The sequence below is a fragment of the Microcebus murinus genome, chromosome 9 (assembly GCF_040939455.1).
Source record: "Microcebus murinus isolate Inina chromosome 9, M.murinus_Inina_mat1.0, whole genome shotgun sequence".
Classification (NCBI taxonomy): Eukaryota; Metazoa; Chordata; class Mammalia; order Primates; family Cheirogaleidae; genus Microcebus; species Microcebus murinus.
The window spans coordinates 92,321,305-92,429,865 of NC_134112.1; the positions used below are offsets into that span (position 1 = coordinate 92,321,305).

Genomic DNA, 108,561 nt, shown 5'->3' on the forward strand with positions numbered 1-108,561 from the left:
ACAGAAGTAGGAAACTAAGCAGGACCCAAGGATCACTTGAGTGGGTCTGGTGACACTTATTCCTAATCAAATGTATTTTAAAGCTGAACGTCACTGTAAAACAACGGCTTCATTTAGCTGGCTAGAGTGTACTCCAGGATGCAAAAATGGGAGGGAAAAGGAAGCGAAAAGGAAGAAGAAAATGAGACTCTTAATGTGAAATTCCACGTAGCCAGTATTTTATCCCAAAGATCCTAAGGTCACAGAATAGGTCAAAGCAGAGCTGCATCTGGACAATCAATCCTTCTCTTCAACCCCAGTTCTCTTTCAGTCCTATAATTTCTGGACCTAACTTTTCAATGAATTTATATTCGCTTTTCCGTATCCAAGATTACCCCTTTAGCTACCCATAAGATTACCCTAGTTTTTTTTCCATTTCATTATTTTCAAAACTCTGTCTCTTCCTTCCTGCCAGCTCTTTATCAAAACCCCCAGAGCTCTGGAGTAAACCAGAAATGTGTCCTCTGTGTACCTTTGTCATATTCATACACTGACACAGTGGGAGGGGGTGAGCAGAAAATCACTTAGCCACAGGGATGGTGCACGGGAAGGAGATGACAGCAGTCTTGTGGATAAATTGCTCTCACACAGATGCTCAGATGAATCTGTAATAAAAAGGAAATCTGAATGCTTGGCCAAGGGGAAACAAAGCCCCTGAGGTCAATCCTTTGTGGGTCTCTTTGATCTTCTTCAGTAATGGGTCAATCAGACCACCTGCCCCGAGGCTCAGATGCCGTCCACATGATTTGCTTGCTGTCTCTGTGTCCTAGCTAGAGCCTGAGATTTAGGTTACCCTTGCATTCAAGAGGCCTGGATTAGAAGGAGAGAGAATGATAATACTTAGCACTTATGCTACGTATATACCACACCTGTGTATTTTTACCTTTATTATCTAATTTAGTTTTCACAACAAACCTGAGAGACAGCTAGGTGGTTCTTTTTAAAAATAATTTATCATTTTTAAAATAAAATGTATTGTATGTTTAGTTTATGACAGGCATGCATGAGGTACATGTTTCATCCTTATAACAAACAGCTCAACACCTAGAACCTATTTTACAGTTGAGGAAACCAAGGCACCCAGTTAACAAAGGCTACTGGTATAAGTAAATCGGTAAAGATTTTTTAAAATGATAATACCTACTGCTGTTGGGCCTATAAGATAGTATTGTATTTCTGGAAAACAATTTGCTATACATATATAAAGTCATAATAAACAGCAAATATCTTTTGAGTCAGCAATTCCACTTTAAGAAATTTGATCCAAGAAAATTATCTAACATCGCAAGTTATAAGAATGCCCATTGAAGAGTTGTTGTTAATTATGAAAACCAATACTGGAATAACCTAAATATTCAATCAGAAGAAACTACAGTTAAATTATGATATACTATAAAATGGAATATTTTTCGTGTTCCCAAACGCATTTTAGAATATGATTTAATGATATAGAAAACAGTTATATTGGCATGGAAAATCATATTTTGCTAAGTGAAACATTTAAGTTCAGGATGATAAATTGAAGAAAACTCATTGATTTCCCTTCACTCTAACAAAAGGAAATAAAGTATAGAAATAGGTTATAGTAAGAAAGCATAAAAGAGAAGAAACTAATAGAATTGCCAAGTACCAGAAAGAGAATATTAGCAAAATAAGAGTTTATGAGTTTCTGAAGGCCCAGAGATGGCTACAGCCGAGGCGATATAGCAATCAGAGTGGAGAGAGCCGCAGCTCCATACAAGTAGAAGAGAAGCAGCAAGCAGCGAGGGCCATTTTCACAGCTTTCCCTGAGTCCTTAGGGATGTCAAAGCAAGGGACTGATGCACTGTATGTCCAGTGGCTGCTGAGTCGGGGCTCCCTTCTTGAACACTACATGTGTATGTGTAGGGAAAGCGCTATAAAGTGAGGCTGGGTTAAACAATGAGCCTAAGAGGGCAGCGACTTTCAGAGTGCAGGCTGCCAGCTCACTTATCTTAGAGTAGAGCTGTCCACGGGCCACGCCCACAAACTGAAAGCTTGCAGTCAGTCCTTACTGTCAGAGAAAATGTCAGCCAGTTATAGGTGATGATCAACATTTTAAAATTCTTCAATATATTGGGTAACTGAGAGTATTAGCAGACATTTGACTTAAAAAAAAAAAAGAAAAAAACAGCTGTGGCAAAGACAATTGTAATGTAGATTTATCAGACCACTTTATCATTCACTTGGGAGTACAGAAAAACTACATTTCCCAGTTCACTTGCATCTAGATTGGGCCAGATGATCAGTTCTAAACAGTGGAATGTGAGCAGAAATATCACCCACTTCCAGGCTTGGCCCAAACCACAAAATCTCCTACATGTGATCCTCCTCTCTCTCGCACTGTAGCAACAGTGGGAATCTTGGGTAGTGATGACCTGTGTCTGCAAGTCATCTCTCAAAGGAGAGTTCCTCAAAGGAAGGAAGATAGACACTGGCTTTAAGTGAGGAGAAAACAAAACGAGACAACTGCCTTTGAGTTGTCTAGGCATTTGGGAACTGGTTGTAATAATGAGTTACATTAATTACTCCTACTAACACAGCAGCATAAAATGGAAAGATTAAGATAATCAAACAGATAATGACCCAGAGGAAATAGAGATAATTCAGGGAAAAGACAAAGACTTTAATTGAATTCTAAGTCTCCTTTTTCTTTTTAGAAAATTTGAGAATACATTATATTCATTTATTAGGAAAAGAATAAAATTTAAAAAGAAAAAATTTCAAAGAAGAAGGGAGAGTTGAGGGAAGTTAAAATTTATAGCTTAAATGAAAATTTCAGGAGAGAAGCTAGAAAAAAAATGTAAACCACAAACAAATAAAAATACACCAAAAACATTTAAAAAATATATTAGAAAGACAAGCAACAATGTATAAATATTTTTTACATAGTCTCCTAAAATTTCAGAATAACAAAGATAAAAAGAAAATTCCAAAGTATCAGAAAAGAATAAATGAATAAAACACGTTACTTTGGGAGGAGCGTGAATCAGATTGGCAGTCGACTTCATAGCACCGACATTTGATGCTAGAAGTAAATGGAGTCAGGTCTTCAGTCAGGCTATAAAGGAGAAAGTTTTACATCTCAAACCCTACACCTAACCAAAATATTAATTAAACATTAAAATGCAATAAAGCTATTTTTAAGATATGCAGGATGGAATTTTTCCTATAAGGTGTATGAACTGTGGCGAAAAAAAATGAAATCCTAAAAAAGATGAAGATAGGAGATCAAACCCTGAAATGCAATAAAATCAATTTTAGGATTACTAGGTAGTAGCTCTGCAGTAGAACCAGGGAACACGCCGTTCAAATGAGAACAAGAAATAAGAGAGAGACTGAGGTGGTGGTGGTGGTGGTGTTATTTTTCCCCGTCCATCGCTTTAAAAATGTAACTCGCGAGATCCTTCTACTCATTTATATCCAGACAGTAAAAAGAAAATAAAACATAGATACAGCACACCTGTCTGCTAAGCTCCTTGGCCTGGAGGTAACACAGATTATCTCTGACTTCAAGCAAACACTGGGAGAACCATCACCTGACCCCTGGAGATCTCTCTCTCTTTTCCTCCCCCATATCTTCCAGCTTTGCTGTATCTTCATTATTTCCCCAGATCCTCAGCCCTCTATCTCAGATCCCACTTGAAAATCTCCAGGTGGCCTTCCCATATGCAAAGCCATATGGTGATGTTTGATGTCTTAGGAAAAAGGAACAGAGGTACCTAATTATGACTAACTATGACAGATTATGACCATTATCTAAAGAAAGGTAACCCAGGGTCACTGAGCTCTTTCCTAAAAGATACATACCTGCCTGTACTGAAAGAAAATGAGCCATAGCCACCAAGACTTTGTTCAGGAATCTCGTTTGCTGACACTTGTGCTTCATTAATTGATTACAAAGAAAGTTGTCCTTTAATATCTCAAATAAGGCAAAAACAATTGCTAATGGATTTTCTCACAAGACTCCTGGGGAAACATACATCAGGGTCTCGCACAGTGGAGAGTATCCTTCAAGACCATGCTACTCCCTCTCTTGATTGGTACAGTAGGAGCCTGCAGAGAGCCAGCCCTGAGGCCACCAACAGATCCTCTGTTGTCATCACCCACCTGCCCCCACCTGAGTCACTGATGAAGCCTGGAGACCTGACATTGCAGAGCTGATGGCTGGATCTCTTTGATCAGTACATTTTATTGGGAAGAAAGAAATTGTGATCCCTTTTGACTGCCCTCACTTTTTTGGTATCCTGAAATTTACATCTAATTGCTATTTTAAAAATAATTAAATTCAAACCCTTAAAGACTCGCTCTTTTATTATGTAAAGCAATTCAGCTCTGCCTAAGCAACTATACCCACATTTACATAGGCATGACTATACCCCCCTCCCAAAAAAGAAATCCCAAACAAATGGTGGTGGCCAACCTGTGTAGGCCCCTGGACTTAAAGGGCAATTTGAGAGCACCTTGCAGTACTTAAGATGCACATTACCATCTCCTTTGCCCCAAATATCTTACCAACATATTGCCTCTAAATAAAACAAAACAAAACAACTCTCCCCTCAAGAGAATTTTCAAACCAGATGCTAAGAGGGAAAAACTAACAACATTCTCTATCACATTATACTAACTTCTCCTGCTTGAATGTTTCACCAAATAGGCTTGTCTCTCTGCCAACCAGTTTCTTAGCAGCCTTTTTTTTTTTGAAATTATTCAATGGCATTTAGCAGATGGAAAAACCCTAGATCACAGGGAAAGGCACACATCTTAATCATACACAAACTTATCTGAGTCCCAACAAAAACAGTTTTAAAGGCCCTAATCATTTATTTACAAAGACATGAAGTTGTTTGTTTCCATTTGGAAAAACAGACTGACATAACTGAAAAATACATTTATGACTAATAAAGTAGATTATTCAGGAATACACATTTGACACATAATAAAAATAACTGCAATATAATTAATGTAGACCACAGACAATCCCCATTTTAAGACCATGGATTCCACCCCACCACCACCACCATCTCTACCACAAAAAAAAAAAAAAAAAAAGAAAAAAGTGTTTGAATGGAAGGAGAATTGCTTTCTAAAAATGCTTACAGGATAAAATTTTATCAATATTCTTCTTGGTGTTCAGAATTTAAAGCATTCGCCAAAGAAGCTATTTTAAAATCTTAAATATTCTAGTTTGAAATGAGAAAAGGAAAAAGAAGAGCAAACCTCACATTTTTTTTTCTTCACGCCTTAAACTATTAGCAGTTGCAGAAAAAGTTGTTGTAATTATAAGATACAATAGTCCATAAAACTTCCCACTCTGTTGGCTTATTTGAAGCCCATTACAAGAAGATGTGTAGATTCTCAAAGGAAACTTTGTTAATGTGCCATCATTATCAGTCTTCAGAATGAATTACCCAAAATCAGAATGTGTTGCTGTGTTCCTTTACAATCAACTACCTCACTCAGTTCCTCCCGAATTCAAATTAAAGAAAATGATGGCTCTTGGAGACCATTAGAAATAATTGTCCCTTCTACAATCTATAATTTGATTGTGGATAATTATGTGATGTAACAATAGAATAATTAGACTTGTTTTCCCTATCTGTGTTTGTGTGTGGCCTAGTCATGCTAAATTATTTTTTAAATGACCTATTAAAATTGGTCAGCTCTATAAATGCCATGGATAGAAAAGATTTAGATAATTGCAATGAATGTGCTACTCAAGATTGTATATTATTTTCCTTTCTTAGCACTGAAAAGATTAATTCAATAAAAAATTGTATACTGAATTATTTCAATGGGCTACACACTATTGGAAGACAAGGAAGCAAATCTGACTTGGAAATCATTATGGAGCATCCTTCCTGGCCAGGAGAGAAACATCCCTCCAAAACCACACGAATAAATACGCATTTACAATTATAAACACGATGAAAGAAAAAGCACAGTCTTCTGTGAGTATAATGTGATTTTAAAAGGCTTTCCTTAACCACCTGTGGACTGAGATTTTTTTTATTGTGATAAAATATATTTTATCTTAATATTGATCATTAACTTAATATTGATCATTTTAACCACAATTCAGTGGCATGAAATGCATTCACGATGTTGTGTGACCATCATTGCTCTCTATATCCCAAACTTATTCATTATCCTCAACAAATATTCTATATCCTCAAAACAATGACTCTCCCTCCTTGAACCACCCCAGTCCCTGGTAGCCTCAATTCTATGTTCTGTCTCTGTGTATTTGCCTATTCTTGTACCTCATTGCTATGATCTGACGGTTTGGGTCTTCCCCAGATTTCATAGATTGAAATCCTAACCTCTACAGTGATGGTATTAGGAGGTAGGGCCTGTGGGAGGTGAGTAGGTGGTGAAGGCAGAGACCTCATAAACGGGATTTCTAGAAGTCCAATGCGCCACAGAGCCGGCCATAAATGAGATTTCTGCCCTTATAAAAGAGGTCCAAGAGAGACCCTCATCCCTTCGCTGCGTGAGGACACAGTGAAAAGATGACTGTCTAGGAACCAGGAAGCTGGCCCTTACTGGACACTGAATCTGCTGGAGCTTTGATCGTGGACTTCAAAGCCTCCAGAACTGTGAGAAATAAATTCCTGTTGTTTCTAAGTGGCCCAGTTTATGGTGTTTTGTTATAGCAGCCTGACCAGACTAAGATACTCATACAACTGGAATAATATAATATCTATCTTTCTGTCTCTGGCTTATTTCAGTAAGAAGAATATTTTGAAGATCCATCCATGTTGAAGCACAGATCAAAACTTCATTTCTTTTTATGCTTGAATAATATTCCATTGTATGTACACACCACATTTTGTTTATCCATTTATCTGTTCATGGACGCTTGGCTTGTTCCCACCTTTTGGCTATTGTGAATAATGCTGCTATGAACATTGGTGAGCAAACATCTGTTCTAGTCCTTGCTTTCAATTCTTTGGGGAATAAACCTGGAAGTGGAATTGCTGGATCATATGGTGACTCTGTGTTTAATTTTTTTAAGGACTGCCGTACTGTCTTCCACAGTGGCGACCTCATTTTATATTCCCTCCAGTGATGCACAAGGGTTCCAATTTCTCCACATCTTCGCCAACACTTGTTACTTTCTGCTTTTGTTGTTTTGTTTTGTAATAGCCATCCTACTAGGTCTAAAGGAGCATCACATGGTTTTAATTTGCATTTCCCTAACGACTAATGATGCAGAGCACCCTTTCATATACTTGATGGACGTTTGTATATCCGCTCAGGACAAATGTCTATTTAAGTCCTTTGGCCAATTTTAGATTGGTTGTTTGGTTTATTATTGAGTCTTATGAGTTCATTATATATTCTGGGCATTAGTCCCTTAGCACATATATAATTTGCAAATATTTTCTCCCATTTTGCAGATTGTGTTTTCACTTTCTTCATAGTATCCTTTGATGCAAAAAGTTATTGATTTTGATGAAGTTCAATTTATTTATTCTTTTGTTGCCTGTACTTTTGGTGTCATATCCATGAAATTATTGCAAATCCAATGTCATGAAGATTTTCCCCCTAATGCTTTCTTCTAAGAATTGTGTATTACTAGTTGTAGCTTTTGAGTTCAGGTTTTTGACTCATTCTGAATTAATTTTTATATATAGTGGAAGGCAAGGGCCAAACTTCAGTTTTTGCATATGGATATCCAGTTTTCCTGGTACCATTTGTTGAAAAGATTGTCTTTTCCCCACTGAATGGTCTCAGCACACTTGTCAAAAATCAGTTGGCCATATATGTGAGGGTTTATTTCTGGGCTGAAAGCTGGTATTTTAAGGACAAACAGGAGTTAAATTAATCTGGCATTTAAAGTCTCTATGGGGTGATTCTGAGTTATTCACTTTACTCTGGTTTCTCCAGCAGAATATAATGCAGGGTGACACTAAATCCATTCTTCCTTGTCGTCTTGCAATCAATGTAAGTCATAAATATGCCACTTTTTATTCTTTCTAGTATTCAACAGGTAGCAGTGATTCAGAAAAACACAACTCCCAAGGCCACATATTAATTCTCGGAAATAGTACAGAACAAAGTTGCAAGAAGGAAGAATGTAATCATCTAACAATTAGCGAAGCCCACCTTGCCCACAATAAACTTAGTAATTTGCATTGTTATTAAAAACACTATTAGAAAAGCTCCTTGCAAGCAATTAAAAGATTTGTGGGAGGAGAAGGGAAAAGGAGTTAGTGTTGTCAACTGGGGATTTAATGAGAGTTAACATGGGAAATTTCTGTAATTTATACTAATTATATTTAAAATTTTGTATTCTCTGTCAAATGTCTCTTCCTCATAAATCTACTTTGAACAGAATGAAGAAATATATCTGGTTAAGGAATATACTCTATTTTCCAATATGGAAATAAACGATTTCATGTCTTCACTTAAAGTGATTAAAGTCTTTAAATCTGCATTTTTATGATTTTAAAAAATCATCTCCCATTTTCACACAGCATCATCTTAGGTTTGTAATATATAAAAAGTGGGCTCATTTCTGAGTTACCTTTTCATGATTGCTGCTTTTGCTACACAAAGACTGAGATGAAGCTTTGAAATTATTGCTTGTAGGAGCCTAATCAATGTTGCAGACAAGTCAACATTATCTTCCTGTCTCTCTTTGGGTTCTGAAGGTGCAGGAAAGAGATGAGGAAGGAGGAGAAGAGGTGGGGAATGTGGTTAGGGTGGCAATTTTCTCCTTCCCATTATGTGTGCCTGTGTTTGTGTGTGTCTATTTAAACTCCAGGGTTTAAATATTTCAAAATTATACATTTAATTTTAACAGCATTAATTTGTACTGTCACTACTGTTTCCATTGCTATTTGAGAAATTAAAGGGTCAGGTGCCCCCCAAATATTGTCTCTTTTATATAAATATTTCTAGAAATTCAATAGACAACAGTTTATTTATATATACTATAAAATGGGATATATACTATAAAATTGTTACTGCTACATGAAGAAATTTCACAGCACACTTATTCAATTGACTTACCATAGAAATTGTTCTAGAATATTAGGTTTATTAGGACCTTGTACTTGGTTTGACATCTGTCACTTTAATTATGCTTTCTGTATTTTAATGCTTCCTGTTATCCTTTATCTGTTTTGCCTTTGGACAAATGAACTATGTCCATTTGCTTTTATCAGTGTCTCGTAAGGTTAACATCCTATTTTAAAGATAATCTTACATGATTATCTTAAAACATTAAAATTCTTTTTACCTAATTATGCCAACACTAACTATTGACTTCCTCTCATGGATGTCAAGAAATTTATCACCGATGACATCCATGTCTTTGCTATTGCTCTCTTATATTTTGCATTATATTAACCTAGATTTTTAAAATACCCTTTTAAAAAGAGACTTTTTATATTTACATTTGGTATTTTACTTTTGTTGTCATAATTACTCTCAATTACTTAATTTTCCTCTTATTATTGGTTCGTGATTTGCAGGTTTGTGTTTTGTTTTGTTTTATTTATCCCACAATTTTAGATAGTTTAGGTGATTACAACCACTTTTTTCAATCACAACTTTCCTAATGAAGACTGCAATTGCTTATTCATCTCTTAATTGTTCAGAGCACATTTGTAACGTGTTTTGCTGGAAAACAGACTTGAGTGGCAAATTTTCTAAGAATTGAAGATCTGAAAATGGCTTTATCTTGCCTTTTGAAAATAATAAGCCCTTGGCTAGAGATATGTTTGAATCCATATCCATTAGAGATGTATGAAACTCCAAGTAACAAAAATTGCAATCACAGGTGATTATTTTTCTTGTTGTAAGAAGTCTGTATGTGGTCGCTAGTTTTGGCTCAGAAGCCAGTATTGGTGTGCTGTAGCCCCAGACATCATGTCTGTAGTGGGTAGCATGATGGTCCCAAATATGCTCACATCCTAATCTTCAGGACCTGTTAGCATGTTAGATTATATGACAAAGGGCATTGGAGGTTGCTAAGTAGCTAACTTTGAGATGGGAGATTATCCTGGATTATCCCAGATTGGCCTGATCTAATTCCATGGGCCCTTAAAAGTGAGAGAGGGAGACAGGGATGCAGCATGAGAAGGGCCCACCCTGATGTTGCTGGATTTGAAAATAGAGGAGAGGGCCGCAAGCTAAGTATAGTGGTGGCTTCTAGGAGCCACACTGGGAAAGGCAAGGAAATAGATTGTCCCTAACAACTCCAAAAGGAACACAGCCCTGTCAACACCCGGGGACACCCACCTCAGACTTCTGACCTCCAGAATTGTAAGATAATAAATTTGTATTGTTTTCAGCCACTAAGTTTTGTCGTGGCATTGATAGGAAACTAATGCAATGTCCAAGTGTGTTTTTCAAAGCAAGATGGAGAGAAAAGGGCACACCAAATGTGTGTCTTTTTATCAGAAATCCAAAAAATTTCTCAGAAATGCCCCCAGCAGAATTCTATTTTCTTTGAATAAACCAGAATTAAATCTTGTATCTACTCCTAATGGTAAAAAAAAAAAAGAAGGCAAGGAGGGCAATGATTTAGCTTTTCAGCTTCAAGTTGGGGTAATTAAGAAGGCAATGATTTTTGAAAGCAAATCAATAGTATTATGTTATTCTTTTCTTCAGAAAACTCTGAAGGTATTGCTCCTTTACTCTCATTAATGGACGCCTCGGGGAAGAAATATGAGTTTTTCTTAATGTTAACTCCTGTTAAAAGTAAACTGTGTGTGTATGTACACTTGTGTGTGCATGTATGTGTGCAAACTTATAAGGTACTTACTGGGAAGTATTTACTAGAACATATTATATCTTGCCATTGATTTCTGCTTATTAATTTTACTTAGAAAATGGCAAAAATTTTCAGTCTCATGATTTTTTTTAGTTAATTCAATTATTTAATAAATATTTGCTGGCCAGGCACAGTGTCTCACACCTGTAATTCTAGTACTTTGGGAGGCCAATGTCAAAGGATCACTTGAGACCAGGAGTTTAAGATCAGCCTGGGCAACATAGTGAGACCCCATCTCCACAAAAAATAGAAAAATTAGTCAGGTGTGGTGGCATGCACTTGTAGTCCCACCTACTCATGGGGCTGAGGCAGGAGGACTGCTTGAGCCCAGGAGTTTCAGGTTGCTGTGAGCTATGATGACAATACTGAATTTCAGCCTGAGCAATGAAGTGAGACCGACTCAAAAAAATTAAAATAAATAAATATTTGTTAAGCATTTAATATGTGCCAGGTGCTAAAATAAATAAATAAGTTTCTTTAATTTGGTCTTTGTGCTTATTTTTTCCTCTTGTGTATTTGATCTTCTCATTCTGGAATTATTGTTGTTTTAAGGTCAGATGTATTTGATCTTTCTTTTCATTCTGGAATTATTGTTATTTTAAGGTCAGAATTCCCTATTGTATTTTCCAGACCTTTAACCTTCTTTGTTATTTAAAAATTGATCTATTTATGTCACACATCTTGAATGTCTTTCAGGTTATTTGATATTTCACTAATTTGAGTTTTAAGTCATTTTTCTGCAAGCCTGAGGTTTTATTTTGGTTGTTGTGCTTTTCTTTTCTTTTTAAGCCCTTTTTTATCCCAACCTTTTAAAATAGCTTGCACATCTGCTTTTAACTCATTAAGAATATTAAGACAGGTTCCATCGACCTAAAATGAAAGGATACAGACCAAGAAGAAAGCAGAGCATTTATCAATCCTGTTCTGTACACAAGGACTGCCAAAAATCTCATTGAAATCTAGAATGTTTTCAGCTCTTATTGTTTATGCCAGTAACTATAGAGGATTTATTTTTCTTTTGAGACAGTGTTATAGTTATTTATTATAGTTATTTTAGAGAGAAGAAGTTCCTAGCATTTCTATTCACTCCACTAACTTCCTGGACCATTTTTGAACATTAAAAATATGTTAAAGATGATGGTCTGCGGTAAAATAGCCACAAGGATGTCTTATAAAGGGCCTCATCTTTGCTAATTGCAAAGAAAGACATAGATCACTGCAATCATTTTACCTCATTTGTGGCTGAGACTCCTGGTTGCCTGTCTACTATTCCGTCTCTCCTCCTCTTTTACTAGCAGCCTTAATTTTATTTAGTGTTAGTAAATATTTTATTTAGTGTTAGCTTGCAGGTAGAGGTGGTCAGGTGACACAGTCTTGGCCAATAATATATAAGGAGAAGTCACTGGGTATGACTTCCAGAAAGACTCTTTTAGTAGTGCTAACTTGTCTGGATGTACCTCTTTAATTTTTTTTCCCTTCTTTTTCTTGTCTAAAATTCATAGACATTATGACTGGAACTCTAGCTGACACGTTGAGAACCTGAGAACAAGCTGTCACCTTAAAGTTGGAGTCTTGTTGACCTGGAGCCTTCATAGTATTCCTGGCTTATTCATTTGTTTAAAACACTGTCATACAACTTTTCTGTTACATGCAGCTAAAGTCAACCCCTGACTGAGAAAAAAGCCATCCTCTTTCTCTCTCTGCACTAATACCTCAAATACCTGAATACCTTTGTATTATTGGTTGGTGAAAGTAATATCAAAGTGTAAGACTGTGATGGGTAAACTTGAAGGCCATCACCCAAGGTATCCATCACCATTGTTCTACAAATCAGTTGCAATCTGCTGCAATATGGTCTTTCAAATAAACCATAGGAGAATTCTACAACACCCTAGAAATTTCTAAACAGAAAAAGAAGAAGAAGAAATAGTTTAGTTGTATTTATGTGCATTTGACACTTTTATTGGCAAAATGTTTGGAGACCAGATTCCAGCTTTTGGGATCTAGGACTGCACCTAGAGGTCACAGGGTCTCAGCCCATCTCAGTGAAGGGTCGGGGCACCTGTGCGGTCACCCATTGGTAACAATGACTTATATTTTGGAAGAAAAGATCTAGAGGTGGTTCAGGAGATTCCTTTATTGTTGTTTACTGGAATTCTTATCACTGAAATTACTTGTAAAGCTCTTTGTTTATAATAACATCAGCTCATATTAGCTGTTCTAAGGGGAAATAAGAAAGAAGAAAATTGCATATCCTAGAGGAGTGATAGATACTGAGGAGAGAAAAGCCCAAGAAAGAGGCAAAAAACGCAGGGAAAAACAAGACAAAACAAAATAGGCAGAATCAATCTAGGAGCCATCCATCCCACCTGGAGTTTTCTACTTAGGAGTTCCTTTTGGCTCTACATTTACATTATAGATTGTTGTGTGCCAGAGATAATGAATTCTGTGAGCCATAAACTTTATTAGGTCCTATACTTCAATACAAAACAAGCTTAAATATTGTGTTTTATTCACTCATTCTAAAACATTGCTAAGCACCTAACGTGTGTCAGCCATTGAAAAATTAGAGCAAAGATTTATATTCAACTTTAGAAATGAATGCATTACCTTGCTTTTTAAAGCTGCAGATTGCAGGAGATTTAACAATGCATTCTGTGCTATCCTCCTACAATTAAAACTTGGTTTGATAACACAAACGAGATTATGATACTAAACCAATTGTAGCCACAAATTTAAACCTCTTCCCATCCTAAGTACAGTGGCATATTCTCTGAAAACTAGATGCCTCTCAGATTTTATTAACAAGAAAAAAATAACTACTTACAGAAGCTTTGAACAGCAAAAATTTAATTTCAATGATAGGCAAGTACTATGAAATAAGCCATACAATAGAAAGGAATACAGGTATTTTTACTATAATATTACTACATGGTATATTACAAATTACTACTGGAATTTCTGGGTCTTGTAAAGTAAAATCTATGTTTTGGCTTTGTTGGTACTTTATTTTAACGTAATTTAGTTACATGCTTTATTTATTTATTTTTTTAATTTCCAATACAGCCATAGATTTCTAGGAATCAGGCAGGTTGTTAATATATAGCCGTGGTGGTAAGTTATATAATAATATTGCAGACAGTGTAAATTCAGGTTTCTTCACAGAAGTCTTTGAAGGTCTTGGAGATAACTGATTAGGAAATGACAGCAGCCCTCTACCACTGAGTTTCCGAGCAAAGGGAAGAAACAAGATATAGATCCATCAGTGCAAGCGGAGTTGTTAATGAGGTTCAAATGCAGAATCATTAAACATGGTTAGGCTTATTAATTGAGTGCGGATATTAAGAGTAAACAACCCTCTGGCCAAGTGCGGACTAGTTCGGTATCTTTAATCTTTTCTTTCTGTCACTCGTTCAGGCAATTCATTAAAGCCTGCCCGTCTCTCGGGGTGCCTCCTAAGGAGTGTCACTGTTTTGTTACTGTGCTCGTTGGCTCACAGATCTCTTTCACAATTTTCATTGGCTTCTGAGTGCTCCCTCAGCACCAGTTCTGATCAGCTCATTTGCAGCTCATGCTTTAATAAACATGTCTTTGAATAAATGAAAGAAGTAGGAGAGCAAGATGGGACGGGGTGATACGGGGAGAAAAGGGGTCACGTGGAATCCCACCAGGGGCCTGCGTTCCCCGGGAGGACCAGCAGGTGGTAGCAACACTTCGCGGGAAGGCCCCAGCCCGGCTGCGCAGGGCGAAACAATAGACCCCAAATCCAGTCCTCGGTTGGAGAAGAGGTGAGGGGTGGGAGGAAACCTTGCCCCCCGTGGCAGCCCGTCCGTTCCTTACGCCTGCCGCCGGGCACCCGCCTGGGGCACCTTCCCGCGCCCTCCCCAGCGCTTCACTGTGGGGAGGTCCCCTCGCTAGCGCCGGCAGGGGAGGAGGCACCCGGAGGTGCCGCGACTTGCCCAGGCAACGTCAGGGCCACAAACCCCGCGTCAGGACTTCCCCTCTGCAAGCCCAGGCTGCCCTGCCCCTTGGGGAGGCTGGAGGGAGGGAGGGAGGCTGGAGGCAGGAGCCCCAGCGCTGACCAAGGTGCAGACACGGAAAGGGAGAAGAGTTTGGGGCTAGCACAGCGACGCCCGCGAGGCAGCCGAACCTGCCCCCCACCGCCGAACCCTCGTGCATTTCTCAGTTTGTCTTTCCCTCCACCCCCTGCCTTTCCTTCCTTCTCTCTTTCTCAGCTCACGCCCACCTTAGTTCAGAGCCGAGCAGGAGCCCCCGCTGCTTTAGTTCCTAGAGTGAAAGCCGACTAGGAGGGAGGCGCGAGGGGTGTGCTGGGCTCCTGCCCTGCCCTGGACAGCCTCCGTCCGCCCGCTGCGCTCCGCTCCGCGGTGCCCGAGCCCCAGGGGGTTTCGATCGGCCGCTTCCCCGTCCCGCCGCCTCCAGGCCCCTCAGGCGTGCCATCTCCCTGCGCTCGTCCCTCCCGCCCGGCCGGGACCTGCGGGAGGAGGCCGCCCCCTCTCCCGCGCACAGGCGGGGCCCGGGCGCGCCCCGCGTCCCCACCGCGCTCTCCCCCGCGCGCCGGGGCCGGGGAGCGGGCGCAGCGCACTCGCCGCCCAGGCGCGGAGGGCGGGCTCGGCTCCCCGGAAGAGGGGAGAGGGAAGGCGGCCGAAGGGGCCGGAGGGGCGGGCCGGGCTGGGAGGGGACGCGGAGGGGGCGGGCCGGGCTGCGCTCTCACCAGCCTCGGCTCCAGAGCAGCGGGCGGCGGGACCTGCGACCGAGCGCGGCGACTGCGATCGCAACGCAGGGGCCCCACGGTCCCCCAGCGCCCGGCCTCCGGAGCAGCCACTGCCGCCTGCGCCGGGTCCGCCCCGGAATCCCAGAGACTCGCTGAGCCGAGCGGACCCGGGCCGCGGGGAAGCGGTTCCCGGACCCAAGAGGACGCCGGTGGCGCCCAGGGAGCTCCGGGAGCAGCAGCTCCACCACGGGGCCTCGGGGGCGCAGACCTGCAGAGACTGCAGCCGGCGGGAAGGTGAGCCCAGGGGTTGCAGGCGGCATTGAGGGATCAGGGGAGAGTGGGCCTGGGAACGGAGGAATTAGGTTTTCAAAAGTAGAGGGGCTCTCCAGCCAGGGCTTCTGCGATCCTCGGGGCCCTCCTGGGCAAGTACTGACTATCCCTCCCCAAGGCGAGAGCGCTGTTCACCAGGGTGAGAAACTGGCCAACATGGTACCCCATCACCAGCCATCACTGACACCCCATTACTCCTGCTCCTAGGAACCCTCCACTGTGTTCCCAGAGACCCCCCTCTGGCTTTGGCTTGGGGGTCCTGTTGGGGGGGATGTCCTCTCCGAGGCCGGGCTCCAGCGTTCTGAAAAAGATCGCCCATCTCTCTGGCTCCAGTGGCACCACTCCAATCCCCTTGCAGCTGGGAGGAGCCAGGAGGCTGACCGACCCCATACTCTGCGCCCCCACCCCATGCCCACAGAAGCCTTGGAGCTGGAGAGGAGGTTTGGTTCCTGTTCCCCAGCCATTACTCCCAAGTTGCAACCAAAGTCTCTTGCTTGATCCTACGCAGCCCCACCCTCTCTCCCTGCATCTGGGTGCCTGGCCCTGCCTGCCCCACACCCCCGCCCACTGATCTTGGCCGTCTGGCACCCTCTCTCCTCCCATCCCTAGGGGAGCTGGCAGGGGCCCAGCATAGCCGCTGTTGTAATGTCCCTGGCAGTGCCCATGGAGAGGAACGGCTGGACCTGTTCCCAATCAGTTAACCTGGGCCCTCTGCTCGCCAGGGGAACTTGACTCAGGCTCTAGGAGGGGACACCATGGTTCTGACCCGAGACCAGTGGCAAGGAGCTCTCCAGGGCTGTTTGTAGTCCACAGGAGCTGCCCAAGTAATGGAGCCCTGGAGCATTGAGACTTGCTGATCGCTGTCCAGCAGAGCCTTGTGGCTTTTCAGGGCAATGGGCCTTTTTTCTCAAAGGCAGATTAGGATGGGGGTTTCTGTGTACTTGCATAGTGGCAGAGGAAGGAGGAGGAGTCCTCTTGGTCCATTCAGGGTACAAGAAGATGGCTGGCAATGGCTATTGGGTTACCAGGATGCCAGGGAGTGAGATGCTGGGATGGGCTGAGTGTGGGAAAGGCAGGATCCTCCTTCTGGGACAGCTGTCGTCCCAGCTATGCCCATCTTCTGAACCTAGGCCCTGAGTTCCGCCCCACCCCTCACTGTAGGTGGAAGAGGATGGGAGGGCCTGGAAGGTTTAGGAAGCTAAGGTTTCCCTTCCTCGCCTCCCCTTCTTGGCTCCCTCTCCCAGCCCAGGTGTTTCTGCAGAAGCTCCTCCTGGGGCCAAGAGCAGCTCACAGCCAGACAGGGGCCGAAGAAGAAGGAGAGGGGCTCCTGGGGTCCCTGCAGAGCCGGCGCTGATGTGCACGCCCTGGCACAAGCAAGCGCATCTCTCAGCCCCTCCAGGGCTGCTCCCACCCACCTCGCCTCCTATACATTCCCTGCACACTCCGCCAGGTAGATACATCCTCAGGCGTTCACCATCACAGGCACTGCTCCTGGCACTCGGGGGCTTTCTCCCACAACCTTCCACTTACTCATCTTTCATGCACACTTGCTGCCTGCCCCAACACCCTCCCTTATGCTCTTTCCCAGAGCCTCGCATGTGCCCGGTCACTGCACGGAGTGGCTCATTCTAAGTGGCTGTCTGGCTAGACCCAGACACTGCCTGCATCTTAAAAGCCTCCCCCAGCTCCACAGCCTGAGAGTGGGAGGCACATTTGTCTGAGTCAGAGTGCTCTGGGGGACCTTCTCAGAGGCTGGAGGCCTCAAGGGACACAGGACTGTCCTCTGCTAGGTAATCAACAAATTGGCTTCTCCGGCCAGGGCAGCAGGGGATAGAAGGGCCGGAGGACAGCCGCCTCTGCACTGTCTGTCCTGGATGCCACCGTAAAGCCCGATGGGATCCTTCTCACGGCAGGAGGCCAGAGCACGAAGACATGTCCAAGGTGGAGATTAAAGGGTAGAGGCTGCAGCATTAAGCTGAGCAAGGATTACACTGGAATTTCCTGGGCGTTTAACAGCTGCAGGACAGGGCGGGGGACAGAGCTTGTGGTGCTGACCTGGTGGCGAACAGGTGTGAAGACCAGTCCAGCAGCCACAGCAGACATAAAGCCATGGGCCCCTTTGCCCTTGGGACTGTCCCTCTCCCCCCGGACTCTGCAGCCTGCTTGGCCTCACTAAATCCTTCCTTTCTGGGCTCACTCTGCAAGGATGCCCCTCATTATGTGTTCAGATTGGACAGCCCCCTCTGGTGTCCTCTCCCCCTTCGTAGTCCCAGTTCTTTGCTCCACATCGTGGAAGAGAAGCATGACATGGTCACCGGGACAATTTCAACTTCTTGGAAAAGGAGCTTAAGGAATATCCAGGGATAAAAGTTATTTTTGCTTCGATTGTCCATATTGTTTCATTCATTCTCGGCTCCTACTCTTTTTCCATCTCTACTTTCTTCTTATAGATGAAAATTTCTGGATATTTTGAAATCTAGAAAGAAAAAAGGGGGGAATAAAATGTAAACATATCCTATAGTTGTCTAGATTTTTAAAATATTTTCCTTTTTTGTTTAGATTTTAATTATGAGATTTTGTTTTAATTATAAAAATAAGGCATGCTTAGCATAACAAGAAAAATAACTGAAATATGTGTAAGACAAAGTTAATCCACACACCTACATTCCTTCATTTCTACCTCCCACGGTAACCAATTTTAATGGCCCAATATGTCTTCTGCTGTACCTTCCTCCAAGATTGTTTGGCTTAAATTATTTAAGTTTAAAAAATTCATTTTGTGGATTGAGGTCCATAAACTATATTAAATAAGCTTGATTTGTTCGTGAAGTCATCATATTTAGCATTTAATTTGAGCATAGTTAATTTTTAAAAATTCTTACAGATTCACTAATTTAATGTACTTTGTAATCTTTCATTTTTTTATAGTAACAGAATTCACGAGCTATGCCTTATAATCTAAGATTCTACAAGTCTTTAATTTTTGCTAGTTTCTGAAAACAAAATACAGCCTCACTGCCTAAGAAACTGCCTTATTCTTGTAAACCAAAGAAATGTAGCAGGCTTGCGGATCTTGTCTGCACGGTATCAACAAGATATTAAATGATATACCCAGAAAAGAAGCTGAGAAAAAAAAAATTATGAATTCCTAGAATGCAATTTTTGTCACACGGAACTGTGTCTAATCAGTTTCATTTTCTGAGCTATCATTTTACATCCACATTTCTGCTGCTTCTGGGGCTTTATATTTTTAAAGCCTTCTACACATCTGAAATTTGAATATTTTCCTGATTGAGATAAGTTGTCCTCACTCTCGAGTGTTGAGCAGTGCCTTTGGTGAGCTGGAGAAGAGAGTGGATCTCAAGCAGGCTGCGAGGGAGGAGAGCAGGGCCTGGTCTCCCCGAGGTCTCTTCCCGCCCGGGTGGCAGGAGGGGTGTGGTTGGTCCCTCCCGGGATGCTTGGGACCACATGCAGAAGATGCTCCATGTCCACAACCACTGAAGCCACCTTTGAAAGTCAAGTTCTAAGTCCCGCTTGCTTAGTATTCCAGACACATGGAGCAGCTGTCTTCTTTAGGTTTCTGCCTTTGAAATCTGCTTCAAAAGAAGCTGCAGTGGTGTGAACTGGTTGACAGCAATTTATTCCATGTCCCAGCACAGCTTCCTCTTGCCTTATTTGTACTCTTGCAATAGAGATACAGTCAAGATTCTTTTTATATATTAAAAAAAAAAAAAAAGACTTAAAATTACCTGATCTGTTTAATGAGCTAGAACGGACCTAACTTCCTAGTCTGACTCAGCAACTATTGTCTTTTTCCTGAAGAAACTTGTCTATAACCTTCCGTCTTCTGAATCTGAATCCCACAGAGATCCTCATCAAACATTGGAAGTACACTCTGCGTACTTTAAGGTCCTCAACCTTTGCTTTTTAATGTGAATATCTTTTTACTTAGCACAATTAAAAAAAAAAAGGAAGTGGCAATCCACAGGCTGCATCTCCATGTTATTCTTTTCTTTCTGCTGCTTCTCGAGGACAGAAGCTGAGTGGCTTTAACACGCATGTTTCATAATTGCTTTTGCTCTTTTCTGGGTCTCCTGGAGGGAGGCCAGCCTCATGTTTTCATTAAGATGCATGCTAAGAGGATGCAAGCCTGCCCTCTCGCAGCCACACTTATGTTGTGGGTCATCAAAGCAAATGCCTTGCCATTCTTCATCTTCTAGAATGTTCCATAGTATCTGCAGTGCATCTTTTCTATCTTGTTTGGCTGTCTTTCAGGGAAAAATAAATTCATTGAGATGTTTCCAAAATATTTATTATTCCTTCTCCATGATAATTTGTCTGGTTGTACGCTTGAGAAGATACAGTGCTTATTGTTTCTTCTTTGTATAGATTCCAGAATCCATCCATGTTCTGCCTGAAAGAAAGAGATTATTTTAAAGAATAGCTTCTGGGCAAATGGTAAAATAGTCTTCCTTGTTTAAAATTTTACTGCTGGCACATTTTCTGTTCCTGATAACAGTATTCCTAAAGCCTCTGTGGCTCTGGGCAAAATCTGGTGTGTCGAGCCTGTCTCCGAATGAAGCCATTGCGAGTTTGGGGGACGTACCTACCACATGAATGGCTCCAGGATATTTATTAAAACAGCCATAGGTGTTGGTGCCTGTGTTACAGGATTTAAGAGCTGTGTGTGCTTTGTATCTCATCATCTCTCTGTTCTCCTCTGAAGCATTTATTCAATTTGTGAATGACCCTAGTAGCATTTGAGACAGCATTTGCAAAGAACCTCTGTCTCTGAAGAGCAATTAGCCATATGGAAGTGCTTCTTACGCGTCTCCACAGGCTATAAATTGAACTCTCTATTTCACACATAGAGCTATAGAAGTACGAAAGGTAAGTTTCGGGAGCTAGTTGGCAGAAGCCCACTAGACAGCAGCCCTTACGTTTGTAGAAATGGTATCTCTCTGCGATAACTCCACGGATGGAGTTAACACTGAAGGCTACGCCTTCCAGCACAGCCAGCATTACTAGAAAAAAGCTGACGACTTTTGTATTTATCACGTTAAATATAGTTTCATTGTATGATTTCAGTTTCATTGTGGTTTTCCATACCACTGTTTATCACAAGGCCACACATATCCAGGAGAAAACAGGTTGCAACTTCCCTTCCTTCCAATTGGCTTTTCTCTCTCTCTCTCTCTCTCTGTCCTATGTCTTTTCAGCAATCCAGGCAACATGCCTCTTATTTTTCTTCTCAACAGAAATAAAGGAGTGTACTGCTCTCGCCCACACAGTTCACGGACTTTGGAGACACAGTCAGGAGGAGAGAGAGAGCATCAGCAGTCTCTAGGTCAACAAGCAAAGGGGGCACCGAGCTTGTTTGTCTTCACTGCGACACTGGCGGTGGCCGTTGCCCCAGTTCATTTGCTCGTGAGCAAGGTGCTGTGTCTTCTGAGTGCTCGGGGAAGGGTTTATATGAGAGGTAGCTTATTGCGTGGTTACGAGGAATCTTTTTGAAGGCATGAGCCTTCAACATTTTGATTTATTTTACCACGCAGTTATTATATACAGTTTTAAAGAAAATTTTAATTAACAATTTGGTTGAAAAGATAATACCTATGCAAGATTTTTTAAATGCAGAAATGATAGTGACGTGAATCTCCCTTACGCTGGGTCCTAGTCCTCTTCTTTTTTCACAGGTTTTTGGATGTTCTTCCATAAATATCACTCTCTATATATATGTATATGCAAATTCTTCTCAACAAATGGCAGCTTACTTTACACTGCTCTACACTGTACTACTTTCACTTGGAAATTATTTTCATATCAATACATAAACAGTTGCCCGCATTCCTTTTTAACGATGTGCCATAATTTTTTAACCATCTTCCCGTTGGTGGACAGTTAGTTTATAGCCTTTTCCCTTGTAAACGATTCGCGATTAATGTCCTTGTTCGAACATCTGTGCAAACTGATGCCAACAGACAGTACCTGAAGGACAAATTCTTAGAAGTGAAGCTGCTGGGTAGATATTACCCAGTTGTTCTCCCGAGAGAATATGCCAGTTTGAACGGGTAAGCACAGTGTCTATCCGAGAACCCCGTGCCTTCTCCAAGGCAGTGTGTTATCAGTCTAATAGGTAAAAACCGTGTCTTTGTCAGCTGCTGTACCAAAGCATAATTAGACCAGGTGGATTATAAGCAATAGAAATGTACTTCTCGCAGTTCTGGAGGCTGGACGTCTGAGGTCAGGGTGCCAGCATGGTCATGTCCTGGGGAGACCCTCTTCTGAATTTCAGGCTGCTCTCTTCCCGGTGTATCCTTATAAGGCAGAAAGAGGGGGAAAAAGCCCTTTGAGGTCTCCTGAATAAGGGCACTAATCCCATTTGTGGGGGCTTTACTCTCATGATCTGATTACCTCCCGAAGGCCCCACCTCCTGGTCCATCATGTTGGGGGTTAGGATTTAAACATAGGAATCGAGGGGAGACACAAACATTCAGTCTGTAACAAAGGGCTTGTCACCATTGTTTTACTATACCTTCCTTTACATGTAAGCAAACAAGAAGCATTGTTTCATACGTTTAAGCCACACGTTTATTCTTCTATAAGCCATAGGAAAACACATGCCCCTTGGGGGAAGAGAGTCTTTGTTCACAAAGTGTATGCCAGCCCCGTGTGTGTCTGCCCCCTCCTTGCGCTGTCTCGTTCATCACACAGGATCTCATGCCTGCGGTCTTCGGCATTTATTCTCCTGCCTTCCCTCCCGCCATACCCCACAGCTCTCTTTCTGTGCCCCTCTTGCTTCACTGCCTCTCTGAGATTTCTGGAGTGTCCAGGTCCAACCAGGGTGGGGCGTTGGTGTGGGGGCGGGAGGGGGGGACGAATTGGTGTGTCCAGAAGGGTGGAGCAGCTTCTCACCTGCCTGCCTGCAATGGGGATTTCTAACTTCCAATACAGGTGGCTGTTGGAGGCAGGGAGGAGAGTAAATGAAGAGAAAGAACTGGAATAACTCCTTCCAGAAAGGGTAAGATTGACCTGGAACTGCCGCACGCCCCACCTCTAGGTGGGAGAGCCGTGAGAAATGAACACACAGAGCTACCCGCTGGCTCCTGTCCCCCGTGGCTGGTGTTGGGGCAGTTTGAGAGCTGTGGGAGGGGACTTGGGATCAGGTTTTGGGGCCGGGGCTGTATGTGAAGAAATGCGCTTTCCTCCCGCCTCCCTCTCCGGTCCTGTGTGTCTCCAGGAAGCAAGCTTGGCTGCACACCCCCAGTCTTGCGCAAGCGGCAGCCCCGCCCGGGAGCAGGGTGGAGGCTGGGGCGATGGTGGGCGCCCAGAAGATGCCCCATGGCTACTGAGGGGGCTGCCCGGCCAGGGAGCAGAGCGGCGGGCATGGTGTGCAGCCTGGGGGTCCTGCTCCTGGTGTCTTCTGTTCTCGCCCTGGAAGGTAAGAGGGAGGGGAGACGGGCGAACCCCTGCCTGCCAGAAGAGACCCAGCGCCGGTGGGAAGTGGGGAGGATTCAGAAAAGGAAGGAAAGAGTGAAGGCGTCAAGAGAGGGAAGGGCACAGGGAGGACAACCAGGCCCTGAGTCAGGTGTGTCGGAGGAGGGTCCCGGCAGTGGCTGTGCCGCTGCTGGCAGAGTGAGCGGACAGGGAGGGAAGCTCCTCTGTTCCCACTGGGAATGGGCCGGGGGCTGGCACGCTGGCCGGAGGCGTGGCCACTGTGCGCCCCTCTTGTCTCTGGGCAGAGGTATTGCTGGACACCACGGGAGAGACATCTGAGATTGGCTGGCTCACCTACCCGCCAGGAGGGGTGAGTGCCCCTCTCTAATTCTGAGTCCCTCCAGTCCCCCGTTCCCTGGAGAGTGGAATTCAGGGAGGAAACCCTGGGCAGAGATGGGTGGGATAAGACCCCCCACCCTCCCTCCAGAGAAGCAGGGTTTCAGGGTCTCTTCTCCCTGCTTTGCTTGTCATTAGTTTTAAGTCTCAGTAGAAGAGCTATGTCCCCTCCCTGTCCCCTCTCCTCCCCTACGCCCCACCCAAGCCCTGAGCCCCCAGTGCTTCCCTGGCCCTCCCTGCAGTGGGACGAGGTGAGCGTTCTGGATGACCAGCGACGCCTGACTCGGACCTTCGAGGCCTGCCACGTGGCGGGGGCACCCCCAGGCACCGGGCAGGACAACTGGCTGCAGACACACTTTGTGGAGCGGCGAGGGGCCCAGAGGGTGCACATCCGTCTCCACTTCTCCGTGCGGGCGTGCTCCAGCCTGGGCGTGAGCGGGGGCACCTGCCGGGAGACCTTCACCCTGTACTACCGCCAGGCCGAGGAGCCCGACAGCCCTGGCAGCGTGCCAGCCTGGCACCTCAAGCGCTGGACCAAGGTGGACACAATCGCAGCCGATGAGAGCTTCCCCCCCTCATCCTCCTCCTCCTCCTCTTCCTCCTCCTTGGCGTGGGCTGTGGGCCCCCACGGGGCTGGGCAGCGGGCCGGGCTGCAGCTGAACGTCAAAGAGAGGAGCTTCGGGCCCCTCACCCAGCGTGGCTTCTACGTGGCCTTCCAGGACACGGGGGCCTGCCTGGCCCTCGTCGCGGTCAGGCTCTTCTCCTACACCTGCCCCGCCGTGCTCCGGGCCTTTGCCTCCTTTCCAGAGACGCAGGCCAGCGGGGCTGGGGGGGCCTCGCTGGTGGCAGCCGTGGGCACCTGTGTGGCTAACGCAGAGCCAGAGGAGGATGGAGTGGGGGGCCAGGCGGGGGGCAGCCCCCCCAGGCTGCACTGCAATGGGGAGGGCAAGTGGATGGTAGCCGTCGGGGGCTGCCGCTGCCAGCCTGGACACCAGCCTGCGAGAGGGGACAAGGCCTGCCAAGGTGAGAGCCCACTGCCCTGCGCTCGCCCACCACCCCGGCACCTCCCGCCTGCCTCCTGCTTCAGGCTCCTCCCCTGAACTCCCCAAGAGGTCTTGTCCCCAAAAGGTCAGGAATAAGCCATCATAGAAAAGGATCCCTGTTTTTCCCGATTTTATTTCCTAAAACTTGCTATTACCTAATTATCTGAAATTTCTGGAGCCTTTCACAGGGATTGCTGAGGGTTGGAGGGCTCCAGGTCTGAGAAATGATGGAGATCAAAAGGTGTTAGACTCCCCAGCTGCCTGGGGCTGGGTCCTTTGTCCTCATTCACTGGTCAGTGGGGGAGGGATGCAGGTGGAAGGAGGCACCGGCTGCCCCAGCAGAGGGAGGTTATGCAACCAGCCAGAGACACCCACTAGGCCCCCCGCGCCCCCCTTTCTCCCTCAGTGGAAATGCAGCTCTGGCCCAGCAGACGCAAAAGGAAATCTCTGTTCAGGGGAGAGCGAGCGGGGTTAGGCCTGGGGAGGAAAAGAGAACCGGCTCTGGCGGGGAGAAGGCTGTGAGGCCACCTACGTGTGGGCGTACTGGGCACTCAGGGCGGGTGGGTGGAGTGAGCGTGACCCCCACTGTCCTCTCTGCCTCCTCAGCCTGTCCCCGGGGGCTCTATAAGGCCCAGGCTGGAGATGCCCCCTGCTCACCCTGCCCAGCCCGCAGCCATGCTGCCACCACCGCGGCGCCCGTGTGCCCCTGCCTCCAGGGCTTCTACCGGGCCAGTTCCGACCCACCAGAGGCCCCCTGCACTGGTGAGTCCCTGGCCCAGCCCGGTGAGGAGAAGAGGCCGGGAGGGGCCCGATGTACGGAGCCCGTGCCCGACACTATGGGGACTTTGCATTTGGAGTGACTTCTCTTTCCCCTGTTTTCTTGGTGTCCTCCCCACCCCGCCTGCCACCTGCCTTCCTGGCCCACCTCCTGTCTCTCTCCTCTCCCACCTGCCCCCACTGCCTCCCCTCTGCCCCATGCTCTTCTGTCTCCTCCCCTCTGGGCCACCCCTGCTCCCCTCGCCCCTGCTTTCTTCCTTCCTCACCCCCCTCACACTATGACTCCTGCCTTCTCGGCCCTTCCCTGGTCGCACCCTCCGGCCCCCTAAGGCCCTCCTTCAGCGCCCCGGGAGCTGTGGTTCGAGGTGCAAGGCTCAGCGCTCATGCTGCACTGGCGCCTGCCTCAGGAGCTCGGGGGTCGGGGGGACCTGCTCTTCAACGTCGTGTGCAAGGAGTGCGCAGGCCAGCAGGAGCCGGGCGGCAGCGGGAGCACGTGCCGCCGCTGCAGGGATGAGGTCCACTTTGACCCCCGCCAGAGGGGCCTTACTGAGAGCCGAGTGTTAGTGGGGGGGCTCCGAGCACACGTGCCCTACATCCTGGAGGTGCAGGCTGTCAACGGGGTGTCTGAGCTCAGCCCAGACCCTCCCCAGGCTGCAGCCATCAATGTCAGCACCAGCCATGAAGGTGAGCCCTGTCCTCAGCCTTAAGGGTGCCCTGCCTGGGCTCCCTAGCACCCCTTTCCCTCTCCCGCCTTCCAGCCCATTTTCTGGAGCTCTGGCTGGTGCACTCCACCCCCTGATGCTCCTGCTCCCAAGAATTCCCGTCCCCCTAATGACCCGCCCCACTGCAGTCCCCTCAGCAGTGCCCGTGGTGCACCAGGTGAGCCGGGCCGCCAACAGCATCACGGTGTCCTGGCCGCAGCCCGACCAGGCCAATGGCAACATCCTGGACTATCAGCTCCGCTACTATGACCAGGTGGGCAGCAGTGGGGCGCCGCAGCGGGGCTGGTGGCAGCTCACGGTCCGGGGGGCGGGGGCTGGAGGTCAGATGGGGCAAGGACAGGTGCAGGGGGCCTTCATGGGGAGTGAGCCTGAGAGCCCAATGGCCAGGGAGGCTGGGTGGGCACCTGGGGGTCAGCAGGGGTGAGAGGGGCGGGCAGGGAGTGAGTGGCTGTTACCCCCAGGCGGAAGACGAGTCCCACTCCTTCACCCTGACCAGTGAGACCAACACTGCCACCGTGACGCAGCTGAGCCCTGGCCACATCTACGGCTTCCAGGTGCGGGCAAGGACCGCTGCTGGCCATGGCCCCTACGGGGGCAAGGTCTACTTCCAGACGCTGCCACAAGGTGAGGGAGCCTGGGTGGCCTAGTGGGGCAGAGGGAGGCCCAACGGGGTAGGGAGGACAGGCCTGGGACTGTCCTGACCCTGCACCCTGACAGTGTCCTCCAGACTGGAGGTTCTGTGGAACGGAGGGTGCTTGTGGCCCAGGTGACCTTAGGGGCTGTCTGTGGAAGGGTGGGGGGTTGGGAGGTGTGTGTAGGGTGGGGGGTTATGGGTATGCGTGTAGGTGTAGGGGTTATGGGGGTGTGTAGGGGTGGGGTTGTAGGGGGGCTGTAGGGGTGAGGGTTGTGTGTAGGGGTGGGGGTTGTGTGTAGGGGTGGGGGTTGTAGGGGGGGCTGTAGGGGTGGGGTTGTGTGTAGGGGTGGGGTGGGGGTTGTGTGTAGGGGTGGGAGTTGTAGGGGGGCTGTAGGGGTGGGGTTGTGTGTAGGGGTGAGGGTTGTGTGTAGGGGTGGGGGTTGTGTGTAGGGGTGGGGGTTGTAAGGGGGCTGTAGTGGTGAGGGTTGTGTGTAGGGGTGGGGGTGGGGGTTGTGTGTAGGGGTCGGGGTTGTAGGGGGGCTGTAGGGGTGGGGGTTGTTTGTAGGGGTGGGGGTGGGGGTTGTGTGTAGGGGTGGGGGTTGTAGGGGGGCTGTAGGGGTGGAGGTTGTTTGTAGGGGTGGGGGTGGGGGTTGTGGGGTGTGTGTAAGGGTTATGGGTGTGTGTAGGGTGAGGTGTGAGGTGTGTAGGGGTGGGGGTGTGTAGGGTGGGGGTCGTGGGTGTGGGGTGTGTTGTGTGGGTGTGGGTGTGGAGGGTTGTGTGTATGTATGTGTGGGGCATTCGGGTGTGTAGAGGGTGGGTGGGTGGGTGCCTGGGCACATGGACAGGTGCATGGAGAGGCTGAGCCCACCTGTGACCCCAGCGCTGGTCCCCCAGGTGAGCTGTCCTCCCAGCTTCCAGAGAGACTCTCCTTGGTGATCGGCTCCATCCTGGGGGCCTTGGCCTTCCTCCTGCTGGCGGCCATCACCGTTCTGGCCGTGGTCTTCCAGCGGTGAGTGCCCCCCTGCCCTGCCCAGCGCATTCACTCCTCCAGGCGCGACCCCAAGTCCTGGCAGCCCCGGCCACTGCAGAGACGCCACCAGTGCCCCTCTCACCACCAGCCCTGCCGTGGGCCCACATGGGTGCGGGAAGTGGGGCCCAGCATCCCCTCTCTGCACAGAAGGGCGGGGGAGGGCAGGGGTGGAAATGGGAGTGTCATTCCAGGCCCCGGTTTGCCCCTCAGGAAGCGGCGTGGGACGGGCTACACGGAGCAGCTGCAGCAGTACAGCAGCCCAGGTGGGGTCGGGGGAGCTCGGGGGGCGCTGGGAGCTCGGGCTGGGTGCAGGCAGGGCTGGGTGTCCCCAAGGTCAAGGGGAGCTCCTTCTGCCATCATCCAGAAGTGAGAGGGCATGTCGGGGTGTGTGTGGGCAGCAGCCCCTTGCACCCCACCCCATAGCATCCTCCACACCCTTTCAGGGCTCGGGGTGAAGTATTACATCGACCCCTCCACGTACGAGGACCCCTGCCAGGCCATCCGGGAGCTTGCCCGGGAGGTCGATCCTGCGTATATCAAGATTGAGGAGGTCATTGGGACAGGTACTGCAGGGGCGGGGGTGGGGATGGGAGGGCTGGGCTCCCTTGTGGGCCTCCCTTGGCTGAAGTCCCATCTAAACCGCACAGGGCACTGTGAGCCTGTGGTCCTTCCTTGCCCCCCCCCAACCTGCACCTGTCCTCCCAGGCTCTTTTGGAGAAGTGCGCCGGGGCCGCCTGCAGCCCAGGGGACGGCGGGAGCAGGCCGTGGCCATCCAGGCCCTGTGGGCCGGGGGTGCCGAGAGCCTGCAGATGACCTTCCTGGGCCGGGCGGCGGTGCTGGGCCAGTTCCAGCACCCCAACATCCTGCGGCTGGAGGGCGTGGTCACCAAGAGCCGGCCCCTCATGGTGCTGACGGAGCTCATGGAGCTCGGCCCCCTGGACAGCTTCCTCAGGGTCAGTCCAGCCCGGGCGAAGGAGGAGGGTCCTCGGGTCCAGAAAACTTGGGGTTCTCTGGTCTTACAGGAGATGGGGCCCTGTCTTTGCTCCTCCCACCCCTCCTTCCTTCCCAGGCCATTTCTAACCCCTACGTCTGCACCCCCGCCCTCTCATGCTGATGTCTGCTGTGCAGTGTCACTGTCCCCTCCCTGCCATTGCTGACCCCTGCCCCTTGCCCCTCAGCAGCGGGAGGGCCAGTTCAGCAGCCTGCAGCTGGTGGCCATGCAGCGGGGAGTGGCCGCCGCCATGCAGTACCTGTCCAGCTTTGCCTTTGTGCACCGTGCACTCTCTGCCCACAGCGTGCTGGTGAACAGCCACCTGGTGTGCAAGGTGGCCCGGCTTGGCCACAGTCCTCAGGTGAGAGCACAGCCTCGGGGCTCAGCACCCTTCAGCAGGTGCAGGAGGCTGAGCTGGCACCTAGGGTGGGTACCTCAGGTGGGATATCACAGTGTCTTAAGGGAGGAGGCTCCCTGCTGTGCTGGGGAGGTAGAAGCCTGGCGAGGTGGCTATTGAGGGATTTCAGGAACCAAGGCAGTGGAAGGGGACTGGGGAGGGCAGGAGACCTGCAAGAATCTAGAACCACCTCCTGCCCAGGAGACAACATCATCCACCCTACAGGGTTGTTATGAGGATTAAACAAGATGTGTGGTGTAAAACCCCAGACACACATCTGAGCACACAGTAGTTGCTCAATAAACATGACTGTTGTTACAGTTATTACTACTGTCACTTTCGGCTTCACTCCTTAGGGCCCGGGTTGTTTGCTGCGCTGGGCGGCCCCGGAGGTCATTGCACACGGAAAGCATACAACAGCCAGCGACGTCTGGAGCTTTGGGATAGTCATGTGGGAAGTGATGAGTTATGGAGAACGGCCCTACTGGGACATGAGTGAGCAGGAGGTGAGCACTGGCCTAGCCACTGCTGATTCCCTACCCCCCCCCCCATCCTTCCCATGCCGGAACATTCCAGGACTTCCATTCCTAATCTATTCAAGTTCTAAGATCTCATGTCTCTTGGATTCCACATCTTTAAGTTCCTTCCTGGCTATACTGGATCCCAGCCTATGCCTTTACCTCATCACATACTCCCCTCTACTAGCCATAACCTCCCATTCTCACATTGTTCCTGTGACCCCCAGGTACTAAATGCAATAGAGCAGGAGTTCCGGTTGCCCCCGCCTCCGGGTTGTCCTCCTGGACTACATCTGCTTATGTTGGACACTTGGCAAAAAGACCGTGCCCGGCGACCTCACTTTGACCAGTTGGTGGCTGCATTTGACAAGATGATTCGCAAGCCAGACACCCTGCAGGCTGGCGGGGACCTTGGGGACAGGTCTGGAGCTTGGGGCTGAACCCTGGCAAAGCCAGGGAGGGTAGATGCCAACCAAAAAGCAAACGGAGGAGAGGGGGCTAAGATGAAGAGGAGATCTTGACCTGCTTGTCCCTCCCCCTTAGGCCTTCCCAGGCCCTTCTGAACCCTGTGGCCCTGGACTTCCCCTGTCTGGACTCCCCCCAGGCCTGGCTTTCGGCCATTGGACTGGAGTGCTACCAGGACAACTTCTCCAAGTTTGGCCTCTGCACCTTCAGTGACGTGGCTCAGCTCAGCCTGGAGTAAGCAGGGAGGGGGTGGGGCGAGCGCTCTGGGCCTCAGGCCAGGGGTCGTGTGGGGCGTCGTGGAGAAGCTTGCCCACGTTTGACCCCCTCCCTCCCCACCAGAGACCTGCCTGCCCTGGGCGTCACCCTGGCCGGCCACCAGAAGAAGCTGCTGCACAACATCCAGCTCCTTCAGCAGCACCTCCGGCAGCCGGGCTCAGTGGAGGTCTGAGGCCTGGGCAGGAAGCTGTGGACTGACACTGCCCCAACCCTGCCCTGGACACTGGCCAAGAAGGGACATGGGAGATGTGAGCCAGGCTCCCTCTCGGTCCCCGTGTGAGATGCCCACAGCAAACCCAGCTGTCCGGCCGATGCTGCATCTCCAGCCCTGCGCCCCTCCACCAGCCTCCCCACATTAAAGGGAAACAAGGGAATTGCCAATTTCGGGCATGGTGAGGCCTAAGTATGCAAAGAAGGGCGGGGAGGCCTCGCAGGAGGAGCCAGGGACTGGGCGGGCAGGTAGCACCAGAGACGCAGAAGGGGAGCGGCAGGGAGCAGGAAACGACTTTATTATTGGAAGGTGGAAGGTGGCAAGACTCTACCCTGCCGCACCCCACCCTGGGGTAACACCCAGTCTCCCTCCTCTACACACCTTGCCACTAGCCCCGAGACTGCCCTGCGCCTGTCTGGAGCAACCTGGGAAGGGCCCTTTCCCTTCCGACTTAAGACGCTGGGCTGGGGGCAGGGTGTCTGAGAGGGCCAGCCCGTCCTAAAGTGCTCTGACGTGCGGCAGTGCTGTGGGAAGGCGTCACAGGCCCCTCGTGCCGCTGGGGCGTGGCGCACCTGTGCCCGCTCCGTCTGCCCTGGAGCCGGAAGAATGCTGCAGACCTGGAGTGGCTGTTCCCGGCTGGCCTGGCACACACGCATCCCCGGGCGCTCGCGCGACTCTCCTTTTCCCCGTGGTTCTGGGAGATTAGACCTCTAGGTGTTTGCTGCTGTGTGGTTTTGGTTTTGTTTGGATGCTCCCAGGAGAACGAGAGCGACTTCCTGGAGGCCAGGCGGAGCGCGCCCTCAGATCTGGTACTCCCAGCCGTCCCAGTCCTCCAGGCCCCTGCCCATCAGCCCCCGCAGCTCTCTCCTCAGCGTCCCCTGCCGAAGCCTTTCCCAGTTGGCGCTGCTGCGGGAGGTGCTTCGAGACACCGAGGGTGTAGGCAGGGACAGGTGGGGGCTGGAGGGGCGGCCCAGCTCTCGTTTTTCCACCGAGCCCTTGTCCAAGTCCTCCGAGTCCGGGTTGTGGAAGGCCTGGGCATAGCGTAGGAGCCGCTGCCGGCTGACGTCCTGCCTGTCCTCCACCCTGCGGAGTGCGGAGGGCATGAGCGGCAGCTGGGAGTGCAAGAGCGCCTCCAAGACAGAGGCTTCTCTGTCTCCCAGCCCCCACCACGGGTGGCTTTTTCCCTTCTCTGCAGCCAGTGTGGGTGCTGAGGCCACCGGCCCTCGGCAGCCAGGCCTCAGGAAGCAGCAGCTCTGGGGACACTTTGAGGGGTCCAAGTTCCTCAAGGGGCCCTTTCTTCACCAGCTCGGTCAGCAGGCATGGGGCCCCTGGGAGCAGCAGGTGGTCCGAGCTGAGGGACACCATGCATATACCACTGCTCAGGGGACACCCACCCCCACGACACTCACCGCAGGAACCAGCGGTCCCCCAGGCCATACTCCCGCCCGCAGATGCCAGAGCGCGGCCACAGGCAGCGAGGCAGCTTCCGCTCCAGCATCACCGTGGTGGCCACGACCTGCGTGTGGGGACAGAGGGGAAGTCAGATGTGAGTGGGGGCACAGACTGACAGATGAGAGCTGTAGACTGAGAAGAAGGCGGGGAGTGGAGGGGCGGCAGCTTAGCAACAGGGAACTCTGGAGCTCGTGGTTTCCGGGGATGAGGAACAGCACCCCTGATCTGGGAGGTGCTGTGAGCTCTGCCGATCCTCCTCTGTGGGAGAGAGTTGATGGGACTTGAGCCCCACGATTCCTCACCCAGTGACCTGACATCCCTGGCAAAGCCTGGCAGGAAGCAGGCAGGCGCAGGAGTGGCGCAGGTGGGATGCATGGGGGAGGCAGGAGGGTGTGCAGGTGGGACGTGGGGGGATACAGACAGGATGCAGGAGAGATGTAGGCAGGACGCAGAGGGGGTACAGGTGGGATGCAGGAGGCAGAGAGACCTGTTCCAAAGAGAAGAGGGACCAGAGCAAAGGAAATAAAAAGGAGTCTTAAGGGCTCCTGGATATTTTGCCCCTACAGACATCAAAGCCTCTTATAAACATCCCACTTCGAAGGTCTGTTCATGGAGAAAATATTTTCCCGTTTAGCTAGCTTAGTTTTTCACTCCATTTTCTACACAGCACAATTAAATGCCTTTCATTTGGGGGATTTCCATTTTTATTTTGCTGAATTAATTTTTTGAGATAATTTCTTTTCTAAGTATATAATTTTTAATGAGGATTTGATTCCTGAAATGGCTTTCTGTCTCCATCACGATGATCTGACTGAGGGTAGCTTTTGCTATGATAGGAAGTTTTCATGGCATTATTTTTAACATGTCCAATTTTTCTGGGTCAAATTTTGCAGAATTAAATATAGCCAAGAAGACTTGATACTCCAGTGTTTATTAGGGAACAGAATTGACTGGATGTGGTTTTAGCCACTGTTAGCTTTATTTCTTCTTGATTATTTCAGAGAAGACTGAGGTTTTAATTGTTGAGGAAACTGTGAGGAGTTCTTTCCAGTGATTCCGGTATTGCTTGGTTGCATTGCTAATCCAATTTCTTCTATATGCCTTGCATGATTTTATACACCGTGCAACGACTGGCCAAACATGCATTGGGTTCTAAATATGCTACCTCTATCTGAGCCTGACCAGCTACTTGGCAGGAAGGGCTGGCTTGCACCAACCCCCCAGCCCCGGGGCTCACCTGGGCCCTCCAGAGCTCGTCCCGCTCATGGGCCACCCGCCAGTGCGTGTCTCCCATCATGGCGATGAGGAGATTGAGCATGAGCAGCGTGGCGATGATGGCGAAGGCAGAGTAGGTGACACTGTACATGGTGGGCAGGTCCACGCTGTAGTTGGCAGGGCCATCGATGATGGTGAGGAACAGCTCAAAGGTGCTGAACAGGGCCATAGGGTAATCATAGAAGTGGCCCAGCTCTTCGGGGTCCTGGGTCTGGAAGATGACATAGAAGGCTGCTCCACCCAAGGGGGTGAGGGTTACCTTGGCAACCATATAGGTGACTGGCCCACACCCAGCTCACTGCTGCCCGTGTTGGTCCTGTCCCCTCATCTCTGTTATCACTGCTCCAGCCACCCAGTGCTCCACACTTTGGGTTTTATGGTCCCTTATGTTCTACAAGGTTCACACTCCTCAAGAGCCACTGCTGCCTAACGCTCCCAATTTTCTCTCACCTTTGGGGCACGTCCCATCTGCAGACATCGTACGGCCTCCTCCGATCTCTGCCTCCTCTCCCTTCCCCAAGTTCAGCCAGAGGCATCTGTGCTCTCTAGGTCCCTCAACCTCTTCTTCCCACATCCCCCATCCTGGACAGATGACTTACCTGAAGCAAAGCCCAGGATGACCACAGCCATCAGCCAGCAGAACCGCATCAGGTCTCCAAAGATCATCTAGTGGGGAAGGAGGCAGAGAGAACATCCCCACACGTTCCCTGAGCAACTGCCCCCTCCGACCTCCAGTGAGTCTACCGCAGACTGGTGGCATGCTATGGCCCTCGGACCAACCCCACCTGGCCTGTTTTGGTATGGCCCTTGAGCTAAGAATGGCTTTTACATTTTTAAAGAATGGTTTAAAAAGAAGAAGATGGTGAACAAGACCACGTGCAGCTCGCAAAACCTAGAATGCATACTATTTGGCCCTTTACAAAACTGTTTGCTGACCCCCTGCTCTGGGACCTGTCTCTAGGAAACTTGGGGGGAAGGCACTGACCTTCTGGATCATGATGGTGAAGGGGCCCAGCATCTGGAATCCTCGGGCAAAGTACATGACATTGCACCAGCCCAGCACCAGGGCCAGGGACATGGGCACCACCTCCCCGTCGGTGTTGGTGAGCCGCATCACCATGGTGACCAGCACCATGAAGGCGTAGGTGATGCTGGGGGAGAGCAGAGGGGGTGATGAGATGATAGAGGAGGGCTGGATGATCCAGGGGCCCCTATGGCAAGAGTGGAACTGGACAACACCCACACACTCAGAGTCAGCCCCGGCACGCTCAACGCACAGGGTCACGCACACACCACCGGAGAGGCGCCTCTGGAGCTGAGGTTCTCCAGAGGTCAGGGGTCCAGGAAGTGGAGCCGGAGCCCTGGTGGGAGGCCAGGGCTGGGGCTAGGAGAGGGAGACTCACATGAGGACATGAAATGGGCCCCCGAGGATGGTCTGTCCAAAGAAGCGAGTGGCCCCCATCCTGAGGATGTCTGGAATCTGGAGAGAAGTCCGGGAGATGCAAAGACACTCGTGGACCGGAGCTCGAGTGGGATCCTGGGGCAGACGGCCTCACCCCGGTCCCCGCCACACCTCACCTCCACCAGCAGGATGATCAGAGCCCCGATGACAGTCACTAGCTCCCCCACCAGCCGCATGTCATCACTGGAGGTCACGTAGGCTTCCTGGGGGAGGGGAAGGATGGTCAGAGCACGCAGGGCCCGCAGCATCTCCCTGCACGTGCCGGGTTCCTGTGGCCACGGCCTGTCAGAGCCTTCGCCCCCTGTCCGGTTCGGCTATTCTCAACGGCTCCTCTTAGAGTAAGGGCGTATGCGTGCTCTGTGGGCATCTGAGTCCATACGCAGGTATTTGACATCAGGGTGAGGGGAGAAACATGGGTACAAGGGCAGGGAAGCCATGCCCGTCTGAGAAAGAGCAGAGAGCCGAGCCCTGCCCAGGGTGTCACCTGAAGGAGCTTCTGCTGCAGCAGGGTGTTGTCCCGGGGGCTGGTGCGGTTGGTGGTGCGCGGCTTGAGCGGGCGGTAGACGCAGCACACGGTGAAGCAGATGATGTAGAGCAAGTAGACGGCGCCCAGCACGCAGAAGTACGGCCGCCCGTACCGCCGCCACTTGAGGCTCACCAGCTCCTTCACCGGCGTCTGGTCCAGGATCTGGCGGGCCTGCGGGCGGATGGAGAGCCGAGACCCGGCGGCTCAGAGGCCCCTCGGTCCCCACCGGCGAGCACATGCGGCCTCGACCGCCCAACCCCTACCTCCCGTTTCTTGGTGGTGACGATGAGTTCCAGCAGGGACTGATCGTCCCCTGAGGAGTCGATCTCCGTGAGGTCGTAGAGGGTGGAGGTCAGCGGCCCGTACGTCCACTGGATGTGCTTCCGCTTCTGCATCAGGTGTTGGAACATCTGAGAAGGGTGGGGAGGTCAGGCGCTGCTGGCAAGGGGGACGGTCCCAGAGCGAGCGTGGGAGGCGAGCCGGGAGGACAGCACCGGGAGTGGGTGGGCGAGCTTCCCTTCTCTGCCACAGCCACTGGGGGCAGAAGGACCCACAGTCTGCTGACACCCTGACTCGCTCCCGCAGGCCTCCCCCCAGAGCTTGGGGAAGGGAGCTTGGGAGCTTGGGGTGGGCCTGAGGGCTTAGGAAAAGGAGGGGACAGGCTGGAGGGCGGCAGCTCTGGGGCGGAGACGGCAGGTGGGCCTGGGCCTCACAGGCAATCCCAGCATGGGACCCAGATCTGTAAGCCCCATGCCTCGGGGAGAAAGGGGAATACTGGTTGAGAAGGACCTCCCAGTCTGAGTGGGGAATGGGCCCTCACTGTCAGGGGTGTGTATTCACGTCTATTTGCTCCTGGGGCCAGCAGGGTAGGGTGAGGGTCACGGGGAAGACACCGCAGACAGGGGGGTCCCTCACCACGGTGTTGCCCTCCACTCCGGCCAGCTTGAAGGGGGTGAGCCCCTGGTGGTTGGGCACTGCCTCCAGGGGCTGCAGGTGGTCTCCACGGCCATCGTAGGACAGCAGCAGGTTGTACATCTGGCAGGCGAAGGTTTTGTTGGGCTGGAGGATGAGGATGTGCAACACTGTGTTTCCTGGGGGAGGACACAGGGTGTCACGGGGCCACCGGCCTAGAGTCCCTGATGTCCCCATCCCCACCTGGGGTGGGCCTGAGGGCTGTCCCGCTCCTCCCCTCACCCCCTGGCAGCAGCCAGCCCCCCTCCCCACCCCCGCTCTTACCCAGGGAGTCCTGGGCCCGGATGTTGGCTCCATGCTCAATGAGCAGCCGCACGATCTCCTCGCTGCCCACGCACGCGGCAAAGGACAAAGGGTGCTCCCCTGGGGACACAGAGGGATCCCCGTGGCAGAGAGCAGAGCACGGCAGGACAGGATGGGCTGTGTCCCCCAAGTGCCTGCCTGCTCCTCCCTCGGGCCCCACACCTCAGCTCGGGTCTTGGGGACACTTGTCTGGCAGAACCAGAGGAAGGGCTGTGGGCATTGGCCTATGGCCTAATCGAGCCCTGGAAGGACTGCCTGTCCCAGCTGCAGGGCAGACAGAGTGAGGGCAGGGCCCCCTCTGCCCTTGCCCACCTGTCTGCCTGCCCGAACTCCCAGCCCGCCCTCCTCTTACCGAAGTAGATGAGGTTCTGGGGGCTGCGGCGGAAGGCGGCTCCTGTAGCTCTGGCAGAGACGCTGGCCCCGTGGGCCAGCAGGGCTCGCACCAGGTTCATGTTCTGGTTCACGATAGCGATGTGCAGTGCAGTCTGACCTGGCCGGGAGACAGTCGTCAGTCACGGGACTGTCCCCAGGATCCTGCAACCACCCATCCCGTGAGCACCCATGGTCTTCCTCCCAGGAGGGGCAGCCTGGAATTTAAGGCAGGAGCCCTGGGTTGCTCAGGGTTTCCAGGGGACCCAGTGGCTACCTGCCTCTTTCCCTTCTCTAGGCCCCTGGCATTTCAGGGTCAGGCGCCCTAATGATGTGCCATCAGGACTGACAAGGAGGAAGGGAGATGGGGAAGGGAACGAAGACCAGGGAGGCGCAGATGCCCCTTTGGCTTCCCCAAAGTGTCCAGCACGGAGGCCGATGAAGCGTCCAGCAGGCCACTCCCGCTGCCCACGGCGGGCCCTCACCCTCATAGAGCTCTGATGTCATGGGCTCAAAGACCAGCTCGGGGGCAGCTTCCATCAGCAGGATGGCGGCCTCCAGGTTGTCGTAGAGGGCTGCCACATGCAGTGCCGTCTCCCCCATGGCTCCTGTCATTTACAGAGAGAAGGATCACATGGGGTGGGGAATGCGGACCATGCAGAGTCCGAGGCCCACAGCAAAAGGTCCCCTGGCTGGCCCAGGACGCTGGTGCCGGGGGCCCTGCTCCCTACCTCTCTGGTGCACCTCACAGGCCTTGTACTTGAGCAGCTTGTTCAGAGCCTGGACGTCATTCTCTTTGGCCGCTAGAAGGAAAGGAGACTCCCAGATCCTACAAGGGAGAGGGGTAGGGAAGGTGGCAATGGTGAGCATGCCCAGTTGTGGAGCGGGGGCCCTGGCTCGACTCCATTCCACATGGATGTGGGTGCCCAGCAGTGAACCCCAAGGTCCTCGATCAAGGCAGTCAGGCCCAAGAAGTGCAAAGGCTGCCGATGCCTTGTATCCTGACAGTCAGTTAACAAACCTACTTTTTGCCCATTTAGCTTGTGCTAGAGATTGTCCGTAACTGTTTCCTATTCCCTGGGTGCTGGGACCAGAATGTACGGTGTGTAGATGCATTATCTGTGCATTCCAGGCACGGAGAAGAGTTTTACTTAAACACATATTCACCTCCTGACTGGTTGACCCCTGGAGTGGTCCTGTCTTAGCCTCACCTTGTTTGGCACAGACTTGGGGGTGCAGGGAGTTCCTCTCGCCTATTTGTGGAGGAAGTTGACATGCAGACGCCAGCAGATTTCCTCCCACGGTACTGTGCTCTGCCTACCCAATCTCAGCAAAACCCCCCAATCTTTGCACTTTTGTCTCTGCAGTGGTATATTCCAGGGCTAAACCCGAAACTATGAGAACAAGCCTGGCTCCAGGCTTCCCTTCCTCCCAGGTGTTCGTTCAATCATTCGTTCGCTCATTTTCTCTCTTTCTTTCTCTCTTCCCCCTTTCTTCTCACATCTTAACCTCCCCAGTCTTCCTCCACAAAGTGGACCCCAGAGCGTCAGCAACACACGGGCTCTTATAAGAAATGTAAACTCTCAGGCCCACCCTTTGACCTAGTAAACCAAAATCTGTAGTTTAAGATTACCCGGCTGATTGCTGTGCATGTTAAAGTTTGAGAAGCATTGCTCAAATATTTGAGTGTGGTCCCTGCACATGAAAACCTGTGGCCATAAATCAGAGGTGGATCTCCATGTCAGACAGCCTGCATTAAAGTTTGGGAGGCAATGTTCTCCACCATTCCCAGACCAGCTATCTGTAGGGTCTCGGGTACTATTTCATTTTACCTATTAGCACCTATGGAGACATAAACTGTGGCCAATAATGACAGAGACAGAGAAATAACAGGATCCAATTTAGAGGATTCATTTATTGAATTTCATGTGGACCTGCCTAAATATTCCCATTCTGCCCTCTGACCCTTCTTGGGTTTACCCAATTTTGGATTCATGGATCGGTTTTTTGGTTCTGGTGTCTCTGGGTTAGATTATTGTCTCTCCTTACTTATTATCCACTTCTCACTTATTTTAGGCAAAATCATTCTCTGACTCCCCAGACCATGTTTCTAGTCTTATTCCTACAATGAACTAAAAATCTTTTTAAAACTCAAAACTTACCTCAACTAAGACACATGGGTCACTTTGATTCAATTTTCTCCCTCGGCCTGGAGCCATTTGGTCTTTCTATGGGAGTGAATGAAATAACCCTGTTGACCCATAGATGGCCAATTATGTGACCCACAAAAACACGCAGACAGGAGCTCACATCCTGAAGTGCTGGCAGCGGCAAGAAACCTACTCCAGAGCTGGGGTGGGAGGACCATCAGAGACGAGCCACGCGCCCAGACATCTCCCAGGTCTCCCCTGCATGTCACTCGGGCAGCCACCAGACCCTGTCAACTCAGCATCTAAAGTTCTCTCTCCATCCAGTCCCCACCTCCTTGCCCCTACTCACCTTCACCAATTCACGTCCTCATTCTCCAGCCCAGGATTAGTAAAATCTCCTAACCAGTTTCCCTGCACCCCTCCTAACCCCAATCCATCCTTCTCGATGCTGCTGAGACAATCTTTCTAAGTGGTGAATGCAATTGCAGCTTACAAAAGTCTGATGGGTCCCTAAACGCCCAAGGATAAGGAACACAGAGGCCTTTACAGTCTTTGTGCAAGGACTTTTCCACCCTCTGCTCCTCCCGCCCACTCCTTACACCTGGCATTTCGGTCTCACCACGTGCGTCAGCACCGCGGAGCACACTCTTCTCCCTGTGCCTGTGCCTGTGCCCACAGGGTCCTCCCTCCTGGACACCAGTTCCCCCAGCCCATGCATTGTCCATTGTACCCAGGGATACGCTGGGCTAGAGCAGGTGCTCACTGACACCGTCTGTGGAGGGAAGGAACCGACAGCAATGCCAAGGGGTGGTCTGGTATCACTGCCCTCCTTCCTGTCTCCGTCAGCCACCCCTGAAGCCAACCTGCAGCAAACGTTATAATCTAAGTGAAAAGTAGCGTGCTTGGTGTGCAGATACAGCTGCAAAACAAGCTTTCTACAACCCTTTCACCACCACCACCACCCCCAGCAATTTGCCCACACTTCTCTGCAGATATCCTACAGCCAGAACTGGAATTGAAGGAAACAAAAACAGCTTCCCCCCACACACCACACCCCCTCCCTCCCCAGGAAGTTCTTCACTCTCCCCTCTGGCCTTACTGTGATTTTGGCATCTTTCACCGTGTGCTGTAATCAGTCCCTGTCTCTTCCTCTACACGGAAGGCAGAGATGCCGCTTACTCATCTTTGCACCTCTTCCCTGCCCTCCTCCAGTCAGCTTCCAGTTTTGTCCCCATTTTGACCACCTGTGTGACAAGTTAATGGAAAATCTAGAAATGGATCCAAGGTGGGTTGCCTTATCCGAGTGCAGAGTTTTTGGAGCTCCCAGCCCTCTGAGTGGTGGTGTAGTCTGAGGCAGGCCCAGAGGGTTCCCCTGAGTCCCTGTACAGCTCTGAAGCCCATAAATGTCCCCCATAAGTCCCCATTATCTCTATAAAGTCCTTTGCTAGCCTCCGCCTACACCTTAGTGGGCCTGGGAAGGACAAGAAGCTATTTTCAGGTCCAGGGGTGACAGATTTACCAAATAAAAGAGCAGGATGCTCAGTTAAACTTGAATTGTAAACACATAGCTACTTTTTAGTGTAACTAAAGAATGTCCCATGCAATATTTGGACATCTTTATACTAATAACTTATTATTTATATGAAATTCAGTTGAACTGGATGTCCTGTATTTTATCTGGCAACCTAGTCAGACCACACCCTGGGTGAAGAATTGGCTTATGACCCAACCCAGCAAGGTTTGTAGAGAGCTGGCCTCCTCTGGTTGCAAACTCCAGAATCCAGCACCAAGGAGGGAGGGCCGGTGGGTGTGTGGACCGGTTCCCAGGATTTGCCGCGGAGCCATTACTTGCAGTAACATGGGTCAGCCACAAGGGGACAGCAGAGGAAGCCCAGCTCACATTCTTGGCAGCCAGACTGACTCCAAAACCCCCGGCTGTGCTTGGGCCCCACACAGGGTGTGCACAGAGCAGACTTAGCCCAAGATTCTTGTGCTTGGGGCACAGGGACTTCCTGGGCAGCCCACCACAAGAGCTGAGATCACAGCCAGGGAGCCAAGGGCAGGGACAGACCCCACCCCCACCCCCAACAATTATCCTGCCTAAAATGTCAATAGTGCCAAGGAGGAGAAACCCTGATTCAGAGGTGCAATTATTCACAATCCATTTTAGAAACAATATTCTTCACACCAGAAAGAATTGGAAATTCCCGATACATAAAAAATGCTTTTTTACGGATCATTAAGTACTCAACCAAAGGAGAAACAAAAGGTGAAGCCTTTTAAACTCCCACTGATTAAGTAGCAAAAAGAAATTACAGAGCAAATCTGAAATTATAACAATATGAAAGGCATTTTCAGGTTCTTGTATGTGTTGTGTTACTCTGGGCAATTAATTATAAAATTGAACAGTCAGTTCAATATTAGACTGGTGGAAGCCAACTGTGGGGTTCCTGGCACAAAAACGATCATATTTTTGTTGTTGTTGTTGTTGAGTAAACAAATCGATAATCTGCCCCTTAGAGCCACCCCTGGGCTACCGAGCGGGTATCCCCGCCTTGCTATCTCCCTGTGCCCCTCTGCCCCACACCCCTGCTTCTGGATGTGAGCACCACGTGTGCGTAAGTCGGGTTTTGTTTCTAGTTGCTGGGAAACAAGGCAGGATCAACTCCTGAGAAAAGTCCAGATCAGAATCTTAGAGCTAGGACATCCTCAGCAATCGAGTCTCATCTGTTCATATGTCAGATGGAGAAAGAAGCCTGGAGCCCTGAAGTGACTTGTCCAAACAAGTCACAGGCAGAGCCGGACGAGTGCCCATTTTGTCACTTCTCTGTCTCTGTTCTCTGTGTTTGTTAGGGTTGGGGGAAAGTTGGAGGAGACACAGGGGACTGTGGGACCCACTGGCTTCTCCACGAACACCCTCTCAGACGTGGGAGTGTGCCATGCGCAGGGCGGGGCGGGGCGGGGCACACCCCTGCTTGCAGACGCATGCTGGGTGGGTGCATTTCTGTCTGGAGGGTGTTCGCAGCCTCTCTAACTCCGGCCTTTTCCACAAGCCACGCAGCATCTCACTTGTTAGCACGTTTGCTCTTTACAGCCTCCGAACATGGGCTGAGTAATTCTCCCATGTTTCAGAAAGGGAAACTGAGGCAGCATGGCCAAATTACTGCCAGAAGATCACACAGAGTTAAAGGCAGACTACTTGGCCCAGAATCTAGCCCCAGGCTCTTACCACTAAATTATGTGGTTCTTCTAGTTTTATGGCTCCTCCTGCTGCTTCTTGGGGGGTGGGGGGCAGGCCCCGGCAGTGGCCACAGAGGAAGGAGAGAGCAGTCAGGTGTGGGGAGGAGGCATACACCTGGCGCTGGAGAGCCACCTCCCTCCAGCGCAGGTTCCTGGCAGCGGGATAAAGAAGGCGAAGCCCTGGGGAAAGTGGCTGTTTAGAGACTTGGAGCCAGGCCGCCTTCCCAACCGCCAGGACTCCTGTTGTGCACGTAAGTAGATGTGTGTGTATGTGTTTGCCCAGAGGGGCGTGCTCAATAGACTGCAGAGTCCCCGGGCTGACTGTCCACAGACACTTCAGTTCACGTACATCCACACAGGTCCCCACCTGACCCCGGAAAGCCCTCGGTGTGCACTGCCTGCCCTCCACAGCCTCCCCGGGGACACAAAGCCCCAGCATGGGGGGCTGGGGGAGCAGCCTCCGTGAAGCTGCCCAGCACTCCCATGGCAGACACCACAATCCGACACCATGGCTTCCTCCTCTCTGCACCCAGACACTTGCTTAGACCCTTCGTGTGACGGTCACCAAGCTCACCTTAACCCAAGCATTTGCCGATGGGTGAATGTTGCTTATTGGAACATGAGCTCCTTGAGAGCAGGGAATGTGTCATACTTATTTTCTGCAGACCTGGTGGAGTGCCTTGTGCTTAATAAATGTTTAATGCCTTTAATATCAGGAAATGAGAAAATCTAAGCCCAAGGGAGAGATGATCTGGAGAAATGGGAGAAAGCTGAGAGCTCAGCTCAGATCCCGACAATGTGGATTTAGGCAGAGGGGGCTGCATGTTAAGACCCAAGAAGAGTCTACCATAGAGAGAGGAGTTTTGGATTCCCAACCATCCTGGAGAAATCTTAAAGCCTTCTCTTCTCACTGGGCCATCCTCTTCCTCAGGGAATCCTGCCTGACTCTACCCCAAACCCCTGAGATCCCCTGGCTTTGGGACTACAGGAGATAAGGCAGGTGGTGGCAGCAGCTGGCACAGCGCCCACCGGTTCTCAGTCCGTCACCTGCTCCTGGCTCCCATCACCCCCCCACGCCATCCATACTGTTCCTACTTCCATGGCATCCCACGTTTAACTATCGGCCCCCACGTCTTCGCTGTGTGTGGTTGACTGCGCAGACTGGGGACCTCCCTGGCCAGGCAGTCTCAGTGTCCTTCAGTGAAGTGCCAACCCAGCAGGGAGTCAATACTCCCGATACTCTGGGCACCTGGTGTCCAAGAAGAAGAGGGCCAAGAAACTGTGGAAACAGATGGGGAGATCAAGGAATGAGGGGGATTCCCATAAATGGTGTCATCAGGCCTTCCTAGCCCAAGGCTACAAAGGAGGCTCCTCCCCAGAAGGTCTTGAGAAGTTGTTGGGCAGACAAGGTGCGTGGAAGTAGCCCATCTGCACCCAGGCTGCACCTCCCGCCCAGGGCCTCCGCTCTGTCCTCCCCTAGTGTTGGCGCACAAGGCACCCTCAGTACCCCTTCCGAGCCCCTGGGCCTGTCTGTGTTCTGGGCCTGCTCCCCCTGCCCTGGGGTCCCAAGAGTGGGAGAAGGGTGTGTGGAGCCGGTGACACCTATTCTCTGACAACAATGCCGTTCTGTTGCCCCTGTTGCCCCAACACGTCACCAGCCAGACATGTCCCCAGTCCCTGCTCTCCCAGGTGGGTGGCTGGTGTGAGAGACAGGAAGCCACGGCTCACAGAAGGAGCACATCCCAGCCCCAGTCCTGGAACAAAAGAAAACACAAGGGCCCAGGCGGCCTCCTGGTCAGGACAAGGCAGGCCTCTGTTTTTGGAGATGGAGAGAATCCCTCAGACACAAAACCTCAGGCTTTCCTCTAGGAAGAGACGTAGCATCTGCCTCCTTAGGGGCCCAGGGAGAGGCCCGGCTCGCAGGACTTCCTTCTAGCGTGCCACCAACTGGGTGGAAAAATCCAGTAGAGACCTTGAGGAAGAGACTGTGCACAGGGTGGCGCCGGGTTCTCCGGATCTCCCTCCTCTCCTGCTCCTAACCCTAACGTGTCGCAGTGGAGGAAGCACCCACAAGTTTAGGGAAGCTTTGGGGGGCTGGAGGCAGCAAGTGAGATTTCCTTAGGGCTCGAACTCCAGGGCCTCTCGAGTCCCCCAACCTGAAGGAGAGAGTGGGCGACGGTGGCCCCAAGCACATCTGGTATCTTGGCAGGTCACCCACGCCCCTGCCCCCCAGAGAGCTTTCCTGGTCTTCCTGCCTAGGCAACCCCAGGCCTGGCATGCAGCAGGCCTTCCCCAATGTCTGATGAGATAAGCGCACGGGAATGGTAACTCTTTTTCCCATTTTGTCTTATTTTGTGGTTACTAGTGTCTGCAGTTCTCTCTCGCTTCATTCATTCAATCTTTCATTCATTCCCACATGCATGCATGTATATACTGAGTGTTTCTGCCAGAGAGACTGTTCCAGAGGCTGGGAGTAGAGACATATCTGGCGTTGTCCTGACCTGCCAGCACCGCTTGGGTGCAGGGGCTGTGATGCCAGACCCCTGCAAGGCCCAGCGAGGTGCTCGCAAGAGGCTGGACTGCATTGGACCCCAGAGATAGTGAGCACCTGTGTCCATCCCCGCGCCCTCCTCCCCTACCCGGCATCCTGGGGCCCTAGCACCGCAGGCAGGCCGGGGCTCTTGAAAACTCTTGAGACAAACGCTCCCAAGGAGCCAGTCCAGGCCTGGGAGCAGAGTTTGTGCAGCCTAACAAAGAGGTGGCAGACAGAGGCGGAGGGCGAGGGGTGAGGGCGGCTGGGGGGGGCAGGCGGAGAGAGGCTCACCTCTTCTGCTGTAGCAGGTTCTGCTCATCTCGGCTCTGCACCCAGCACTCCCGTCTCTGGAACCATCTGCAGAACTTGCTCCACAGGCAGAGAATTAGCCCCTTCTCCTTGGGCAGTGGCAACCCCATGGGGTGTAGGGCCGGTTCCTTGGGGGGCTGAGGCTGAGGCCAGGCCCCGACTGGACTCAGCCTCGGGGCCACATTGGCCCCCCCAAGGGCCGGCCTGTCCTCTCTCTGTAGAGGTCCCGTCTCCTACCTCCCTCCGGGGTGAGCTCCCCGGAGAGTCTCCCTGTGGCCCTGGCCGCCCCGGCCAGTCTGGAGAGGGCTCCGAGTTTGTTACACTTGGCAGAGGCAGCCAGGACTGCGGAGCTGGAGCTTGGAGCTGCGGCTGGGAGTGAGCAGGAGCTCAGACACTCCCTCCCTCCTCCCAAATTACCTGAGATTTAAAGAGACAGGCCTCAGACCTGCCTACACTGGGGGCCTTGGGTCAACCCCGATTCTTTCTCCACCCAGGTCTTGTTGCTGCCCCCGGGCCAAGTCACAGCAGGGCAGGGGAAGCCTTGGAAGAGATTGGCCAGGCCTGCCCTGGACTTTGGGTGACCTCTGGAAAGGCCTGGACAGGTCAGGCCAGCCTGAGCAACTCCAGGCATCCAGGGTGGAGGGGAGGAGTCTAGGCAGCCCATTCCCAGGACAGAGGGGCCCAGGAGTGTGCCCCAGTCCTCATATTGCCTTCTCGCCACCTCCTTCCCCTCCACTGTCTGCCGTCCCCCTCCTTGTGTCCTGGGGACTTGGATTTTCTTGACTCTTACAGGTTAATCCTTTGCCTGTCCCAGAAGAGGCATAGAGAGCAAGGATTCTTAGTTCTCCCAAAGTCCCCTTGCAGCCCCTCACCGACTTTGGGTCAGCAAACTTTTCTGCAAAGGGCCGGATGATACATGTAAATATTCCAGGACTTGCAAGTCACACACAGTCTCTGATGTACACTCTTCGTTGTTTGTTTTTTTAACAACCCTTTAAAGATGTAAAATCCACTCCTGGCTCTCCAGCCAGGGCACAGAATCTAGCTGTGGGCAGATCCCCTCCCTGAGCTCAGGAGACCCTCCCCAATGCCACGTATGTGGGGTGGGTGCCGGAGAAAGCACAGGACACCCAGTCACATTTGCATTTTGGGTAAACAACAAAGAATTTTTTAGTATCAATATGTCCCAAACTGTGCCCGTATTTTATCTGTCAGCCTTCCAGCGGAGACAACATTTATTCACCTGCCACGGCATGCAGGGCCATTGAACTGCGTGTCCCCCTTAAACACACAACAAACCCGGCAGGCGGGTATTAGCAGTAATGTCCCAAGGTCACAGAAGCAGCAGAGGCGAGAGTCAAGCCCCCTGGACTCCAAGCCACCTTCCCTCTCCTACCACACTCCCTCACTCCTGCCGGTGCAGAGCTCCAGGAGGTGAAGTGACGCCATACAGCACAAGCCCATCCTGGTTCCACAGCGTAGAACTTGCTGGAAGCCATCCTAAAAGGCATGCAGCTCAGCTTGCCCACTGGAAAGCAGCAGCAGCTGGGGTTACCCGTGTCCCCCCGCCGGCCAGGGGTGAGCGGCTGGGGTTACCCGTGTCCCCCCGCCGGCCAGGGGTGAGCGGCTGGGGTTACCCGTGTCCCCCCGCCGGCCAGGGGTGAGCGGCTGGGGTTACCCGTGTCCCCCGCCGGCCAGGGGTGAGCGGCTGGGGTTACCCGTGTCCCCCCGCCGGCCAGGGGTGAGCGGCTGGGGTTACCCGTGTCCCCCCGCCGGCCAGGGGTGAGCGGCTGGGGTTACCCGTGTCCCCCCGCCGGCCAGGGGTGAGCGGCTGGGGTTACCCGTGTCCCCCCGCAGGCCAGGGGTGAGCGGCTGGGGTTACCCGTGTCCCCCCGCCGGCCAGGGGTGAGCGGCTGGGCGTGGCGCAGCATGTTCAGTCCCAGGTGGGGGTCTCTTCTTGGCTTCCGAGTCAGTTTTTCCCTGTCTCCGAGTCAGAGCTGGGAGGTCCAGGGAGGGGAGGTCCAGCGTGTGAGTGTGTGCAGTCCGTGCACACAGTACGTGTGGACGTGGATGTGTGTGGTGTGCGGTGTGTCATGTGAGTGGTGTGTATAGTATGTAGGTGTTATGTGTGTACGTGCATTTGTGGTGTATTTGTGTGTATGATGTGATGGTATGTGCGATATGGGTGTATTATACATAGGTGTGTGGTATGTGGTGTGTGTGTTCTATTGTGTTCTATGTATGCATGGTGTGTGTGGCATGTGACATGTATTGTGTGTTTATGGTGTGCATATGTGGTGTGTGTAATGTGTGTGTGGTTTGGTATGTGTATGTATGGTGTATTGATATATGTGTATGTATATTGCATGGTGTGTCATATGTGTTGTGCATATATATGATATATGTGGTATGTGTATGTTGTGTATGGTGTGTGTATGGCATGTGTATGTGGCCTGTGGTGGTATGTGTGATGTGTGTGTGTGTTGTACATACCATGTGTATGTCTGTAGGGTGTGTGCAGCGTGTGATGTGTGTTGTTTGCTAACGGTGCATGTGTGCATGTGTGTGGTGGGTGTGTGTTGTGTTGCGTGTGTGGTATGGGGGTGTGCACGCACCAGTATGTGTACAGGGAAGGGATGGCAGCTGAGGGGCAGGGGTAGAAGGGCCACTTCAAAGGGAAAGCTGCCTGTGCTCCCGCTGCTGGGCCCACGGCCAGGCCGAGCAGCGCAGAGCAAACAGAGCAGCCTGATTAGCACGTCCCCACCCGCCAGGTCAGCGGGTTCAGGCTGGGTGGGGGCATGGCGCGGAGCCAAACCTTGAACCCAGGACCTTTGTGCCCATTAGCTGGTGCTTGTCTGCTGGCTGACCCACCCACCTCTGCTCTACCCGGCTCCAGGCGAGACTCCAGGTTTGTCCCTGCTGGGGGAGGGGACAATGCGTAGTGTGCTTGTCCAGCTGGAGAGGGTGGCCGCAGAGGACAGGATGGGTGGATGAAGTCATTTTCCAAGTTTCTTAACCTCCTTCGGCTTCCTCCAGCTGGTGCTGGCTTTGCGCGGTCAGCCCACAGACGGAAAGTTGAGAACAGGCTCAAAGGGGTTGCAGGGATAGGGGGAGAGGAGTTTGGGGGATACAATGCTCCCTCTGTCCCCACACACAGCCTCGTGTGCTTGGTCATCAGGGAGGGTGGGCCATGGGGTGGGCGCCCCCCACCAGGGGCTCATAACGGCGCCCCCATCCACTCCCAGGCTCACACTGGAAACTACATTCCCGTCCCTTCCCAGAGCGCTGGTTCCCAGGGGACAGGAAGGATGGTCTGGCGTTCCTCCTCCCTTGGAATGGCACAGCCCCCTCGCCCCAACCCCGGCCTGCTCTGCCATCCTGGGGGGTACCTCCCGACAGCAGTCGGTTCTGTGACCCCAAGTCGGGGAGTGTTGGGGGTGAGAGGAATGAGAGGAGATTAGAACTCATGGAGGGCTGTCAAGGGGGCTGGCTTTGTCTTGCGAGACTCGCCATCACACCCTCTCCAACCCCTTGGCCAGGCTCCAAGTTCAAGGAGGCTTTTGGACACTGAGCAAGTCACTACTGTCCCTCTCAATGGTCTGATCCATAATGATGAGCAAGTGGACTGACATCTGGGCTTCCCTGACCTCCTGGTGGTTCCAACCGAGCCCTGGGGAGCACTCAAGGGGTTCGGCCTCACGAGAGGGAGGACAGATCTGTATCACATTGGCCTGCTCAGGATGGGTGGTTCTAACCAGATCTTCAAGCCTTGGGCTGAGCCTCAAACTCTCAGTGAAAATTAGGTCCTCAGGACTCGCTGAGGTGCCCGGAGTAGGACTGGCGCCCTGCAGGCCCTGCACCGTGGGGACTGGGGGCGGTTGCAAAAGTATGTGTGTGCAGATGTCAGTCCCTGCAGGACAGGGCCACAGTCCTGCTTGGGGGCACAGCAGCTGTTGGACGCCGGTTTCATTATTTCACGCATGGTTTCTCGACCTGGGCACTACTGATGATATTTTGAAACAGACAATTCTTTTCTGTGATGGCTATCGTAGCAATGGCAGAATGTTTAGTAGCAGCCGAGTCTCCATTTACTAAGTGACAGTAGCATGTCCCTCCCCTCAGTCGTGACAACCAAAAATGTCTTCAGACATTGCCCAATGTCCCCTGAGTGGCACAATCATCCTTAATTGAGAACCACTGATTTAGAACCAAAAAAGCGTGTTTGTGTGTGCGTGCGTGTGTGCATGTGTGTACACATACATTTTTTCCTAGTATTGTCTCTTTTTCTGTTTGTCCTATGTCTTTCTATGTTTCCCTACATTTTTCCTCTGTTACTGCCTCTGTCGCTGTGCAGTTGCCCCTCTGCTCTCTTAGTTTTAGTCTCTGCGCTGGAGCCTGTGTGTGTGGGCGCATGTGTTGTGCGTTGTGTTTGATATGTGTGTCGTATATATTGATATAGCGTGTTGCACAGTGTGTGTGCTGCATGCTGTGTGTGTGGCGGTGTGTGTGAGTGTGTGTGAGTGTGTGTGGTGTGTGTGGTGTGGTGTTGTGTGGTGTGCACACGTGTATGGTGTGTAGAGTGTTCGCATGTGCCGGGTGTGCACCGTGTGTGTTGTGCGTGGTGTGTAGGGTAGGGGTGTGTGTGATTTGGTGTGTGGTGTGCACGTGTGTGTTGTGTTTGTGCGTGTGTGTGCCCGTGTCTGTGACTGAGTGGTCCCTCTGCAGCACCCTGGACGCCGTCGGTCCTGTCCCTCTTGCTCGCCACCTGCCTCTGCCTGCAGCACGGGGCGGGGAGGCTCCGTCTTCCCAGGAAGCAGGGCAGGCGGGGCGGGCCCAGGTGCTCCAGGGATGGAGCCAGCAGGGGCAGGGAGGTCAGCAGCCCTGCTCACGCAGCCTGGACTTCGCTCCAGTCACTGGGTTCACGGGCCCTGGGTGCCAACTCACACAGCCTGCACCGGAGCCGGCGACGGGGCGTACACGTCTTGAGCACCTCCCGCCGTGGGGAGGACAAACAGGGCCCTGCTGAGAGGTCTGACTGGGAGCCCTGGGAATGGGGCCCGAGTGCTGGCTCTGTCACTCCCCAGGTGGCCCTTAGTGCTGAAACCCAGCGAGGTCCTTTTCAACTCAAACATCCTGTGATGCTCAAGAAATATGAGTCACGTTTCAAGTGAATGCAAAGTCACTTCGGCTTTCCTAGGTCAAGAGGTCTAATCTGTTGCAGAACTCTCACACACTTTTCCCCAAAAGGCGATTTTAGTCCCTAACCCTCCTGCTCTCATCCTAGTTGGCAGTCGCAGGGCCATCTTTGCCCCAAGCCCTCATTTCCTATAACCTCTCAGTCCCAAGGCCCCCCGACCCCCACCCCCGGGCGTTGTATGTGGCACTGCACACTCCACATGCTTCCTGGGCAAGGCCGGGGGAGGGGCCCCGAGGAAGGTGGTAGGTGGCTGAGTTGGCGACGGGCACAGGGAGGCACCGAGCAGCCAGCTCACCTGCTCAGATGTGCATGTGCACATGAGTTGACATAAATTTATGCATGGTGTGTTTTATGTCAACATGAATCAATACATTATAGCAATGTTTTGGAACAACTGTGTGTATGTGTCTGTTTTCTGGCATTCTCCCAGTAGTCTGTAGGTTTCAAACTCCACAGGCATTTAGTCCTCCTGGCCCCCCACCTCCGTGCAGAATGTGATGAAGGGCACATATGGACATATGCAGGGGAGCGCCCTCCCCTCCTCTTGTCCACTGCCCCTCCCCTGCCACCCGCCTCTGCAGTGGAAGTCTGGTCCCACGTAGTTGGTAGCCCTCCCTCACCCCCTCCATGATTTCGAGCATCATGATTTCTGAGTCCCCCTCAGGAGATGGGGGCAGGGAGGGGCTAAGCGCTGGTCGGGGGAGAATGGCTGCTGTCCCTCCTGGGTTTGTGAGAGGGGGCCCCACAGAGCTCTGACCTGCCCCACCCAGCCCTGGCGTGGGCCCCCTGGAGATCTGGCACATGTCAAAGTCCACAGCCTTCACCTGCGCCAAGCCTCGGGTCCTGGTGGCCGTGTGCCTGGGCCTCTTTCTGTGCCCCTCTCTGTCTCTGTTCCTCCCAGACCCTGAGGTCTTCCCCCTGTCCAGGCTGCAGCCAGTCCTCTCCACCCCACTGCGCCTGGCCCCATCTCTTCTCCCGCAGGCACCGAAGGTAAACAAAAAGAGAGGCTGCAGCCGCCCCAAAGAACTTTACAAGTGAGCTGAACGTGCTGTGAGGTGGGCTGGCTTTCTGAGGGGGATGAAACAGAGAGGGCAATCAATTTGGAGCCAGGACAGCTGCATTGTAACCCCAAATCTGCCAGAAATCACTTGGCTGACCGTGGCCAAGTCACTTACGTTTTAGTATCCTCATCTGCAAAAGTTAACGACTCTGCATCTTAAGTTCCCTGTTCCTTTCTCCACTCTCTGCTCCCCCGGCAGCCCCCTCAGCTCCCAGGCACAGGAGGGATGGCGCTCAAGCTTCATCACATCAGGAAGGGCTCATTGCTCTCCGGCTGAGTCTGGCTGGCTGAGTCCCTAAACCACACTGGCAGGTGCTCGGCGAGGCAGCGGGGAGAGAGAAGGCAGGCAGGGCATGGGACACAGCCTCTGCTCATCCTTTGGCCAAGTGGCAGGTTCTCCAATGATGGGGACTCCCAGAGCCCTGGAAAGCCACAGACTGGAGAGGGGACATGGTGTGCAGTCCCTCTGACAAGGTGGGGGTGGGCTGGCTCTCCATCCAGGGCAGTGTCCCCAGACACCGGGCTCCATGTCACTGACTGTTTTTACTCAGCAAGGACCTGGTTGTTGACTCTAAGCCGGGGATGTGGGAGGGGGACGTGACACCACCGAGCCAGAGCACACAGCACTGGTTGGGGCTCAGGAGACAAGTCCCAACCATGAACACAGATCCCATCATGGCTGTTAAAACTCCAAACCCAAAGCAAAAGCTTTGTCCCAAAGCCCGTATTCAGTCTGCTAACCACAGCCTTGGAGCTGCAGCCCTGCAGGACAGCGTTTGATTCCAGTCTTCCCCCAGTTTGTCCCTACCTGAATTTCTTAGTCTTCTCTCCCCAAGCCCAACAAACTCAGTGAGAGGGTAGCCGGTGATAAGAACTCCTTTGAATTCTATTTATTTAAGGCAAGCACTCACCCAAATGCCCCACCACCTCAATCAAAAAAAAAAAAAAAACAACAAGTAAACGGCCAGACTTGTTTAGGAGTAGGGGTAATTGTTGGGTGTGTGGGACGTGCCCAAGCCATGGAGTGGGGAGACACTGGGAACAAGCCAGCGTGCTGAGTCCAGGGCAGAGAGACCCAGGAGGAATGCAGGAGCAGAACAGACAGGAGGAAATGCCTGAGAATCTAGGGGCTGAAAGGGAGCTCCAGTGAGTCAGGTGCAAACCTCCCCCACCCCCGGCTGCAGCCTGTGGCCTCACCCTCTGATGCAGTCTGGGGAGGAGGTGGCCCGGCCTTCCCCTGGACTGTGGGGCCCAGGGCACCCAGACACGCCAGGGCACCAGGGATTGGGCAGATCCTGTGGCAGATACCTGAGCAGGGTGCGGTGGGAGGCTGAGAGGAGGGAGGAGAGGTAGGAGCCCAGGGGGCCAGGAGGTGGTGTTCCCGCTGGGTACAAGGGAGGGACCGAAGCCAAACAGGACGTTCTCCACAAGGCTGTTGGGCAATTCTGAACCTACCTAGGCACCTAGAGCATAAGGTCCCTAGTCAGCCACCACAATAACAGGAACTAGGAAATTTTTTAAAAACTGATTTTAGCTATTCTACAATTTCCCCACCTCCCCTGCCCCCACCATACCTGGTTCCTGGAACACGGGGCTTGGTTCCCTCCTGAGGGGCCCTGTGCACTCAGGAGTGGGAATGTTGGAATGCACCACTTGGATTTGTTTGAGCCTGTGTGCGCTGGAAGCTGCACAGGGCGGGTAGGGAAGGGGTTCATTTGCTGGAGTATGCAATGATCTCCTGATAGGGGTCACCTAATCATCACTGTTATCACAGAGCTGCCTGCTGTGCCCTGAGGCAGTTTTCTTGCTGTGGCTCCCACTTGCCCCCCTTTACTCTGTCCTCTTCCTACTCCTCCTCTCCCTCATCCTGGCTTTTCTAGGGTTCCCAACTCTAACAGCTGATTCTAGAATGCCTGAGGGACCCATGAATCTCTAAGCTACTGGGAAATCCAGGAACCATTTCGCAGTCAGGACTGGGCCCAACTTTGGTGCATGCAGACCAGAGTGCAGAAGAAAACATCACAGCACAGGGCTGCCCAGGAGTCAACAACCGAGGATGCCAGAGTGTGATTCTGTGGCCGAGGTTGTGTGCCCATCACTGAGGGTGGCTGATGGAACGTGTTAAAACACACGTTACTGTCAGAGCTATGCAAGTGCCCGTGAGCTTAGAGACTGAGAAGTGTCGCTTAGTTCCATTCTCTGTGTTCATCCTTGTTCCAGACTGTAGGGAGGGCAGCCTCAGCTAACTGCGTCTGGATTTGTCTGTTGTCCATATGGACAAGGGACCCATCGTGGAGACAGGTCTCTCCAGGAGCCCAGAGGTCCTGGGTCAGTGTCCTGCTCTGAGATGGTGAAATCTGTGACCTCAATCAGACAATCTCTCTGAGAATCAGCTTCCTTGTCTGTAAAACAGGGACACCTAATACTTGATCTGGTTACTTTATGGGGTTGTTGTTGGGATTAGAGGAGATAATGGGCATGGAGACATTTTATACACTGTAAAGTATCACATGAATGTAAGTCATGTTTCGTCCTTTTGCTTGGGTGGAGAATTTGAAATTGAACGCATTTAGGAAGTCGCTTTCTGGCAGAGGCATTAGCTCAGGGGCTCTGAATCTTATAGTGGAAGCGCACGCCCTGGGGCCAGGTAAATCTGGGTTCAAAAGTGAGCTCTACTAATTACCAGTTGATTGATCTTGGACAAAGTAGTCCACCTCTCTGAGCCTCAGTTTCCTTGTCCGCAAAAGGAGCACATAAGTAGTCACTTGACGTAGGGCAAGGAACTCGACCCCTCTGGGCCCTGCTTGCTGTTTCGTCCGTTCCTCCGTGGACCTCACCCCATCCCTACTGAAGAGACTGTTTACATTGTGAACTCCCTCGTACACTGTCAACTTGTTGAACTGCTCCAGTGCAGGTTCGAGAACTCCAGCTCATGCCTCAAAGCCCAACTCAAATGTCCTATGTCCTCATTTCTCTCCTCTGCACCCAAGCCCACCCAGCCAGAACTGGTTCTTGCTTTACATGTCCTGTTACTTACCCATTTCTCCCACTTGGAAGTCTCAAAGGAAGTGGCTAAATCACAGCACATTCTCCTTCCCCCCACTAGAGTACCTGGCGTAGAGTGCATGTTGAACTAGCGTTTTGTGAGGAATGAGCCAGGCCAAGGGAATTGTGAGCTATTTATTAGGTGCATTTCCTTACCTAGGCCCCAGGGGCAAAGGTGGGACAGTGCACAGGAGAGGGGCCCAGAAGGTGATGGGGAACAGGGAAGGTGGCAGGGAGGGGTGTGTGTGCCCGGTGGGGTGGGGGTGATTTTCAGTCCCAGCCCACACACAAAGAAAGAGCTCTTAAAAGATTAATTGGCCTGAAGAAGGCGGGACAGGAGCAGCAGCTGGGATGGAGGGGAGGGCGTGGTGTGTGTGGCAAAGGGCCCTGTGTCCCCAGGCTTCACACCCTCCTATCCTGAGCACCCCATCCTGGCTGGCCTTGGACCCAGAGGGAGGGAGCAATGGCTGACCTGAGTCCTGGAGTGGCTGGCACAGAGACCATGGGGCCTGGGACTTCCCTCCTTCTCTCCCTCCAGGGTCACCAGGGTCACCCGGGGAGGAGAGCGAGGAGGGGAAGAGACAGAGACTTCCGCCTGGGTAAGGAAGGAACCACTTGGTCCGACCCTTGCAGGTACCATCCCTGGATGTGGTTTGTGTGGGCAGAGGGGAGGGAGAGCGAGGGCCTGTGGGATGAGGGGCGGGGGGCGCACTGTCCCCGGAAGAGGGAACTAACCACCGCCTGGGGGGCTCACCCTCTCTGACTCAGGGGCACGAGGGAGGCTCTCAGGACTGGGCCAGGGTCACCTCCGTGGAGCCAGGGCCTTGGACACACCTGTCGCTCTCCCTTTCCTTCCCATCCCTGAGCTAGAAGGCAGGACCTGGACAGGGCTGAGGAAAACCAGAGGGAGCAAGAATATGAGACAAGGGGTCGGAGACAGGCCAAGACACTGCGATGACTCTAACATCAGGAAAACTTCAGTGGCCCGAGTGCTTTCACAGGCCTGGTGCTATCTCATCGTCACAACCGTGTCAGGTAGACAAGTCGGAATTAGTCATCATTGCCACCCGATGTGCCAGTTTCCTCGGCTAATACCACGGCAGAGCTGGGGACTGAAAATGGGTTTTCCCCCGCACACGTCAGCACTAAGGGGCCCTGGCTCTCCAGGGCTCTGCTCATGCGGGTGAGAGGGGAGGCAGAGGCTGGGTTGGCCCCAGGCCAGCCCCGAACCTGAGAGAGCCACTGGCCAAAGGAGGCCACGGTGGTGGCCAGGGTGGGTGCTGCCGAGGGTGTGTCTTGGTGGCACATTGTGCCAGCCCCTCAGTCGGCACCATGGCTCCATCAGGAAGGAGAGATGGGGAGCTGCCGGTGCAGAAAGAGCGAGGAGGGGAAGCCTGGCTGATAAGAGAACAGCGCTTTAAGAGTCACCAAGGGGAGCCCGGGTCACAAATACCTGCCCTGCACAGGCAAGTGCGGACGACATGCTCAGGCCCTCCAGCTGCAGCGGCCTTGCACAAGCCCTGCTCCCTCGGGCACAGCTGGCCGTAATTGCCGCCGCCTCCACCCCAGGGATGACAAAGAGGCACAAGTGAAATGCGGAAGGTGTGTCCAGCCCTTCCCCAGGTGGCCCCTGCCAGGTGCCTTCCCACCTCTCACAAAGGCCAGACCGATTCTTGAAAGGATGGTGAAAAGGGCTACCGTTCTCGAAGTGACGGTGATCGATGGTGAGGTAATTCTTTAAAGAATGGTTATTTTAAAGGCAGAGAGGTGGGCCACACTTCCCCAACCTCTGCCCGTCGACGGTGTGACGCCACTCAGGGTGACCTGGTTCAAGCATCCCTCTCCTTGCACATTTCTCATCTTTAAGAGACAAGCGGGCCTGGCCGGGGAGTGAATGATACTTGACCCCCACATCACAGTGTCTCCTCAGCTCTTCCCTGAGGGATCTCAGGTGTGTCCAGAGGCCTCCTGCACGCCACAGTTGGCCCTTCTCTCTCCAACCCCTCTCTGTGCTCTTGCGAGGCCTGTCCTGCCCTGGGGACCCACTGAGGCAGCCCTGCCTTCGCTCGCACTGTCCCTCCTTCTCTTCCCCCGTCAGCTCCAGGACCCAGACGTTATCTGGCATTTCATCTGGCTGCCCAGGGGAGGGACGCTGACCTCTGGCCCTCCTGCTGCGTGCAGGGCCGCTCCTCGGGTGCAATTCCCCTGTGCTTGCCAGAACCCAGAACCCTGTTGGGAAAACACTTTGCAGACATCTAGGGGAGGGGACATGTTTTTAAAGTCCTGGATGCCTGTGAGGACAAAATTTCCTCATCCCATTCTTGCCTTTGGCCCCAGAGGCAAGCAAGAGCAAGAGTTTTTCGCGTTCTCTATTCTGAAGCAATTGGGGAGCTCGGAGACAGGCGGGAAGGACGGTCACTGCGGGTGCCTGAGGACTGCAGAGGCAGGACCAGGACGGGCAGCACCCGTTTCCCTCACTTGGTTCTCTGCCCTGTGCCTGGAGAAGAGCCTGGTAGCTACCTGGCAGGAGAACAGCTGCCACCTAACACTTCGGCACACGGTCACCTCCCACACCTGCCACCTCCCACACCTGCCCTGCCGCGCAGCAATGGTGTCCCTGCCTGCTCCCTCTTCCCTTTTCCCCTGGGCTCCGGAGGGGACATGGAATCTCGGAGATTGCCTATTTCTTTCACAGAGGGTACCACATGCCAGCGGGTTCAGTGAGCTATGTCCCAGAGCTTTGCCGGGAAGGTTCTCTCTTCTTTCCTCTTCCTCCTCTCATTCCTTATCTTCCTCCTCTTTCTCTTTCTCCACCTCCTCCTCCCCCCCCCACAGAAGTATATTCAGGATGAACAATTCCCCAGCAATCACATTTGCGTTGTTTTTTATTCTTTCCAAAGTGTTTTCCACTCACATTATGTGCTTATCTTTCATTATTACAACCTCACTCAAAAAGTGGGTATTTTTTTTTTATCACCTTTGAGAGGTAGAAAAAAAAACTGAAGTATGTTTGGCCAGTAGGAGACCTTAAAATAAAAATGGGTCGATCATTCATAGATTCAGTCAATGAATATTTATTTCACAAGATGTCGCACCGGAAATTACGCCAGTTCCTGGGAATACGGTGATGAATAAGAGGGAGACCCCCGTAGTGGGGCTCCCAGGCGGTTAGACAGTGAGTGCAATAAAGTGCAGGGCATGCAATGGAAAGGAGCTACAGGGGGGCTGGAAACATACAGCAAGTGGTCTCTGACCTGGCCTAGCGGTGTGGGAGCCCCCTCCCCAGCACGCAAAGACACATGCACATACACACACACGCACAACACCAAATGTATGGTTTTTAAGCTGAGACCAATAGGGTGAATGACAAGTTACAAAGATGAAAGAAAAAAGAAATAGGTGCAGAGGAGTAGAAAGGTCCAGAAATTGTGAAGGCCAACAGGATGGAGAATAGAATGCTATCCAGGAACTAAAAAGAATTCATCTTGGTGAGACAGAGTGAAGGAGGAAAGAAGCGTGAGGGGCGTGTGGAGAGGTCATGGGGTCAGCAGGGGGGAGGCTTCCCAAGGACCAGCGTTGGAGGCAGGAGCTGCATCTTACAAAGATCCTGTTGGCTGCAGTGTGGACAGTGGGTTGTAGAAGACCAAGACTACATGCAAAGAGCAGAGAGAGAGCACGCGTGGTAAGGGACCTACTCCTACAGTGCAGGAGAGCGGTGAGAGTGGCCCATTTTAGAAGAATGGCAATAGGGCTTGGAGAGGTGGTGACACATGGAAGATTTTTTTTTTAAAAAATGTTATTCTGATACGGACAGTCTTTTAAATATAGTATGTGACAAAAGCAAGAGCTGTTTCTCTAATCTACTATGTTATTGTATTTGTTTCTAAGAGAAACATACATCTGCTTGGATACGCCCAGAGTATTTCCAGAAGGATCAATAATAAAGTTTCACGAGTGAATGTCCCTGGGGAGGACACCTGAGGGGCTGGGGCAGAGGTAGGAAACTTTCTTGTATATTTTGTGTGCTCTTCGAATTTTATAGCACATGACATGTTATCTAAACAAAATTATGTTTTAAAGGAGACATCTGGGGACTAGAATACTCACAAGACTTGAGATTTGCTGGTGATGGGAGCTGAGACAGAAGTGCTGAGCATGACGCCCAGGCTCCTGGCTTAGGCAACTTTGCCAGTTGTGCTGCCACGTGTTTGTTTGGGGACACCAGTGGAGAAGCAGGTTTGGTGAGAAGAAAAGCTGTTCAGTTTGGGACATGTTGAGTTTGAGCTGTCTGTAGAATATCCAGGTAGAGCGGCCAAGCTGCCTATGCCCGGAGTTCCCGAGACAGAACTAAACTGGAGACAGGGAGTGGGGACGCATGAGACTGTGTGTGGCAATCCACGGAAGCAGGCTGACACACAGGTGGTGAGGAAAACGGAGAGCCTGTGGGCCCAAACTTGTTAAGGGACTGGGAGAAGAGAAGCAACTAGAATGGCCGGGATTTGCGGCACTAGACATGGTGAGAAGTGATGAATAGTTGACTGTAATCTGAATGCCACCAAGAGCTCAAGCAAAACTAAGACTTTCAGTGGGTTTAACTGCAGGCAGATAACCCTGACTAGCAGGGTCAGCAGCATGGAGAAGACCGGGTCAAATCACAATGGGTTGAGGCATCAGTGGGAGGCCAGGAGACAATGGAGGTTACTCTTTAGAAGTTTGGTCCTGAGCAGAGAGTAGAAAAGACAGAGCAGTAGCTGAAAGAAGAGGTGGGGTTGAAGGAGGGCCTTTGCAATATCTTTGAAAATGGTAGAGCACAGAGCATGCATGTTTGCTGTCAGAGCTAGTGGAGAGGAGAGGTTGAACATACACGAGTGAGAAAAGTCAGAGGAGATGGTGATGGGCGTGGTGTCTGGAAAGACAGCAGATCTGGAGCACAGGTGGGGCCGGGGGCTTCGCTTCGCACAGGAGCAGAAGGGCTCCCACTGGGAAAGAGAGTAAGGAGGAACCATGGTGACTGAGCACTTCTACACGCCAATGGTGCCTGCGTGTCCCAGCATGTGTGAGTGTGTGTGTGCATGCTTGTGTGATCCCTCCATGTTGGGCCCTCAGCTCTGCACCTGTCTGTGGTTTCACAAATCCCACTTAGTCGTTTGCCATTCCAGAACACAATCCTCTTAAAAGTTGTCATGGCTTTTTGGTGAGGGTGATGGTCAGGGCTTAGATGAGAAGTCAAGTGCAGGGACACAAGGGAGGCTGTACATGGGCCCCTGCCCTGGGTGCCCTGGACACTTGGTTCTCAATGTCCCTGCTGCAGAGAGACGACCTTTGGTCTAGTGTTGCTGGGCAGCTTCAGCAGGAGCCTATTGCTTCCAGACACAAGATGATTAGCTGCTAGCAGCCACCTGAGGGACAGAGAAGGGATGGATCCTAAAGAAGAAATGATTGGGCCACTCAGACATCATTTGCCAGACATACTTAAGAACACACCAGGATGCAAATGAGATGCAAACACTTCAGACTCTGTCTCACAAAGCAAGAATAAGGCAACTCAACAACGACATTGTTGTCAACCCAACTGAAAAAATGGACAAAGAACTTGAATAGGCATTTCTCCACAGAAGATATGTAAATGTCCAGTACATCACTGAATGCAAAGATTTTCAATATCGTTCTTCTTTAGGGAAAGGCAAGTCAAAACTACAATAAGATACCACTTCACATTCATTAGAAGGGAATGTAAAATGGTGAAGCCTGAAGTAAAAAACAGTATGGTGGGTCCTCAAAAAGTTAGACACGAAATTGACATATAGTCCAGCAATTCCTTTTCTAGGCATACATCCAAAATATTTGAAAACAGGGACTTGTGTACCTATGTTCATAGCAGCACGATTCACAATAGCCAAAAGATGAAAAAAAAAATCAAATTTTCATCAATAGATAAATGGATAAACAAAATGTGGCACATACAGTCAATAAAATATCATCTGGCTTTAAAAAGGAAATGAAATTCTGGTACCTGCTATGATAGGGATGAACTTAGAGAACATTATGCTAAGTGAAACAGTCCAGACACAATAGGACTAAAATTGCAGGATTCCACTTATGTAAGGTGGCCAGAGTAGTCAGACTCATAACCAGGAGGTAGAATATTGGTTATCAGGGTGGTCAGGGAAGGCAGAGATATCATCTATGAGTGTAAGTACTTCAGTTTTGGATGATGAAAAAGTTCCACAGACGAATAATGGTGATGGTTGCACAGCAATGTCAATCCACTTAATGCCACTGAACTGTATATCCAAAAATGCTCAAAATGGTAAATTTTACGTGACGTGTATTTCACCACAATAAAAATTAAAATTAAAAAAGGCAAGGGTGAGAAACATTTTTTTATTGCAGTTTTTGTAGTTGGGGTTTGGTTGCTAGGTGGGGAGAGAGTCCTGCAGGAGGTTAGGAAAAAAGGAATGGCCACGTCCTCTATGTCACGCCTGGCTCTTCCCACGTTAAGGCCTGTGGAACCAGGTAGGGCTCGCAGCAGTTACTTTCCAGCGGTACCTCCTTTTCCCAAGGACTTCAAAGAACCCAGAAAATGTGTGGGACAATGCATGCCCATGCCCCAGCTCCAGAAACGCTGATGTGGAGGGAGACATGGCCCTGAGGAAGTGTTCTGTCCACACCCTCCCACGCTTCATAGGCATGAAAGGGAGATACTTGCGCAGGCAGGTGTCTCCCTGTCCGTCCCCGTCCCGAGGCCCACCCGGAGTCAGGTCAAGAGTGGCGGGGATGCCAATCATAGACGGTAGACCTCCTCTCCGTCCCCCTCACCGACGTCCAGGACGAGATTCACGTGTCCCAGGGTGTTGCGACGAAGGACCTCCCAGCCCCGGTGGCTGCTGCTGCGGGACGTGGTCCGGGACAGGGAGGGCGTCGGCAGGGCCAGGGAGGCTCTAGCCAGGGTCCCACTCTCAGCTACGGAGGGCTGTTTCTCGGAAAACTGCTCCTGCCCGTCCTCCTTGTCCGGGCCCTTGAAGGCCTCCACGTAGCGCAGCACGCGCAGCGCGCTCTGGGAGTGGTGGTTCTCCACCCTGCGGGAGAGGGGGCTCAGTCGCCGCGGGGGACCACTCAGAAAACAGGATCGGCCGCGAGGAAAGGGGAAGGAAGGGCCCAGAGCTGAGGCAGGAAGACATCTAGGACCAAGGGAAGGGAAGGCGTTTGGAGTGAGCCTGGCATGGAGATGAAAGAGGTTGCAGAATCTGCAGGGCTGTGTGCGCGCGCGCGACACTATGTGGGAATGCGAAAGAGAAAATAGAACCAGGTACGAGTCACAAGGATAAGGAAGTAGATGTGAGGGGGGAGGAGAGCCCCGTCAGGAGATGGGGGTGGAGTATGAAGAGGAAGTTAGGTCAGGTCAGGTAGGAACAAGACGCAAGCAAGCTGGGTGACCCAGCTCACTTCAGCGCCTGGACACACACAAGTGTGGCATAACCTTCCGCACTTCCCTGCCCCGGGGTGCACACGGCACTCTTGTTACGCCTCCACCTCGGCTCCAGCACCGTCCCCGAGACAGGCTCCCACGGCCTCATACACGTCTGCGGTTTCACACACACACACACGTGCACACACACACACGCACACAGGCACACCGCCACTCACCGCAGGAACCAGCGGTCCCCCAGCCCATAGTGGAACCCGCAGATCCCAGAGCGCGGCCACAGGAAGCGCGGCATCTTCCTCTCCAGCATCACCGTGGTGGCCACGACCTGGAAGGAGGAGAGAAAAAACTCAGAGCCATGAGGTTCAGGCAAACACGGAGGCCACCGACAGAGGGGACCTGTGAGATGAGGACGCTAGAGGTCGCTGGTGAGGGCAGCCATGTATCCATCCCTGGCCTGCACCTGGCACCTGCTACCTGCTTCACTCCTCAAGAAAAGAGAGAGGGTTTTTTTAGGAGTGTTTTGAATAAAATAGTGATCCTTACCTTACTGTTCAGATTCATGGTAAGTGAGTCACTCCAAACTAATCTCAATTCCTTATTCATAGAACAGCCATAAACCAATTATCTTAATTTAAATAAAATGATTAAATAGAATCTCTATGATCTTGGCGGTGATATGCTGCTACTGGGCTGCTACAGGGCATTTCCAGCAAATTAAATATCCATATCTTAAGAAGGAGAAGGGTTGATTAATAACTGCAGACCTGGCAGAGAAATGTCTAGTAGCGTGTCCATCACATGTTCTGTCCTTTGCTCAGCCCTCATTAATTGCTTAGATGGAATACAGAAAACAAGCTTATCAAATATGCTTGTGACACAAAACTGGGAGGGATATGTATGATACATGAAGTGGTGGAAGCAATATGAAATGATTTCACCAGGGTGGAATGCTGGTCTCAAACCAAGAAAATGAAATTTGAGAAAACCAAGTCTAAGGTCACTCATTTACGTGTAAGAAGCTTAATTAAGTGAGTCATATAACAAAGATGCAGGGGTTCTAGTTGATCATAAGCTTAATGAGGGCCAGCCTGTATATTTTTCTAAAAGAACCTGACTCAATTTTAGGTGCTTTTAATAGTATCGTGTCCGAAGCAAAGAGAAGCATAGCCCCTCCGTCTACTGCATTGCTCCATTCAGAGCGAGACCATTCTAGTTGTGAAGGGGCTGTGGCCTATTAGAGCGTGAACAAAAAAGTACAATCAGCATATTTTGGGACCAGGAAAATTTATGAATCGAAGGAGCTGGCATGCCCTATAATGGCAAATTCTCCACCCCATGTTTTCCCACTCCCTGTCTTTCTCATTCTTCCACACTTCTCTCCATCTCTTAGTTGCACCAAGCTCCTTCCTGTCTCGGGATTTCCAGTCATTTTGTTCTCTTGCCCTGAATAGGTCTTCTTCTTTCCCTTGACAAGGATGTTCATTGTTCTTCTTGGGCCACCCATCAGCCCCCTCCTTCCTCTGGTGACAGAACCCATCTTTCCCTTTGGGGAACTGTTCCTTCCTCACTCTCAGCCCACGAGTCAGAGTAGACCGGGCTTCACACAGTCCCAGTGAATCAGTCTATTCTCCCCAAGCCTCATCGCCCCCACCTACACCACCTCTCTCCAGCCCTTGGTCTTCCCTCAAGTTCAAGATGTACCTATGACACAAACTTGTTCCAATGAGTTGGCACTTAGAATGAGCTTGCTGGGGAAAGATTTCTTTTTTTATTCTTTTAAGACTGAGGCACTGACAGCATCAGCAGCCTCACAGAAGACAATGTGAATGGAGCCCTTGGGACTGTGCAATGCAGTGCACATGCTCATTCCTTTTGGGTTTTGGAGCTTATAGAGGCTACTTCCCAAACATGATGAGAGAGCTTGCCTTAAAAGAGAGCAGAAGGGAGAAACGCTGATGTAACAAGTGAGATGGAGATCTGCGTTCTGGCCAGGCATCCCTAAAGCTAGTTTAATTCTCTAAACTTTCCACTTACAAGGACTAACACATCCTCCTTCCCTTACTTAAAAAACAAAAGCAAAAAAAAATCTGTTTCAGTTTAGTTGTCTTTGCTGTAGTCAACAGTCCTAATTGGTACAAACCTTGATCTCCATCCTTTTTCCTCATTCCTTTTAACTAGCTAGTTCTGACTCATCTTTAGGGTCTCATTTCAAATGCTACTCCCCTGGGAAAGAATTTTCTAACTTGCCAGTCAGAGTCTTCTGTTGCTTCCTTTTCTTAACACGTTATGTGTCTCTATGGCACTTTTGCTGCTGTAATTTTACAGCTCTCTGTGAAGTCACTTGCTTGATGTCTGTCTTTCCAACTAAACCATCAGTACCACGAGGGCACAGATTTTATCTGTTGTGTTTACGCTTCTATCCAAACTTTTAGATATTTCCCAGTATATAGCAGACTCTAAATGATAATTGTTAAGTGAATAAAACGTCTGAGAGGATAAATGATGGTTATAGTCAAATATTTGCATGATGCTCATATGGAAGAATATGTTCCGTGTTATATGAGAGGAAAAAACTGGGGTCAAAGACTGGAATTATAGGAAGATGGGCTTCACCTCTATGTTACATGGATGTTTCTAATAACAAAATCTTTAAAAATATGGAAAAACTCCCTCCTCCTAACCCCTACCCAATTCTATAAGATAATATGGTCCTAATCAGCATTAAAGAAGATATTGAATGACCCTCTGACCAATAAATGATTATTATGCTAAATAGGAGTCACCTTGAGGAGCATTAGGGTCACTTTCAATTCTAATATTTTATTAGTCTATGATGATACAAAGAAAAGATCATAAAGAAACAGGATGTTATAGAAGCAAATAAAAGATAAGGTCCAAGTGAAAAACTATACAAGAATAAGACAGTTTTTAGTTCCCACTGGACTCAAGGATGACTCCTGGATCTACTCTTCACCCGTGATCCACAGCCCCACCTCTCACCTCCATCCTCCATTTCATCCTCCGTCTGTCCCCTACACCCGCCCACACATACTTCAGATTCTCAGACTCATATAAGCCTCTGTTGAAGTGACAGCTCCCCTGGGCTGTTCTGTGACTCTCCTGAGCATGGTCCGCCATGACAATTCCTGCTTTGATCTTTCTCTCCATCCCCTGCCGCCTAGCAAGACTAACACTAATGAACTCGCCTGGGCTCTCCAGAGCTCGTCCCGCTCCTGGGCCACCCTCCAGTGTGTGTCACCCATCATGGCGATGAACAGGTTGAGCATAAGCAGCGTGGCGATGATGGCAAAGGCAAAGTTGACGATGCCAAACATGAAGGGCAAGTTCACTTCGTAGTTGGCGGGCGCGTCAATGATGGTGAGGAAAAGCTCGAAGGTGCTGAACAATGCCATGGGGTAGTCGTAGAATTCGCCCAGATTGGTTGGGTCCTCCGTCTGGAAAATGATATAGAACGCTGCTCCGCCCAGGAAGAGGGCATGGAGATGGGAAATGGAGTTATCACAATAAGCATGGGCCTGGCCAGCATTCATTCCACCTCTGAAATACACAGCTCCACCAACTCACATGCATGTGCAATCACACACCCATACACGTAGTTATCTGTGGGACTGGCTAACCCTAAGATGTTCTATGTCTCAGTTCATCATTCTGGGGAATGATAATGGTAATACTCAGCCATTTAGCAAAAAGAAATGTGTGTGTGTGTGTGTGTGTGTGTGTGGATATTAATAAGTCACCTAACTGGTTTATTCATTTCAGAAAACCAAATACTTAAAATGTAAGTTATTACAAAACTGCATGGAATCTCCAACAATTTTAAAGAACAGAATACATGAGAAGGCTAAAAGAAGAGCTTCTTTGTTATCTTGTTGGACTCTAGATAACCATCCCATGCTTTGAGAGTCCCTTGGTGAACCTGGACCCTCACGGAGAAGTTATCCCTGCTCATAGCCTATTGGGTGCTAGTGGGCGTCCTGGAAACCTGTTACAACATGAGAGTTATTGGCCCTGAACCTACAGGTCTACTTTTTAGGCCAACCTGAGTGGCCCTGATCATATGAATATGGGTGTGCTTTTAAACTCACTTTCCAATAGAAAAAAAGAAAAAGAAAACCAAAATGGAGTGCAAATAAGAACTGAGAGCAAGAGTCAGCGGGAACTGTCTAGAGATGTGGATTGAGGTAAGAGTGACTTACCTGAGGCAAAGCCCAGGATGACCACAGCCATCAGCCAGCAGAAACGCATCAGGTCTCCAAAAATCATCTGCGGGAAACAGAAAAGGTGAGGCAGGTGAGGATGATCCCTTTTCCAATGTCTCTGAGCAGCCATTGCTAACAGATAAGTAGGTCCCCATGGTCCCTCTCTGTGTCTGCCCCTATCCCTCTGTCGGGGAAGGGCCCAGCGATGGGAAGGCACTGACCTTCTGGATCATGATGGTGAAGGGGCCCAGCATCTGGAATCCTCTGGCAAAGTACATGACACTGCACCAGCCCAGCACCAGGGCCAGGGACATGGGCACCACCTCCCCGTCGGTGTTGGTGAGCCGCATCACCATGGTGACCAGCACCATGAAGGCGTAGGTGATGCTGGGAGAGAGCAGGGAACAGGGCAGTGAGAGAGGGGCTGGGAGTATTGTAGGCCCCCCACAGCACAGCGGTGACTTGGGTGGTACCCACACACACAGGATTTACACCTAAAACACACAAGCAGTCACACGTACAAGCCCACTGGAGAGAAATCCCTGGAGTGACAGTCGCCTGAGGTCTAGATCCCAGAGAATGAGCCAGAGACCTAGAGCTGATCTGGTGAGAAAAGGCAGGGGCTGGAATGAGGGGACACTCACATGATGACATGGAAAGGCCCCCCAAGAATCGTCTGTCCAAAATAGCGAGAGGCACCGACCCTGAAGATGTCTGGGATCTGGGAAGAACCCGGAAAAATGAAAAGACGATGCAAACTGCAGTTCAGTCTGGGGCTCAGAGGGGTGGCCTTGGACTGGGTCCCGCCTGCACCTCACCTCTAGGAGCAGGATGATCACGGCCCCAAGGATGGTCACCAGCTCTCCCACCAGCCGGACTATATCCTGATGCGTCACGTAGGCCTCCTATGGGAGGAAATTCAGAATAAGAAGTGCTTTCTGTTGGGTGGAGAGTCACATCCTTTTGGGCAAGTGGTCTAGAGCTGCCAAGGTCCACCCAAGGTAACGAAAAGCTCCCCTTACCACCAGCATTTCCCCCACCCCCACTGTGTCTGCCACTGTAGCTAACTCTGTGACTAGGACATGAGTGTATACATCTGAAGTCTAATATATCTTGCATATGCTAATGACTTGAGCTACCATCCAGCAAAGTCACCTTTTCTATACACGTTGTAAGCAGTCATTTATGATGTGTTTATTAAGAAGCCAAGAACACATTTCAGAGCATCGAGTTAAGAAGGTTGAACCAACAGGAAAAGATATTAGTGGCTTGGGACAATTTCAGCTATGCAGAAAGTCCGGCTTTTCCAATCTCATCCTGGCTCCCCAAAGGGTAAATACACAGTAAACATATCACAGAATTCAGGGTCCAGCATGGGCCCAGAACCTAGTACTTCCAATGAGAACTTGTACTAGTCATTGAATATCTCTGAACTTGAGGTTTCTCATCTGTGAAATGGAGACGACCATGCTCACCTCCTGCAGTTACTATGACAATCAAATTAGTGATGCATTTGGATGAACTTTATAAACCATAGAGCACTATAGATATATTTACTGGTGTTTTGTTATGCTTTGGCAATATAGAAAAGGACAGAAAAGGGGCTAGAAACACTGTATGGATGTTAGCTTTGAGGAAGTGACCATGCCTGTCCTAAACAGTAGGTGTAGAAGGTATGGTTCTAGCGTCAAGGTGGAACAAAGACCATCCTACTTCATCGCATGTTACTTCTCAGTAAGACTCTGCAATATTATGCAGAGGTAATAATAAAATTCTACATTCATGATCCTTAACTTTCTTGAAGTTATGAGCCCACCTAAGAAGATAACAAAGACTATGAACCCTCTTTCTGGAAAATTGTGTTCATACATCGACGATTTCCACATGAAATTGTACAAACAATTTCAACACACTCAAGTAGCCTTTAGGCTTTGGGGAACTCTGTTTTCCAAGGTCACATCTCCAAAAACCACACTTATGAAACGAGGTGAGAGTCCCTGCGGCCGGCAGCAAAGCTGATGATTTGCAGTAGGGAGAATGGGAGCCCTCATCAGGCACGAGGAGCAGCAGTCACCCCTGTCTGCTGACAAACCGGACGCTGACAGCATCCCTGCACGGCTGCTGTGGCAGCGCGCTTGCCGGGCCAGCGAGAGGCAGAGCTGGTACGGTGGGAAGAGATCCTGTGTGGCGGGAGGTGGTCTTCCGTGGGAGAAGCCCCTCACCGTGAGCCCCAGAGCTGCCAGTGGGAGTCAGCCCAGAAGAAGCCAAGGAAAGGATACGGCCCGCACAGGAGAGTAGGACCAGGTGTGCCAACAGGTGGTGGCGAAGTTGCAGGTAAAAGTATACGGGACTAAGACCAGGAAAGGAGCTTCTGTCTATGTGCCCAGAGAATTCTGTGATCTAACAACCTGTGACCAGACATCAGTCAACATTTTTTTTTGGTTGAAAAAATGTTATGTCCTATAAACTTTTGACATCTATCTCTCTTGAGAAATGGTAAATTGTATTTTAATTTTACCATATAGTGGAAAATGTCTCTTTTCCCTTGCATCCAAGGAATTTCAGAGTTCTTTTTTTGTCCTCAGTTTTAGCAACCATCTTTGAATTTCCTCTGCTCTCTCCTGAAATTCAGTTCATGGACTGTATTCTTCTTCTTTTCTTTTCTTTCTTTCTTTCTTTCTTTCTTTCTTTCTTTCTTTCTTTCTTTCTTTCTCTCTCTCTCTCTCTCTCTCTCTCTTTCTTTCTTTCTTTCTTTCTTTCTTTCTTTCTTTCTTTCTTTCTTTCTTTCTTTCTTTCTTTCTTTCTTTTTTTCTTTCGTTTCTTTCTTTTTTAGACAAGGTCTTGCTCTGTCGCCCTGGGTAGAGTGCAGTGGCGTCATCACAGTTCACTGCAACTTCAAACTCCTGAGCTCAAGCAATCCTTCTGCCTCAGCCTCCCAAGAAGCAGGGACTACAGACACGTGCCACCACGCTGTTTTGGGTAGAAACAGGGTCTCTCTATGTTACTCAGGCTGGTCTCCAACTCCTGGCCTCAAGCGATCCTCCCACCTTGGCCTCCCAAAGTGCTAGAATTACAGGTGTGAGCCACCACACCCAGCCTCTTTTTCTTCCTCTTAATGTTCCTATGGCATCTGTCTTTTATTGTCAAACATTCCAAGTCTTCTTCAGAGTCAGGTAGTAAGTAGGCGAATAAATAACAAATACAATATTTAAGGAAAAAAATATTAAATACAGAAATAAGATAAATGCATATATGCCATATACGTATCTGTACAACATTTTTCAATTCTTTTTAAAACTTTGTATCTTAGTTGAGCACGTCTCAAGAATGCAACCAACCTTTCTCTGGGCTCAAAAGGAAAAGGAATTGCACACAGGTGGCCAGGAGAGCTGTGAAGATAGGAGTGCCCCTAGAGGCCAGCATGGGAATGGCACCAGCTAGTCCCTCAGGAGATCAAAGTGTGAGACCTCAGGCAACTGAGAGTGTTGGGGCCAGTTTGGGACCCCAAACTCTCCTGCTGGGGCCTATCTTCACCAGGTCTTCTTTTCTTCTTCAACAGATTCCTTTAGGAGAAGGTATTCCCCTGCACAAATTCACTGGTTAGTAACCAAGGTGTCCAGAAACCCCAAGCTTTTGCTTCAGCTCTGCCTGGGATGTGATTGCCCTGGGTAGCTGCTTCTACCCTCCAACCCCCATCCCTGGGGGTTTTCTTCCTTAAACCTGGCTGCTCTGTTACCTTTTGTAACAGCCTGGATGGAACTGGAGACCATTCTTCTAAGCGAAGCCTCACAAGAATGGAAAAAACAAACACCGCATGTACTTACCATTAAATTGGAACTAAACAATCAACACTTAATGTGCACATTTGGAAATAACACTCATCGGAAATCAAGCAGGAGGGAGGAGGGAAGAGGGGAAGGGTAAATTCACACCCAAGAGGCACAATGCACACTATATGGGTGATGGACACACCTGTAACTTTGACCCAAACTGTACAAAACCAATTTATGTAACCAAAATGTCTGTACCCCCATAATATTGTGAAATTTAAAAAAAAAGGAAGTGGGACTAGGGTGACCTATCTGGGGGCAAAAGGAGGAAGGGATCACAACTAACAGGGCTTTGCTGAGATTTCCAGCTTCTCAGCTCAAGCTCACCTGGGCAGGCCTGGCTAATGATGCACTGAGAAAATACTACAACCCACCCCTTTACAAATAAATATCTTGAACAATGACTGGAATTTTTTACATCACTACGTGGCTTGGAATTTCAGAAGTCAGGAGTCGTCAGCAACCAAATCCCCTGCCCAAGCTGGCTATTTATACTTCATTGAGAATTGGCCTAATGAGATTGCCCTCACTTGCCAGCTGGCTGAGTTCATTGTCTTGAAGAAAATGCCCAGAGCGGGTGGGCATGGCAGAGCCTGGGCACAATGGCCGGTGAGTGCCCTGCGTCAGCCCTGACAGGGAGCGGGAGGATGCCAGAGCCAGCTGGGAACCAGTTGCCAACCCGGCCCCACACCTTCTTTTTCCTCCCCATGATCCCAGACTTGCAAAGTAGTGATGTTCCCGGAAAAAGCCCTGCTGGCTCTTAATGAAGAGTTACTCTGGCTCTCTGAACTGGGCCTGGGTTCCTAACCAGGGCTGCCCATCAGAACCAACCGGGCAGACTCTGTCACAACACTCATGTCCAGGCCAACCCTGGGTTACTTTGGGTCAGGGACTCAGCATTTTCTTTAAAAAAAAAGCTCTGTAGGTGTTTCTCATAAGTGCACCAAGTTGAGAACTGCTGGGCCGCAAAGAGAGGGGGACATCTCCTCCTTCCCGTGCAAGTAAGGCTACTTTCCAAGGGTCGATTTCATCTCCTGATCTCTGCGTTTCCTCCGGAGGACTGACTTGGGGAATTTTCACTCTCTTCAGAAGTGTCCTTACCCATCCCACAGAATTATGACTTTTCCCGAATGCCAATAGCTTAACCACATGAAAAAGAATAGTGCTAATTTTCAAAGCTAGAATAGCCAGCAGCTCAGTAGCTAGGGGCGGGAGTCCTTCCATATCTCACTGCCCCCACCCCCATACTCAGTGCCCCTCATCTTGACAGGGAAGGGTTGGGTGTGGCAGAGAAAGGTGAGTGTGGCAGCCCGGGCTGGCTGAGGGAGAAGACTGGGATCCCAGACATCACTCTGGAGGGAGAAAGAGCTCCACGTGGTATTTACAGGTGAAGATTCTCAAGCAAGCAGCCTGCACCCAATCCCAGCACTGCCCTCGCTAGCCCAGTGTCTTTGCAAAGTACTCAACCTCTCTTAAGCTCAGCTTCACCTTCGTTAAAGTGGTGATAATTGCATTTACTTGTTAAATACGAGGATCAAATGCTATCTTGCTTTGCCATCCAAAACATGGTCCACGGAATCACAATGTCAGCCTCCCCTGGCAGCTCGTTAGGAAAGCGGAGTGTTAGGTCCCACCCCAGCCTTCCTGTCAGAATCTACATTTTAAAAATTTTTTTTTATTTTTAAATTTCAGAATATTATGGGGGTACAAACATTTTGGTTACATATATTGCCTTTGCACTGCCCAAGCCAGAGCTACAAGCACACCCAACCTGCAGACAGCGCCCACCACACATATTAGTGTGAATATACCCATCGCCTCCCCCTGATTGACACCCGATGAATATTGCTTCCATGTGTGCACCTTAGTGGTGATCAGTTAATACCAATTAGATGGTGAGTACATGTGGTGCTTGTTTGTCCATTCTTGGGATACTTCGTTTCAAAGAATGGGGTCCAGCTCTATCAAGGATAACAGAAGAGGTACTAATTCACCATTGTTTTATGTGGCTAAGTAGAACTCCATGGTATACATATATCACATTTTGTTAATCCACTCATGTATTGATGGGCACTTGGGTTGTTTCCACATCTTTGCAATTGTGGGTTGTGATGCTATAAACATTTGAGTGCAGAGGTCTTTATTACAGAATGATTTTTTTCCCTTTGGGTAGATGCCCAGTAGTGGGATTGCTGGATCTAATGACATTTGAACATGATCTCAAAGGTGTGGGTAATATGCGTGTAAAGTGCACGTAGTAAGCACTCGGTGATGCTGTTCCTCATCTCTTTTCTTGTCTTTAATGTGCTGTGCTTGTTCCACAGTGGGTTGGTAAGACCTCTGAACAAAGTTGTGTAGAGTTGTAGACCAGTTGCTTTTTCAAATTCCCGTGGTGCTTTGGCTTGTGCAGAACTTATGAGGAACGATGATGTGTAGACAAATCAACAGCAATGATTGTGGCAGGTAGAAGATGATTTACAAGGAATGGAAACCAATCTGTCCTTTCTGAGGCTGTCCCCTCCCTCTGCATCCAATCCGCCACACAGCAGAGGTGATCTTACCTTCATTCAGTCTCCTGATGCCAACCCCTTACCTGCATCTCCCCTTCGCATTCCTGGGCCAGCCCCCCATGCTCTCTTGCTTGCTAAACTGTAATAGTCTCCTGACTGGTCTCCTCACACCTGTTCTCCACCCTGCAAGCAAAGTCATTTTTCTAAAACAAAAACTTAGTCAAGTTCTTCCCTTGTCTAAAATCCTTCTGTGCTCTCATTATCTTGGGGATACGGAGTAAAATCCTCAGCATGGCCTGAAAAATCTCTGCACGATTCTGGAAGAATCTGCCTGTACAACCTCATGTGGAGGCACCCATCCCAACTCCCAGTCTCCGCGTGTGCTGGTGAACCCTCTTTCAGTCCCTCGGTCTTGGCAAGGTTCTTCCTGCCTCAGAGCCTTTGAATCTGAACCCTCTGTCCCTAGAGCTCTCTTGCCTCCTTGAACTTGTTCCCAGATCTCAGCTCAGTTACCTTCCTCAGACACCTTCTCTGGCGTCCCAGAGGTATACGCATGGACCTTGTTATAAGGCCTCTTAGTGCTCTTTCCTTTTTATTATCCTAGGAAAACATAACGTTAATGATAACAATCACAGGTTGTAATGCAATCTATTCATATGATCATTTGATTAATGTAAACCAGTCTGTAAGCTCCAGAAAGGCAGAGATCACGTGAGTTTTGCACAGACCATGAATGTTGAATTTCCAACACCTAGAGCAACGTTCAGCCTTTACGAGGCTCTCAGTAACTATTTGTTTAACAAATGAATTAGTGAAATGTTTCTGGGAAAGAAAAGGGCAAAAGAGAGTTTGAGGGAATCTTTTCTGAGAGACAAGGAGGGGGCACAATGATGGAAGATTAGTGCCCTGCTACCAAACAGCACACCAGGACTCCAAATGAGCAGAGGGCTGGGCCTGAGAGTGGGCTTCTGGGGCTGAATGCATCTCAGAGACAGAAGCCAGTAGTTCTCAAGCCTGGCTGAACATTAGAAAGAGTTTCTTAAAAATACGAAGTCCAGGGCCTCAGCTTTAAACTTTCTGACTTATCAGGCCTGGGGTGTAGCCTAGGAGCCAGTTGTCTTACCAGCTTCCCAGGTCTCTAATGTGCAGGCTGGGTTAAAAATCACAGATCTAACAGGAGGTAGGATTTGCCCAAGGTCAGACCACTATTTAATTTCAGAGCTAGGACTTAAACCAAAGCTGCTTAACTCCAGGACTTTAAACTTTTTACTCACCTGGGCCTCCGAAAGAACTAGTACTATAGAGCACGCTGCTCTGCCTAAACCAAGCAGAAATGAACAGAAATAGGAAATTACCTCGAATTAATACAGTTCTTGGGAAACCCTGGAAAAACAGAGCTTTTATGGCTGAATGATGAGGCACCTTAGAGTCTCTAAGAGATCCCCCAAATTGGACAGAGATAAACTAACTCCATGTTTACAGATGTCAACCACTGCGCAGGTTTTGCTACCTCATAGAAGTAGAGGAGTTTGTTTTCTTTCATTTCAACTGTCCTAAGATGGTGCTGTTAGGCTGCTCTCATAAAATCCCAGATGTTGGCCGGGCGCTGTGGCTCACGCCTGTAATCCTAGCTCTTGGGAGGCCGAGGCGGGCGGATTGCTCAAGGTCAGGAGTTCAAAACCAGCCTGAGCAAGAGCGAGACCCCATCTCTACTATAAATAGAAAGAAATTAATTGGCCAACTGATATATATATAAAAAATTAGCCGGGCATGGTGGCGCATGCCTGTAGTCCCAGCTACCCGGGAGGCTGAGGCAGAAGGATCACTCGAGCCCAGGAGTTTCAGGTTGCTGTGAGCTAGGCTGACGCCACGGCACTCACTCTAGCCTGGGCAACAAAGCGAGACTCTGTCTCAAAAAAAAAAAAAAAAAAAAAATCCCAGATGTTCAACTGTAAGGCATCTTAGGGGTTGTGGAGCCCAGTGATTTCCACAGATCCCAAAAGATCCTCAGAGGAAGTCGTGCATGACTAAGAGCCTTGTGTTTCCAGACTTATATAATATAATTGGATATTAACATATTCATTCATCCAAGAAAACGTTCCACAGGCTAGCTCCTATGTGAACAATTGCATTCATCAAGTCAAGACACTGTATTTGTGCATTTTCATTTTTCTAAAACCTTCAAGTGACAAAAAAGTAGGAAAGAAAGAGAATTGCCTAGTAAAAGAAAAAAAAAAAAAACCACCAAATCTGGCGCATTGTGACAACAGAATCATTCAAATCGTGGTGACAAGTTTGGGAGTTCCTGACCTAATCCCAACTGACTGACTACTGAATAAGAGGAACACAGACATCCAACAACTCAGGAGGGAGGCTTAAGGGTTTACTCCAAACAATAAGGACATTTCATTAGTGTGTTTCTCTATCTAAACCCCGTATAGCAGCAGTCTTAACCCTCTTCCCCACCAAGAAAAGAATACTTGAAAGTCCAGAGTCTTCTATTTGGGCCTAAGTGGCTTCTCCCTAAGCAGGAGGCAAAGGTTAAAAACACTAATGAGGAGGAACAAAGCATGAGGACAGGACAAAAGAAGGCTGGACAGAGGTCACAGCTCTAACTATATTCCTCCTAGTCCTGAAGCAAAGGGAAGGGACCTTTTAAACATACGTATTTGTACATGAGTAGTCCTGTCTCAGAGACAAAGAGACACACAAGAAGGAGACTTCATGGTAACAATTGCTCAGCACCACCCAACTCCTAGGCTAGGACACCATCTGTGTTCTAAATGCGGAAAGTAAGTTTGCAACAAAGGAAGGTTGGGAAAAACACATCTGAGCAAACAGGGCCAGGAGCATTGGAAAAGTCCGGACACCCCCCAAGTCGTTCGTGTTTGCACATATTCTCCACTTCTAGTCACTGTCACATCCCACTTGGCCATCTCCTAAATGTCTTTACTCCCCTTACGTGGTCTCCGCACCAGGAACGACCTTCACAAAGACTGAGATGCATGGAACACAGCCTCCCCCAGGCACTCCATGGCCACCCCATGACACAGTCAGGCTTGTCCTCCCAGGCAGCAAAACCTACTTTGTGAGGGTAGTGGATACATGAGCACGTTTTAGATAGATAGATATACAGGGGGAGAGAGAGAGAGAGAGAGAGAGAGAGAGAGAGAGAGAGAGAGAGAGAGAGAGAGAGAGAGAGGCAATTATAGAAACAGGAGAGATGGAGTGTTTTTTCTTAGCTTGGGGTCCATTGAGACCCTTTGTCCTGTTCTTTCTCTGTGCATACCACTGTCTTTGATCTAACCCAACTCAGGGTTTTTGTTTCTTGACTATAAGAAGTTTATGTTCTCTTTCTGAACCAAACTACCCCTTTTCCTAATCCAGACTGAGCTACACTTATTAGGGCTGGTCTATCCTGCATAGACAGAGATCTCCAGCCACCCAGCTCTCACTTGCTTTGCAAAATTCTTCTTCCCCTATCATATGCTTTCTGCCCACATGCCCACACTGCCTTTAGGCTACTTTTAGCTGACTACAACAAAAATTTTAGTAATCCATGAAGAGTCAACCCCCCAAATGTAGGAATGTTTGTTGAATATATATGTCCAGAAGTGCTCAGTAGAGTCTGCTCATTCTCTTACACACACAGGAGGGTGTGCTTCCTTCAACAGCTGATCTTTGCATTCACTCCACGCTTCGAACCAGTCCTCCTCACTAGCCCAGGTCTCCTTTGGCCACCACAGCACAGACTAGCAGGCCCACAGCAGCAAAAGAAACCTCAGAGGATATTGACTTTCACCTGCTACCCAATCCAGGTGTCACTCTGCAGCATATGTGACAGGTGGTCAGACCACTCATGCATTACTTTCATGGGCTCATATTGACAGCACCCAGGAAAGGATGCCTGCCAGAGTCTGTGCTGCCCTCATACACCAGAAATGGACTCAGTAATGGACAGGAAGCACCATTTTCCTCCTCTCGAACAACAGAGTTTCACTCGTCCATCCCATTACAAAAGGCTAGTTCTCTTCGTAAATTATAAGGAATTTCCCTAATGGACAGGGCTGCGGATATCAAGCACCCTTTCAAAGTTTGTGTGAGAAGGTCCACAGCTTCCTGGTCAAATACTCTTTTACACACTAAGCTCCCTCTCCTGGCCCTCTGATCTCACTCCTAATTTCTACCCAGATGTTTAAGAGCCTGCAACTGCTGCAGCCTGGGGAGTGACGTCTTTCCTGGGTGGCATCACTCTGGTCTCCTGCACCATCACCAAAAGTGCCACCACTCCCTGTCATCCCCTGCAGAGAAAAATCACCTGTAGTAGTTTCTGTTGGAGGATGGTGTTATCTCGAGAATGAGTGCGGTTGCTGCCACGGAACTTGAGGGGGCGGTAGATGCAGCATGCCGTGAAGCACGCCATGTAGAGCAGGTACAAGGCCCCCAGCACACAGAAGTACGGCCGCCCGTATTTGTTCCACTTGAAGCTCACCAGCTCCTTCACTGGGGTCTGTTCCAGGATCTGGCGAGCCTGCCATGGAAGAAGAGCAACGCTTGGGGTGACCACATAGTGAGGAGTGTTGAGTTTTCCATGGGGTCCCAGAAGGGGCAGGGCAGTAACCATTCCTACTGGCATTCACTCAGTTAATCAATCAGTCATTGGTTCGATAGACAACTAGCAAATTTCTAGTATATGCCAAGGCTTGAGCTAGAGCTACAGGTAGGTGATCACAGAAGTAAGCACAGGTGCATAGCACCATGGAGGAGCTAAAGAATGAGTCGTCACTAGCTGAGTGAAGGGAGAGGTGGGAAAGATCACACAGTAAAGTAGCAGCAGTTGCCAGGGCAGGAGGGTACGAGCAGCCACCACCCATCTGCAGATGAGGTGTGGTTGAACACATGGAGAATCTACTAGAAGTGGTGGGCAGAAGCTATGAGCAGTGAAGTAGATAAGGGCTAGATCTTTGTGCATCATGATAGGAAGTTTGTGCATCAAGGTAGGAAGTTTGAGATTTTTTTTTTCTAAGTGCAATGGAAAGCGATTGTGGAGTTCAAGCAGAGAAGTGGTCAGATTTGCTCTAGAAGTATTGCTGGGCTGGAGAAAAGCAATAGAGGCTACAGGTGGTAGGATGTGGCAATCATCTAAGCCGGGGGGAGGGGGTGCTCTGACATAGGCAGGTGATGAGAGGTTAAAGGCACAAATGAGAGGAGGTGATGGACAGGAGGAGGCATCTGAGAAACTAGGAAGAGGCAGACTCAAAGCACAGCAGAGAGATTAGCCATTAACAGAAAGAATATCTTTTCCATTCAAGCTGGAGGGTAGGAGGGAGATAGTGGGTGGTTTCCAGACACACTTGGCAGTTCAGGGGAGGAAGTTCAAGAAGCCCAGCCAAAGATCCCCTATTTTTGTTGTAAAGTAGAAGTTTTCCAACAGAACAAAAGATGAAGGTAGTCAGGGATATGAAAGGAGGCTATAAAAAAATGTTTTAAGAAAGAGAAAAGTAGATGACCCAAGACAAGTATAAAACCTACAGGAGAATATTGAGAATTGGCTGAAACTGAAGACCAAGGATCCGTGGTGGCAAAATCCACAGAGAAGGATTAGAGTTTTACTCCCTAAGAAATCCTACCCAAAGCACACCAGTTTCTAGGAAACAGATCTTCTTTAAGGAAGATCACACAAACTGGCCACTCAACTATTCCTTAGTATTAATAGTCATTCATGTTTTATTGTTCTATAAGGGTTCCCAGGAAATTGTCAGGTGGCAGATAAACAACAGAAACTCTACCTTGCCACTCTCGTGGCGGTTCCTGAAAGCCAGGGTTTTCTCCTCTCTACCCAATTTCCACAAATTTTCCTGCCCCTGTTCTCACTCAGTCCAGCACCGTGGAATGATGCCTGTGTTGCTCCCTCTCTAAAAAGCTCTCGTTTTTGTCATCTTCCTGGTGATTCCTAACTCTCCCTTGAAGAAATGCTCAAGCATTTCCTCTGCAACACCTTCTCTGGCCCGCCCAGGCCAAGCTAACCCTGCCACAAATGTGCTGCTCCTGCACGCAGCACACACCCCTATTCTAGTGCTAGTGTATGTTGTTCGCTATTAAAATTATTGAGGATGGGGGCCAAGACCGGAGGGAGCGGACTGACAAGAACTGTTTTGTGTATCTCTGTATTCTCAGTTCCTTGTGCAGTGCCTGAGATACAGCAATGAATGAATGAATGAATGAATGAATGAATGAATGGAAGGAAACAAACTCCTATTTGGAGAGTTCCTCATCTGAAATGTCAGAGTGAGAATGGCCAGCAGAAAGGACTAGCGCTAAGCTGACAGGGCACTGCCTCGAGAGGTGGGTGTGTGTTGCACTTCGTCCCACAGGTCCCAGGACACTGTTCACACCTCCACCTGGCACAAGGCTGGGAGTGTCTGGCGCCCAGGATCCTGGCCAGTGGACAGGCTCTGCATGGACACCAAGCTCCCTCCCACGGCGGCCCGTGACGCTGCTTCGCATCCATACCTCCCGCTTGCTGGAGGAGACCACGAGCTCCAGAAAGGACAGCTCCTCTCCCCAGGAGTCGATCTCGGTGAGGTCGTAGAGGGTGGAGGTCAGCGGCCCGTACGTCCACTGGATGTGCTTCCGCTTCTGCATCAGGTGTTGGAACATCTGGGAGAGCACAGGGGTGAGTTGGCGGTCACAGTGTGAGAAGCTACTCCGGGGGGATGGCATGAGCGGACGAGGCCAGCTTCCCACTCCTTGGGATACATACAAAGTGGGGGACTGGCAAACCTCTGCTTCGAGCCTCACTTTTATTGCCAATTTTCCTTCCCACAAACCCCGCAGAGCTCTGAAAGAAGGAACAGGCGAAGGGAGCAGAGCTTTGGGTTTCTGTAACAGGCATGTAGGGCAATATCCTCAAATCCTTCTGAGTAAGGGAACCTGAGGCTGAGGGTTTGAGTGACGGGATAGGAAGTCAGGGGCCACCACCCTTTGGGGAATTTGGAGGAAAAGGCGTTTTTAGAAAGACCCTTCCTTCACGTCTATTTGCTCCCGGGGCAGGCAGGATGGGGTGAGGGTCACGGGGAAGACACCGCAGACAGGGGGGTCCCTCACCACGGTGTTGCCCTCCACTCCGGCCAGCTTGAAGGGGGTGAGCCCCTGGTGGTTGGGCACTGCCTCCAGGGGCTGCAGGTGGTCTCCACGGCCATCGTAGGACAGCAGCAGGTTGTACATCTGGCAGGCGAAGGTTTTGTTGGGCTGGAGGATGAGGATGTGCAACACTGTGTTTCCTGGGGGAGGACACAGGGTGTCACGGGGCCACCGGCCTAGAGTCCCTGATGTCCCCATCCCCACCTGGGGTGGGCCTGAGGGCTGTCCCGCTCCTCCCCTCACCCCCTGGCAGCAGCCAGCCCCCCCTCCCCACCCCCGCTCTTACCCAGGGAGTCCTGGGCCCGGATGTTGGCTCCATGCTCAATGAGCAGCCGCACGATCTCCTCGCTGCCCACGCACGCGGCAAAGGACAAAGGGTGCTCCCCTGGGGACACAGAGGGATCCCCGTGGCAGAGAGCAGAACACGGCAGGACAGGATGGGCTGTGTCCCCCAAGTGCCTGCCTGCTCCTCCCCGCGGCCCCACACCTCAGCTCGGGTCTTGGGGACACTTGTCTGGCAGAACCAGAGGAAGGGCTGTGGGCATTGGCCTATGGCCTAATCGAGCCCTGGAAGGGCTGCTTGTCCCAGCTGCCAGGCAGATAGAGCGAGGGCAGGGCCCCCTCTGCCCTTGCCCACCTGTCCACCTGCCCGAACTCCCAGCCTGCCCTGCTCTTACCGAAGTAGATGAGGTTCTGGGGACTGCGGCGGAAGGCGGCTCCTGTAGCTCTGGCAGAGACACTGGCCCCGTGGGCCAGCAGGGCTCGCACCAGGTTCACGTTCTGGTTCACGATAGCGATGTGCAGTGCAGTCTGACCTGGCCGGGAGACAGTCGTCAGTCACGGGACTGTCTCTGTCCCCAGTTCTCTCAGGGACCTGACACCCTCCAGCCTCCATTCCTAACAGGTCCTTTGGTAGACTTGTGCCCCGGCCTTGGCAGGGTCAGGGCAGTTAGTCCCTCAGGCTGCCCTGCCCATTGCACCTGTCCCTTGGCTACTGGGAGCGGTGGAGCCGGGGGAGACAGTGCTGTGTAAATGTCATCGCTCTGTGTCGATCTGAGAGAAAGGAACACAAGGCAGGCCCTTCAGCAACCACGGGAGGACTGAAAGGAAATACTAAGTGGCCAAAGGAAGCCACGGATGCTCAGAGCCAGGACCAGGACTTTTGCCTCCTCCCCCCCTTCTCCCCTTGACCCGCCCTCACTCCGCCCCGGCCCACCCTACAGAGGCGCATTTTAAGAGACGACAGCACACCCTGCCCCGCAGCGTTTCCACCCAGAAGAGATGAGCATCCTGCTTACCTACAAGAGGCTCGTACAAGGTGGGCTCGCGTACCAGATCTGGGGCGGCCTCCATCAGCGCCGTGGCCGCCTCCAGGTTGTCGTAGAGGGCAGCGACGTGCAGCGCCGTCTCCCCCAGCGCTCCTGGCGTGGGGTCACACGGGGACGTCAGACACGTCCCGGCCTCCCGCGAGAAGGGTGCACCCAGCCCCAGAGACACCCTGCAAGGCCCCATTGTGAAAATTCCCCAGTCCTGGGGTGGGGGCGGGGGTGGGGGGAGCAGGTGCTTCTGCCCCCACCTCCATCCCTGTAAACCCAGATCCCACCTCTTTGTCGAAAGTCACAGGTTGGGTCCAGCATAAGTTGCCTAAGGGCAAACAGGTCGTTTTCTTTGGCGGCCTGGAGCAGTGGAGACTCTCGAATCCTGGGGGGAAAGTGAACACGAGCTGGGTAGAGACAGGGTCAGAATGAGGCTGGGAGCAGAGGGGATCAGAGACGCTCTCCGTCTAAGATGGACGTGACCCGCAGTGTGCAGTGACAGATCGGAGAGGGGTGTCTAGTGGGCTCGTGGGACCAAGGGCAGACTCAGGCAAGAGTCTCAGGGGCTTCCCTTAAGATCAGCATCGCCTGCTGCCTCCCATGGCCGAGCCAGATAGCTCAGTGGGGGGAGGGGCCCTGTGGTCTGGAAGGGGTGGTCAGGGAGTCCCTGGGAAGAGGTCCTAAGTCGACCTGAATTCCTCGGAGCTGCATAGATGGAGCAAGTGGGACAGAGGGCACCACCATTAGGCCCCTGCTCCCAGCACTGCCGAACCTGCTCTCTTTAGCCAAGGGGAGTTTGAGAGACCACAACAGAGGGAAGAAGGACTATTAAATCTTTCCTAATCTGTGGAATTTGTGTGCTATGAAAGTTCTGACTGTTGCTTCAGGCTGTTTAGATACACAACCCTGCCAGGGGGTGGACAGCTCCCAGGGTGGGGTCTAGAGAATCTGTTTATTTTGTATTACACGCTTAGGTGGGGGTGGGGTGGGGGATCTGTTCATTTTGTATTACACCCTTAGGTGGGGGTGGGGTGGGGGGTTCATTTTGTATTATACCCTTAGGTGCAAAGGTCTAAATACCTTGTTTGTTTGGGCTTCTCAGAGAGAGAGAAGGTGGGCTGAGATATTCACCCTACAGGACCTCTCTTGGTTAATCTTTGTTTCTCCTGTACCCAGACTGGAACTGACCAAGAGATAAAAGCTGGAGCCTGTCCTGCTAGGCACAGGGATGTGCTGGCTGGGGGAACAGAACAGACGGGCTGACCGTGGTTGCCGCGGTACCCCCATCCCAAGTTCTTCTATTCCGATAGCCCCAGGAGCCAGGGGTTTAAAATGTCTTATTTAACAAAGAGGCATTTTATCTAATGGTGGGCTAGGTCTGTTTTGGGGAATTGTCCCTGGGAAGGATGGGGAACAAGGAGTCAGCCCCCTGCCCCATCTCACCCAGGGCCTCAATCCCAGGGAGCCAGGTGTCCCTGACCAGCGCAGGGTAGCCAAGGCTGGGATTCCAAGTTCCCCCCTGTCCTGAGGCCACTGCACAAAGCCCCTGCCTCCCCGCTCCCTGGTCCCACTGCTCCTCTGCTAGCCCTGTCAGACCACTGGGTCCCAGTCTAAAGCGGGATGGGGAGGTCCAAAGTCCCATTGCAGGTCGCTGCAATGGGGTGGGAGGTAGGCAGAGGGCCTTGCCCTTGAGGCACTTGGGGCAGGCCCAGCGCAAACTGCACATGCAGGACCCCCCATTCCAAACGACTAGGAGTTTCCAGACCAGGCCATCAGGACACTGCTCCAAGCACCAAGCACAGGGCTCTTCCTTAGCACATGGGGTGGGGGAGGGGGCTGCCGGCTGCTCACCCCACCCCCAGGCTGAGGGATGTGTCCCTGACCCACTGCTCTTCCCAGGGCTGCACCTCGGGGCTCAGCCACGAAATGGTCCACCCCCAGGTGTGCCAGCCTCATTCGTCCTGTGTGTCCTCAGGACCCGGCGCCCCGCCACACACAGCAGACTCCAGGCTCTACAAAAGGTAGATGAAGCGAACTCGGGAACCTCCAGTGTCACCCGGGCTGCCCCGCTCAGCTGGTTGGCTCCAGGCGTCAGGAACAAACCTCCTCCTTTCCCACAAAATCGGCTTTCATTCAAACTTATGGCAGTGCCTCTTTCTTCCACCACGCATAGGGTGGGATCACATCTTCCCCCAGCAGTCTGCCCTGGCCTGCACCCCACCCCACACACCCGGCTTCTTCCTCTGGTCCCGTTTGGCCCCCTCACTCCCCCTTCCACAAGGCGGGTGGGTTAGAGCCTTGGCTGCCCTGGGGTTGTGAAGCGTGTCTCCACTCAAGGTCTCTCCATGTGGCTCGAAGCCACCTGCCTCCACTACTGAGAGGGGCCGGCTGGGGTTCTGCAGTGGGTGGGCTGGCAGGGGAGGGCACATCCGCGCAACTGGCACTGAACTCTAGGCTGCCTATTGGGAAAACGACACACATGCATCGGAGGGCTTGAGGACCAGGGTGATGGGGACACCGGTGGCCGTGGGCATCCTACCTCTTCTGTTGCAGCATGTAAGCCTGGTCCAGGTGCTGGTCCCAGTCTTGTTCTCTGAACAGCCAGGAGAGCAGAGGTGTCTGGGGTTGGAGCCAGGGCCCTTTTGCCTTGGGTGGGCAAGCCCCCATGTCTCCTCCTCGCAGGCGCCGGCGGGTTAAGGAATGTGATGAAAGGAACAGGTCTCGGATGGCAGCGACTAGGGAGGAGGTGGGGTCTATTTGGGGTTGGGACTCTGAATGAGTGTGTCTCCCACGTGACTTGTGAATGCAGCGTGCGGCGTGTGGCCGCAGAGGGGTGTGTGTGTGAGCACACGCTGAGGGACCCGCCGCCCTGCCCGGGGAGAGGTGCTTTCCCTGGAAGGAAAGGAGCACTTTATAGAGCTGGAGCCCTGGTGAAAGAGCTGCCTAAGAGAAGGCAGGGAGGGTTCCTTGCAGTGGGCTGGGGCGGTTGAGACTGGGAGAGGCCGAGGGTGGGGCAGAGGAATTTAAAAAGGGATCCGGACAGAGCCTGGAGGCTGGGTCTACAAACAAGGCACATAGTCAGGTGTGGGACAGCAGGACATGAAGGACTCCAGCTCTGAAATCAGGCAGATCCTCGTTTAAATCCTGGCTCTTACTTCTTACGAACAGTTAAGTGAGCTTTCTCAGCCTCAGTCTCCTAACCTGCAAACTCGGGGTAACGATCACACTGTCTCATGGGAGTATCCGGAAAGCAGGTATCACAGCGCTCACGCCCTGCACATCCCTCCTCCACGAGTGGGCTCATGAGGCCCCACAGGCTGCTTCTCAGAGCTTCCCGTGCACCCTGGTCTCCTGGTCACCTCTGTCCCTGAGCCTGCAGAGCTGAGCTGGCTCTCACACACCGGGGTGCAGCTCAGAGGATCCCCAGGGCCCGTGTTTCTGTGGAGGTTGAACAGCAGGAGCAGAGCAAAGGCAGAGGACAAAGATATCTTGGTTCCACGTTTGGGGCTCTTTCCAGAAATGAGACGTGTGTAAGGATTTATCTGAGGAGTGTGTAAAGATAAGACAGTGATGTGTCATTTCATAAACTGGTCCCCTGAATCCACGGTTTCACTGTCCAAGATGTCAGATACCTGAGGTCAGCCACAGCTCGAAAACAGGTGACTACAGTACACTTAAGGTGCTTAGGGAGAGAGAGAGGAGACCACATTCACAGAACTTATAGCATATTGTTATAGTTTTCCATTTTGTCATTATTGTTAATCTCTTACTGTGCCTAATTTACAAATTAAACTTTATCACAAGTATATTCATAAAGGACAAAACATAGTATATATAGGGCTGGGTACTATTGCGGTTTCTGGCACCCTCTGGTGTCTTGGACCGTATCCCCCGAGGATAAGAGGGGGCCTACTCTATACCTCAGCTTGCGGCTTGCGCTTGGCTTCCTGATCGTTTTGGAATCGATGCTATTGAATCGCAGTCACTCAATAGACCTACGTGGTAAATGGGAACAGGGCGGGGTTTTCTGCTTTCTGGATGAGAAGACAGCACAGAGAGGGGGTATGATGGCCCCAAGCCGCACAGCTAGTACCGAGGCCAGAACTGGCTTTGAAGGGGGATCACAGCTCCAGGTCACTCTCCAGACCTTGTTGCTTCCTGGGAACCTTTTGTCTATAAAGTGAGAGAATGGAGTGAGGTATGCCGGGCCCCTCCACTTGGGGGTCTTCACGGGCAAGGGACTGCCCCCTTCTTTTGCGGTCAGAGCTCTGCCCCAGAGATTGAGGGATGGACTAAATAACCTCTAGAGAAGGGCAAAACTTGAAAGGAAAATAAATAAGAAAGAGGAGGTGCCCAAGGGAGACTCGTGTTCTCACCCAGGAGAGGGGAGGGTTCCACTTGTGGGGCATTTTTGTGCCTCGCCGGGGGTCAGGGCAGCGCAGAATGACTTCCAGTCTAAGGAGATGGAGGGAGCGATAAGGCTGGGGTGGGGGTGTAGATGCACCGATAAGCGGGGCAGGCCCAGGAAGGGAGCACCTGCCAAGGAAACAGCCGCCCATAAAGCCGGTCCTGGAGGGGGAAGGGTGGGAAGGGGCCGGCCCGGTCAGAGCCGCAAAGAGCAGGTGTGCCGGACTCGCCACCAAGGGCATTGTCTGTGGGTCCAGGAGGGAGGAGGGGGGCCGGACGCCCAGGCCCCCCTCCCCAGGCCTTCACCCTCTCGCTCGCCCTCCTCGCCTCACCGCGCTCTCCAGAGGGAGGGGCACAGACCAAGGTGTCCCACCTGTCCCTGCCAGGGGGCCAGAGATTTGGAGTCTCTCCTGGCCTGTCCCTCCCCACACTCCTGCCTCTTTGTGACATTCGACATCACCATCCTAGTCTTCCTTTTTCCCCCTGTCTTTTCTCTCAGTCCTCTCCCGGCTTCCTGCAGAAAGGACACCTGCAGAGTCCTCCCACCGCCCCCCACGATGGGCGAGTCTGCAATGCTTCCTGGGTGCCCAGGAGGAGAACTGGGTTGTCACTGCACTGTCGGGTCCCAGAGCCCCTTTGCGCCCAAGCAGCCCCACCTCTTATTCTGACGTGATAAGGAGGAGGAGAAAACCTGGATTTCAATTTTTAAGAAATACACTCTCACCCCACATGGCCACAGCCATCTAGGAGAAGGATTCAGATACTGCACCTTAAAACTTTGATGGTGATTATCTTTAGATGAAGGAATGATTAGCTTCTTTTGTTTTGTTTTTGTACTTTTTTGTATTCTATACTCTTCTGTATTTTATACTTTCGTAATACGAAGAAAATGTTTAAGGGACTCCTGGTTTCCTGCAAGGATGAATCTCTTTGGAGCCGGGCTGGTGGTGGTGAGGAAATGGAAACAGTGGTAGTCAGTGCCACCCAGTTCTTTCCACTCCAGCCTGCCTCTCGGGCAACGCCCCACACCCCTGGCCACCCTCCCCACCCAAACCCACAGAGCTGGAGGCGGCTGCTCTTTTTGCCAGTGAACCAAGAGGCTCCTCCCCCAAAATAGCCAGGAGGAGGTTAGTGATTTTTTTTTCCATGCAAGCATTGTTGTCTGGATCTCAGGTCAGTGGGTGCAAGGTAGGGGTGAGCAGGGTCACCCGAGGACTTGAATCTTTCTTCCTTCACCTTCAAGCAACCTCCCGTACCCCTCCCCAGTCTCCCATCCCCTGGCTTGGATCGCCAGGAACTGCAGAAGAGGTGTCTGCCATGCATAGGAGAGTATCCACGTGGGCACGTCTGCCAGCATGGGTGGCCTCCATGGAACGGAATCTCTTCACGTGTTTTCATTTCTGCACTTCCTGTCTTGCAGAGAGGGTGCACGTCTCTGCACTTGTCCTTGCGCCCGCACGTGCATGTTTCCTTCAGGGCTGATATGCATGGACGAGCAGGAGTGGCGTGACCGGGAGTGATGGTTCACATGTGCTGCACTCTCCTAGCCTCGTCCTGTATCTTGTGGCCTGGGTGTCTGTCTCTGGCTTTCCAAAAAAGCCCTTCATTCTGCCTCCCCTAACCCCAGCCCTCCAACCAGCTCTGCTCTGAGAACCAGATGGTGGTAATTAGTGACACCCGGTTACCACCAACAGCCCTGTGCTGGCCAGGCTCATGGGCAGGAGGGGCGTTGGGGCACTGAGGCAGGATTTTTCCACACGCATTATGGAGACTCCTTCCACTAACCAAGGAGCTTAGGGATGAGCCTCTGACAATTTTTTCTCTGTATCTAAGAGGATAGGAAACTGTAAAATGACAGAAGAGGGTGTTCCAGCCTGGTGGTACAAGAGGACAAAGGCTAGGAAGGAGGGAAGACTAGGGGAGGATGAGGAGAGATGAGAGAATGGTCTCCACTTCTCTCTCTATGCACTCTGTCACTCTGTCTCTGTCTCTCTCTCTCTGTCTCTGTCCCTGTCTGTCTGTCTGTCTCTTTCACACACACATATAGGTGCACACACACAGAGCACCTGCCCTTTCCGGCCCTCCTGTGCCCCTCCTCGTCCTCGCTCCTTGGCAGACCACGGTACATGTGGAGCAGCAGCTCACGCCCGGGACCTCAGGGTCCCGACTTCTACATCTGGTCTGGACCTTACCCTACACAAATCGTTCTCCTTAGAGAAAGGCAGCATGGCACAGTGGGAAGGCGTCATGTTTAGAATTAAAAGAGGTAACCAAGAGTCCTGTTCTTCCCCTTAGTGTTTGGGGGATCAGGAGAGATATTTTTTCTGTGAACTTCAGTTTCCTCATCTATGTAATAAGTATGAGAATGCTGTCACTTGGAGTCCTGGTTGCCGTGTGCATCTAATGATGCAGTGGATCTCACTGTGCTTTGCAAACTCTTAAGTCATGTCTGTTGCTGGCTACAAGATGGCCCACTGCAGTCATTCCAGAAGCCCCTGCCACCCCTGCTGGCTGCGCTCCACTCTCTCGCCTGGCGATGGAACACTCGGGTGAGCTGGAACGGCCAGGCCCACAGCTGTGATGTCACAGAGCGCGTGAAGTCAGAGGTCCCATGGGAGGGAAGAGGAGAAGACAGTGCCGGGAAGGGGTAAGGGCTGGGGCGGGGTGGGGCGGGAGGTGGGGGGAGCCTGCTGGGCACTGGGGTGTGGGGAGGGCCACAGGCAGAGGGGGCCAGGCCCATGCCTGCCTCGGGCTCCCAGCTCTGCAGGGCAGCGCTCCTGGCCACCATCCTGCTGCTGCTGCGGACAAGCGGGTTGAAGCTTCAGAATGGGGGGAGCCCAGGCCCGGAGGAGACGAGCCAGAAAGAAGAAACACCTTCTCCAGGTGGGTAGAGAAGAGGGGGAGCGTGGAGGCTGAGGGCTGGGTCTGTCTGAAGTCAGGCCCCAGGCGACCAGGAAGGCGAGGCGGGATCTGAGCTGCCTCTGCGGTTACAGCCCGAACTGGCAGCGTCAGGCAGAGCGCGGGCCGGCTGACACTGCGCACGGCTTCTGTGCGTGTGAGCCCGGGGTGTGCCGGGCAGAGGGCCTCAGTTTCCTTCACACTTCACGGTGGTGCCTGACTCCCTGAATGGTGGAACGCTTTGGAGGAGGCAGCGAGCCTTAGGAATGGGGTGTGTGCCTTTGAGGTGGGGCTGTGGTTGGACACACAGACCAGAAAAGACCTCTGGCAGGAGCGTCACCTTTCTGGTCGAGGCCAGGGATGTGGGCCACTGGGCCAAGAACCCGAGGTCCCAGCTTTTTGTCCTACTCTAATTTCTTCCCTATCTGGTTCAGGCCGGGGTCAGGGCGGGGACAGGGCAGGGGCAGGCCATCAGTCCCTGCCCCTCTCCCGTGTTCCAGACCAGAATCAAGAGCAGTATGAAGAGCACTTTGTGGCCTCCTCGGTGGGCGAGACGTGGCAGGTGATGGACATGGCCCAGCAAGAGGAGGACAGGCCATCCGAGACGGCAACTCTCCTCGACCACATCTTTCACCTAGCCTTCTGCTTCAGTCTGGCCAGCGTCGTGATTTTTTTATGAGGGACATTGAGGGCGAGGTGGTGGCCTGGCTCCTGGATGAGGACCTGGATTGCTACCTTCGCTATCTGATCACCTACTGACCCTCCCTCCGCTCACTGCCCCCAAAGGACACGCACACGCTGCCGCCTGCCCGTCTTCCAGCCGTGTCAGCTGCTGTCCCCACTGCCTGCCTGCCTCCTGGTGCTGGGAGACAGAGACCTGCTCCTTCTCTCTCCCACACCTCTCCTGGCTTTATTCAGGGCAGCAGATTAGAGGGAGGAGGTAGAGATAACAAACCAGCAATAAAATCCTGAAAACAATCTGTTGCAGCTTTCTGAGACCCAAGCCCTCTGTCTCTGGCGGGGCTGTTTGACTGCCCAACCTTCAGACCCACCCGCCTGCCAGTCCTTGGTTCTTCCTTTTTCTTTTGTCCATGGGATATTTTTGGCATTCCCCCCCCCCTCATCTTTTCTGACTTCTAGGCATTTTTCCCCATTACCGTTTCTGACTTCTAGCCATAGAACCTAGCAGGAAAGACTCATTAAGAGACAGGCAGAAGCCAAGCGCCAGCTTTTATTTTTGGAACGGAAGGGGAGAGGAGCTATTGCCCTGATTCCCTGCATCGGGCCAGGGAGACGCTGGCACATCTGTGCTGTGGTCTCTTTGGCAGCCCGGTTACCAGAGGTGGCAGCGGCTGGAAGGGTTCAGGAGGGCTCCATGTGGACAGCGGAAATATCTGGCAAAGGCTGGGGTGTTGCTGAGGGGCCCGTGGACTCGAAGGGGGCCAGGGCCGTGTGTGCGCTGGGAGTCCTGGGAGCTGTGCCCTCTGCATGTCGCCTGGGCGGGAAGGGGGTCAAGGAGGGAGGAGAGCGGGTCGTGAGCGGGGTGCACAGGACAAGGCTGATCTGGTAACACGGGGTGACTGGGAATAAAGTGCTTCGAGGGCCGCCTGAAGGATCCGCCATTTGTGGGTCATCTAATCTGGCCATAGGGGTCTGTCAGTGACCGGGAGGCGGGGCCTGGTGGAGCAGCTCTGGGAGGAGGGCTTCGGGGTGCCGAGGAATTGGGGGCTGGGTCGTCTAGGCAGCACAGGGTGCTTAAGGGGTTATGTCAGGTTGGCACTGCACTTGGGGCTGGGGTTTCTGAAGAGGAGCGTGTATATGGTCAGCCTGTGGAGGGCTCACTTTTAAGGCATCTGTAGTTTGAGGCCATGAAAGAAGAAAAAAGTTGGGCCCATCTCATGGAGAGACCCGGGAGTGGAGTTTTGTTTACATTTTGAGTGGGGGTGGGGGGCTGAATGTGGTGGAGGAACGTGTAATAATCCGAAGGAGGACTCCGAGGGGGAGTGAGGAAGGATGGCAGCGGGGACGTCTGTGGCAGAGGGCTGGGGCCTGTGGGAGGGAGGCCGGGGAGGGGAGGTTCGGGCGTCAGGGTTAGGGTCGGTGCCGGCTCTGAGGCGAGCTCAGCGGGAGGCGGGCGCTGCCTACCTGGGCGTAGCTTCGGAAGAAGATCTGCTGGGGGCTGAGGTCCAGGCCGGGCAGGGTGGTCTCCCCATAGTGCATAAGCAGCCTCTGGTTGTATGCCTGGACAGGGGTGGAGTGGAGAGTGGCCCTCAGCCTCCACACCTGAGGCCACCTGGAAGTCCTCTGCCCTCCACAGGGGACCCAGAGCCAGTCCTTGGCCTTCTCCGCCGATTCAGCCTGGCTCATTGGTCTGGGCCAGAGGAAAGGGTACGTGCCCGCAGACCTATAGACGGCCTAGGAAATGGGGACTTATGGGGTGGGAGGGGGGTCCCCAAGTTGCCATCTGTTTGGCGGGGACGTGAGGGCAGGAAGCTATGCCACTCCGTGTGACAGACAGTGCAAGGAAACCTTGCGGGCAGGGCGTCCAGCCTGCTGGCGAAAACAGACGCAGCCCCTGGCGTGTGAGCTACCTGCAGTGCGATGGCCAGCCCGCCCACGTCCGCGGCGTTCTCCAGGAGGGTTCTGGAACCATTGAAGGAGCTTCTGCCATGGGACGGGAAGGCAGCATACTGGTGCTCCAGGCACAGCAGCTCCCTCTGCAGGGCATCGGTGTCACAGGCCGGGCAGCCCCCAGGGAGCACTGTTGAAGACGGGCAAGAGGGTGCACAGGTGAGAGGTGGCGCTCGTAGGGTGCGGATGTGGGGGTGCCGCAGACTGACCTGGCTCCCAGGAGCAATGCAGAGTTTCCAGGACTGTCCCACCCAGAGGCCTCCAATTACCTCCCTCTCCCCCGGGGCTTCCCTGGGGGCCTTCCCTTGGGTTCCCCATGCCCCACCTCCCGGTGGCCCCGGTACTCACAAAGCTTGTAGAAGATGTGCAACAGCTCGTGGGCCATGATGCTGCCAGCAGCGCCAAAGTTCACGGCTCTGGGAGACAGGGGCTCGTCTTACCCTCAGAAGCCCTCAGCGTTTTTCAACTCAATCCTCCAACCGCAAGTCCATCATATGAAAATAACACCTGCCAATCCCTCTTGGGAGACTCTCCGCCCGCCCTCATAGAATCTCCCGTACCTGGGGTAGCCAGGGTGGAAGAACGGGGGCTGGAGGAGTCCCGCCGGGAAGACCACCACATGGTCGGGTATCGAGTAGTAAGCGTTGACAGCCCAGGGGGACATTTTCCATCTGGGGAAAGAGCACACATATGCAAGCGCCACCATGTATTGCCCTCCGGCGCCCACACACACACGTCCTTCCCAGCTACTGCCCCTGTTCCTGGCGTCCGTTCCTCCTAGTCGCGGTGGGTGTCTCCGGGATGGGGTGCCTGTGTCTCCCTTGCTCTCGCACCTGTGGCGGGGCAAAGGCTGCAAGAAGCTCCGGACAATTCTAGCTTGAAGGGATCGGACACAGCTCAGGACAGAGTGCAGGAAGCTGGGTCCAAGCTGTATCTGCGGAGGAGGCCGGAGGTGACTTGAGTACACAGGGACAAACAGAGACGCACACCGGCCTATGCTGGCGGAAGCATTCGAACGCAAACAGGCGAGCCCTGACACCCGGGCACCCACAGATCAGCAGAGGCCAGCCCAGTGGCACCAGCACGTGTCGGGGCAGATGGGCTTTACACGTGTCCACACAGATAGACACACTCAGGCAAGTCACAGGGTGCACGCAGGCATGTGTGCACACGCATCGTGACCTGACAAGGTTCCATTCTTTTGCCAGCAAGACACGCACAGTGTGGACATTCCCCCAGAAAGCCCGGCCGGCACCAGGGCAAGGAAGGGGCTGGTTAGAACCCCTGGGGGGAACCGACCGTCCGGCAGATGCTCAGGAGGGCTGGTGAAGTGAGCAGAAAGAAGGCAAGGACTGAGACAAGATGGGAAGCTCGGGGACCCACATCGCTGTACTCTTGTCTGGCCAGCTCTGGCTTCAGGACCCATTCGGGGGCCCCCATCTCCACCCGCAGTTGGGCGACCTGGAGAGAGACACAAAGGGTGGCAGGAGCCCAGCTGTGCCCAGTCCGCTGGAAGCACGTCATCCTGCTGGCCGCCCTGCCCGGCCTTCCTTGCTGTCTCCAGGCTGCATGTGTAGCACACTGGCTTTTACGCTTGGCATGTGCCCTTGGCTTCTGGCGCTCTCCTCCAGTCCCCACCTGGCTTGGTCCACTACCCTAACCACCCCCCACCGCTCCCGCACTGGCCCTTACACCCGGCCTGACCTTGTCCTCGGCCTCCTCCCGGGTCTCCTTATTCATCCAGGGAAGCCTTCTGAGGCGAGTGACCAGGGCGTCCCTGACGGCTGTGAATAATTCCATGGCCTGTGGGAGTGAGGTCGGGGACAGGGGAACAGGCTCAGGACCTCAGCCTGCCCTGCCTGCACGCCAGACCCTGGGAAGAGGCCTTGGCCCCCAGGAGCTGCCTGGGCTGCCTGTCAGAGAAAGACAGCCAGGAAAGGACACCTCCCAGGTGACCACAGCCCTCCGGGGTGCGAAGACCTGCAGAGCGGGAAAGGCAGTGCCAAGCACAGGGAGGGAAGGTGCGAGCCGGCCACCCCTGAGGGTCGACCAGGGAGGCAAGTCCTTTCCATGGGACAATCTCAGCCTGACGGGGGAGGGAGACACCTTCCTCACTCTTGGAGCCAGGCAAGCCACTGAGAAGGCAGAGGGAAGAGAGAAAGAGGGCTGTCACTCCCTCCTCTGCCTTTGTGGGCCTTGACCTCACACCTTCTTAAGACATTCACTCTCTCCCCCTCTTCCTGAGCTCTCGAGCGTCCCAACTGGAGTGTGTAGTCACTGCTTGTCCAGCTGCTACCACCTGGCCTATAAACGCCCTTCCTTATTCTCATTGCCGAGGAAGATGGACGACAACATCAGGAGACTCGGCTCTGGCGTCAGACCGCCTGAGTTCAAATCCTAACTCTGCTATTTGACAGCCGTGTGACCTTGGCCAAGTCACTCGACCTCTCTATGCCTCGGTTCTCTCTTCTATAAAATTAGCATGATATTAGGAATTAAAGTCATTCATGCAAAGTGCTTACTAAAGTCCCAGGCAGGTGGTATAGGCACTTAGAGTATTTAGTAGTTACTTATTTGCCCTCCTCAAGATGATGTCATCCCAATCTCATGTCAGTTCATGTGTTGTTAAAAAAAAACATCTTAGGTAAGCAGGGAGGAGCCTGAGAGGTCACAGAGTTCGATTTTCTCATTTTACGGTTGAAGCGGCACAAGACCAGGAGAGCCGGGTGACTCGTCCGAGCTAGTGCGTGCTGGGGAGACCTAGTGCTCACCCCGGGGCTGGAGCGGTCCTTCAGGTTCCCGCGCTCAGTGGACTCTCTGCCTGGGACTGCCAGGGTCCCCAGCCACACAGACCACTGAGAAGGGCAGAGTCCAGAGAACCAGGGAGGGAGACTGGGCGGGAAGGGGTGGCGGGACACGGGCTGGGGGAACCCTTACATACAGCACTTCGGGTCCTCTGGTCAAAGGCCTCCCGAACATATGAGGCCGCCAGTGTGGGCTCGAAGAAGGCGCCTGTCTCCTCCACGCACTGCATCCATCGAGGCGGGGCAGGCTACGGAGACAGAGCTGCAGTGAGTGGCTTCTGTCCGGGGCGCTCTCCTCTCCTGCCTGCCCAGGCCAGTCTTCTCCAGGTCTTCCTCCCCAGAGGTGCTCTATCCGCTGGACTCTCTGGATCGATTAATTCTATCTCAATTAATTATCCCTCTGGGTGACACATGGTGCTTCTCAGCAAGAGGGCCTCCGTCCCCTCCAGGGTTAGTCTCGGGAGCTGGCTGAGCACCTAACTCCTCCATGCCTATGCCTCCTCAGTGTGACAGCAAGGCCTCGGGGAGGCGTCGTGCTGGAGGGGCCCAAAAGGCTCCCGGCAGGGCGAGGACGGGAAGCCAGACCTCTTACCCCGGCAGGTGCGCCCGTCCTGCCGCCGCGCACTCCGCTCCCCGTCCCGGCAGTGACGCCCACCCTCCCACGCCTCTTTGCCCAACACGGAAGATGGAAACGGTGACTCTGTCCCCTGCTGTGAGCCTCACCCACCCTCCAAGTGCGAGTCCGGGCATCCTACTGTAGGGTCTCGTAACGAAGGAAATTGTCAGTAAAACTGGGTTTTAGATGCCACGTTGTTTGCTAGGAGGAGAGGACAGAAGGCAAGGGACTCAGCGTGTGAATTCGGAGAACTGGAAGAAATCTTTCAGCCAAACTCAGGGAGGGGACAGGACGAGAAGCTGGGGGCTTTCACCGCAGGGGCGTGGAGGCAAACACAGGGGGCAGAGGGCAGCGGCAACGGAGGTGCCAGGACCCAGAGGAGAAGAAACAGAAGAGACAGGTGTGGGGAAAGTCTTGCGTGGCCTTGAAGAGCTGGCCAAGGGGCCAGGCCAGAGACCGGGGGCGGGAGCAGGCAGCTGCCCTGAGGAGGCTGATGGAAACCAGATAACACGCTGCAGTGGGCCAGGCAGAACGGAGGCACAAGACTTCGTTCCTGTCGTTCATTTACAGCCCCAGATCTGCCCCTGTGCCTCAGCGCGAGCTGGGCGGGTCTACGGTCGGGCAGGGAGGGCGCGGGCACCCGCTGGAGGAACAGAAACTGGAGGCCAGGCTGGTGGTCGCTGAGGAAGGGACTCCTGGGCCCACCGTTTACAGAGTGTATCGCGTGGGAGGTTGCCCTGGACCCGAGCATCCACATTTGTGTGTTCTAGGGCCCACACCGTGAGGCCTGCTAGGCTCTTCTCACATGAGAAGGGGCTCAGACTCTCTCCGTGGTGTATTAGTTGGAGCTCTGGGGCCCACAAATGGGAACCCCAAACAGGAAGTGGGAGGAAATCTGGGTCTGATAGCAGCCACCGGGTCAAGCAGGGTCTCTGCCGGCCTCTGTCAGTCAGTGTCCTCCTCCCTCCCGACAAGCTTGGCTCTGGGACTGCCTGTCAGTAATGGTGGCCATGCCTGGGGCAGCTGCAACAGGGGTGGGGAGAGCCCAACAAGCCGTGAGTTTGTAGGGTGGATGGGCCTGCCCTCTTCACACCTCTGCCTCCTGAGTCCTTTCCTGTTCTCCTCCTCTGGGGCCCGACCATTCCTCCAACATCCTCTGCCCGGGGACCTAACTACCGGAGAATACAGAGGCCACCTCAGCTCTCTCTCAAGATGTGGAAGGATAGAGTCTACCACATTGATTGGAAAGAGAGCACTAAAATGAGAGAGAAAGAAACAGAATTAGAGGGGAACAAAAACCTCCAAAATAGGAAGGATGGAAGAAATACTTCAAACCCAAGATAATGAAGTTCAGTGGATTAATTTTAGGGCACCAAAAAAAAAAAAAAAAAAAAAAAAAAAGCTGCAAATATAACCTCAGAACTAGGAATAAAAATGTTTGAGAAATGACAAATACCAGGAAAAATTCTAAGAGTCCAGAAGGAAGCAAGAATGTGACCAATTTTCCACAGGGTGAAAGTAGATTTTCGAGATCTTTAATGTTAATTTTTAAACAAATTTTCTAGAATGAATCATTAAATGGACGGTTTTTAAACACTTGGAAAATAATGGGTAACTACTAAGGGCCATCCATGGCGGGATCACTGAAGACAAATAAAACCAAAATAATAACCATTCCCCTGGTTAAAAGGCTCATCAAACTGGGGTACACAATAGACCAGGAGCCACTAACTCAAACCCGGAGCTTATGCCATTGAGCGGCAGTCAGTGGCTGCCATGGAGGAGGCTGGCCCTGCTCTTCCTGAGCTACAACACACACACAGAGGCCGGAAATCTGAACACTGACCGGCATGCCATCTCCTAATTTTTGAATGTCGATGATTAATTAATTCAAAGTTTGCAAAAGACTCTAAAGACTGACAAAACACATCTATAGACTAAATTCATCCTTAAAGGCCACCACCATACAAGCACAGAACAGAGTACTCAACTTTTACTAAGAGTTGGATTATGAACTTAAACCCCTGTGCTTCAGCGATACCAGCTGTCAAAGTGAAAATATTATCAGTTCTACCTTCCTCCCAGATGAGAGGATCAGGTGAAATCATACCCTGAAAGGACTCTAAATATTTGGTATCTATTAAGTCCTCGTGAATTTGAAGGAGAAATCAATGTTGAATGACAGCATGATTTAAGTGGACTCTCATTTGGCTGCACCATGACTAAACATCTCTGATGAACGACTCCAAGTTCATGTGGCCTGCCCGCCCTCCCTACTGGGAACTGTACCCCTCTTCACCTAGCATTCCTGCTCCTCATCTGCCATTGTGCTTTCCTTCATAACACTACCTAACATATTTTATTTAGTTTGTTTATTGTCTTTCTTCCTTCACTAAAACGTATGTCTGAGGCAGAGATATTTGTCTATGTTGTTTGCTACTGTATCCCAAGTGCCTAGAGAAGTATCTAGAATATAGGGGGTGCTCCATAAACACTTGTTGCTAAATGAATGGATAAATTTATAGCTAAGTCTTCAATAACCTGATCCCACTGCCCTTCCCCCTTCAGGATCTTATCAGTAGTCTGCGCCAAGATCCACTGGACAAAACTGCAAATGACCCAAGCATGGCCTAGTGACTAAAAAAGAGGTTACAGTGACTTGAATAAATTGGGATGTTGGGCTGAATATAAATAGTTCACATTTAATCAGCACAAATGTGAAGTTCTTCTTTTACTTCCCCAAACCCAGCTTCCCAAGTTTCCTAAGAGAAAGGCCTTTTCAGTGACTATATCTATATTCAAAACCAACCAACCAAAGATGGTCAGATAATGAGGCTGAGCAGTCTTTTTAAGAAAAGGATATAATTTTAGAACTCATTCAGGAGAATATGGTCAGCTGTCTGTACTTCGTGACCATTGGAAAGAACCACAGAGTGTGATCAAATCAAGGCGAGAACCTTGGTAGTGTCCTTGACCCCACACCTCCCCACACATCATACAGCAGTCAGGGGGGGCCCACTGCTAACTTTGTAACATGTTCTTTTAAAAACATAAAATAGGTAAATCCCTCTGCACGTCCCCATTTCCTGCAGAGAACTGCACAAGTCCCTAGTGACCTACCAGACTCCGTGTGGTCCTCTCCTTCCTGCTCTGGTGTCCTCCCCACTATTATCCCATCCACTCTGCTCCCGGTGCCCCGGCCTCCTTGCTGATCATCAAACACTTGGTGGGGGTGGAAGGGGGGACACTCCAGTGGCAGCAGTGGGCATGGCCTGCCCTGCAAGCCTGCTCATCTCTCTTCGGCTAGAGCCACCAGGAAGGCCCTCATACTGCACCAAGTTTTAGCCGGACTGCCTCATGGCCCATCCCAATGAGGTGTCAGAGAACGCCTTCCTCTCTCTAGACGTTTCCTCAGTTCCACCTCCTGCGCAGAGATTCCACTGATCATTCAAACGCTCCCTGATCTCTCCCTCTGGGGAAGCCCAGCAGTCTCTGTTGCTCAAACCCAAGCTCTCTAGGAACACGCCATGCCCATTCATTGCTGCTTCTGTGCTACGAAGACCTACTTGAGTGACTGTGGCACACACCACACACACCACAAAGCCACAAACATTTACTTCCATGGCCCTTACACAAAGGTTTACTAATCCCTGATTTGTAGCAGCCACTTATTTCTCAATCCTGCACAGGGTGTGGTTAAAAAAACACAACTTCATGAACCAAACAGATCTGTTTTCAAGTCTATTCCTTTAATTATGTGCCTTGGCCTTTGTGAGCCTATTTTTGCACCTGTGAAATGGGGATTAGAAATCTTCAAGTGTTTCTGGAAGATTAAAAAAAAATAATCTATGCTAACTGCTGACAGACCGTGTGTGTCAGCTGTTATCATTATTGCTCTGTGTCATATTTTATACTGTTGTTCCAGAAAGGTAAAGTGGCTTCTCAACAATGTAACTGTTTGCTGACAGAGCTTGACTCAGCTTTTAAGCCCAGGGTCAATTATGTAGCTAATGAAAAAGAGAAGGATTTCAGGATGCGTAAGCCTTCTATTATGCACTCTTCAGGTAAGACCCAACATTTTCAGTCTTACACCCTCCAAGAAGTGCCATTGGGCCATGGGGCTGGGATTTACAGGAAGCTGTTTTTCACCAGTGATTTCGTAGCAACCCAACCAAGAGAACTCGGGGCTCTGTTCTGCCTCATCTGAAACATGAGAAAAGTTGGGCAGAAGCTTCCTGGCACTTGAGGTGAGAGCTCTAAGGAGGAGTGCTTTTAGGTACAATGAACAAGCACAACAGACCCTACAACCAGAGTTCAAATCCTCCATCTGCCAATTTACTAGCTATAGTACCTTGAGTAAGCTCCTTAATCTTTGTGCCTGGGTTTCCCCATCTTTAAAACAGGGAAAAAAATGGTATCCATGGTACCTCAAGGAATTGTGAGGATTAAAGCAGCTAATAGATCTAAAGGACTTAAGAAGTGTCTAGCACATTATAAGCTCTCAATAAGCAGTAACTACATTTCACTCCCTGTGAATACTCTTTTTCTTCTCTGAATTCCACAGACATTTCAGGTTGCCAAAGCAGACAATTTCTCCAAGGCAGAGAAACGGTCCACAAATTACTAAGAAAACCCAGTGATTTTCAAGTTTCAATTGAGGCCTTCACTGAAGTTGTATCCAATGTACTAGACACTTGTACTTATATTTGGAGATCTGACTTAGGATTTGAAAGTTCTCAGTGAAGAAGCATCTCTGCATCTTATGTTATAAGTAGACTCTGGGTAATGAAGTGCATTTACTACCCAACACCCTGAACAGATATATCAGAGTCTGCACCAAGAAGCCCATGTATGGCCCAACAGACTCCCCTGGATGTCAGGGATGAACTCTTCGTAAAGCATCTTTTAGTATAAAACATGGAATTGCCAAGACAGAGAGAAGGCCACATGTGACTCTCATCTCAGAAAATGCCAACCTTCTAGGTCCAGGTCCTCAAGTCACAGAGCTCAGGGTAACAAAAAATAGTGTAAGGCTCATGGCAAAGGAAGAGCAGTTCTTGATAACTTCAGAGTTTTATAATTAAACTCTAATACTCAGCAAGAGGCCAGAGAGGTGGCCAAGCTTCCTGAGGGTCTGGCAAATGGTACCTTGGTTCTCAAGTGAAGCCTCATCCGTCCAGCCTGCCTGCTTCTACGGAGAGCATCTACCATCACATCCCTCTCCCTGATAGAGACACGCCGCCATTCACTCCTCAAAGGAGAAGATACTCTTCTAGCCCCCAACTTGGAAAAATACACCCACTCCGCTCCTCACCACAGGTGGTTGCTCTGTCAGCTCTCGAAGTTTCTGCCTCAGCTCTCTGCGTGCATCCTGGAATTTACTGTCCAGGGCTGGAGAAAGTGTCCCCACCAGCCCCAAGATCATGTAGCTCTGCAGAAAGTCCCTATGGAGACAAAAGAGACCCACATAAGGGTTCCATGGATGCCCCAAGAAAAGCCATCTTGTGCAAGTCACCCTCATAGTCCCCAAGGCAGGTCCTTCTCCTCTGTATTTATAAAGAATAACTGTCTGGACAAGCAAGTTGAGAAGAGCTTTTCTTGCAATAGGTTGGGGGAGGGGGAGGGGAATGACAGAAGAAGGAACTAGATAAAGAGGCAACTTTCAAGGCCATAGGGAAAGAAGGCCCTGGCTGGACGAAGGCTGGGCTCAGATGTAATGAAACAGATCCATCTACCTCCACGACCAAGAAATCTCAGCTCATCCGCACACACATCTCTTAAGCACTGCACAGCTGGGCTCAGTGACTCCTCTGTGTCTCTCTGGCCATTTCCTTACCAGACCTGCACCGGACCCTCATGTAAACCTTCTCACTCCCCATGCATGGTTGTCTGCCTCCCTCAAAAAAATTTCAAGGTGCTGCTGCCACTGATGCCCAAGCCCGTGGGAGGAGCCGCTACCTTCGGGTGGTGGCCACACAGTATCCCAGGAGGCGGGGAGTCCAGTGTAGAACCTCACACTCATGTGCCCCACTCTCTGTGACTTCCTGATCCCAGCAAACTGGTCTTAGATATTCTTTCCAGCAAGGGCTCCAGGGTCCTCTCCCCACAGCTGAGAAATGCCCCCACCCCCATCTTTCTTCCCTGGGAGCAGCCCCAGCCTTCACCACCTCCATCTCCTCATTTCACGGGCCTGCTCCTCCTGCCTGCAGCCATCAGCAGCTGAAGAGACGCAAACGCCCTCAGATGCCCATATCTGACCTTCCAGCATATTCTGCAGTTCAGAGGCTTTCCACAGGCTGCTGTGCCCAGCAGCCCTTGTGTCTTGGCTGACCCTGGGCCCTTCACTTGGTGTGTGTGCTCCCCGGCTCAAATCCTTCTCATCTCCCCCGTCCTCTCCCCTCTCCCGCCCCACCCCTCCCTGGCCCACAGAGAGCGGGGCCCTCTCATCTCCCTGGGAGGCCCTTACCAGCCTGCGTTCCCCAAGGTCTCCTGGGTCCCTGAGTCCTACGGGTCCTCCAACTGTCCTTCCATTTCAATGGCCTCCCCAGTCCCACCCAGGGCAAACCTGTGCGTCAACACCAGCTCTTCCACCAGTTGCGACATGTCTTCCAAATACTCCAGGTCGTGGACCATGAGGGGCTGGGAGGGGCTCAGGGGCATCGGTGTGAATGTCGCTTGCAAGCAGGACAACCAGTCGATGGCAGGGGCCTTTTCCTTAGAGGAGGGACACAAAGCTGAGGGGGAAGAGGAAAAGAGGAGAGAAGGAAGGGGAAAGGGCTTCCCCTTGGGCTTGAAAGAAAGAGAGGGAGGGGCTGGCTGGAGAAGGGGCTGGGGCCCTAGAGAGTCAGGGGTGGAAGGAGTTAGGCGTTAAGGCACTAGGAGGAAGGAGAACAGGAGGTAAGAGAAGCCTGGGCTGGAGACCCTTGTGCCCACAATCCTCCCATCCCCCATTCAAGGCACCTGGAGTTGGTCAACAGTGACCATCTGGAAGGGTTTGCCCTGGACCTGCCGCAGCTCCAGGGGCCTCAGAAACCGGGACAGCCGTGAGGTGATGGAGATGGACAAGGAGGCATGTTGTTGCACCTTTTCCGGGGCCCCGCCCAGCAAGATTCCCAGCTGGTTCAGGTAAGCCAGGTACTCCCGAAAGATCTGGGGAAGGGCAACCTCGGTCACGGGTTCTGGAGGCTCCTGCCTTCCTCCTGGCCTCAGAGGGCAGGGCCTTCGTCCACGCACCACCTTACCTGGGCAGAGACCTTCTGTTCCTGATCTTGCTTGAGGGGAACGTCAAACTCTGGCTGGTCTATCTGGACACAAGAGAGGCTAGAGAGAGGTGGGGAGCATGGGGGGCAGAGAGGGCAGTGTGGGAGCTGGGAGTGTTCCGTGGAAGATGGCCACGGGATGAGAAGGAGTGAGAGTCCAGACATGCAAATGTGACGGGACAGTGAGTACTAAGCTTGGGGATGCTTAGCAGGAGAGAAGCATTATAACTGGCGTCCCAAAGGGACCCACCCCTAGTACCAGGGCCAGGGCTAGGACAAGGGAGGAAAGGCACCTACCTCAGGTGCAAAATTTAAGAGGTACCCCAAACTCAGTAATCAAGATAATATTTTGATTAATATTTAAAAAATAAATAATATTTAAAAATTAATACAAAAGAATCTATGATAAAATAAGATCTCAAAACCTTGCTTATCATGGACGTTCCCCCCCCCCAAATCAACCCATATTTCTAATGGATATGTTCAAGAAAGTCCTCAGTGTATTTCTGATTCATTTTGGAAAAAATCGTTAAGTGTTTAACAAAGGTTTACAATAGAGTTTTGTCACATTTTGAAAAAAAACAAGTATGACCTTTTTCAAAAGAAAAAATCCATGATGAACAAAATTTGATATTTTATATATCATGGATTTTTGCATTGCTTTTGATTTTTTAGGGATATTCATTAAAATATTATTTCTCTTGACACTGAGTTTTGGGGACCCGCTTAAGGTCCTTCTTGAAATGCCGCACACACCTCACCTGAGCTCTGGCCCTGCTCAGCCCGTGATTCTGTTCTGAAGATCTTTGCTTCCACGCTGTCTTTTACCTTCTCCAATTTCAATATTCCACTCCCACCTCGAGCTACATACTTTGCCCCCATCCTCAAAAAACTTTCACTTGACCCTTTTGTCACATTTTGTGCCCAAAATTTAGGGAACAAAAAGGCATCCATGCTCATTGTTTCAGCTTCCTTATCTCATTCCATGCAGTCTGTGTCCATTTCCATAACTGTTGGGAAACTATCTCATTCCTCATTCCCTGAGTTTGGAAATCTCTGGAGTCCAAGATTACCCCTCCTTCCTGGCGCTCCTCCCCTTTCCTCTATGGCCTGTCCTTGCTGGGCCAGCTCCCACCTCTCTGCGTGTTCCTACTCTCTCTCTCTCTCCCTCTGCCCCCGGCTCCTCCTTGGGGTGCTCCTGCCCTGTCCATCCTTTCCATCTGTTCTTCCCCTGAGAGTCCATCCAAGCACAATCTGATGGAGAGTAGCCACCCTCCTCCCGCTCCCATCAAATCATTTTGGGATTCCTCCATTCCCTTTATTTATATTCCATCAGTCACAAAGTCCTCTAGAAACACCACTAGGGCGAAGCTGCCTAAATCCCATGCCTGTTCTTCCTTCCCACTTCTACCCCTACTGCAGGACCTCCGGGTGCTCATTTAGATCCCTCAGCACCTCCAGGCTGACCTGCTAACTCCCCATGAGCTCCATGCACAACTACCATAATATGTGAATGGCCTCAGTGGCCGTTTTTTGTTTTTTTTTTTTCTTTCTTTTCTATTAATGTCAAAAGTTATCTCCTCTGTTTGTCTTCTTAGGCCAGAAATAACCAGGCCCAACCTCATGTCATCAGCCTTACTTCACCCTCCCCCACCCACAAGTCCTCAGTTAAACAGACTTGTCTCCTCCCCGACGCCACGGAGCAGTCACACCATCGCAGGTCCGTCCCTGAGTGCAGGATTTCCCTACAGCCCCTTTAACGAGGGCAGCTCCACCTCTGCCCCCCCCCCCCCGCGTGAGCCAGCCGTGCTCGCAGGCTCAGCTCACACTCTGCCCTCGCTCAGCCTTTCCTTAGCTGCTTCAGATCTTAACTGACCCCTCCAAGCCACACCAGCTAAACTCCTGAGCACACTTTTTTAGAACCGAATTTTATAATACCTCATACTGATGGCCAGTCCTTCTTGTATATTCATGCTCTTATAATTTTGTGGGATTTTTGAGAGTAGGGGCAAAATATATAGACAGCATTACATCGCGTGCCACAACAGTGACGGCACCAATGTTCTTATTTATTAATAGTTGTTCACTCAACAAATACCTGGCGTGGGCCCCTAGCTGCCTGGGCCTGCGCTAGGTCCTGAGGAACAACGGTGAATAAGTATGGTCCTGGGCTGAGGAGGCTCACAGTCTTCAGTACAGAGTGCTAAATGTGGAGAGCAGGAGGAAACGGGAGGGAGGAGAGGAGGCCTTCACCTAACTCATAGCTAGGATGTCAACGAAGACTTCCTGGAAGAGATAATAACCAAAGCCAACATTTGAAAAATATAGAAGAGTCTTCCTGGCTGAGCGCGGGGGATGGTTGCAGGCAACAGGCGCAGCGTATGCAAAGAACAGAGGAATATTCTTGGAGCTCCCAGTGAGTCAGCATGGCTCAGGGTGTCAGGGGAAGAGGGACATGCAGGAGATAAGGCTGGAGACGTGCGGGGTGGGCTCACAAAGTACTTGCAATGCTTTGCTAAGCATTAGGGACTAGATCCTGATGACCTGGGGGCATTTAGATATAAACAACACAGCATAGTTAGTTCTTGGTTTAGAAAGTTGGCAGAAATGAAGAGTAAATAAGAGAGAAATGCTGGAGATAGGAAGACTAGTTAAGAGGCTCTGGCATTAATTCAGATCAGCAGGAAGGAAGACCAGAATTACTTCTGTCTTCCCAGGACTGGCCCTGCTGCTCCGCCTCCCACCCTCACCTAGGGTTCTTGACCCTCATATTAATAATTTTCCCTTAAGATAAGGCTTGTCCCTACATTACATGTTTGTCCTGTCTCCCCAACCTGCAGCCTTCCTGTAAGAGGTGATAGGCTAGAGTTGAGGCAGGTCCAGGCCCACCTGTGCTTTTGCCAGTGTGCCCCTCACCTGGATGACTGGCGTGTGTGGAGAGAAGGGATGAGGTCCCAGGTAGGCTTCGAAGAATGGGAAGTGGCCATACTGGCTCATGAGAAGTGTCAGAGTTCGGTTAAAGTCTAAGGAAGTCCAGTTACCGGAGACGGGCCAGCCTCCAACCTGGGAAGAAGAGGAGGGGAGGGCTAAGCATAGGAGCCATGAGCCCCTGCCCCTCTGTCTTGATCTTCTCTTTCTCAGACAGCTGCCACCCCCTGACCTCTGACCTGAATCCCTTGACTCTCCAGGGCTCCCCATCTATCATTCCTTCTCTGCCTTCACCCAAGATCCTGGTACTTCCATAGGGCATTGCCATTTCTAGCTCCATCTCCCTCCTAGAACTCGGGGATCCCTAGGAAGAAGACCCACTCTCTAGAAAAAAATGGTGGCCCCGAGCATGCCTTGGTCCTATAGGTTATATATCCAGAAAAGTTGACATCCCAACTTTTCTCACCTCCTCAATAACTTGTCTGAGGGGACCAGCCCCTGCGGCTTCAATGGCATGTGTGTCCATGCAGGAATTATAGAATTGGAAGGCTTTCTCCTCCCCCGAACCTGGGTGCCAGGAGCCCTGGGCCTCTAGAACGGAAGCATGGGAGAATTAAAGGAGTGAAGACCAGTCTAGTGACAACATGGAGCGTGGGAGACAGGGAGCGCACAGGAAAGAAGGGACGACTCCACAGGATATGGAAGGAAGAGGAGAAACAGAGGTGAGGGAAATGGGAAAGGTGAGAGGACTGCCCAATTCAGAATGGATCAACTTGATGGAAGGATAAAAGCAGGGAGAGGGAGAAGAAGACAATGAGGAAGATAAATGAAATGTGGAACATAAAACAAGAAGGAAAAGACTTGGAAGAAAGGGGAAGAAGAAGAATGTGTGGGATATGGGTAGAAAAGGGGTAGAAATGGAGGGCAGGAGAGAAATGAATAAAGAAATTAGACAAATTCAGGAAACTAGAGAACTTAGAGGGATAGGAGAGAAGAAAACTCATATGGAAAGGTTTAGCAAGGGAAGAAACAGGTGAGGACTCCCTCGTCCAGACTCCTCATCCATCGATCCCAGAAAACAAAGACGTTACCGTAATCAGATGCACACCCCTCTGCATCACCCACCCTCTGGTATCTAATGCTTCCCCTCAGTCCCCCCAAATCTCTTTGTTCCATTGTGGACAATGAACTTTTTCCTGAGCATATTCTTCCTTTTCATCTCTGTATCTTCACCAAAAATATCCCTCTACCAAGAGAGAGTCAACCTCCCACTCTTTCCCCTTCAGAAAAGGAAAGCAGAGGGCTACATTCATTTCTCCCAGATTCCAAATGATGCCATCAACACATCCCCAGTGTTGGAGAACTGGAAGTGCGTGCCTGTCCCATGTATTCTTGTTCCCCAATTATCAGCACCATCCGCCAGCTTCCTGGGACCCACGTCCAACCTCCTACACAGCCTCAATTCCTCCTCCTGGTCTTCCTCAGTCCTGGTGGCTGTTTCTCTCCTTCACAGGCTCCATCTGCCTTCCAGACGTCTTCCACATCTCAGGCCTTTGCACACACCACCGGTGGTGCAGCCCTCTGGCTTCTCACCCCACCGCCCTGCCTCTTCCCTTCCTCCACCATCTCCAGCCATCCCTCCCTGCCCTCCCACCGGCTCTACTTCAGCTTGCTGGCACCACCTTGGTTCCACTGGAGAAGCAAGAGGCCCCGTGGGAGCGGAGAGCTGGGGTGTGGCCCCAAGTGGACAAAGAGGCGCTGGGAGACCAGAGGGTCTGAAACTTGACAGCAGGGTGGAAGGGGAAAGAGCTGAAGGGCAGGGGTGTTGAGGGGATACTGTGGAGGAAGGTACCAAGTCTAGGGTAGAAACTGAGAATTTGGGGGAAACAACAAAGAAGATGGAGCTTGTTGAAAGGAGGAACGTGGAGAGAATGGAGTAATCCCAGATAAACGGAAAGGAAGGAGGATGGGGATGAGAGAGAGAAGGGCCAAGAGAGACGGAAGCAGGGAGAGGGCACCTGAGGGGACAGGGACAGTGGGAGAGAGGCAAGGCCTGGCAGTCGCCCCACGGCCTTGCAGGGCTCATTCTGGGCTCAGAGGCATCCCATGCCTGGGAATCTTCCACCCTGCTCTCCTCACCCAGTATTCCCCGAAGTCGCCTCTTGTTCTCCTCAGCAAGGACCTGGACAGAATCAACGGTCCCGTTGGCCTTTCCGCAGGCGAAGCTGAAGAAGTCGGTGCAGGGGGCCACTTTGCTGTTCCCAGATGCCAGGTAAAGAGCGCTGAGCTCCCAGCACTCAGGTGTCTCACAGGGGCCTGGGGGAGATGCTTGCTGGGAAGGACAGGCAGAGGCCAGGGCACCCCCGGGACCAGGCAGGGGATGGGGAGGATGGACCAAGAGACTGGCAGGAGGTAATGGCTGGGATTGAGGTGGGAAGAGGTCGGAGGCTCAGGGTGGATTCAGGAGCCCGGGGAGCAGGGACGGTGACTAGGGTGGGGGTCCCAGGGTCTTACTCGGGCCACAGGTCTGGAAGGTGTATAACAGGAACACAGAAGCAGCAAGGAGCATGCTTAGGAGCAGGACAGTCATCAGTGCCCGCCTGGCCATTGCCCACAGCCCGCTCCGCTCTGTGGGCAGCCTCTCTTCTGGAGAGTTCTGTGGAGGAGCCAAACCAGGAGGTGACAAACACAAAATGGACAGGGTGGAGAGAGCAGGAAGGAGGGAAGAGGGGAGGGGAGGGAAAATGCGTTGGTTAGTGCTAGGTCATCCCTTTATCCGGAGAGAATTCTCCCGATTCTTCCTAAACCAACCCTGTGTAGCCCCCGGGAGATGAGGAAGCACAGAATGTCTCCGTGTTGGGTAAAGATGAAGCAGGTCGTCACGGACGGGCGAGTGTCTGTGAGGCGTTGGAGTTGGGGGGTGACAACATCGGGTATTCCAGGTCACTTACCTCCTGGCTCTGGAAAGTCCTCATTCGGGGGGCCCTGCTGGGTCCCCTCGGCTCTTCCTCACTTTTGTCCTCGGCCTCCTGAAGTGAGTGGAGGGGAAGGAGGAAGAGGACGGTTCAGGAAGAGGTTGCATCAAAGACGGTTTCATCAGGCCAGTCACAGCGCACCCTGCGCTCACACACTCGTTTTGTATCTCAGGGCTGTGTTCCCAGATGGGCTTCAGTGCGGACCTCTCCCGGAGTGCCACTTCTCCCCTGCTCCTTCCCCCTTTCTGTTCCCTCCTCTCCAGTGGGGGCAGGGCTTTCCCCCAGGGCCACCCCCAACCCCCAACCTGGGCCTCAGATTCCAAAAGGAGGTGGTGTCTCCAGAGGACTTGCCATCTGTCTGTCCTTTCCTCTGGCTCCAGAGTCCTTCCTGGTTCTGTTCCAGGTGCTGGCTCAGAGGACTGGGGTCCAGAAAACAGCCTCCCTCCTGTCCCCACCCCAGTTCCTGGGTCCTGGAGAAGGGGCACTTCTGCTGCTCTCCCCCTGTCCCCAGACAGGCTCTCGCCTCTGGGTGGAGCCTGTTTATCAGTGGGGGGACACCCAGGCCTCTCCCCTCCTTTATCTCGGCTTCTCAGGGGAGCTTCACTCCGCAGGCAATCCTGCCCTTGGCTGCTCCTGTCGTCCTGCTCTGTGACTTTGCTCACGAAGTTCCTTTATTTCTGGACTGTTCTTCCTTCTCTCCTTTCTTCAGTAAAAAAAAAAAAAATTAAAAAAAAAACCCTGAGGCACAATAAAATCTTAAAGGCTTTGAGTAAGAAGCAATTCACGGATGGGGAAATACCAGACCAACAGAGGTCTAGTGTTTCGATCACAAAATGTCAGGGGCAAGTATTTATCGGGACGACATGGAAGCAAAATAAGAAACTACTTGACCAATTT

At 51.5% G+C, this 108,561-nt stretch overlaps 5 protein-coding genes across 11 annotated transcripts; 2 read left to right on the plus strand and 3 right to left on the minus strand.

Moving 5' to 3' along the window:
* The first annotated feature begins 15,566 nt into the window (after positions 1 to 15,566).
* EPHB6 (EPH receptor B6) lies at positions 15,567 to 30,974 on the plus strand. Of its 2 annotated transcripts, XM_076006674.1 has the most exons (19): positions 15,567 to 15,872; positions 21,167 to 21,255; positions 22,863 to 22,929; positions 23,149 to 23,349; positions 23,651 to 23,715; positions 23,984 to 24,764; positions 25,391 to 25,546; positions 25,892 to 26,245; positions 26,412 to 26,536; positions 26,745 to 26,907; positions 27,812 to 27,926; positions 28,158 to 28,210; positions 28,391 to 28,510; positions 28,653 to 28,900; positions 29,126 to 29,299; positions 29,692 to 29,841; positions 30,081 to 30,274; positions 30,397 to 30,552; positions 30,658 to 30,974. In XM_076006674.1, exons 4-19 carry the CDS (start codon positions 23,250 to 23,252, stop codon positions 30,764 to 30,766), a joined length of 3,063 nt encoding a protein of 1,020 aa, XP_075862789.1. In that variant the 5' UTR covers positions 15,567 to 15,872; positions 21,167 to 21,255; positions 22,863 to 22,929; positions 23,149 to 23,249; the 3' UTR covers positions 30,767 to 30,974. The 2 variants fall into 2 exon arrangements, with proteins under 2 accessions (XP_075862789.1, XP_012623526.1); XM_012768072.3 differs by lacking the exon at positions 21,167 to 21,255.
* Positions 30,975 to 31,605: 631 nt separating this feature from the next.
* TRPV6 (transient receptor potential cation channel subfamily V member 6) lies at positions 31,606 to 45,617 on the minus strand. The gene is made up of 15 exons (XM_012768078.2): positions 45,379 to 45,617; positions 37,896 to 37,993; positions 37,650 to 37,772; positions 37,148 to 37,285; positions 36,757 to 36,855; positions 36,436 to 36,611; positions 35,784 to 35,930; positions 35,479 to 35,691; positions 35,111 to 35,197; positions 34,936 to 35,012; positions 34,518 to 34,683; positions 34,132 to 34,198; positions 33,495 to 33,763; positions 32,215 to 32,321; positions 31,606 to 31,888 (listed from the first exon to the last, which is right to left on the minus strand). Exons 1-15 carry the CDS (start codon positions 45,504 to 45,506, stop codon positions 31,606 to 31,608), a joined length of 2,178 nt encoding a protein of 725 aa, XP_012623532.1. The 5' UTR covers positions 45,507 to 45,617.
* A 15,492-nt stretch (positions 45,618 to 61,109) lies between these two features.
* TRPV5 (transient receptor potential cation channel subfamily V member 5) lies at positions 61,110 to 83,832 on the minus strand. The gene is made up of 15 exons (XM_012768080.2): positions 83,686 to 83,832; positions 81,434 to 81,531; positions 81,129 to 81,251; positions 80,508 to 80,645; positions 80,117 to 80,215; positions 79,795 to 79,970; positions 79,201 to 79,347; positions 77,006 to 77,218; positions 67,166 to 67,252; positions 66,992 to 67,068; positions 66,569 to 66,734; positions 66,345 to 66,411; positions 65,334 to 65,602; positions 62,346 to 62,452; positions 61,110 to 61,777 (listed from the first exon to the last, which is right to left on the minus strand). Exons 1-15 carry the CDS (start codon positions 83,811 to 83,813, stop codon positions 61,483 to 61,485), a joined length of 2,190 nt encoding a protein of 729 aa, XP_012623534.2. The 5' UTR covers positions 83,814 to 83,832; the 3' UTR covers positions 61,110 to 61,482.
* Positions 83,833 to 87,968: 4,136 nt separating this feature from the next.
* LLCFC1 (LLLL and CFNLAS motif containing 1) lies at positions 87,969 to 89,429 on the plus strand. The gene is made up of 3 exons (XM_012768087.3): positions 87,969 to 88,200; positions 88,313 to 88,436; positions 88,952 to 89,429. The coding sequence occupies exons 1-3, from the start codon at positions 88,165 to 88,167 to the stop codon at positions 89,128 to 89,130; spliced, it is 339 nt and encodes a 112-aa protein (XP_012623541.1). The 5' UTR covers positions 87,969 to 88,164; the 3' UTR covers positions 89,131 to 89,429.
* A 233-nt stretch (positions 89,430 to 89,662) lies between these two features.
* KEL (Kell metallo-endopeptidase (Kell blood group)) lies at positions 89,663 to 108,104 on the minus strand. Of its 6 annotated transcripts, none has more exons than XM_076006675.1 (19): positions 108,016 to 108,104; positions 107,641 to 107,718; positions 107,204 to 107,345; positions 106,829 to 107,005; positions 105,156 to 105,280; positions 104,678 to 104,824; positions 101,744 to 101,806; positions 101,463 to 101,651; positions 101,068 to 101,210; positions 99,817 to 99,946; positions 94,024 to 94,134; positions 92,787 to 92,885; positions 92,466 to 92,543; positions 91,916 to 92,016; positions 91,643 to 91,753; positions 91,431 to 91,498; positions 91,043 to 91,212; positions 90,597 to 90,692; positions 89,663 to 89,946 (listed from the first exon to the last, which is right to left on the minus strand). In XM_076006675.1, the coding sequence occupies exons 1-19, from the start codon at positions 108,016 to 108,018 to the stop codon at positions 89,785 to 89,787; spliced, it is 2,193 nt and encodes a 730-aa protein (XP_075862790.1). In that variant the 5' UTR covers positions 108,019 to 108,104; the 3' UTR covers positions 89,663 to 89,784. The 6 variants fall into 6 exon arrangements, with proteins under 6 accessions (XP_075862790.1, XP_012623542.1, XP_075862791.1 ...); XM_012768088.3 differs by having other exon boundaries at positions 101,068 to 101,216; XM_076006676.1 differs by lacking the exon at positions 108,016 to 108,104 and adding an exon at positions 107,821 to 107,855 and having other exon boundaries at positions 101,068 to 101,216.
* Between the last annotated feature and the right edge of the window lie 457 nt (positions 108,105 to 108,561).

Coding starts and splice junctions, on each gene's coding strand:
- TRPV6 (XM_012768078.2), bottom strand. CDS start 45,506: ATGGGGTTGCCACTGCCCAAGGAGAAGGGGCTAATTCTCTGCCTGTGG. Junction 34,199..34,517: donor TCACCATCATGATCCAGAAG/GTCAGTGCCTTC, acceptor CTTCCCCACTAG/ATGATCTTTGGAGACCTGAT. Junction 32,322..33,494: donor ACGAGCTCTGGAGGGCCCAG/GTGAGCCCCGGG, acceptor CCCCACACGCAG/GTCGTGGCCACCACGGTGAT.
- TRPV5 (XM_012768080.2), bottom strand. CDS start 83,813: ATGGGGGCTTGCCCACCCAAGGCAAAAGGGCCCTGGCTCCAACCCCAG. Junction 81,252..81,433: donor CTGTGACTTTCGACAAAGAG/GTGGGATCTGGG, acceptor ACCCCACGCCAG/GAGCGCTGGGGGAGACGGCG. Junction 67,069..67,165: donor TGATCATCCTGCTCCTAGAG/GTGAGGTGCAGG, acceptor GGTTCTTCCCAG/ATCCCAGACATCTTCAGGGT.
- KEL (XM_012768088.3), bottom strand. Junction 105,281..106,828: donor GCGACTTCGGGGAATACTGG/GTGAGGAGAGCA, acceptor CTTCCGTTCTAG/AGGCCCAGGGCTCCTGGCAC. Junction 99,947..101,067: donor GAGCTGGTGTTGACGCACAG/GTTTGCCCTGGG, acceptor TTGTCTCCATAG/GGACTTTCTGCAGAGCTACA.
- LLCFC1 (XM_012768087.3), top strand. CDS start 88,165: ATGGGAGGGAAGAGGAGAAGACAGTGCCGGGAAGGG. Junction 88,201..88,312: donor GAAGACAGTGCCGGGAAGGG/GTAAGGGCTGGG, acceptor TCGGGCTCCCAG/CTCTGCAGGGCAGCGCTCCT. Junction 88,437..88,951: donor AGAAGAAACACCTTCTCCAG/GTGGGTAGAGAA, acceptor CCCGTGTTCCAG/ACCAGAATCAAGAGCAGTAT.
- EPHB6 (XM_076006674.1), top strand. CDS start 23,250: ATGGCTACTGAGGGGGCTGCCCGGCCAGGGAGCAGAGCGGCGGGCATG. Junction 26,908..27,811: donor CTTCCAGACGCTGCCACAAG/GTGAGGGAGCCT, acceptor CTGGTCCCCCAG/GTGAGCTGTCCTCCCAGCTT. Junction 28,901..29,125: donor CCCTGGACAGCTTCCTCAGG/GTCAGTCCAGCC, acceptor CTTGCCCCTCAG/CAGCGGGAGGGCCAGTTCAG.